General features: G+C 46.1%; 1 protein-coding gene, 1 long non-coding RNA gene and 1 other non-coding gene across 3 annotated transcripts; 2 read left to right on the plus strand and 1 right to left on the minus strand.

The window, feature by feature from the left end:
* Positions 1-29,938: 29,938 nt before the first annotated feature.
* LOC130030003 (U6 spliceosomal RNA) lies at positions 29,939-30,041 on the minus strand. The gene has a single exon (XR_008793435.1). It is a non-coding gene; the product is annotated as a U6 spliceosomal RNA (small nuclear RNA).
* Positions 30,042-67,186: 37,145 nt separating this feature from the next.
* LOC130029656 (uncharacterized) lies at positions 67,187-117,589 on the plus strand. The gene is made up of 4 exons (XR_008793386.1): positions 67,187-67,516; positions 71,298-71,395; positions 116,448-116,732; positions 117,071-117,589. It is a non-coding gene; the product is annotated as an uncharacterized LOC130029656 (long non-coding RNA).
* ADRB1 (adrenoceptor beta 1) lies at positions 68,052-69,698 on the plus strand. Its single transcript, XM_056120667.1, has one exon. The coding sequence runs from the start codon at positions 68,198-68,200 to the stop codon at positions 69,599-69,601; it is 1,404 nt and encodes a 467-aa protein (XP_055976642.1). The 5' UTR covers positions 68,052-68,197; the 3' UTR covers positions 69,602-69,698.
* Positions 117,590-124,538: the final 6,949 nt, after the last annotated feature.

Genomic DNA, 124,538 nt, shown 5'->3' on the forward strand with positions numbered 1-124,538 from the left:
AAAATTAGCGCTCATTCTTAATCCTTTTTTTTAATCTGTTCTTTAAATGTCTCAATACATCCTGTTTTCTCTGTCTCTACCTTCCAAGTCTTCCCAGGGACACTTGATGCCATTTCAGGTCTTTTTCTGACCCTGACAGTCTCCCCTACATGGCTGTTCCCTGCTCGGTCACAATTCCCGTGTCCACCCTCCAACAGCAGCGAGACTGAGCTCTCCAAAATAGAAACCTGCTCATGTCACATTCCTGCCTCCCCTCTTCAGTGGCCCTCCGTGGCCTGCAGGAGACAATTGAAATTCCTCCCTCCAACATGCCGGCCTCTTCAGCACCGCCCTGCCTCCAACGTCTCTCTCGCCTAACTGTGTCCCCTTTCAGGTTCTTGCAGTGCCCAGTTTGTGCCTTTCCACTCTATGACTTTTACATAGCCCTTCCTGGGCCCTGAAACACCCCACCACCCACACAGGCAGCCTTGCAGACCTGCAGAAAGTTCCAGCAATCCATATTCTGCCCCTCAAGTGCTGGCCGATAGCCATATGCTTTTTTTTAAAAAATTTTTTTGGTGGAGGGCTTTTTGGGTCACACCCAACGATGCTCAGGGGTTATTCCTGGTTCTGCACTCAGTAATTACGCCTGGCATTGCTCAGGGGACCAGATGGGATGCCGGGGATCGAACCTGGGTCGGCCATGTGCAAGGCAAACACCCTACCCACTATACTAGGGGCTCTGGCCCCTAGCCATATGCTTTGTGTCACTGACCCGGAAACCAATCGTGTCCAAGTGCCAGCACTCTGCCCAAGCCATACACCCTGCATGGGTCTTCTCCTCGCAAGCAGAGAGTCCCTGGGAGGTAAGGGACAAGTCTGATTTCTGGACCCTCAGCACCTGGCACAGAAGTTTGATAAAAATATCCATTGATTTCTAAAGAAAAAAAAAAGCTGAATAAATCAAGAAATGAGAATGTGGCTTTCTGCCATCCTTATAATGTCTCATTGAAACTGCATCATCTACTTCACCACAATTAAAAATAAAATGTGGGGGGTGGGGAAAGGATCATCTGAAATTCTCCAGGAAAGCCAAATCACATCCGGGGTACCTACAGCTTCCAGGATTCTGGGCTTCCTGTCTGACTATCCCTGCCACCTTCCCACATGACAGGGCAGGAAGTACAGAAGTCCAAAGCGGTGTAGGTGGTCCCAGGTTTAAGGTGTTTGCCTAGCAGCACCCTGAGCCCAGTTCGAATCCCCACTGCTATATATGGTTCCCCTGCCCTGTGTGTAACTGCCAAGGGTCAATCTGAGCACAGAGCCACAAACAGCCCCTGAACAACATGAGTATGGCCAAACCCCTATTCCCTCTTTTTACCCCCCAACTCAAGAAAGTGAAAAGGGGGCTCCTCTCAAGGGATTTGCTGCCGGGCTTTAGGTTTTAATGGGGCTGGGCTAGGATCTCACATTGTGTCAGGGAGGGCTGGGACCTGAGAGGGAGCCCTCAGCTTAGTGCTGGGCCCCGTGACCGATTACCAAGCTGCTCGCCTCAGTTAAGGATTAGGAGCCTAAAGGCTGACAGAAGACTGTGCCCACGCGCCAGAGCTGGACACGTGGTGAGGCAACCCTGAGTCTAACCTGCTGCATCAAGAACCCCGGAGTCTGGGTTCTAGCCCATCCAGACCATTAGCTGACGACCTTGGGCATGTCACCCGCACGTTGAGAAGCCCGATGTCTTCAGGTCAGACAAGAGGGCACTGCAGAAGTTTGAGAAGGAGCTCTCCCCATCTCCACACAGTTCACGCAGTGTCCAAACCCAGACCAGAGCAAAGGGCAGCGTGCCAGGTGCTGGCACCGCTCACATTGCATCCTTGGGCCTTGGTATCCCTGACTGAAACCTGGGACTTATGCCTGTTGGGAGGGACCGAGAGTGACACGTGGATCAAAGAAAGCAGCTTTGCTTTCTTTGTGTTGGGTTCTGAGGCCGGGCAGCACCACAGACCTCCCGACTGAGATTTCAAATCTCAGCTGCGCCATCACGTCGGGCTAAGCCGCTTACTTTGAGCCTCTGTTTCTTGCTGTGACAAAGGGAGAGGAGAGCCGGCGTGGGGATGAAGTAAAAGCAAAGTGAGGATATCCGGGTAGGGGCCACTCCAGGCAGGAAGATAATGCCTTGGCCATCATGAGCTCCATCGGGGGTCTTCAACCCGTCCACGGGCAGGTGCGGGACTGCAGGTGCCAAAGGGCTGAAGGGGGCTGGCTTAAAGCAGAGTGGAGGGAGCACTGCCAGCACATCTCTCCTGCTCCACCCGCGTGGACACTTTTAAGAAAAGTAGATCCCTTTCAGGTTGCAGAAGTTTCCAGAAACCAGGAACACTAGAGACTTGCCCTTAAGAGGAGCAAAAGCGGTGAGATCACGGTCCCCCACTGCTGCCTTCCACGTCCCGCACTGGAGCATCTGATGGGGTCGGGGCTTTGACATCTGACTGCATCCAGTCAGATGTCACCTGACTGCATCCAGAACATCCAGTGACATCTGACTGCATCCAGAACCTTCACTTCCTCTGCACCCCCCCTCCCCCATGAGTTGTCCTTTCCCATCCTGCCTGGAAGGAAAAGGAAGAGGAAAGCAAGGCCACAGGTGACAAGGGAAGGGGGCCCAGGTGACCTTGGAGGCCCAGAGAAAGGCATCCTGCAGCTCGCCTGCCCTCAGAGCCCTCTGGCTCACCCCGCCTCACCTCCCTCGCTTTCTGAAGCTTAAAATAGCCTGAACCGGTGTGGCCACATTTCAGCGAGCCCCACTGGAGAGCGGTGGAGTGTTTGCAAAGCAGCTCTCAGCTCCCCACTCACACTGCAGCGATGAGTTCCTTGGACACACCCGGCTCCGCCTGGTCTGCACCGAAAGGCACAAAATGCATTTGGGGATGCTTTTCTGCTCCCAGACTGATTCTTCCCTCTCCCACCCCAGTAGGCTGCAACGCTTGTGCCCGGAGGGGTGGGGCCTGCCAGCTCCTCCCAGAAACACAGGCCCAGCCCGCAGGGAGCACCACAAGGGGGCCCTCCTGCGAGGGTGCTAGGCGGGGCCTAAACCCCACTCTTAACCACAGGGTAGGTGACCTTGAACGTGTGGGGTTCTCAAGAGCAGATCTTTCTAGATCTCTCAGAAGGGCTCCGTGCCACAAAGGCCGCAGAGCAGAAAGGCCTGCTCCTGGAGACCCTCCAGAGAAGGTTCTGGATGCAGTCAGGTGTCACAGCCCCGACCCCATCAGATGCTCCAGTGCGGGATGTGGACGGCGGCAGTGGGGGACCATGGCCTTACTGCTTTTGCTCCTCTTAAGGACGCTCAGTCCAGGGCCAGTCTCTCGTGTCCCTGGTTTCTGGAAACTTCTGCTACCTGAAAGGGATCGACTTTTCCTAAGGATTCGGAGCCATACTTTGCTCTTCACCTTGGCCGCTGGGCTCTGGGTCCCTGGGGGCTCATGACCTGGAGCCACGTCCTCACATCCTACCTCTTTCTTTTGTGGGTGGAGGCCTTGTGTGCACACTCAGGCCTTACTTGTAGCTCTGTGCCTAGGAGTCACTCCTGGAGGTACTCTGGGCATCCCATGAGATGCCAGGGACCAAACCCAGATCAGCCACATACCAGACAAACCATATGTGATGCCTTATTTGAACTGGGGGTGGAACAACCGTGCGCCAGGCAAGAGTCTAATGTCTGTACTAGCTCTTTGGCCCCGTTGGTACATTCTTAGACGTAATGGCTCTGAGAGAGAGAATTTGGGAGGAGTCATCTTTCTTTATCTCTTTGGGTTGTCTTGTTTTCTTTGTTTGCTTGTCTCGTTTGTTGGATTTTTGAGCCATTCCCAGTTGTGCTCAGGGCTTACTCCAGGCTCTGTGCTCAGGAAACCACTCCTGGAGGTGTCCTGGGCACCATCTGAGGTGTCAGCCATCAAACTCGGGTCAGCCCCATGCAAGGCAAGCCCCTTACCCACTGTACTTACTCTCCATCCCTCCACCTTTCTGTTGGATCACTGGGGTGCAGAAGGCATTTCCCCAGAGACGCAGTCAGATCCTGCTCTCCCCTCGGGTATTTGAGTCCATGTGGGAGCACCTGCTTCTTGCACTAACTGCTTTTCTGTTTATAAAGGTGCTGGGGTTGATCCCGTTCCCCACCCAGGCACCGTCCCAGAAGCAGCCCTGGGCCAGAAGGAAAGGCATGTGCTGATGGTTTGGGTGGGCCAGGGACACAAGCCCCCTCACAGGAACTGAGTTGTTTAGCCACAAAAAAACACACTAGGAGGCATTTCCAGAAATTATTATTTAGTAGTAATAATAATAATGCCCTCCGGCTCTAGGCACATATCTTTGATTCCACTGTTCTTCCTGCATTAAAATACGCCTCAGAGACCTGGGCCCTACGCAAACAGGATGAGAACGCTATTCAGGTCTCCCAAAGAAGAATAGAAAGAGCTATGCTTGGAATATCACGTTTCACTCAAATGAGAGAACGAATCCGGAGTTCTGACATCCGTCGACGATCAAGGATCAGGGACGCTGTCTCATTTGCCAAGGTGTCGAAAATCAGATGGGCTGGTCACGTAAAATCAGATGGGCTGGTCACGTAATGAGATTTAAAGACGACTGCTGGACTAGAGCTGTTACCGACTGGATTTCACGGGATGTCAAAAGAACGCATGGCCCCCCACCTACCAGATGGTCATACTTCTTCATCAAGATCATGAACGATCGGTTTGAAGCTCTTCGTGTTCCTAGAGCGAACAGACGCCATTGGACTACACTAGCACGCGACAGGGACAAATGGAGACGTTACTGGCGCCCACTCGAGCAAATCGACGATTAATGGGAAGTCAAGCGACCAAGTGATTATTTAGTACAGGTAAGCCACCTTAACAGTAGCTAAATTTAATTATTGAGGAAACTAGGGATAGAGATTGAGCCACTGGAAACCAACAAATGGGAACAGAGAGATAGGACAAGTCTCCTGCCTTGCATGTGATTGACCCCATTTCTATCCCCTGGATACCCCAAGGTCCTGTGAACACAACTTGAGGTCACCTCAGATCCCAAACAAACAAAACCACGCATATAACCCAGGCCTTGGAGGAAGGACATAAGTGAGTAGTGGAAGAAATTTAAAAAAAATAATAAATAAATCGAGGCCAAAACGGGGACTACAGCAGACTCTGCGGGATCATGGCCAGCACCCATCTTATTTCCTGTGTCCATCCCTGTTCTCTGTGCTCTGCTCATGGCCTGTCCCCAACAGACTCCCTCCAGGTGACCCCACTCAGAGAGGAGCCTGCTGGACATTGACTTTGGCTGTTCCCTGGCCAGCGCTTAATGGATATAGAGGATGGACGTTCTCTTGCCTCAAGTGGACAAACTTTAGCTATAATTTGCCACGCTCCCCTGTGGGATCAGGCTGAGGCTGGAACTTGACCAGAGTATTCTCGTGCTTGGCTTCTCCCCCGCATCATCCTGCTCCCCAGTGCCCGGGAACCTTCACAAATCACTGGCACATGGGTTTCCTTCTCAAGCAGCAGTTCAAGTGTCCAAATCAGTAACGTCTTTGTCTTTGGCTTCATGCAAACCCCAGTCTCTCTGTCTCCCATGGGGAGGAACCAAGTGTTATTTTTTATGTGTGTTTGGGGGGGTATATTGTGAGACTTGTTTGCCAAATTGGAGGGTGGGGTAATTACGTGTAGGTGGTTTCTTCAAAGGCCTTTATTTATTTTCTGCTTGGTGCAGAAGAAACCTCATTTGTGCCACTTCTTCTTCTCCAAGGGAGGGCTAAGAGCTCAGTACAGCTAATGGACTGCCTATTGCTGACACTAATATAGCTCCAGGCAACATAATGCTAAAGCAACCTGATAACTTGATTTTATAAAAGCATCTATTTTTATTGATAATGGATGATCAACTACTCAGGTGTCCATTCAGAAAATAAATTTGGCTGCAAAAGGACAGTTGTTTCTAAAACAAACACAAACATACACCTGAGATGGAGAAGGAAGGAGGAAGGAAGGGAGGGAGGGAGGGAGGGAGGGAGGGAAGGAAGGAAGGAGGGAGGGAGGGAGGGAGGGAGGGAGGAAGGAAGGAAGGAAGGAAGGAAGGAAGGAAGGAAGGAAGGAAACACTAAATTTAAACGTGTTGCCAATCTTTATCTCCTAGCCCACTATCACAGCTCAAGCCAGTAGAAATATAATGTCAGCCAAGTGTGTAATTTTAAAGCTTCTAAAAATTACATTACAAAGCAAAACCCAGGACTAGGGAGAGTGCTCTGAAGAGCATACTTTGTCTGTAGGAGCCCTGGTTTCAGTCCTTGGCACCTCATAGACTCCCAAGCACCATCAGGAAACAAAAAACAAAAACAATGCCAAAACAAACCAAAAATAGGTGCAAATGCTTTCAGTTAACCTAATTAACCTAACCTAGTTAACCTAATAATCCTAACTAGATTCGAACCTAATCTAGTTGCAATAAAATTATCATTTCAACATGTAATCAGTACAAAGCTGATGAATAGAGCATATTGCATTCCTTTCCCCAAAGCTTTTAAGACCCTTCGTAATTGGATGCGTTTTATTGCTCTGGTAACACATCTCCACTTGAGCTGGTCAAGCACTGGACAGTGCCAGGAGCAACCAAATTAGACAGGCATTTTGACGGATCTCCACCGTGAGTACTTCCCTAAGCTTGGGAAGAAAACCAGGTGGCCCCCCCAAGCTCTAGCCAGGCAGTCCTTTCTTTCAAGGACACTTCCTGTGTATTCTCTTTGATGTGCCGCTCCATGAGGCACAGAGGTTACTCACTCCTTGAAACTTTCTTCTCCCTTCTACTTTCCCAGGCTTTCTTTTTTCTTTTTCTTTTCTTTCTTTCTTTCTTTTTTTTTTGGTCACACCTGGCGATGTACAGGGGTCACTCCTGACTCTGCACTCAGGAATTACCCCTGACGGTGCTCAGGGGAACATATGGAATGCTGGGAATCAAACTTAGGTCGGCCACCTGCAAGGCAAACGCCCTACCCGCTTTGCTATTGCTCCAGCCCCTCCCAGGCTTTCTTTATGAAGGAGTTTAGGATCTAAAACCTTGAGCTTTTATCATAGAGGGAGGAGGCCATGGGAAGGTGTGCGCTAAGAGGGAAGCAGGTGTCTGTGGCGTGAGCTCTGGCCCAGACTCTGCTCAATCTGCGTGCCCTGCCTTCTCTTCAAGTCTCAGCTTCCTCCTTTGTAACTAGGGAGAAGAGACTCTCCTTGAGGACTGGGGGTGAAGCATCAACCCAGTCAGAAGCACGTGCCCCATAAACGCTATCAATGAATACTCTCCAAATTCCTCTCTCGGCCAGGCCCACCCAACCTTAGTTCCAGTGAAAGGCTGGTTCGACCTAGAACTCAGATGGTTCTTCTTTTAATTTTTTTATTTGGACCACCCCCAGTGGTGCTCAGGATTTATTTACTCCTGGTCCTCTACTCACTCCTGAGCTCAGGGGACCAAACGGTAAGGAGGCCAGGGATTGAACTTGGGCCATCCCCATGCAAGGCAAATGACCTGCTTGCTGAACTATCACTCCAGCCCCTGGAGTTGCGCTTCTTACCCTCTGGAAAGCAAACACAGAGTTCTGTCTTTGAAGGATGAGATGATAGTAGGCAAGCAGAAAGAGAAGATATGTCAGTAGCTCAATTTGTGCAGCATGAACTCCAGCCTGGAGAAGAGGGGTGGGGGGAAATGCTGTTTCTCTCCTGGTCACTGACTAGACCTCTTGCACTGGTCTTGGTTGCTCTGGGGTCCTTGTCACCTGACTCAGAACCCTGGACATGTGCTTGTAGAGCTCACTTAGACCACGGAGTCTAACGCTGCAAGCACAGCCCCCAGGCCAATTGTGCGGGTCAGGGATGCAGAGTTTCAGGCCCAAGCCCAGCTGGATCAGAAACACGCCTGCTAACAAGATCCCCAGAGGCCCACGTGAGTGTGAAGGGCTGGGAAGTTCCGTTCTAGACCACAGGTAAAAACTAGCGTTTTACATAATTGTCACCCATTGCCTCTTTTGCAGAGAGAGAACAAAAGGGAATGCCCTGCAACAGAGGCAGGGTGGGATGGGGGGGATGGGGGTTAGGAGGGATACTAGGATTCGTGGTGGTGGGAAATTGGCACTGGTGGAGGGATGGGTATTTGATCATTGTATAACTGAAACCCAAGCACAAAAATTTGTAAGTCTACAACTGTACCTCATGTCTCACTAATAAAAATTTTTAAAAAAACTAGCATTTTAGGGAGCCTTTTCAGTACTAATCAGGATTTTTTTTCAGCCCTTGTGATAAAACAGATATAATGGCATGGCAGAGGCTTCTAGAAGAAATGAAAGTAGAATATTCACTATTCTTAAAAAAATTTATTAAATGTTCACTATTTTAAAATGCAAGATTGGGTCCAGTGGTTTTCCTTGCAGCCAGTTCCCTGGAATCCAGAGAGGATCTCCCTCAGCTCCCTGAGTCCACCTGAAGGGGCAACTGCCCTGGCACTAAGGATCACTCTTCTCTGAACATATTCTCAGCCTCTCGGCTTGACGGCAATTATGGGAACACAACTGCTGAGTGCCACAATCTGCCCTCCACCACTCTTGTGGGTCCCCACGCCCCCACACCAAACTCTGGGGGCTCATACTGTGACCATTCAAAAAGTGGCACCCGCCGCCTACGTGGGCCTTTGGAACTCCAAGTCCACCCTCTCCATTTCTTCACAGGCTACCCCAGGAATATAAGTAGCCAACTCTAGCCCCCAGTCCCTGATGGCAGCTACTCCCAGACTGCCCAGGGTCCCTGGGACTCTGAGGATGGCCTGAGCACTGGGTTCCCCAAGTTTGGGAGGCACAAGTTCTTCTTTTCTCCAGGCCTCTCAGTCCAACTTGAATTCTTGGAGTGAAAATGGACCGTGGGGGGATGCTAGACTGATACTACAGCAGGTAGGGCATTTGCCTTGCACATGGCCGACCCGGGGTTCAATCCCCAGCATCCCATATGGTTCACTCCAAGTTCACCAGGAGTGAATCCTGAGTGCAGAGCCGGGAGTAACTGAATGTGACCCAAAAAGAAAAAAAAATGGACTGTGACTGGAGCGGGGCTCCTTGAAGCATTCCAGGGTTCTCTGCAGCACACGTGGCTTTCCTCATCACTACCTGCGAGTCGCAGGAATAAGCCTGTCTTGTCTGCTTTTGTGTCTGCTAGAAGAAGTTAGACACACAATGGACACTTGAGATGCACTTGACCCTGAACCTTGATTCAGCAAAGAACCTGCCCGTGCTTCCCCTGGAATCACATTAGTTGTGTTGGCAAGAAAGAAGGCCACACTGACACCCACCTGGTCATGACAAAAGATGGTGGCATTAATCCTCGATGCTTCTTTCTTTGTGCCACGAGGCTGAAACTATCCTCTTGGGCTGGATAGGCCTGTGGAGAAAGGGAGGACGGGCTTGTGAGAAGATGGAACTTGAAAACACCAAGGCACAATATACAGAGTGTCTGGGGACCACTCCAAGACAGGTTACAGGGACAAGATGATCTGGGGACAGAAGGAACTGCAGCAAGGCTAAGCGGTCCATTTTCACTCCAAGAATTCAAGTTGTATTTGGGGGTATATGGCGGGGAGGGGAAGGACCCAGCCACAGAACCAGAGGCCCAGTGGCCTGACGAGGAAAGTAAAGCTGAAGTTCGGGCTGTCAAATATTCTGGAACGCTACCCCATCCCTCCTGGGTCTACAGTAACATCAGCCATGAAGCCACACTCCTGCGCGATGGCATCTTGTGGAGAGGGAGCTGAGGTTGATGTGTGTGTGGAGGAGAGATGGAGGCAGGGGTGGGGGGTGAGGGCAGCAGAAGGGGCCCGGCAGGCAAGTTGCTGAGCAAAGAATGCCTAACGAGTTTCCAGACCTGGCCCGGGTAGCTGAGCCAGATTTCTTTCTGCCTCTGCAGAAAGAAAACCCAAGACCAGAAGGTTCCCGATGGGCAGAAGCCATCAACGTCAGGGTGAAAGGAAGGCAGGACCCAAGAAGGAGACACATGAGTCACAGGGCCCAGCAGAGGCACCACCTGGGATCTGGGGGTGAAGGCATTAGTCTGAGGAGCTACCAGTCCAGACAGAGTGAGGCACCATGTGGTAAAACTTCCCTGGGGATTATGGTATGAAAGTGAATAACTGCTACTTCAAAATGACAGATGAGGGAAAGGACCAGGGTTGGGTGACCTCCGGGGAGTCACTGGCTGTTTCGGGACTGGCCCAGTTGGGCCTGCGTCAGTCAGGACCCATGGCCCCATCCCTAACCTTCCTCCCCTCCCCACCCCCGACTTGCAAGGAGATCTGCAAGCCCCTCTACCCCAGGGGCCCTTTCAAAGAAAACCACCCAGGTCAGGAAAATTCGGATTTTCACAAGGATCCCATGAGGAAAAACAATGATCTCAGTACCTAGAGAGAATGATTTCAGAGGAAAATGAAGTCTCAAAAAACCAGATGGTTCCTTTGTTTCCAACCCTTGCCTATAAATTCTGTATTTTCTGTTGTGCGCATTGAAACCGACTGTAATTGACATTTTGTTATCCGGAGTCAGCTGATGAGAACGTTGAGAAAGCAAAACAAGAATTAGTGAGATGGTTTTCTTTCTTTTTCCCTTTTCCTTTTTTTTTTTTTTCCCAAACAAGGAAGTCCAAAGGTTCCGATCCGCTTAAAAAAAGACAAAGAAGCAAGAAAAGAGAAGGAAGTTTGTGGTTTATTCTTGATGGCTCCAGCCCTGCCCTCTGAGGAGCTGATAAGCGGCTCTGCGGGCACGTGCCTGATCCAGCTGCTGCACATCAGAAACAGGTGGCTCTGTCTCTAGTGCTCCATGCAAAGGAGCAAGGAACAAGCACCTTTGGATTCCCAGCCAAGCCCTGGTGGTTTCGTAGCCCTTTCCACGCTTGAGCTATGGAAAATTGCTGTTCTTGGCTGGAAAGTCACAGTTTAGCAAATGCTGCGCTTCAGGGGACATGGGGGGTAGGGGAGACAGAAATCCATTTGTATTTGCTGCCTCCTGGGGCTCCCCAATCATCCACTTGGCTCCCGGAGCCCCCGGCTGAGTGTTGCAATGCACAGCAAGGGCGCCGAGAAATGAGGCACAAATGTCGCCAGAGCAACCATTAAGAAGCAAGCTCTAGAAGTCTTCGGGTCCACGTGCATTCCCCCTCCCCCAATCACCAACATGAACACACACGCACACACACACACACACACACACACACACACACACACAGAAGTGCTGGACGCCACCACCATCACCACAAGCCCTGCTGTCCAGAGTCTGTGCATGTTTTGCTGTGCTGTCTGGCTTCTTCTCCAAATCGGATCTGGGTGCTTCGTTCACAACTTACTGAGGATCATGAGAAAGAGGCTCCCAGAGCCAGCAGGGAGCCCAGCGACATTCTAATGGAGCTGGACCCGTCTCTCCAAACCCAATATACATTTGGGAGAAAGGGCACTGGGCTTAAATGTAGTGAATCAATGTCCCTTTCCCACCCTAAATAGCAACCAGTCCCTAAGGATGTTGAATTTTCCATATATAACCCTTAGGAATGGGGTGAACTTTGGGTTGGAGAGGAAAGAGACTAGCCGAGTTGATGGGTACAGGGAGACTATCTTTGTTCCCACGTGCAACCCTGTCATCCACGGAACTTGGTCGCTTGGTTAGAAGCTTTGGGAAATGGCGTTTTCTTGGCTGCAGCGTGGTAAGGGAAAATGGGAAAAGCCAACGGAATTTCTATCTCAAGCTCACGGCTCTGAGCACTCCTGCAGCTCCTCGCCTGAGCCTGCCCGCTGTCAGCTCCTATGCCACCACCATCTGTGGGACTCATTTCACAGGGAATGCTTGCAGACCCTAGAGCAATTCTTTTTGTTACTGAAGCTTTTGTTTCAATTAGTTTTATTGAAAGAAATTTAGAGAGAGATGGGAGGGGAGGGAAAGGGCGAAGAGAGACCCATGTTCGAGAGAGCAAGGTATTCTTCAGAGTGACAAAAGCAGAGAGCAAGAAATGTGTATTCAAAAGAGAACACAGGTTGGGGTGGGGAGGAGAGCCCTAAAATTAGAATTGAGAACAAAACAAAATTAAAAATATTAAAAACCGAAACAAAGCTTCCGAGGTATTCTTTCCATTTTTCTAGTCACTCCTAGAGAGCCCTAGAAGGGCAGACTTGGGCCCATTATTTTCCCAGCATCCCATTGAGAGCCCTCGCAATTGAAGGCTCCAAAGTAATTTAATTTAATGACTACATGGGTGGCCAGGCCCATGCCAAGTACGGGCAGATTCCTGCTGTAGGAAGTAACAAAGACTACAGTTCCCTTCGGAAAACACTGGCTGGTGTCTTTCTGGAAATCACGGGTCACAATGAGAGTCACAGGAAGGATGCCCCAATTACAGAGGTACCTGCCGTCCTACTGGCACCCAGCCAGCCTCAGTATCTCAGGCATGGATACAAGGAGTGGGAGAGTTGGAGACACCACAAAAATCCTGAGGTCTAGAGAAGAAAAGACTGGTATGCCAAAGCTAACTGTTGGACATTGAAGAAAACTGCAGGAATTTTGAGAGCCCGTTGTTAAATCGTTGGTAACTTATAATTGTTGGGAGTAATCACACCACAGAGATTAGCAGACTGAAAATTAATGCTTTCCTGCACCCTATCTCTTCTCTTCTCAGCGAGCTGGTTTAGCAACAGAACGCTACTGCAGGGGTCTGATCAGCAGTGGACAGGCAAGAATTCTTTTTTTAAAGCAAAGTTTCAAGCTTGACCTCATGATTGCACAAAACCACAGGCCCTGCCAGCAACAGACTATGGTCCCAGGAGCAAAGGTTGGGCATTACCTGTAGCTGGGACCTGTTTGAGTCACTTCTAGGCCTAGTCTATTACATCTACTCCTATAATATCCCTGAGTTGTGGCTATTCTGCCAATGACATGGTGGGCTCATGCGTAATATGCATTTTGGGTATGGATGTTTCTTTTTTGGATGGGCCTCAGAGCACAGCATAGGAAACAATCAAACCATAGTTCCCAATCATGAGTCCTCAAAGGGAAATAAACAGAATGTGATGACCTGAGTCTCCACATAGGACATTTTCTTGAATATTTGCTGCTCCCCCACTCCATTCCCCACCATCTTTTTCTCTTTGGTGTCCATTTAATACTTTGCTGGCGAAATTTCTAGAGTCTCATGGTAAGAAATGTGATCAATGTGATTCAACAATCATGGCATTTAAATTCATGTCTCTCCCCACTGCCCTCCTCCCATGCTCCAGATTATATCTGACTTCCTCTGTGATGTCCCCATTAAGATGTGCCACAGGCGAGAAAGGGACCCTCCTTCATTGCTGGTGGGAATGTCCACTGGTTCAGCCCTTCTGAAAAACAGTATGGACGCTTCTCAAAAAATTAGAAATTGAGCTCCTATTTGACCCAGCATTACCACTCCTGGGAATATATCCCAAAGAGGCAAAAAAAAGTATAGTCAAGTGACACCTGCACTTGTTTTTCATTGCAACACTGTTTACAATAACCAGAATCTGGGAAAAAACCTGAGTGCCTGAGAACAGATGACTGGTTAAAGAAACTTTGGTACATCTACACAATGGAGTACTATGTAGCTGTTAGGAAAGATGAAGTCATGAAATTTACATACAAGTGGTACTACATGGAAAGTATCATGCTAAGTGAAATGAGTCAGAAAGAGAGGGACAGACAAAGAAAGTTTGCATTCATCTGGGGAACATAAAGTAACAAAATAGGAGACTAATACCCAAGAATAGCCGAGATAAGTACCAGGAGGTTTACTCCATGGCTTGGAGGCCAGCCGCACATGCTAGGGGAAAAGGAAGCTCAGATAGAGAAGGGAGCACCAAATAAAGGGTGTTGGGAGGATCCTCCCAGGATGGGAGAAGCATGCTGAAAGTAGACTATAAACCAACCGAACATGATTGCCACTCAATGCCTCTTTTGCAAACCACAGCACCCAAAAGGAGATAGAGAATAAAAGGAAATGCCCTGTCACAGAGGCACGGTGTGATGGGGGGGAGGGGGAGGAATACTGGGATCACTGGTGGTGGAGAATGGGCACTGGTGGATGGATCGATACTCAATCATTTTAAAACTGAAACCCAAGCACAAAAATTTGTAAGTCTACAACTGTACCTCATGGTGTTTCACTAATAAAAATTTTAAATAAATAAATTGCATTAAATTAATCCAAAAAAATAAAAAGATGTGCCACGGGGTCCCAACCCCTTGACAAGGTCATATCAGCTCATGTCACCTACCTGGTTCCAATAGCTTCTCCTCTCATGCCAAGCATGGGTGTGTACAGTGATCGGAACCATACCCTGAGCTATCACTTCCCTCCCCTGTCTGTCCTCTGCTCCCCACTGCCTTATGGGGTTCTGGAGTTTCTCAGCATGGCAGGCAGGCTGAACTTACTGCTCCATCTGGCTGGGAAGTTCTTCTACTGGTGTCTTCATGGCTTTCTCCCTCACCTCCTCCAAGCCTGACCCTTATGAAAGAACTTCACAGGTCTCTGCCAAGGTTAACCTTCCCACTCTCCCCTCCCTTCTCCCCAGCAACTCCGACCTCTTCACAAACCCTCCCTCCAAATCTTCTGCTTCTTGTTTTCATCTTCTTGCTAGGCAGAAGCTCTCCAAGGGCATGGATTTGAGTCCTATTGGTTTACTGTTATATTCCCAAGACATAGCATGGGGTCCAGCACCAAGGAGGGGGCTCAGTAAATCAATGAGAATCTTAATTTGGGGGCTCCATCCTGGTCTTTGTGTAAATTTTCTTTTAATTTTATCTTTTCAATGTACAAAGGGACCTCAGCTTTTGATACAATTCAAGAGATAAAACTGATTAGGTAACAAAGCTCCAGGATTAAAATCAATAAGCTTAAAAATAATTTTTATGTGAAAATTGTTATACCTCTCCCCGGGGTTGTTAAATCCTTGTCTAAGTTGCGCCTTCTGTATTATCATTTTTGCTTGTTGAGTTTCATTGGCTTCTACATTACTTTCCCATCTAACGTGGTGTGTTCCTACTAGAATTTCAGTATTGAGTCAAACCTGGTCTTCTTCTGGCCTTTTTGTCTGCCTGTGTATCCACTTGTCACTCAGTAATCCCCCAACAAAACCTGGAGTTTCTCCTCTTCTACATTCAACTCATTGGCAGGTGCCGACAGCTTGATTGTCAAAGTACCCCTGGAATGGGACCACCCATCTCCACTTCTCTGCCACCTACAGAGAGCCCAAGCCACTCTCTCCCAACTGGACAGCTGCCATCACGTTCTGTCTGGTCTTCCTGCCTCTAGGCTCACCCATCCCTCCCCACAGGGGTCTTAAATAAGACCTGTGCAGCCAGCTCCAGTCACCCCTGCTTTTCCCAGAACCACCTCAGACCTTTTCCCTATTGTCACTCTTTCCCTTAACTGAATCTGTGAAGTGCTCGCCACGACATGGGGCTGTACAAGGGGTGAGGGCACATCATGGAACTAAACAAAAAATATTTACTCTTGTGTGACGCTTGCATTCTGCTTGGGAGACAAAGCGTGCACAGAAAACGTGATAATATTTGACAGAAGAGTTTCCCTCCTTCCCTGCTTGTTTATGGTTTCACTTTCTGCGTCTGTAGCTGGCCGTGGTCAGCCAGGGTCTGAAAGCTTAGGTTCAATATGATCTGAGAGAGAGAGAGAGAGAGAGAATGGACATTCATAGAACGACAGGACTTTGTTATGATCCTTCTATTATTAGTTATTAGTAATTTCTCACAGAAAAATTTAGGAGACACTAAACTTTCCTTTCTCTGGGAAAGGAGAGAGCTTTCGTGTAGATGAAGAAACACAGTCTTTCTAGGAGTCAGGATTAGTCTCAGCTTTGGGCATGCACTCGGGGGCATTAGAACATATCCTTCCAGGAGAAGGGGAGGCTACTGCGTGCAATGGAGAGGCGCAGTCTGGATAATTGAGAACTTAGAGGGGAACCGGAAGTGTTGGTCTGGAGCAGGGGGGCAGGGGAAAATTCAAATAGGTAAGAATATGGGAGGGGGCGTGTCATGAACAGAGGGGAGGGAAGTGAATACCAGGCCAGCCTGAGGTTCCCAGCACAAGCTGAGGTGGCCTGGGTTGGTCCTCCCTTTCCTGGAACTCACATCCATGCAGGCGAGGGTGGCTGACCATGGTGCCAGCAACTTGGAAGGCAGCAACAAAGTCAGGGCTTGGGGATGTCTGGGTGCTGCTACTGGCTCCCCTGGGTGCTCACTTGCTGGGTGGTTCTAAGCAGAGCTGAGCCCTAGAGGCTGAGACTTTGCATTTGGGTCTCCAGGATCTCTGCTTCAGTGACTCGCATCCTCACATGTACTGCTTCCACTCTGAGCCCCAGTACTAGGGAGAGACCCTCTGGGTCCCAGCCCTTTTCCAGAGCTCCTGGTTTATCTTTTGTCCCTCACTTCCCACTGATATGGCTGCCCAGCTTGTAATGCCCACGACTTCAGGCTAAGCTAGAAGGTTGGCCGATGCCTTCCTTAACAAAGGCCCTGAACAGCTAGTTCATGAAAAGAACAACTAGAGTGTTTCCTAGTATTATGAGAATAGCCTATTTCTCTTGTACTTATTAATCCTATGACCAGCTCCTCGTCATTTCCATCTACATTTATGTATCCCTCCTTTATAAAAAAAAAACTTACTGAATATCTAAAATAAAACTTTTACCCTCACTCATTCCCCTTTCCTGTTTGTTCTTGCATATCGATAAACATCACTATGCAAAAATACTGACGCTTCATTTATTTTATTTATTTGATGACTTGTTTATCACAGCCTCTCCTGTTCGTTCTCTGCCTCCAGGGTGCAGAAGACAAGCTGCTCATAGTAAAATGTTGGAAAAAAAAAAAGAACAGAAAGAGAATTTTTGCCTGTTCATTTATTACTAACCTGATGCCTGTTATAAATTGTGCAAGGATATTGTACACGGGTTAAGGTGCTTACCTTAAATGCAGCCAATGCCAGGTCTAGCCATAGCATAATGTGATCCTCTGAGCACTGCCAGAAGTAGTTCCCACACAGAACCCTGGAAGTTTTGTGCTTGAGCACTGCTGGGTGTGACCCAAAAACATATTTAAAAATACCAAACTAGGTCTGGAGTGATAGTACAGTGGGTAGGGCATTTTCCTTGCACATGGCCAACCCGGATTCAATTCCCAGCATCCCATATGGTCCCCCAAGCACTGCCAGGAGTAAATCCTGAATGCAAATCCAGGTATAACCTCTTAACCCCTGTGCATCAATGTGTGTGACACAAAAAGCAAATAAATAAATAAATAAATGAAATTAAAATACCAAACTAAATTCAAATGGTTTCATAACTAAAGGTGATTTGAATGCAAATCTCACACAGTTTAATGCGAAACCCCCATATATGTTCATAAGGTCACTAAAACATAAAACATAAGACAAACATTTTATTGACGTCATTTGTCAAACTTACTTTTCATAAAGCACAACCAAACAAAACCAAACAATGGCTAAGCTCAACCAAACCCAAAGCAAATCCTACCTTCACATCACACAAAAACGTTTTTATTCTTGGTATTAAAGTTTGCACTCATGACAAGACAAGAGTCTTGTCTGTAAATGACACTCAAACCTAAGAACTCTGTCTAAAAGCTGATGGAAATACTCCCTCTCTAGCAAGAAATGGAGCTAAATTCCTAGCAAGAAAATACAGAATTAGCTGATTATTGAAAGCAATACTAAAACTCAGACAATCCCTTAAATGATTATCATTCATGAAATCAGCGGAGACTCATCTTCGCCTCTTTTACTTCTGTCTATTCTTAGAATCCTACCAGAAGCCCCACAGAAAACCCTGTCCTTTCTTAGCCAACAGCCTCAGTTCCCTCCTGAATACATGTGAGTTCGTTCAAGCGTGGAGCCAATAGGTATTGATTGTCTCCTGCATTCCTGAGCTGCTGAGTTCCAAGGTCATTGTCTTGGAAGAGTTCCTTCCTTTTCTAACCTGTAAATGTTACGCCATTGCCCCAAAGCAGCAAGACCAGCCCTTCCTTGTTTTCCTGAACCTTCTCCCCCAGACCATTTGGGGTGGAACGCTTCCTGCTGCTATTCCTACAATTCTCCGCTACGGCTTTCTATTTGTCCTTGGTTAAGTGCTCTTCCTTCCCATTTTTGTTCCTGCCCTTTTAAAGTCTCAGAGCATCAGAGGATTTCCTGTCCTGCCTCTGGTTTGATTGGCTCCCTTCCCTTTTCTGAGCCTCAGCCCCACTCACCAACTCACGGTGACTTTTCAGAGCGGGCCCAACCTTCGAGGGATATCATTCACACAAGTCTCCGACTATGATATCAGGTCTCTCCTCTCTTCTTTGGGAAATCTTCCAAAAATCTTGCCAAATTGCATGTTTTAATTGCAAGGCCCACCTCCTAACCCTCATTCTTCACCCTCAGCTGTTGTGAGCTCAGAAATGGATCTGGGGTCCAGGTAGCTATGAATTTGAGTGCTGGCTCTACCGCCTGTTACCACCTATTTTTTGTTGTTGTTGTTTGTTTATTCTTATAATTTTTTTATTTTATAAAGTAGTTCACAATATTTCATTACATTTAGTATCCAATACCAATCCCACCGCCATTACAACTTCCCACCACCACATTTCAGGTGTTTCCATCCAGAACCCCAATCCTTGCCTCAAAGCAGAATCAAAATAGCATATTTTGTATTGTTTGTTATGAAAAAAAAAAACACTGAAAATGCCACAAATAAGTATTCTTAGAGGAAAGAGGGTGAGGATTATTGTAATTATTGTATTCCACCAAGGGGCCATTAAGCCCTTCTATAAGAGATCACTAACATGTTATGAGAAGTTGAGCCTTGTGTGTGTCTGTGTGTGTGTATATATGTATATATGTATATATATATATATATATATATATATATATATTTGCTTTCTGGGTCACACCCAGCTTGCACAGGGGTTACTCCTGGTTCATGCACTCAGGAATTACTCCTGGCGGTGCTCAGGGGACCATATGGGATGCTGGGAATTGAACCTCTGTCAGGCTGTGTGCAAGGCAAATGCCCTACCCGCTATGCTATCGCTCCAGCCCCTATATATATATTTTTTTAATTTTCCTTTACAATTGATTGCCTCCTACTTTGAACTCCATCAAATGATATTACCACCTATTTGTAATAACCACTAGTTATTACGTTTTCTGATACCCCAGCTTCTTTATATATGTCAGTATAAATGAGGACTGCTCAAAAGACCATCTTTTGCATAAATACCACACCAATAAATATGTATGCCTGAAGGGCATCCAAAATGCTGTTCTGATGTAGACAACTCTTTATCTGGGCAAGAGAAGCACACTAACAACCTTGAATACTAAACCAGAAACAGTCACACAGCTGTCACCTGCCTCTGACTTGGGACTTGTACTTGGGGGATTGAGATGCCCAAATGAGCAAGTCAAAATATAGGACAGTCACTAAAGCTTAATTTTAGAAAAAAATAAATAATATTTTTAGTGTATGTATGTTCCAAATATTGCCTGGAGAATATGTAGACCAGAAGGTTCTTAGCTGTTTCTCAGAAATATACATATGCTTGTTGAGAGCCCAGAGTTACCTTTGTGAGAAGTTGGGCAAGCCTGAAATCATTTCCTATCCCACTCTTCCATGTCTAACTCAGGCAACAGATCCGTGTGCAAAGAAGCCCTCGAACTAATCCACCCATCTACAGCATGTAGTAGCCCAGAGTCAGAAGCATTGTGTAAACTCAGTTAGCCCTCAGAACCACAAAGGATGATAATGATGAGTGACTAGTGTTGCCTCAAGCCAGTAACTATGGAGTTAATGTTTTGAGCAGCAATAGATAACAACTATGTTTACAGACTGCATGAGAGGACTAGTGTTTCAAGAAGATCACATAGTAAGGCAATCAGCATGGGCCTGGGACCCCTGTAATAGCCCCCACATCCCCCAAGCACACATGCGTGTGTGCGCACACACACACACACATACACACACAAAATCAACTAGATGGGCACACGGCACCTCACGGGCTCTCTTCTCTGCTGAGTTTACTTTCATTTCCACATAACTAATTTCTCATTATTGTCCAGAATTGTATTTCAGAGATGCCAGCCAATTCCCCAAAGTGCTTTCTTGAACTCATGGGAGATGCAAGTGAGAGCAAAGCATTGTGCGATCCTCTGTCTCAGCTGTGAGACCTCCTGGCAGAATGTGGAGCCCTCGCTATTCATTTGCATGGCCCCTAGACAGCCAGATAATCAGCCTAGGAATCTTTTATTTCTATAATACAGTTCGCCCCCCCTCCGCCGCACCCCACCTGAACCACTTCTGTTTGCTCCCTTTTCTGTCTACAAAGATTCTAATGTGCTTCTTGGCATACATAGTGTATTTTTATGAAGATGTTGACAGGTAAGCAATTGTGTGTTTACTTGTTTTCACATTTCCTCCCCTTCTGAGTGCTGATGGCTAAGAATTCATGATGTCTTGGTCCCCCAGTCAGTGACCCACAACTTACTCTGATGACTACTTTCTGAATCAGTGCTTAGGGTTCACTCCTGGAGATGCTTGGAGAACCATGGGGACCGGTGGGTTGAATCTGGGCCTCCATCTACCCAAAGATGTCTACAACCAAATGCTAGGAACTTTTGAATGTTACCTTATGTGGAAAGGGAACTTGCAGTCACGACTAGATTAGAGCTCTAGAGATTCAGAGAGTCCAATGTATTCATATGGGTTCTTACAAGAGAAGCAGGATACTGAGAAACAAAGCTACGTGGATGGAAGCAAAGGTCAGCACAAGGTGAAGCCATGAGCCAAGGTATGAGGGCAACTTCTAGAAGACAAGGCAAGGAGGTGCTTCTCCCTGATAGCTTCCAGAATACCTTGATTTCAGTCCATTCAGGAGGTGTTTGCTCTTCTGCAAAGCCCTAAGATTATAAATGACTGTCATTGTAAGTCACTGAATTTGTGGTGCTGTTTTGAAGCAATAGGAAGAGGGAAAGTTTCCAGCCTTCTTCAAGCAGAAAGGTCATTCATGGATTGAAAGTTGTTTATAATTATTACTTCACTTCAATTCCTAAAAAGCTTGAGATGGCACCTTAAGGAATAGAGGCTTTATTTTTTTATTTGACCCAAAGGAGCTATAATTTTAGAGGAAAAGAAGGTACAGTGACTCTTATCTTCTCTAAGCCTAGAAAAAAGAAGAAAAATGGCCAGAATGCTGTGTCTACAGTCAGGATTCTTACATTTAGGATTACGTTTGCTTCTGGTTTCTAGGGAGAAAAGGTCCCCTTGACTGTGGTAAAGATTGCTGTCTGACATCAAACTTGACAGCATTTCCCAGGCTGCATGGCAGCAGGGTGTGGCCCGGGATGATGTATGTACATTCAAGTAATCCCTTCCCCAAACATCAATGCACGTGACTCTTTGTTCTTGCCCCTTCTGTTGACTTGATGCAGTTCATCATGACCATCTTGGAAGCCCGCTGTTGGATAAACTACAAAACAGAAATAGCCTAGTCACCACTTAGAAGAGAATAACCAGTCAATCAGTAACATCTGTTTTGGTCTTCATACGAGTGAGAAATTAACTTCTCTTGTGTTGAGCAATTATACATGTTGGGGTTGTTGCTCATAGCAGCTAGCATTACTTTAAGACAATACACCCTGAAAATTCCAAATATTTGGGGTAAGCACAGCCTGTTTTGCAGACAGGCACACCATGAGACCAGTGCCACCTGTAAAAAGCTGAGCAGGGCTTATGTTTCACTCAGAATACAGCAGGTTTTATAAACATGTTCTTTGCAGGTTTTCCTCGCTTAGCCCAATTCAAGCCACTGCTGATGCAACAAACCCTTCTCTCAATGCATTGCATAACTTGTATTAACAAAAACAGCCCAGTTTTAATATTTTCACTGTGGTCTAAATCTGAATGAGGAAATCACTTAATACCCTCTGACTTTGTCAAAACACAGTTCTCGGGACACAACCATCCAAACATTCTTGCAGGTCCAAGAGAAACACAGCCCTGCAAGTGTGCACTTGTTCCTGGACCAAAGATTAGGGTGACCGACCATCCCAAGTTTGCCAACACTGAGGGAATTCCTGGGGACTGGGCTCAACAGTTTTAAAACTGGGACAATCCCAGGAAGATTGGGAAGAGCTGGTTACCCGACAGGGTAATATTCTGCTAGAAACAAGTCTGCATATATGGTTGGAGACCAAAAAGAAAATGAAGAGGGATTTTTCTCGACTTTTACCCGGAAAGGTAGATTTTGGCTCAGGAAATTCATTGCAATATTGTTATTTATAGAAAATGTACATATTTAGTCATTCAGGTGACCAACATATATTTCTCATACAGATGTGATTGTCATCTCTGCCTCCTGGCTCCCAGTTTATCAAAGTTCTGACATTTCCTTAGTATTGAGAGTTATCAAGGTGCTTCTTGATTCTCATGAAGGTAACTTGGGAAGAATATCTGAGGATAGGGGATGGAGTCTGCCAAAAAACCATAAGGTTTCTGAGAGGGGAGAGAAACTAAAGGTTGAGTTCAATAGCCTCTGGTTGAAGACTTCATTCATCAAGCCTGGCAATGAAGTCTCTACAAAAGTCCCCAAAGCAGGAACTTGGAGAGCTTCTGGTGAGTGAACATGTGGAAAATTGAGGAGACTGGCATGCCTGCTTCCCTGCTTCTTTTCCCTACACCCATGCCTCTCTTCCATTCCTTTGAAATCCTCTTTGCAATGAGTAGCAGTGATCATAGATAAACCAGTTTCATGTGCTCTATTAACTTTTAACATATGCCTTAGAGACCTGGGCCCTTCAAAATTAGGATGAGAATGCTATTCGGGTCACCCAAAGAGGAATTGAAAGAGCTATGGTTGGAGTATCACACTTCACGCAAGTGATAGAAGGAATCCGGAGTTTCAACTTTCGTTGACGATTGAGAATCAGGGACGCTGTCTTGTTTGCCAAGGCATCGAAAATCAGATGAGCTGGACACATAATGTGATTTGGAGACGACCACTGGACTAGAGTCGTTACCAACTGGATTCCACGGGACATCAAAAAGATGTGCGGCCACCCACCTACGACATGGTCAGACTTCTTCGTCAAGACCCTAAATGCACGGTTTGAAGCTCTTCATGTTCCTGGAGCGAGCAGACGCCATTGGGCTACACTAGCATGCAACAAGGACGAATGGAGACGTTACTGGCACCCACTCGAGCAAATCGATGAGTAACAAGATGTCAAGTGATCAAGTGATCAAGCAAGCCTGGGGCAGGTGGGAGTCTTGACTTGTCACCAGGTGGCCAGAACTACGTGATCCTGGGTTGAGTTTTGTGACTGGTGTGACAAAACTGCAGGCAGGAGGAAGGACATGGAGCCTCTTACACCTGAGACATCAATGCTCTCACTAGTCGATAGTGTCTCATTTGGGCTGAATTCTCAATTGCACTAGTGTGGGAAAGCCAACACACTTCGTTTGGCATTGGATCTGGGAAAAGTAAGTGGGGAAAATCCCCATCTCTGATTCAACCAATGGCAGTGCGAATCCTGGTCCTCAAAAAGACCAATGATCAATGCAGAGATGTGATTGGTGGGGAAAGTGTCCATGTTCTCTCTTGCCTGGAAGTGCAGGAAACCGACATTGAATACTGGAAGAACGGTCTGACACAGTAAGATGCTATTACAAGCGGGAAGGTGAGTACAGATGGCAGCCAGGGGGCAGTCAGTAGTAAGAGGCAAGAGTTGGGGAGGGGAGGGAAGGGACAGCACAGGCACCATCTGCTCTTCTGCATCTCCCGCTGCCCACCAGCTCATCAACATTTGCCGTTAGTTACTTGTGGTTAACCACATTGTGGTTCCTGGCATGTTACACTATTAATTAGTTCAGGTCCCATCCCTGAAAGCCGACTGTCTTCTCAGAGACTTGGAGATGCATGACTTTGACACTAATATAAAGAGTGGTTGATGCTAACGGTGACCCTAATGAAATCAAGTCAGACCACCTGAGAAAACCTGGTGCCTCTCCCTCCTCAGTCCTTCTTGCTCATGCCGCCATGTTGGTCACATCCTGTGCTCTATGTATTAATAGCAACCAGATGCAAATAAATCTTGTTTTCAAAGGAAATTACATATATAACCAACATAAATGGAATGTCAGAATCACTTCAAAGAACTATTAAAATCCCGTAAAACCAAGTACAGCAAAAACCAAGCAGTGTCATAGGAGGCTGGCTTGAGGTCATTGTCAGTGGAAAACAGTGGGACAGGTTGAAGACTTATTCTCTCCTGACTAAACAGGGGCATGAGCAAAAGTAAGAGACGTCAGTATAGAGGCACTCATGCCACACTGGAACAGTATCCTCAGCCAACTGAGTAGGCATTGGGAAAGAATCACCCATTCATCACCAATTTAATCTTCCATTTTGCATAGCTGAAATTTAATTCACAATCAATCCTGAGGTAGCTTTATGTGTTTGACTTTGGGCCACACCCAGTGGTGCTCGGCTTACTCCTGGCTCTGTGCTCAGGGATCATTTCTGGTAGGGCTCGGGAAACCAAATGGAGTATCGGGGACTGAATCCAGATTAGCCATGTGCGAGGCAAGCAACCTACCCACTGTACTATCACTCTGACCCAATTTGGGGTAAATTCTTAACACAGTCTCAACTTCCGGTTCCTTCTCTCCCTTGATTTTGTAGTTATCTGCTGAATAGATAATAATTTGAAGCCCTTTCCTCTCTGCTCTCTCCACATCCTACTTCTCAAGAGCTAATCTTGCCTCTTGCTTGTTTCTAAAAATAAAAGGGATGCGCCCCGAACCTTTCTTTCATCCCCCTTATAATGAACATGCACACTCAGACCTCAAATCTTAAATGAAACTCCGCTTTCCATCCAGTTTCAGAGACTTCATTTTTATTTCGATGCTTTTTTAAAATTTTCACACTGCAACTCCTGAGAGAAACCCTCCGCACACACTCAGGTCCATCTCTGTCATCCCAAATCCCTTAATTCCCCAGCTCCAGCTCTCCTCTTCTCACTGCAAATAGCCCATGATGAGCGCTTCCACTTGGGTGCCTTCCCGCCTTCCTGTTCTCTTATGGAATTCTCCTTCTTGGTTGCTGTGACATACATATTCTTCTCTTGCCTTCCACTCTTCATCTGCCTCCTCTGAATCTCCTGCTCAAACCCTTTTTCTTTTGCCCAACCCCCTGGGTGGCCACCAAGACTTAGCCCTCTCTCGCCTCCCTCCACAGTGTCTCTCCCAAGAAGATCTGAGTAGTTCCACGCTGTGAACTGTCATCCAAAGGCTGAAATGCCCTGAACTGTCTTTTCAACCTGAGCTGTGCCCTTGAGGTCTACTTGTCATGCACAGATGCTCATCTGCTAGCTCCATTTGGACAGCTTACATCATTTTTTATTCTATAGAGCCAAAGTCAACTTTAGATTTTTCTCTGAAAACTATCATTTTCAGTTGCTCTCATTTCAGGGAAGGGTCACTGCCACTCAATAACCTAGAATGGCCTACTTCCCAAACCTTGGCGTAAGTCTCTATCTCTGTCTCTGTGTTTCTCTCTATTTCTCTCTGTTGCTTTCTGTTTCTCTCTCTCTCTCTCTCTCTCTCTCTCTCTCTCTCTCTCTCTCCTTTCTCTCTCTCTCTCTCACTTTCTCTTTCTCTCCCCTCCCACCCTTACATAAAGCCCTCAACAAATGAGTATCACTGCAGAGATGAATAAAATAATAAAATTTCAAGGTTTACAAGAAAACAAATCATGATACAAAGCTTTTAAATAAAATATTTTTAAAAGAATTAAAGGCTTTTAGAGAGATAAATACATAAAAACAAGAGTGTAATCCTCCAACTAATAAAAATTGTTTGTTTGAACTTTCCTCAAAGGCACTTAGAGAATACATACCCATCCCTGGAAACTGTAGAACTCCTTAGTTTTTTGAAAAGTAATTAGAAGCTGAAAAGGAGTTCAACGAGCAAGACACTTGCCTTGCTCCCTTGCTGCTAACCTAGGTTTGATACCTGGCACCATATAGGGTCTCCTTTATGCTCAGGAGTGATCTATGAGCATAAAGCCAGGAATAAGCCCTGAGCACCACCTGATAAGACCCCAAAACAAAAAAGTATATGCGTTAATGGTCTAAAGAGAGAGTTCCTATCTATTTTTTAGATTAATTGGTTCCTGCATCAAAACACACATAGACATGAGAGAGAGGAGAGAGAAAAAGAGAGAGAAGAAAAAAGGGATAGAGAGAGATAAAGAGAGCGAGAGGATGGAGAGACAGAGTGAGAGGGAGAGAGAGAGAGCAAGCTGAAAACACAATGTTTTTAGGAAGAAAAAATGCTAGGTACCTAGGCTCAGAGAGAGAAAACTACTCACAATAAGTTGGAAGCTAATCTATATAATCTTTCAGGTATAGATGGGGTGGCCTAGTGCTGAGATCTGACTTCAGGCCACCCCACACTTGCTGAGTTGTTTCTGTGGGGTTTTCCAGTACTAGGGTCTCATGATGTCTCAGGCAGGCACTTGGCTGCTAAGTCACATCCCAAGCCCTGTGGAGAGATTTTATGAGCTCAACCTCCCAGTTTTTCTACCTTCCTTTATTTCCTCTCCCACAGGACCGCTATTACCACAGAAAGATTATTTCCAAGATTACATTTTTTCTCTTTTGAGAGACAGACCACAACCCTAAATCAAAATCCTTTGAGAAAATTTGATTGCTGAGCAATGACAGACCTGTAAGTCCAGATGTGTCTGAATCAAGCACCTTCCTAGGGTGAACGGGAGGCATATGAACAGTTCATGTTACATATGATTGCCTGAGTTCACATCACGGGATCAAACCTTTAAAACAATTTTAATGTCATAATCATAAGCTACTCTTAGTCAAAAAGTTTAAAGAGAATTAACGTATGACCCAGCAATAGCAACTGCCTTCCAAGACAAGAACATTTTAAACATGAAGATTAATCCAGTAATGTCTGTAGCAGGATGATTTGTGCTAATTAAAAAGAAAACAAAGCAAGCCATAGAAACGGCTCAAGTGGTAGAGCACGTGATTCCCCCTACACACTGCTCAGTGTGGCCCCAGTGTCCCCACCCCTGGGCTCAAGCACTGCACCCAGGACCTCACCCACAGGGCCAAGCGTGTCTGGGAGTGAATTCTATTAAAAAAATTAATGAAAAAAGAAAACAACACTCATGTCTATAAACCGATGGATGGGTAAATAACATGGCATGTTTACATAGTTCAATGTTATCTGGCATTGACAAATTAAGCAGTGAACCATGCTACAGCATGAACCTTGAAGACCATATAGTGAACGCAAAAAATGAATCCCAAAAGATCACAAAGCTGTATTATTTCCATGAACATGAAATGTCCAGAACAGATTAGTCTATAGGGACAGAAAGTAGATCGGCATCTGCTTAAGCCTGGAGGTTACAGGGAAAGGAGAGAAAGAACCTGCAGTCAGTACTACTAATTGCCAATGAATTCTACATTTTATTTGTTTGTGTGGCTCTGTAAGGGGGTTGAGGGCCATGCCCATGGACCATATGTGGTATTGAGAATGTGACCAGGATCAGCCACATACACAGCAAGCACCTTAATTCCTGTACTATATCTCCAACCCAAATTCTACATTTTAAATAAATGAATCGAACAGTATACGAATAAAATTCATATCAATAAAACTGCTGAAAGCAAGAATCATATGCTCCTTCCACAAATTATTTCTTCTTCCTATTTTTAGAGAACTTGGCATATTAAAATCAATAAATCAAACTGTCTTGTTAAATGCCATGATAAATATTTAGAGTTTGTTTTAACAGCATGATACTCAATTAACAGAAGTTGACTAAACAGTTAATGTTTACAACCTGGTAGATTACATTCCTAGCTCTTTGATTCAATGGTACATTTCTCATAACCTTCCTCGGCCAGCTTCTTGGATGGACATTTAACATTTGTCAAGGAGATTGCCTTTGCAAAGCAGGACATTTCCTGTGCTGTTGGGGGTTTCCATGGCTGTGCCATCCAGGAGGCAGAGCACTGTGTGTTAAAGGAATTCATGGCCTTTCCCCATTGGGCATCCTTTTATTTTAGGTTTTCAATGATTTTGATCTATTCCCCACTTGTAATAAAGTATTACCTTGATTAAAAATCACATTCTTACAAATGGTGACGCTCAATCAACCAACAGTGATGCTGATCTTGTCCTTACTTCTTGTCATTCACTCACTGTAGCTGAGCTCTCTGGTATGGTCTGCATTTGACCTTGAGACAATGACAGCCTAAGCATGTTGTTAGTTTAATGTCATGCCAGAGCTGTGACCAACAATAGCCATAATTGTGTCCAAACAGTCCTAATATTCAACAATGTCAAACAAGATTCTCAAGGGTGCATTGTGCAGATGAAACTGAATTTGATGACATTGGCTGCTCTTTCTAGCAAGTGTTCTAGATTAGCTTTTACACTGAGATTTCACTCTGCTCAGTGGCTCTGTAGGAGTGTTTCACATTTCAACCTTGTCGAGATTTTGATTTTCAAGTAGACAAGCATTTTAATGACCCAGTTGTTTCCAGTATGCTAAAAAGAAAGTGTGGTGTTTCCAGAGTGTTCCAAGAATATATTGCTTTCTGCCTAGATATGGTGATTTTTTTTAATTATCCCAAAGGATGGCCTTTATTATTTAAAAATAAAAAGCAAATACCAAAACACCCTCCTACCTCTGCTGAGCGATTGCCAACATGTATTTCACTTGATGGTTATAGAATATGACCACTTTCAGCTAGGCTACTATGCAATCCCACATTGATCCTGAAGTGCAAAAGACACATCGATCATACTAAATATCCTAAATCTTCTCAAAGATAAGATGCGTAGGCCAAAACAGGGATTCAATTTATAAAGCACAAATATAACACTTCCCACAGACTCTTAAGTACCATGCACATCCAGAGAATGCCAATAAAATCTGACACAAAATATCACTTGCTATGAATCGCTGACTTATTTTTCCTCTTGAAATAATGCTCGTGATGCAGCCACCAGGAAGTATGTCATTAGCCTTTGTTTTGTTTATAGTTTAAATATTCCATACAATAGCTAGCTGGGAACATATTTTATTGGGGAGGAAGGATAATCTATTCCTTTCCGCAAAACTCAAACCAAGATGAAGTCCAAGTTTCCCAGAATAAATGTTCTGTAGATTATAAACAAGCACTGGAATTCCAGGCATGAATCACTCATCTTTTTTTAAGTAAGCAACCACGAACTCTAACGTATTAGAATGGGGAGCCTCCTTGGCAGGTGTGGTAGACGAGGGACCTGTTCAGGTGTGGCTGTGTGGGAGAGGGGCTGCAGACATCACTGATACATCAGCACATCATCAGAAAGAGAATACGTAGCAGCAATAGTGAATGACTCAATTTGCACACAACTAGCAAAGGAGCAGGTGACTGATTTTCAATATCTGTTTTCTGACAAATAAGACAAACAATTCACCAAGTCCAGGTCTCAGAAGAAGGGGCAGGCTGTAATTTTTTTTTTACTATTAATTTTATTGAATCACCATGAGTTAGTTACAAGCTTTCATGTTTGGGTTACAATCACACAATGATCAAACACCCATCCCTCCACCAGGGCACATTCCCCACCACCAATATCCCCGGTATAACCCCCCTTTCCCACCCTCGCTCTGCCTCCATGACAAATATGATTCCCCATAATCTCTCTCTACTTTTGGGCATTATGGTTTGCAATCCAGACCCTGAGAGGTTATCATGTATGGTCCTTTATCTACTTTCTGCACACAACTAAAAATATGGAACGTTTCACGAATTTGCGTGTCATCCTTGCGCAGGGGCCATGCTAATCTTCTCTGTATCGTTCCAATTTTAGTATATCTGCTGCTGAAGCGACCATGCAAGCTGTAAATTAAACTCGGCCATGCTCTTAAACAAATGAAGCCCGAGACCCAGGCTAAGGTCAAGAATCAACAGTCAAGTATTCTAGTTTCTGAAAACATCGACCCAGAATGTTGTTTCCTCTATGTAGCCATCTAAACCCACCTCACTTTCCTTTTTTAAAAAGCAAAATTAGAACTGGAAGAAAGCATAGGGATTAAAGCACTTGCCTTCATGCATTCTATTCATAGCACCACATATGGTCCCCGAAGTATTGCTCAGAGTGATCCCTGAGCACAGAGCAGGGAGCATTCTGTCAGCACCATTGGGTGTAAGCCCCCAAAACAAATAACAAAAGCAAAAAAAAAAATTTAAGTTTTCTGAACATAATCAAAATATATTATGGGGCAAAAAGCTAAAAAGCATAAGAAAAAGACAAGACAATCACTATAATCTTCTCCGGAAAAAAAAATCACTATTAACATTTTAATGTTTTCCCTTACCACAAAAATGATTAACCAGTTTTGTGATGTGTTTTTGCATATAATATTTGATCGTGAGCATTTCCTCATTTCATAAAGAGTCTCTAGAGATGTGAATTTTAATGGCTGCCTATTATCAGACCATATGGGCAGACTCTGACTAACTATCCCTCTGCCGGAGGCATTTACATGGTCAACTTTTCATTATTATAAACAGTTCATTATTATAAACAGAAGATGAATATTCTTCCACTTATTTTTAACACCTCAATAGAAATCTTTGTATCCTGTGTGGGTCGAACTACTAAAAGGGAACTGTGGGCCCATGTAATTAGGAAGAAGTTTCAAAAGACTGAGTCCATCAAAGGCCTTGACATGTATCCTGGTGGGGGTGGGGGTGGGGTCCTCTGAATCAGTGTAACATCAGCCTTCATCCGCCCAGTGTTTGAGAGTTTCCCTCCAACCCTGTTTGAAATGACTTTGATTTCCACACTGGCCCCTCGTCAGTGAGCTCTCTCAGAGTAGATTGCCAGCCTCACCTGCCTTTTGGGGAAGAAAGCCTTGATGGCAACCACTAGATCCTATAGCCACGGCAAGTGAGGGACAAGGAAAGGACACTCAACCCCACTCCCCTTTGCTTATTGATTCTTTCTTTTGCGATTCTTCTTTATACGTGGTGCTGGGCCTCACACACGCAAGGCAACTGTTTGGCGTCTTGAGTTACAGTCCCTGCCCCTGGTTGTTTGTTTTTGCTGTGGTGAAACAGACATAACATAATCTATCATTTTAGCCATCTGGGGGGACTCCCACGTGTTCGTCCAGAAAGGTCCAGGAGCCCCCTCTAGCATTTTTTGGCCAGCCAGGCCAGCAGTTCTATGTGAGTGTTCCTGGACATGGCTCAGGACGTACAGTGCTCAGGGATAAGCTAGGCTCCTCTGGCAGTGCTCTGGGTACTCCAGGGCCACAGCAGGCAGTGCTTGAGGACTGAGTGGCACCCAGGATCAAATCAGGGTCAACCACAAGCAAGACATGCACCTGCACCCCTATTCTGTCTCTCTAACTCTCTATTGTAACCACTTTTAATATATAATCCATGGAATTAAAGTGGTATTTAATGAAGCAGTACAACTACCGCTGGTATCCTTTTCCAGAGTTTTCTCATCATTTGAAACATAAAGTCGCCAACTACTAAACAGTAACCCCTTTCTCCCTCTGCCTCTCAGAGTGTGGCATCTGTTATCTTCTCTCTGTCTCCATGAATCGGTCCGACTCTTCTAGGCATCTCACAGAAGTAGAGTTAGACTCTGCTTATTCTTTTGTGCCGGGCTTCTTACATTAGGCATAATATTTCCACAGCTCAGACATCTCATAGCACATTTCAGGATCGCATCCTGAAATTTTCTGGGCCCGAAATCTTTTCCATTTTATGGAGTCGCTTCGTTTCATTCATTCATTCATTCATTCAGCTGCTGATGGCCATTTGGGTTGTCTGCACCTTTGGAGTATTATGAATAATGCTGTGGTGAATATTCATGTGCAAGCATCCATTTGAAACCCTGTTTTCAATTCTTTGGGCTTCATACATAAGAATAAGATTTCTGGATAATGTTATACCCCTGTGCCATTGTTTCCAATGAGACACCAGATGCTTTCCACAGCACTGGTACCATCTTTTATTCCCACCAGCAATGTACGAAGAAGGTTCCCATTTCTCCACATTTTCATCCACACTTGCTATTTATTCTTTCTTTCTTTCTTTCTTTCTTTCTTTCTTTCTTTCTTTCTTTCCTTCCTTCCTTCCTTTCTTTCTTTCTTTCTTTCCTTCTTTCTTTCTTTTCCTTTTGGACCGTGGCCATTCTTATGGATCAGGGATTACGTCCTGTGGTTTTGATTTACATTTCCCTTAGGATGAATGATGTTGAGCATTGGTTCGTGTGTGTCCTCTGCTCATCTTCGAACCGAGATGCTGGCAGTCTGCTTTCCTGGATGGACATGACAGACAGACACCAGCACAGGGTGTTTTTCCACACAGCCTTTGGTGGCAAGGAACAGTTACTGATTCCTCGCAAAGGCACCGCTAAGAAGTCAGTTATGAGGCCAGGCGGCCCTCCTGGGATCCTTATGACAGGAAGTTCAGCAGGCCTCCAGGGATATGGAGAGGCGTCAGGTTGCTGCGCTGTGCCTGTCCCTCTCTCTGGGGCAGTGTGGTCCTGTCTATGCCTCTTCCTGCACGTCTGCTTCTCCCCACGTGAGGCGCTTAACCTCTGTCCCCAAACTCCCGGCCCAAGTGACTGACTTCCCATGATACATACTTAAGCCTCATCTTCACATGACCTCGGGACCCGGGGCCCCCAGTCCAGTCCAGTCTCTCTGGCCCCTCATTCATCTGGTGTTCTTTGAGGTCAGGAGCTGCTGTGGTCCAATCAGCTGTGACCAGAGGGCAGGTCACATAAGGCCAAATGGGCCAAATGAGGGCTGTGATGGAGAGCAGCTTCCAGAAAGGGAACACAAAGAGGGCCAGTGAGAACAATGCCTGGTACCTGGAGAAAACTGCGAAGCTTTTGAGTAATCCCATTCTTTATCATGCCCCTTTCCCAGCTTCCCAATAGTAGGGGAAGCTTTTTTCTTTTTACGGCTTTTTCTCAACTAACCACTTCATATTATTAGCCTTGAACTTGACGTTCTTGACTTTCATGATAACACCGCTGTAAGATTCAAAGGCTCCAGTGGACATTGAGGTAACAATAGTGGCACGGGGATGCCAGGAACATTGAATAAGCAAGCCAGTGGTGACTTCACTCCAAAGGCTAAAGATGGGTCTGAGCTAGGACAGTCTGCTTGGTACAACAGATTTCTCCATGAACATGCCATCAGCTGCTTTCTCATGCTCTACATGCTCTATAGTCTGCCTCCATATTTCCATTGACTCCAGAAGGCAAAATGGCAGTCTTGACCATTAAGTGTCTTGGGAAGTGAAATGCACAGATGTGTAAGAATAATCTCTAGTTTTTAGGTGAGAGCCAAACCTCTAACTTCCAATGCCCATACCAAACAGGAAGCTTCAATCATTATTTACAGGCTACTGATGACCTGTAGTGCTGTCTCCTAATTAGTATGGTTCAATTATAGGCAAATTCGTCTGTTTGAAATGTAAACCAAGGAGAAGTCAACAATTTCTCCCCAACCTCCATCTGTTGAAAAGCAGTTCACAGTCATCCCTGTGAAAGAAGGGGGCAGTCCTGTCTTTGCCGGCTGATATTGGATCCAGCCCAAACCTCTTTCCATCTGCTGGTACCTCAAGAGGGAAACCTGGTGAAGGAGACATGGGGTGAGGGAAGCCAGGCAGATCAGGACAGAACCTGAGATAGCATTGCCTCTGGGAGAATTCTCTGAGCTGATTCCCAGGATGCAGTGATTAGTTTTATTGCAAAGTGGAGCAGTTAGTCCGGAGAATCCTCCTCCATTGCCTCATTTGCACACTAAGTGTTCACTCTTGATATCATTCTGCACTGGGGTGGAACACATGTTAAAGGTAAAGGTAAAGGCCCTCCCATTGATCGTCGATTTGCTCGAGCGGGCCCAGTAACGTCTCCATTGGAGACTTTGTTGTTACTGTGTCTGGCATATCGAATACGTCACGGGGAGCTTGCCAGGCTCTGCCGTGCGGGCGAGATACTCTCGATAGCTTGCCGGGCTCTCCGAGAGGGGCAGAGGAATCGAACTGGGGTCGGCCATATTGGCTGCGTGCAAGGCTAACGCCCTACCGCTGTGCTACATGTTACCACAAATGAATTGCTAATAAACTGTTATTAGTAGAACTCCACAGTTTATGTCAGGGTTCACTTTCCGTATATATTATATATTCTAAGGGCTTTGACAAATGTGTAAGTTGGTACCATTCATGCACCTACTATTATCATACAGCACAGACTGACTACTCAACCCCCAAACACGCAGAGTCCCTACATGCCTTGGGTTCTGTCTACTCACTGCCATCCTTCCCTTGAACCACTGGCAAACACTGATCTTCTCACAGACAAACTCTAGTTTTGTCCCTTTAATGGAACTTCTTTCACAGTAGGAGAGCATGGTCAGGATAGGGTCAAAGAACAGCGCTTGGCTTATTGTGCAGATCCGTACAGGAGCTGTATTCCCATTTGACAGGTGAAGAATCAAGGCTTAGAGAATTGGGTGTTCTATTCAGGTTACATAGCCAGGAGAGAGTAAACCAGGCCAACAGCCCAGACAGAGACTGCACTCAATCCCTACCCTACTTACACATACTCCTGACCTTTCCAAAATTAATCTCATGGGGCCAGACATGCCATGTCGCTCAGCAGTACAACACTTGCCTTGCGTATGTGATGCCCTGAGTTCAACCTCCAAGTATCACTAAAAAAAACACATTCTAGTAAATAGATAAAATTGCTGTCATGACTGTTTTTCCTCTTTAACTAAATAGAAAATTGGAAAGACTCTATGACTCAATATAAGATCAAGTATTTGTTTCATTGATCTGAACATTTAAGTTTATTTAGGATAACATCTATAATAGAAAAATCAGCAACTTTCTTTTTGTTTTAAAGTAAAGTTACAGGTCAGGATTATAGCTCAGTGGGAAAGTTCATGCTTTACAGGTATAGTACACTCTGATTCCTGTGACTGCCTTCAACCTTTACCAAAATTGATTAGCAAAAATAGACAAATGGAGACCAAAAAGATGGCACATCAGGGAAGGTGCTTGCCTTGCACATAACCAACCCAAATTCAATCCCCTGTCCCACATACCTCCCCACATACTGTTGAAAGTGATCCCTAAGAACAGACCCTGGAGTAATCCCTGAACGCCACTGAACGTGCCCCTCTCTTGTACCCTCCATCCCCCCCAAAAAAGGAAAAACATAAGAATATTTCAATTTTAAATGCTTTGAACATCAAAGAATACATGTAAGAGAAACTTATGGAACAGGAGAAATTTTTACAAATCATCTGGTAAAGAATAATATTCAGAATATATAAAGAATTTCTTCATCTCAACAAAAAATGCAATATGTGGTTTTAAATGAGCAAAAGGCTTAAATAGACAGTTCTTGAAAAATGATATGCTTAATGGTCAACAAGCATATGGTTATGTTCAATATTATTAATCATCAGAGAAACGCAAATCCAAACCACAATAACTTATCACCTCACACCCATTATTAGGGTTGCTAATGGAAAACCAGAAAACAGCAATTCCTGTCAAGAATGTGGAGAAATTGGAACACTTATGCATGAGTGGTAGGATTGCAAAATGATGAGAGATTATGGAGAACAGTGTGGAGATTTCTTGAGGAACTAAAAGCAGAACTAGCCATGTGATCCACTGTCTCACTTCTGGGTATACCTCCAAAAGAAATAGAAGCAGAAGCTCATGTTCATTGCAGAATTATTCACAGTAGCCAAGAAATGGGTGCAGCCTAAATATTTACTAACAGATGAGTGGATAAAACAAAACATGTTATCTGTATACAAAGGAGTATTATTCAGCCTTTAAAAGGGAGGAAATCCTGGTTCCTGGTACAACATGGGTAAACCTTGCAGACATTATGCTAGATGAAGCAAATCACACACACACACACACACACACACACACAAATGCACAAGTTTTCATTTACATGAGAAATCTAAGGATGGAAAATTCACAGAAACAAAGAAAAATGGTGCCTACTATGGCCTCAGGAGAGGATTAAAGGGCAATTTTTGCTTAATAAGTTCTGGAGCACAGTTTTATAAGAATTTGTATTTGATGTTAAGGAATTGTGCACTTTGTGATGGTTAAGATAGTAAATCATGTTATTTTTTCATCAAGAGTTTTAAAATGAAGTTAAGTAACTCAGACAAAATTTTACAGCAGAGTTCACTATAACATTATATTCACAAATGCCAGAAGGTGGAAAGAGCCCAGTGTCCATTGACAAAGAAGTAAACCAAATGTGGTTTCGCCACACAGTAAAGTATTTGCCAGCCTTCCAACAGGATGAAATCCTATTACGTGCCATTTCCAGCCTGGCTGAACTTTGACAATTATATTTTTAGTAAAAGAATCAGATACAGAAAGATAAGTTTGTGTGATTCCGTTTCTAAAAGGCACCTAAAGTTGGCCAGCTCCCCAGAGATGAAGGATGGTGGTAGACAGGGATGGGAGAAGAGGGGGATGGGTAGATGCTATCTGAAGGAGACAGGGTTTCAGGGTGAAAGTTCTGGAGATGAAATGGGGTGAATGTAGCATTGTGAATGTATCTAATGCCTCTGAGCTGTACATTTATAAATGGTCGCACCCACAACCATCATACTATGTGCATATTGCCACAATTTTATGAGATGGAAAAAATTTAGTGCAGTTATTACCTAACTTTCGTTCCTGTAAGGGAACCAGTCTACCCAGGAATCTTGATTGCCCTAGAGATGACTGCATCCTCTGTAGCTTTCTCAGAAGTCACAATTCAAATCTAAGGCTCATCACAGAATCTCTGTGTCACTGAATTACAAATGCGTTAGATGTCTCATCTGAGAGAAGGAATAAGCAATCGAAAGAAAACGGGAAGATGAGTAAACAGTTGCTTTGTTGACTATCTGGTGTCTTCTGAAACTCTGGAGTTTCATGAATTTACAAAGACCGCGTTAACTTAAGGCCCACAAAAGCCCCATTTGACTGATGGACAAACTGAGGCCTGTGCACCTTGAGGTTAACCTAGCTAATGCCATGCGTGATTCTTAAATAGAACACCAAGGCAGACCTCGATAGTCTGACCCTAAATGCAGGCCACATTCTCAACACTGCACTGTTCTGCCTCCACCAATTTGGCATCCATCATAGGCTGAAGACACGAGTGTAAAGAAGAAAGCAGAAGGTAGGAGCATACCCAGACTGTGTCACTGCTAAGGGCAGCTCACTCTGTTACAGCACCCACTTGAGAAGGCAGTGGGGGGGGGGGGGTCTCTGTCCCCATTTTACAAATAAGGAAGCTGAGGCCGAGAGACTGTGATGTCATTATTCCCATGTTCTGTAACCACTGAACCCCATTCTGAATGCTAATTCAGGGTTTCCCCAGTAACTTGTCATCACCTTTTGTCTTTATCCGAAAATGTATCCAAAAATCAACCACGAGGCCCCTTCTCAGAAGCAGAACTGGTCCAGATTGCTCAAGCACTTCCCCCATTTTCTTCTCATTTTTACGATCCTTGTGCTTCCTGATTGTAGGTTACCTGTGTCACTGCCCCTCTCCCCTGCAAACGCAGAGACCAGAAAACAGTTGTGGGTGGGCCGGCAGGCACTGGAAGAGAGAGGAAGGACGAAGATCAAGGTGAGGAGCCCCTTCCTGGTCTCGGATTCACTGTTTGGAATCACAAGATTCTATCTTGGAGGAAGGAAGTGCTAAAGCTAGAAGAAAAGGTTGAAAATGGGAATCCACCGACGTCAAAGCCTTTACTCAAGACTTAAAATTTAAACTCTGTGGGAAACAGAGACAGATGGGGGAAACATATTGCAGGAATGGGCGCAACCAGCTGCCAGCACAGGGAACTTGGACCCAGGCAAGGGATATCACATGCTCCCCCAACGCTTGAACACCAGTGGGGAAAATATGAATTAATCTGTTGTGGTAGGGAGCAACTAACGAGTTCAGGAGACCCAAGGCCAGAGACCTCCAGCCAAATCCAACAACAGCCATGGGAAAGCAGCCATGGGACTCCTCCCAGCCACAGAATTCAGAGGTGATCGTGGTTCTGGCCTTTTCCAGAAAGATTATCTTGGATGGGTGAGGACGGGTGGACTCCATTTGGCCACCAGGGTTGGAAACATAAATGTGGTTCTCTGCTGCCTTGGCAGCTCTGGTGTCCAGTCTGCTCTGCCCCCATCAGGTTCACATGCTGCCTTCGCTGACTTCTCAGGGCTGCTTCCTGATGCAGATCCCCACATCCTTCCTCCTGAGGCCACAGGGAGCTTACATCTGCCCAGCGTCAACCTTGCTCAGAAACCTCCAGGAACACCCCACTTCCGGCAGACGGCACCTCCACTGATCATCCCTCACCCTGCAGTCACCTCTCACGTGGACACTACACCACCACTAGCCCTTCTACGGTTTTCAGGTCATTTCAGTGACGGTGCCATCGTCTCAGAGAATAGCAAGTCATCCAGCAAGCTCTGGGCCACCAGCTTCACATGCTTCTGAGTCCAACAAACTGAATTGGAATTGTTAAATCCACTCTGAAGAGCTTTGTGTTCTTGGAGCAGTTAACTGACCGTTCTGAGCCTTGTTGTATAGATTAGAAAATGGCAGTTGGGTGTCTACTTCATCAGCTTTTTTTTTTCTTTTAGGGTCACACCTGGCGATGCACAGGGGTTACTCCTGGCTCTGCACTCAGGAGTTACTCCTGGCGGTGCTCAGGGGACCATATGGTATGCTGGGAATCAAACCAGGGTCGGTCGCGTGCAAGGTAAACGCCCTACCCGCTGTGCTATCTCTCCAGCCCGCAGCTTGTTGTTTTGAGAATTAAATAGGACAAAGCGTGTGTAATAAACTCAGTAAGTCTTTGGAAGATGAATCCCTCCCCTGCCTAATTAACTGCCTCCTCTTTCTCCTCTCCTTTCTCTCTCTTCCCCCACCCCGCATTCTCTCTCTCTCTCTCTCTCTCTCTCTCTCTCTCTCTCTCTCTCTCTCTCTCTCTTTCTCTCTGTGGGTTGAACCCAGAGCTTAACACATGCTCTACTGATTCATATCATCGCCCTTCCCACTTATTTAAAAGCCACCAGAGCAGTGTGCTGGCTGCCCTAGGGGAGAAATCCCACCAAATCTAGGGTGTTGGTAGCATGTCTTCGAAGGAGCTGCTTGGTTGCAATTCCCATTTTGAGTTTTTTTCCTTAGAAAGACAGCTGAGAGAATACAGATGAGAGAATGAAGAGGAAAAGAAAATAAACCAAAGATAACTATGGAGTCAAAAAGAGAAGGGAATATCTCCCATGTGCTGAGTCTTCCAGAAAGTTCATAGAATCCATTCCATCATTTTGTGTGCTTAGCAATGCTGGAAGGGTTACCAAATTCAAGGACAGTCAAGCTAGTCTGATTGAAGGAAGGCACAAGTGCTTTTTTTTTTTTTTGGCGAAGTCTTTTATTTATTTATTTTTTAAAATTTTTATTAGTGAGACACCATGAGGTACAGCTGTAGACTTACAAATTTTTGTGCTTGGGTTTCAATTATGCAATGATCAAATACCCATCCCTCCACCAGTGCCCATTTCCCACAACCACGAATCCTAGTATCCCTCCCACCCCCCAACCCCGGGCACAAGTGCTTTATAAGGTAGGGCTAGTTCTACTAGTGAAGCACTGTCCTCCTGTTGTTCATCGATTTGCTCGAGTGGGCCCAGTAACGTCTCCATTCTGAGACTTTTTTGTTACTTTGTTTGGCATATCGAATACATCATGGGTAGCTTGCCAGGCTTTGCCATGAGGGCGAAATACTCTCGGTAGCTTGCTGGGCTCTCCGAGAGGGGCGGAAGAATCGAACCCGGTTTGGCCAGGCCAGCGGCTTGCAAGGCAAATGCCCTACCGCTGTGCTATCGCTCCAGCCCATTTCAAGCACAGAGGTGAAGAAAGGACCAGTGGTCACTAGAGATTAAAAATGGTGGAACTGGAGAGATATTATAGTGGGTAGGGCACATGCTAGTGAAGAAGGAAGAAAAACTCTTCTTGGGGTCATCTCTTTGTCGTCTCCCCACCACCAGCCCAGCCCCCATCGCTGCTAAGCCACAGGGTACTGGTTCCTTCAGAATACCCGATGTACTGCTGGGGTCCTTGTGTCCAAGTGCTGGAAGAGCTGAGCCAAGTCTCTCAGAAGGCTCCAGCCCATGCATCGGCCTTTGTGTCTGCCCCAGGACTAGCCTCCCACTCCCTAAGCATTGACCTCTCCTTTATTCTAGAGGGTTAAAAGTTTACTGGAACTTCTTTCAGTTGCAAGATTCCCCTTGGTAAAATCAGTGCGGTAAAATACAATCCACTACCTTCATTAATTACATAGCAAATAACTACCTGGTGGGGTGGAGTGGCATTTTATGGAAATGTTTGTCTCAGTTATGTGGGTAAGATGCGTATGATGTGTTTGTAAGTGTATAAAATGTCCTTCTTGTGGGTCTAAGTCAAAAATCTTAGAATCCTAACTAGAGGGGCCAGGGACAGCCCCTGGATCAGGGATATATGCCTGGCACGGGTCATGATCTGAGTTCCATTCCAGGCACTGCATGGCACCCTGAGCACTGCTGGGTATAACCCCAGAGGGCCCCAGCACTGCTGCGTCTAGGCAGCACCACACTGCCGAGCTTTAGAACTGAACTAGTTGGGACCAGAGAGATAGTACAAAGGACAGGGTATGTGCAACCAACCTGGGAACTATCCTCAGCACCCCATACCCTGAGCACAGAGCCAGGAGTAAATCTCTGCACCACCAGGTTAACCCCCCCTCAAAAAGAAAGAAGTGAAGAAGTTTGCCAAACACTGCCAAGGATGCTAAGGATGGCCTGAGCACTGTTTGGGAGCCCCCTCCCAAATAAGGAGCAGAATATCATCCTGACTTGAGCATCTCTTCAGAACCAGTTTATTCCTTTCTATGTCTGCCATAACAGCTGTAACTGTATCTTCTTCAACATGATAAAATGTCACTAATTGGATAGCAATGAATGAATCAACCCACACAGGAATGAATGAAGTGCATAAGCAACTAGAGGAAGGAAATATTGGAAGAGTTAAAAGAAAAAGGGTGAGGACGAAAGCATCTGGGCAAAATTCCCTCCCTTTGGGGGAGAACTGGCTCATTCGAAACCTTAAGATCTGATTCATGCACTGTAACTAAAATCTTCGCTGAGCACAATTTCTACTTAATGACTTCACACCTCCCAGTGTGCTTTATACCGTATGGATCTAACCTTTCGGAGGCACTAACTGGAACAATGGCATGGGTAACTCAAAATCAGGAGTGCCTTAAATTTCCACTTCAATACTATTCACATTGCCCTTAAAATAATCAGTGATGAATATGATACCAGAAATGGAATATCGCACATAATTCCATCCATTTGAATTTTCTAGGCAAAAACTAGATTAGGGATAGCTTCAGACTGAAGCCACGCTAATGAACCCACGGGAAGTTTTCAGTGTGTTGGATGTGATCTGAACTGGGTGGAAGTTTGCAATTGGCTGAAAGTCATAAGTTCAGATACTGACTCAGCCTCATTAAACAGTACACTGACAGTGGGTGGATTTCATGCAGTGGAAATTATACCTCAACAAATTGGTACAGAAGAATCATATCAGTGCTTTGAAATGTGTCTCTACCGTGGCATTCAAAAGAAATTTTCACTAATAGTTCTCAGCGGTGGTTTGATTTATTGGGCAAAGGTCTGAACTTCTCTTCAAGTCATATGTTATATAATTTCACCTTTTTTTTTCAGGAATATGCATAGCACATCAGTGTCTTCTCTTTGCTGATCAGCTCCTGGGCCTTCAGAACGATACAGCACCAAAGCTAGACCTTGCTGACCACTTGCCCACTTGCTGAGGGTGAAGGATGCAGATAAGAAACAATTGCCTTAGCTCAGATAGAGAAAGGAACACCAAGTAAAGGGTGTTGGGAGGATCCACCCAGGATGGGAGATGCATGCTGAATGTAGACTATAGACCAAAAGCATGATTGCCACTCAATACCTCTATTGCAAACCACAACACCCAAAAGGAGAGAGAGAACAAAAGGGAATTCACTGTCACAGAGGCAGGGTGGGTTGGAGGGGGATGGAGGTGGTGGGAGGGATACTGGGATCATTGGTGGTGGAGAATGGGCACTGGTGGAGGGATGGGTACTTGATCATTGTATAACTGAAACCCAAGCACAAAAGTTTAAGTCTACAACTGTACCTCATGGTGTTTTACTAATAAAAACAAAATGTGAAAAAATGTCTCCCCTTTCTCATCTAATTGTATTTCTGATCAGGAAAATGTAGTTATCCTCTGTGAAAAAATAGCACAGAGGGTAGGGCGTCTGCCTTGCACGCAGCCAACATGGCCGACCCGAGTTCGATTCCTCCGCCCCTCTCGGAGAGCCCGGCAAGCTACTGAGAGTATCTCGCCCGCACGGCAGAGCCTGGCAAGCTCCCCGGGACGTATTCGATATGCCAGACACAGTAACAACAAAGTCTCCAGTGGAGACGTTACTGGGCCCGCTCGAGCAAATCGATGATCAACGGGAGGGCCTTTACCTTTACCTTTATTAACAAATTAATAAATATTCTCAGCTTTTAATTTCTGAAGAAAAAAGAAAGAAACAATTGCCTTGCATCCCTTTCTATATCTGTGGGCTCTTTTTCATTTGCTTTTTTGTTTTTCTTTGGGGACCAATCCTGGCAGTGCTCAGGGCTTACTCCTAGCTCCGTGCTCAAGGATCACTCCTGACCGTGTTTGGAATACCACACTTGGTGCTGAGGATTGGACCCTTGTCAACCAAATTCAAGGAAAGCTCCCTTCCTGCTTTATTATCTATTTATTATCTCTCAGGACCCTACCCGTGGGCTCTTGAGCAGACAAGATGGGGGGCGTTTTCAAAGTTGCTTAAATCAGTAGCAACTGGTAAACAGAAAACTCCTGACCTATATAATAAATGTGTTGGGGCTTTTCTCTCTCAAATAACTCACCACACATTAAAAGTACACAATAGTTCTAACATTTTTTTACATTGTTGCCTAAAATCATCCAGCTATTCAAAGGCTAACCATCAGTGGAGACAGCAATTTAAGGGCACAATAGCTGTTCTCCAATTTGTCATTCCTCCTGACTTGTTCTCGGAATGAAGGAATGTGTCTTACACATCTTCCATTCTTGCTCTGCTTCCAAATGATACCCCAGAGCTGTGCTAAGTACGTAAATAGGTCCTGGATAAGTCCTTGCTGATTTGATTGATTCTTTGTCTGCCCCAGTAACAATGGCCAGTTTAGAATTTATGGGACAGCTTCCCACAGCCTGGAAGGGAACGCCGTGTCACAGGAGTACCCCCGTCATCTGATTGATGATGATGTGTTTTAAAATGATTGCTTTCAAATCTCAAGCCTTCAGAACCTCTCAAATGCAAATGAGAATTTTTTTTTTCTTAATTAACAATATGTCAACTCTCACCAGCTCATGCCAAAACTGCAAACCCCATCCAAGTAGGGGAAAGTTATTAGAACTCAAATGATAAAGAAAATTTACTGCCGTGTTGCTAATGTTTAAAACAGATGAACATAAAGATCGAGTTTTCTGTGTGTGTGTGTATGTGTGTGTGTGTGTGTGTGTGTGTGCGTGTGTGTGTGTTTAAAAAGAAAGGGCAACTGAGCTTCCGTGTGGTTTGAAACTCGAATTCAAAAAAGCTAAGAAATACTAGGCTGAGTCCTTGGCCACAATCACAAAATACCAACTGAAGTGAACAATGAATCACAATGGATGGTTGAACCAGGGATGATATTTATGCTTAAAAAAAAACTTTTCTGAGTTATTTCTTTTAAAAAATACACACCCAGTGGCTCCAAACTCACATATTAGATAAAGGAAGAAAAGGCAGAGATGGATCTGGGCCAACCCACTCAGCAGCTGAATGTGAATGTGATGGCTGGGTTCATTCCACTGGGGTCACCAGAGAAGCAACATACAACAAAGACTCCTCCCTCACTTAAACGAAGACAGCTGGGGGGGACAACTGCATCTTTGAAAGGTTTCAAGTCCCAGAAGTCTTTCTGGAGATGGGGACCAAGTGCTAGGAAAAGAGGCAAGAACCTCTTCGGCTCAGCAGTTCTCTACCTGCCAAGAGTGAGCCTCAAACTTCCTGCTCTCAATCAGTGCAGAGAACTGAGCTGACCTCTCTATTCACATACCCCTGGTTTCTTTCTATTGCCCTCATCAGCAATTATAAAGTCTCCTAGATGCCTGATTCACATGGAACTCGCTGGAACTTTGAGCTGTCCTCCTTTTTGACTGTGTCAGACTCTCAGTGTTTTGGGAAGATCCTTGAGGAGTGAGTTTTTCCTTCTTTGTAGCATTGGCCTCCAGCCCCGAACCTGACAAAGAATATGCATGGACTTAACATAGCCTTAAGTGGGTGCATAGATGAATGGGAAGGTAAAAATGGCTGGATGCGTGGATTAGTCAGTGGGCTGGAAAATGGGTAGGCAGATGGATGAATGGATGAATGGAAGGATAAATGGATGGACGGATGGACGGACGGACGGACAGACGGATGGATGGATGTGTGGATGGAGAAATAAGTCACTAACCAAGAATTTTCTCCATTTTTAAGGTCCTGTATGTCAAAGTGCTTGGCTATTTCAAAGGGCATTAAATGTATGGTGCTGTTATTAAGTTCCAGACATTCATCTGCTATATTGATAAGCATGATGGAAGTAGACAGAAAAAGCATTCCATGGTCCACAGATATCACTCTTGAGAAGCTCTTTGCCAAATGCACTATTATTTATCACCTGAAAATTACTCTTCTTGATATCTTATTCCATTTATAGATCCTGGCTCTGGAGTGCAAGGTTTAATTTTTTGAATTAGAATGTGATAAGAGACCTTTTGGTTCCCAGAGTCCCTTTTCTATCTGTAGGTCAGAAGTTATTGGCTGGAGTCCCAGCTTCTCCCTGGAGCTTCTGCTGACCAAACCTCCTCAGTCTTCAGTCCAAATGATGTGAAATGCCTTATGGTGTGTGTTTCTTACAGTTGACTTACATCTATGTATGCACACGGGATCTTTGGTTTCCCACTGCTGACAGACATTGCAAACAGACAAGCAAATTTTAAATTCTATAATTCACAAGAGGACTGTGGGGGTTGGAAATCAACAGGTAAGGTGCTTGCCTTGCATGCTTGACCTACTCTGATCTCTGGTACTATACAGGGCCACTGAGTTCTCCACACAGAGCCAGGAGCAAGTCCTAAGCAGAACCAGGTGACCCCCCGGTTATTTGCATTATTTGATAATGCTAATAACAAATATGCATTTGTTGAACTCAATATTGCTAACTAAATTTTACAGAAAAGTATATAATATGACATGTGATCACTGATTGAAAGATGTCTTTAAGAAAAAACTTTAAACGCCCCTCCCCCCCCAAAAAATATGGCAACAGACCAAGGATGTGGTTCAGCAGCTAATCACATGCCTTGCGTGTGAGGCTCCGATTTCAATGCCTGGCACAGTTACATGAACATATATGTGATATTTAATAAATATACTTATTTATCACCCCACTGTCAGTCACCATGCAGAGTTCTCACACACACCGTTACCTTTTCCATTTTATCTTCAAGCCCTCTGAGGTCAGAAACACTATTTGTTTTCTGAAACAAAAAAAAAAAATTGTTGCACCAAGGTTAGATGCAAACTCACATGGGACCAGGGTGCTTCTCCTCTGCCACCTAAACAAGATCATTCTAAGAAAAACTTCTCTTGCTGTTTTCTTTTGTGGTTTACAGAGGACATTGTGGTATTACTCATGCATTTAAAATAATAATTTTAAAAAAAATCACACACCCTGAGTTTTTGTGGTTATAAGTTGAGAGAGAGAGAGAGAGAGAGAGAGAGAGAGAGAGAGAGAGAGAGAAAGAAATCAGGTGTGCAAATTTTCTTTGGCTTTTGTGATCTCAGAAAACACATCCTTCGTCCTCCTAGTACTGATGCTCACTGTGCATATTAAGTTGCACTTTCAAACAGTTGGGTCAGAGGAGTCTGGTTGGTTGCCTCCAGCGCTGGAGACCCAGGTGCAGGATGGAGGGATCAGCCACTGTCTCGGAGAGCCCAGGGCATGTTTATCACCCCTTGGTTTTCTGGAACTATTAACATGGCAGAGAGGTGCCTCCACCTGGCTGCAGTTAATCCCAAACTGAGAAAGCCTCCTTTGTCTGCAGGCAGCTCTCCCTCCTCATGCCCTGTCCAGCTCCTGCTGCGGGAGACTGGGAGGGGCCTCTCTGCTCTTGGCAGGGGTGTTGTGCCCGTGCTGAGGGGCTGAGTCAGCTTAGGGGTCCGTCTAAGACCAGCCTTTCCCAGCAGGGCAGGACAGCACAACCTTTGGCCTCAGGGAGCACTCAAAACCCACCCAGTGACCCGACTGTTGAAGATCCCAGAACTGGCAGCCTCAGTCCCAAGTAGAGTGCTACCCAGCGACCTCAAACACAGGAGTCTGACCTTTCCAGATTCCCTCTGCCCTACGTTTCCTTGAGTCATTCAGAAATGCTCCTCTTGAGATCCAGCAAATCATTTCTCCCTGGATGAATCGCTCCCCCCACCCTCCCCTTCCCATCACCTCGCTCTGAAGTGATTTCCTAATTCTCTTTGACAAGACAGTTTACTCTTAAGGAGGATTAAAGGTTATTTTTAACCTGTACACAAGGAAATGATGCAATCGTCTTCTCTGAGCTGACTGAATGGTTCCTCTTTTTTGGGTCCTTGAATTAATAGGATTCTGAACTTTAAGTTGTTTCTGGCCTTCATGAATAATTTCATAATCACTCAAGGGAGTTGTGACTCTGGTCCAAGGGCCTTGCTGGGAGCTGTCATTCTTCCGTGGCAGGCATTTTTATCAGAGAGACACAGACCCCAGGGGTGGAAATCAGGATGACTTTAAATTCCCGCCTTGAGCTCTCCTGCGTCCTTAGAGATTCCTGCCTCCTCCTTTCTCCATTTGTTGAGCACTTTTCTGGGAGCTTTGGGACAAGGATCCAGGTATCTGCTTCCCTTCTGATCGCTTGTCTATGAAGCATGAAATGTGTCTTTAACCACCCCCCCCCTTTGAAAATAATTTGTGCCCTTTTAAGTGCTCCCCTTTCTCCATCAGGGTTTCTCGACCTTAGCACTAATGCCAGTGGGGCAGATCCTTCTCCGGTGGATAGCTGAGCTCTGGCCACCCTCTCCCCGCCATCAAACCTATCTCCAGACATCAGCAAGTGAGTTTCAGGGAGGCAAACGTGGGCCAGATGGAGAAACCCCAGTCTTCATGCTCTTTGACATGACAAGTTCCTTTTGGACCGGAACCCACTTAATTCATCCAGCCTTGGCGGCAGGAAGGTACTTAGAAAAGGCTGTTTAATGTTGATTACTGATCACTGGGATGGAGTGCGGGGAGGGAAAGGCTCGCAGTGTGTGTGTGTGTGTGTGTGTGTGTGTGGAGGGGGGGGGCATTTTAGCTCCCATCTAAAGAAGCCAGAAAATCTAATCCAGTAAACAGTGGATAATTTAACTCCCTCAGCCTAACCTTTTGTTCTTTTCAACAATTTGATAGCAACAATACTGAGCGGCCTTGCAGGGGAAATGGGGAGGGTTAAGAAAGAGGTCCCCCAAAGAAGAGAGAGAGTATGGGGGAAATTGTCTGCCACAAAGCCAGGAGACGGGTTGGAACGGGGGTGGGGGAGAGGGAATACTGAGGATTTTGGTGGTGGAAAATGTGCACTTGTGAAGGGATGGGTATTTGATGGTTGTATGACTGAAGCTCAAACATGAAAGCTGTGTAACTGTTTCTCACGGTGAATCAAAAAAAGGGGTGGGGGGAAATAATAATAAAATACTAAAATAAAATTAACATTCTGAATTAAAAAAAAGAAAAAGTAATGTGGAGTTCATGCCCAATTCAATCAGCTTAATCAATGGCTGAATAAGTAGCAGTACTCCTACATTATAAAAATAAATAAATTGGGGCTGGAGCGATAGCACAGAAGGTAGGGGTTTGCCTTGCACATGGCCCACCCGGGTTCGATTCCCAGCATCTCATATGGTCCCCCGATCTCCGCCAGGAGTAATTCCTGAGTGCACGAGCCAGGAGTAACCCCTGTGCATCTCTGGGTGTGACCCAAAAAGAAAATTTATTTATTTATTTATTAAATAGAAAGAAAGGGGTCCCCAACTCCCATGCACTGAGGCTGAGGAGGGGAGCATCAACTCCTAGAGGCTACTCTGAGGTCCAGAGTTCTGTGCCATGTCTGTGCCTAGAGGCAGGCAATGGGACGTGGGTGCAGCCCAGCCCCCTCAGAAACCAGCCTTGGTGAAGGACTAAAAGTACCTTTTATGGGAGGGGAAAAAAAGTCAAAGACACCTAAGAAAAAATGTTCCTAAACCTCTTCTGTTCCCAGCCTCCCCAGGGGGGAGTGGACGGCGGCTGCATTTGTTGGGGTGAGCTTGATAACTCTCTAGGCAAAAGAACAAAACCTTTATCAGTTCATCTAATGTATTGCGTGGGTTATTTTTACCCTATTCATAAGAGACGAGGCATGTAGGTCCTGCTTGTTCTTACATGTATTGGGTAACAATTCAATTAAACAAATATTTACTGAAACTTTGGGCAAGGCAGCCTGAGAGTCCCCGTCCCCTACAGAAGAAATGGCCAGGGAGTGACAAATGAGGGCAGACCTCAGAGTTTACAGCTTGAAAGACCATAAGTACAGCCTGTATATTTGTATTGTATCCCCATATATACTTGACTTCCTGTACTTTAAGGCTTACTACTGGTTGCTCCAGAAGTTTCAATAATCCAGTGCTAACTCAAAGGCTATGCAACCATGAATGATGAGTGATCAAGAGTGGGCTACAGAAATACAGAATGGGGTGGGTGTTCCAAAACAGCACTAATAAGAGTTTTATCCCGGATCATAAAATGAACACAGGCTTTCTCTGTGCAGATGTGTGTGTAGAGAAAACTAAGAAAAGCCAGGCCAGAGCAATAGTACAGCGGGGAGGGCATTTGCCTTGCATGCGGCCAAGCTGGGTTCAATCCCTGGCATCCCACATGGTTCCACAAGCACCGCCAGGAATGACTCCTGAGTGCAGAGCCATGAGATACCCTGAGCATCCCCGGTGTGACCACAAAATACAAAAATAAAAAAAAAAGAAAACTAAGAAAATCCCTAGAAGCAAATGACTGCTCCCCAAAGCAGTAGATAGCTTTGGCAGAGTGCAGAGCCTGGAATGCAGGGGACAGCGGGCCTTGTGGGTGATCCTGAAGAGCTCAGGAGGAATGTGGGCAGGGCCCTGCATGCCAGGCCTAATTAGGAGGACAATGGGCGGTCAGTGATGGCTGAATGTTCGGGGCATGACCTCTGTCCAACTGCAGGTACAGAGCTGGAGGATGACGGGGTGCAATAGCACACCCGAGGTGCCACAGTTACAGAAGAGGGCACCCGCTCCAAATGCCCACATGCTCCTACCCCGAGGGAACTGAGTGGGGTCTGCCGTGGACTGCAATTTAGAGCACCAAGAGCCTAGCATTTGGGGGCTGGAGCAATAGTACAGCAGGTAGAGTGTTTGCCGTGGACGTGGCCAACCTGGGTTTGATTCCCAGCATCCCATATGGTCCCCTGAGCACCACCAGGAATAATTCCTGAATGCATAGCCAGGAGTAACTCCTGTGCATCGCCAGGTGTGACCCAAAAAGAAAAAAAAAGCCTAGCAGTCACAGAGGAGCCCTTGACACAGCAGAGTGGATGAGAGTCCACGGACAAAGGAAATGGACTATTGCTTTGGGGTCAGTGCTCAGAACCCTTCTTATGCTGAGTGTGGCTCCTCTGGAAGCCGGGATCCCTGCAGCAAGCTTTGCTTTGTTTGTGGTGGCAGTAAAGGGTTTTCTCTACCTCTATGGCAGTCTGCTCACCAGGTGTGAGGGACTGTGCCCCTAGGACATTTCTATGACCCTGGGGACCTCCCTCCAAGAAATCACCATTGAAAGAGATTCCACTGATCAGGGTGAATAGTGTCAGACGCTACACAATGCTACACAACGGTCATAGAACACCAGACAACAGGTTTTGTTTGACTTTTGCAGTTACTAGGAATACTTAAGGAAGCGCTTTTGAACAGTTGTGGTGGCAAAACTGGTTACTCAGGGTTTCAGCGGGAAAGAACAATGACTAAATCAACACATTAGGTAATGATCTACTTCTTCTAGAAGCGTGCCGGAAAAGAGGAGAGAGAGGCAATCCGGCAGCGGGTAGCTCAAGAGACATTGTTTTGGGTTAGGTTAGAGGCGAGTGTTTGTCTTTCAACAGCACCCAACAAACATTCCCCTGTGCCTCATGTCAGCCAGGCACTCTCCTAGACTCTGAGCAGAGGGTCATGTGACCAACAAACTCCCTCTTCTCCTGCAGCCTTTGTTTGGGAGAAGGCAGAGCAGGGGCAAAGCAGGTGCCAACCATGAAAATAAATGCATAAATAGAAATAAATAACATGCATTAAAAGAGACATATACATCCCAGGTTATTCTCCCAGGTGGGACTAGATGAGGCCATCTGAGGAGCTTTGGATCGAGGTGGCTCTGAGTGCTTTAGTATTTGAAGACCAAGCAGAGGAGAGAGAGCCAGCAAAGACATTTTGAAAGGAGTGAAACTGGGATATAGCAGGAAAGCCAGTGAAGTGCTGGCCTAGAACCCAAGTGAGAGGCATGTCTCAAGGGGTGACCTTCTGGGACACCTATCCCCACACCAGCAACACGGAGCCCCTTCTACCTCCTGTCAGTACTGTGTGAGAGCCCGCACGTCCCCTCCTGTGGCCCAACAGTGTCAAAACATTTGCTGATCTCAAAGGTAAGAAACGGGTCTTAGGGAGTCATCATATGTGGGATAGGAGTAGAGAAAAGGGAATTCTGGGGGTACTATTGGTAGGACTGTTGACCTGGCATAACCGTTATGGAAAACAGCAGTGGAAGATCCTCAAAGACAGGAAGGAAGAACAGAAATACCAAAGGAGCCAGGTATTGACCAAAACGTAGGAAAACACCTCTTCAGAATATGTGGCATCCTCTCTAATTGCCAAGATAGGATGACAATCTAAATACCCACCAAAAGAGGAGTGGATACAGACGTGGCGTTTAAACATCAGGGCATATTGTCCATATTTAAAAAAAAAATTATGGCCTTTTGCTATCTTCAACAAAAGGATGGATCCAAAGGGCATTATGCAAATGAAGTATGAAAGTTCAAGAACTGTGATATTATTCAAATGTGGAAATAAAAAAACAATTCTTAGATTTATTAATTTTTGTTATTGTTGTTATTGGGTCACGTCTGGTGGTGCTCAGGTCTACTCTTGGCTCTATGCTCAGGGATCACTCTTGGTGGGACCCGGGAGACCATATAAGCAGGAATTGAACCTAGGTCAGCCATTTGGAAGGCAAATGCCCTGCCTTCAGTGTTATCTCTCCAGTTCTCCAAAATCTTAGACTTTGAGAACAAAATGATGATGTGAGCAGAGGTGGGTAATCAGCATAAATCATCAAACATATAATGGTAGAAGAATCTGTATTTTGGGTGTTGATCCTCAGGTAGTGAATAAAGGTGTCAAATTATAATACTGCTGCACACCTGAAACCTATCCAGTGTTTTGAACCAGTAGAAATGCAATAAAAATAATTTTAAGAAGGAATTTTGCTAAAGGCACTTCTTCCTTGCTATTTTTTAGGAGTATCTTTTCAAAAGTTAAAGGCTTTGTCTTTCTTTGGTTGTGAGCATTCTATTTGTGGTCTTTGGCCATTTTCTTTTGAGCTGCTGTTAGTTCTTTGACTCCCAATCTCAAGGAGCTCTATAAAACCAAGGAGCTGGGTTCTTTATACCAATACCTTTCTTGAAACTCTCTTTTCAGCTTTTGCCACAACACTCAATCCTAGGTCTTTTTTCATCTCGTGGACTTTCTTTTGATGTTTGGGGATTTTTTTTTCCCTTCTAATGGGTTATTCTGCCCCCTCCCTGCCTTGCAAATACCTTTTTTTTTCCCCTGTCCTTGGCCACCTTGCTCGTCACATAATTCTTTTCTGCTCCCTTTAATTTCTCCTTCCACGTTGATTCTAACGCAACTGAGTGCTCATCAGAACATCCAAATCTCCTGCCACCAGATGTTAAAATGTACAACCTAATGCTGCATCCTGGGCTGAGCCTTCAAGTGCTGGGTGCTCACCCATTCTAAAGAGGGGGTCACACCAACCATGCACACTCTGCAGGAAACACCAGAAATGTGGTATGGGGTCCTAGGAGAGGACAAATGTAGTCTTAGGAGAGGGGGGTCTTAGGATCAGATGCTTGAGTGCTGACTGGACTAGATTCCTTTGTGCCCTCTCCTTTCAAGTGGGAGACTTTTAGAGAATCTTTCGGAAAGCCTGATACTTTACTTATGGCATTGAGGGCAAAACGGGGGGATGCTGGCTTGCTGTCTGGATTCCAAGGAAGGAGAATGGGCCACCCCACCTCTCCCCACAAGAACAAGCTCAAGATTCCCAATGGGGAGGAGGTCTCCAGCTTACGGGTCACTTTACCCCTGTTGTTTGTAGAAAGTTGAAACAAACACTTACAAGCCTTAAAAGAGCAAAACTGTTAACTGTACAGGAAGTTTGTTGACCAACTTGACAAGGTAACAGAAGAGAGGAAATGCCCTAGAGGCAGAATTTGGTAACTCTTGGATGCTCTAAACATTCATAGAAAAACATCCTGAGAAGTGGAGTTTTGACAAGAGACGGGCACAGAAAACAATTCACAACACAACCATGTAGTTTTCACTTAACAAGATTTGATAAAAGTGAGCTCAGATCTTCTTTCGAAAACGGGAGAAGAGAGAAATGAGGGGCTGAGAGTCACACGCACCTGGGGATCGAGTGTGGAGAGAGGAACCCTGCTCTGTCATTTACTAGTGAGGAAACTGTCACTCAACATCTCTCAAAGCCTCCATTACCACCCTTTGAAAGTGAAAACAGTACCAGTCAGGATTGTTACAAGAAGTCAAGGAAATAGTGCAGGGGAAACCCTCAGTACAGAGTCTATTTGTCAGTGATTTGGGAACATGTGAGATCCGCCACCAACAATTTGAGAAATGCAAATCAAAACCACAATGACTTACCACCTCCTTTCTGTTCCGACGGCTCCTGTCAAAAAGGCCAGCGATAACAAGCATCGGGGATGTGGGGAAAAGAAAACCCTTATCCATATGAGCTGTCGGTGGGTAGGTAAACTGGAGAAGCCACTGTGAAAAAACTTAAACATGAAAATCCAATAGGACCCTACAATCCCTGGGCATTCATCGGAAGGAAGGGAAGTCGGCATCTTGAAGAGGCATCTGCACACTTTTGCTCCTTACCACAACATTCACAACTGTCAAGCTCAGGAGATCATGGTGCTAAGTGAAGTAAGTCATTCGGAGAAAGACAAACCTGCATGGTATCCCTTACATGCAAAGGAGCAAACAAAAGTCAAAATACAAAACTCAATTTAAACTAGCAAGTTAGGGGCCGGAAAGATAGTACAGTGGTTAGAGTGTTTGCCTTGCACATGGCTGACCTGGGTTCAATCCCCGGGATCCCATATGGTCCCCCAAGCACTTCCAGGAATAATTCCTGAGTGCAGAACCAGGAGTTACCCCTGAGCATTGCTGGGTATGGCCCAAAAAGAAAAAAAAAACACTAGCAAGTTACAGACTGGGAAAAGGTAGAAATGGGATGATGATGGAGATCAAGTGATACAAGTTTCCACTTATAAGAATAATAGGTTCTGAGTATCTATGGTAGAGTGTAGCGATTACTACTAATAGGAGGTGATGGGTATGTTACTAATCTTGGGAATTTTTCTTTGTAGAAAATATATGTGTATATCAAATTGTCATTTTGGTAACTTTACATGTATAAAAAGTATCTGTCTGTCAATCTTCAATGAAGCTTAGAAAAAAGAAACTCTCCAAAGGTAAATGTCTTAAGGATAGGGTCCATCTGCACCCTTCAATCAGACTTACTAATATTTCCCTGCAAATGGAATTTTACAGTCATCTAATACTATAGCACTAATGTCATTCTGATTAACAAAAAAATTATGTCTTTGCCAGTCAAAAGTTTTGGCAGAGTCTCTTCATGGTCACAAATGACATTTTCAATAAAACTTGAAAGGCAAAAACTGAGAAAACAGATGTGACGCAGATCTAAGTGTCTAGGAACCATATTGAGAGAAATACATATGGCCAGTGATTCCATTCTAAGTCTTTCATTTTGGTTTGGAGATTTCCAATGGGTACTCCTTTCTTTCGTGGAAGCATTAAGAAGTTTCCAAAGAAAGTTATCTGCAATGTGTTCTGAAGCAAACCAAGAGGAAAATAAACCAAGCTGAAGTATGGAAACACAGCTTGGGAGTGCAGAAAAACTATTTGCTCATCATAAATTAAGTTAAAAATACAGTTGCACAAACAGATGACTAAGAAATGCTTAAGCCCACAGATCTCAGCTTTTCCTTATATAAGATTGTTCTACTGAACAAACCTGGTGACAGAAAAAACTCAGCTAGGGCATTTTTAAAAAAGATTGTTTCTTCGGCTTCTAAATCCATGCTGTTTGCATTAAACACAGGGAGCAGAAATATCACTATGGAGAAGTTGGAATCCTTACAGGTGTAATGCCAAACTAAGTTAACAAGATTCTCAGATTTTATTACTTCGACATGCAGTTTCATCTTCACTGCCTGTAGTGGAAGTTTTTGTTTTGTTTTGTTTTGTGACAGAAAACTAATGTTTGGGGCTAGGGTTCATGGTATGGTAGAACTTGTGCTAGAATATTCCAGAACTTGACTGGCACCTCCTGGTCTCCTTAGCATCCCTTTGGCATAGCTCTGGTGACTCCTAGCACCACGAGAACTGAGGATCATTGCATGATCAGGCCAAGCACCAAACCATCAGGTTAAGCATAACTAGGAAGGCCCCCAGGACGATCCCACAAAGCCCCCTCAGTCTCACTGAGGGTTACCTCTAAAAATGAGAGTAGGAGCTGGAGAGATAATACAGTGGGTAGGGCATTTGCCTTGCATGCGGCCAACCCGGGTTCAATTCCCAGCATCCCATATAGTCCCCTGAGCACTGCCAGGAGTAACTCCTGAGTGCAGAGCCAGGAGTAACTCCTGAGATCGTTGGGTATACTCAAAAAAAGCAAAAAATAATAATAATAATTAATTAAAATAAAAATTAAAAAAATAAAAATGATAGTAAGCTTCAGGGCTAGGTAAACAGTACAGTGGAGGCTTTTGTATTTTATGGGGCCACTCTGGTCTGTTCCCTGGCACCCCATATGATCCTCCAAGCCGTGCCAGGTGTGATTCCTGAGTGCAGGGACAGAAGTAATCCCTGAGCACAGCCCGGTATGTCCTCCTCAAAACAAAACAAAACAAAACAAATGCAAGATTCATTTGTGCATCGTTGTGTATAGCTTCAAATAATATTTTTCTCTGGCATCAGTATCAACAAAGGGCATTTAGATTTGCAACTGAGGACATATATCCCATCAAGCTATTTCTAAACTTCAGTTTTCATAACAGGTCCAAGTTAATATACCTCAGGAAGTTCATCAACTTTGCTAGCCAGTATGTTAGGATCTCAATCAAAATCATTACTTCAAGGTTAAGGGGGGAAAAAATCCTGTTTTTCATTGGATTCCAGAAGATTGAGCACCTGGTTTTATCTCGCCTCAAAGGCCAGCTTTGTTCTTGGGTTATAAAGGTTGGTTGTATCTCTCCTACTCAGTTACTTGCTGTCTGTTACACTGCTCCTAGCTCACGATAAATAACAGGCAGGTTGCAGTAGTGGCGAGCACCTTTGAGACTTAAAGTCACACAGAGCAAGTGTTTGCAACCACCCCATGGGCTGATGGGGCTTCTCCACCAATTCCGAGTATTGTATGCAAAGATACAGTAGAGTTTCTTGGTTTGTAATGAAAGTTCTTGAAGAGCAGAGAGCCTTTCACTCCTTCTACGTGTCTCCTTGAATAAGCCCACTGTGCCAACAATGTGCCCGGCACTCCCACCTCCCAGTAAACATCTCTGCCAAGACTCAGGCTCCAGTGCCAAGTCAGGAAGTTCACCTGGCCACATTCAGCCTAGTCAGGCCCAAAGTGGGTCAGACTTGACTGTTCTCTCCCAGGGTAGTGGGCCATGTGCTTGGGGTGAGAAGCGAGTCCCTTGGCATACACTCTGTCAAAGACATCCATGCCAAGACGTCTGGGTGACATCATGGGAAGTAGAGGGGACCTACAGGGTGACATTGTGACATAGAGCACCTCATCACGAGATGTCCTGTGTGACCCACCAAACTACACAGCAGATCAGTCCAAAGCTGCAGTCCCTCCGAATATGACCTCACTAGGAGACTGGGGTCTTTTCTGGGATCATCAAAATGAAATGAGGTCATGGGGCTGGGAGGGAGTGGAAGGAGTCCTATCCAATAGGACTGGAATTCTTCTTATGAAAAAGAGACATGAGACCCAAGAGGAAGGCCTGGAACTAACTGCTCCTTTGCTGACAGTCTTCCAAAGACCCCACACCTGGAACTAACTGCTAGCAAACAAATTCACACCTCCTTGACCCAGCATCCTGTGGGAGAACACTTCCTATAACTTCCTAAATAATGTTCCCATTATTCTGGAAAGCAATAGCACTGTAGCACTGTTCTTCCCTTGTTGTTCATTTATTTGCTCGAATGGGCACCAGTAACGTCTCCATCATGAGACTTGTTGTTACTGTTTTTGGCATATCAGATACAACATGGGGAGCTTACCAGGCTCTGCCGTGCGGGCGGGTACTCTCGGTTAGCTTGCCAGGCTCTACAAGAGAAACGGAGAAATCGAACCTGGGCCATCTGCATGCAAGGCAAACGCCCTACCCACTGTGCTATCACTCCAGCCCGGAAAGCAATAAATCTCCCAAGTTTTCATACTGCTATTTTTCAAATAAAAACATTTCCAGGGGACCACAGACATAGCCCAAAGGGATGATGTGTTTGTTGGGCACACGGGAGGCTCCAAATTGGACACCTGCATGCCCAGTGTCGCCCTGCTGACCCTCAGCACTAACTGACCTGGGTAGTACTGTAGCATTAGACCAAATAGTGAATGTCAGGCTCACACAGCCAGGACCTCTGAGCATAGCCTGCGCACAAAATGTTAGCAAACCACATATTGGCAATTCTTAAACGAAGGGTACTGGGCACAGCCTAAACCTTTCTCGCCTGCCACGTGATGGTCCTGGAACGCAAGACAAACTGCAGGAGATGTTATCTCTCGGGCTTCCCTTTTTCTCCTCTAATGTGCAGAACCCAGACACCCCCACCTCTGTCTACTGAATCATCCTCATTCCTTCACTCCTATTCCCGTCTTCTAATCTGTTTTAAAAGCACAGAAACCCATGCTGGGGAGGAGGGTGAGGAGTGTGGAGGAGAGGGGAGTCCCAGGTTCCAGCCTGAGCAACACCAGGACAGAAAGGAGGAAAACAAGACTTTGAAATTGTTTCTAAAATAAAATGAGCAGCTCCAAGTTAGGATCCCAAAGACAGTGTCTGGGACCAAACCAGAGGAACTTGGACAAGCCTCTTTCCTTGCTCGTTGCTTTGTTCTCTGCTCTCAGGGGGCATGTGGTTGGTCTCTTTGTAGTCGGGATAACTCAAGTCTGTGCTCCACTGAAACAAAACAGGTCATACGAAAATCTTCTGGTCTCCTTGAAATCTTATGAATTTGTACTATTTTTCCTTTAAGCAGCTTGGGTCAATTACAGCTGAGGAAATAATCTTCTCCAGTAAGCACCCCAAAGGGCTTTGTTTGGTCATTGGTGGGGTTTCATATATTTGGAATATGACTTGACCACAGGGTGGAACCCTCTGTCACAAGTGGTCCATAATGTAAAATTAGTTTGGGAAATTTTTATTCCCCAAACAGAATGATAATCACATTAAACAACCACAAAGAAATAACTTGCCTTGGAAATCAAAAGAGTATTTAGCAAATTAGATTCTCTGCTGCATCCTCTCACTTTTAAAAAGAGCATATTTATTCAATTATTCCATTTCCGCTGATTGAAAGCCACCCCCTTTGTGACACTTATTTTGTAAAGAATGAAGACTTTCCTGTTTTATTCTACAATTCTGTGTGTGTGTGTGTGTGTGTGTGTGTGTGTGTGTGTGTGTGTGTGGTGCTGTTTATGGGGAAAATAAAAGGCAGGAGAAAGAAAAGCTGTGTTATCTGATACTAATGATGAGCTAACACTATGCCCAATGCTTTTCTCTGCCTTATCTTATAGAATCTTCCAAATACATGGAGGTGGGTTTGATGGTGTTCTTTTTCCATTTGTTTTGTTTGTTTTATGGTGCTGGGAACCAAAACTAAAGCCTGTGCCATAGAAATTCTACCACACCACCACAGACCTAGAACCTGCACTCTTAATTATTATGGCATATGAAGAGAGGTAAATGTCAAATTAATTACTAAAATTAGTTTAATCTTGCTAAAATGCCATAATTGGAAGTCTGTAGTAAAACACCTCTAAAAAAATTTGCACAGGGGAGGAATATTTTTAAAACTCTCATTAAGAATAGTCCATATCCCACGTGGCCACATTTGCGGCTGCACGACACTTCATAGGAACACACCCTACCCATACTCCAAGAGTACTGCACCACATTTGATGAGGCAACCATTCTTAGAGGGTAATATTTTTTTTACAGATATATATATAAAATCACACAAGGCTCAACTTTTAATAACATGTTAGTGATCTCTTATAGAAAGGCTCAATGGCCCCTGGGTGAAATAAAACAATCTTCACACTTTCCTCTAAGGATACTTTTTTGTAGCCTTTCAGTGGTTTTTCATAACAAACAATACAAAATATTATTTAGGTTGTGCTTTGGGACAGGGATTGGTGTTTGGAATGGAAACATCTGAAATATGGTGGTGGGAAGGTATAATTGTGATGAGATTGGTGTTTGAATATAAAATATAATCAAATATTGTGAACTACTTTATAAAATAAAAATAAATAAATAAAGACTGGTCTATATCATAAAATAATGATTTGGGGGTGCAGGGTTAATTAAAGGCATCTTACTTAATAAATAACCTCTATTCTAAATCATCTCCCTAATGTGTATTTTTGAAAAAAATCTTTGTCTGAATATATACATGTACATTTATACCCAAATATATATAATCATATGTATGAGTATTTTCTAAACCAAGGTAATTATTCATGACACGGCTATGAAAAGCCTTTTAATACTTATTAATTAGTAAAAGGAGAAGACTTTTAAAAATGCCTGCTACTGAGTGGAAGTTGGCAGCACTAGAGAGGAAAGATAGGGATGGGATGGAAATGAAGACAAATCAGAATAAATGCATCAATTTAGATATATTTAGAATAAGAAAAAAAGTATTTCCAAGATGATTCCAATACTATTTACCACATTGTACAGGCTTACCGCATTTGGTGGTGCTCAGGGCTTACTCCTGACTCTGCACTCAGGAATCACTCTTGGTGGGGACCATCTGTGGTATCCAGTATCAAATCCAGGTCAGCCAGGCACAAGGCAAGTGCCCTATCTGCTATTCCACAGCCCCTTTACTACATAGTTTGAAGAGGACATGCTAGGATGCAGAAATAACTAATAAATAAAATTTGCTTTTCAATTTTCTGTTCCAAACTCCCAAACAACTTCATCTTATCCCTAAAGAGAATCTCCAAGGTGTCACAACTTTCAGGCCTTTGATTCTTAGTAAGACTTTTCTATGAAATCTTTTTCCAGCTACAGATTAAAACAAAACAAACAAAACAAAAAGCAACTTACTTAATTGCCTGGCTTTTCTCTGGTGTCCTTTTGTCTTCAGAGTTAATCTGCAGGCAGCATTTTTAGGTATTCAAACAGAAATGTCCTAACAATGAGATTTTCATTGTGTACATAAATATGATAATTCTTCCAGATCTTATATTCTAGAATCAATTAAAAATAAAACAGTGCATGAGAGAATCCCCTCATCTATTCAGGGCTATTTATTTGTGAAATATTTCTTCATGGCCTGTTCCAAGTCCCCCACACAATTAAATTATGCAGACAAGTAGTGATAGTTGGACCAAAAATCTGTTAAGAATGCAGGCATTGATGATTCGAGGTTAGCATAGGAGGTAGGAAAGTTCAAAGAATTGTCTTTCTTCACATTCTTAAGTACTTACATATTTATCCTTGTTTTCCATTTATCCATATTAAAATGGAGATGGAAAAAAAAAACAACAACATTTCTCCACTAATGTGAAAGTTATTTGTATCTGGAAGATACCTTCAAAGAAGGTCATTGCCCCTCTAACATTTAACTAAGGGCTAAGGCTCTGAAAACAGAAAGTTACCATAGGAAAAAGATCTCTCAGAGGTTTTTATTCAAGGAGCTACAAAGCTGAGACTTTACGGGGGTAAATGTTATAGCAAAGATTGGCTATCTATTTTCAAAGCAGATTGGATATCTATTTTCAAAGCAGGCAGTGCTTATCAGATCCAAAGTAAGTAGCAGTCAAATCTCTGGGTCAGCCTATCCTGGGGCACAGGATTATCATTCCCTGCTTACTCTAACTCTCTGATCACTCTGGATCCCGTTTTCCTATTTTGTTGTTGTTGCTGTTGTTTTTTACAGCTTCCTGAGCTCTCAACCTTTCCAAATAGACTTTCTTAGCTCCTCTCAGCGCACTCCAACTCTCCTTACTACCTTCATCCTGTACATGTAGGTAAGCTTTAGGAAGCAGCTAAATCATCAGTGTTAATTACTAACAACTCTGCACAATACCAAGAAGTGGAAAAGCACAGCAAAGAAGTTACTTCTTGGATCCACTCAAAGTTGTGAGCAGAGAAGAACCAAGTGGGACCAGAAAAACAGTAAAATGGGTAGGAACTTGGATTGTACTATCCTGAGGCACCAGATTATCATTCCATCTGGTTATCTGGTTCCACCCCCCTCTGGGAGTAAGCCCTGAGCACAGCCAGATGTGGTCTCCAAACCAAACAGAAATGAGAGGCAAAACGAGCAACTATCTCACCCCTGGTTTTTTGGGGTAATCCCAGTGGCCCAGGTTCCATCTTCCGTGGGGACAAACAAACCAAAAAAACCCTGCTCATTGTAGAGAAGCCACTAAAGCATATGCTTTCAAGTGGCTCTTTAGTGCTGCAGGAATTTATGAACTATTAACTACAAGAGCCGAATAAATGGAAACCAAACCCATTTCTACCCTTCAGAAACTTAAAACAAGGGCATGGGGGAACTCTTGCAACTGCAAATTCCTAACTTCTCTGCTTTCTTACAACATAATTGCTTTATTTGGAGCATAAGACCATGAAAATAAAATCTAGAGTTTGTAATAATTAGCAGAGCTTGCTGTTCTCACCAGTTCTGAGCTTGGGTAAAATTAAGGGTGCCTTTTTGCCCAATATTTTTTATGTATATTATAGTGAGAGTGTTCCTACTACTATGGGCACTTTATGGTAAAATGTCAACTGATGGTCAATCTTTACACACACAAAATATATAAATTTGTTAAACCTGGCTAAGTTTTTTTCGGCGGTGGGTGTCGGGGGAATACTCAGTAATACTCAGGGGTTACTCCTGGCAGTGCTCAGAGGACCATATGGGATGATGGCAAACGAACTCAGATAGGTACATGCAAGGCAAACACCCTACCTGTTGTACTACTGCTTTGACCCCAAACCTGGCTAAGTTTTATGATATATTCTTCCCCCTGAACTGCCCTCCCATTAGTCATGACACTAAATAGCTGAGTTGAGGGTAAAATTCTTTCTCTTCTGCTCACATATCTCTGCTGAAATATTTTAAAGGAATTTATTTCAGAAATCACATAAACACATTTTTTATATTTTTATTTTTTAATTAAAAAATTTAATCTAATTACAGTGAGATACACAGTTACATAAACAAATATTACAACAGAACAGGGTCCTCTTTAAGGAAGGGCTTACAAAAAGGGAGAAACTTTTCTTAAATGATGAATTGCCCAAAATCAAATGCATTGAAAAATAGCTATGGTCTGAGCTGAATCATAGTATCTCTCGTGTGAAAAGTGGGGTCAAACCAAAGAAGAGAAGATTATTTCATTGAACTGACTCTTTTCGTACAAGTCAATCTTGACACCTTTTATGTTTGAAAATGTCGTGATCCTTGAGTACTAGGTACCCTAGAAATATACTCCATGTATTTCTTGCTGTATTCCTTGCATTTCTTGTATTCCTTATATTTCTTGTGAATGTTCTCCTTTTATTCATATACAGACCTGTGAGAAAGCAATTATGAGGCCATTCTGAACATGAAACCATTGTTTAAGGGCAAGAAAATCCTGACAGGATCTTCTGCTGCTGGGGTCTCCACCCTTTCCAGTTCCTCCAAATTTGGAAGACTATTTTCTGTTATTACTAATTATTATTATTATTATTATTATTATTATTAGCTCCTAACATTGTTCAGAGTAACTAATCAGACCCTCCAGAAAGAGAGGCTGCACACAGAAAAGAAGTGGGAGAGAAGGTGACTTGTGAATTTTCCAAGTCCTATCCCTTGCTCTGATCACTCCACTCTTCTCTGTGCTCCTCCTTATCACAGTGGATGGAGTGGCTTGTCCCTGGGGAAACTGGTTGCTAAACCAGCCTGTGACCTTCAGGGCTAGCAGTGGGTGCAGGCTGTTCAGTGATTGGTCAGCACCGAAGGACTGTTTTAGCAGCCTGACTTCTTTGTACGAAGTGGTCATCTTTACTCAGAAAACGCCATCTGAGCTCTGACCAACAAATCCCTCACTCTAGCATCTGTCACAAGGCCAAGTTTTCTGGAAAGCATTTTTCTGATTGGAGAGACTTATTGGGGCTTAACTTGGAAATGCCCCTTCAGTCTTCCTTTTGCTCATCTCCCTGAGTTGTTTAATTAGGCTGTTTATTTTGAACAGTCAGGTCCATTGTTTTTAAAGAGTAATGGTCATAGTAAGCTCATTGGTAGAAACCATATGTGGTTATGACCATGTCTGCTTTGAATGTGATCTCACACTTGAAAGTAGATTCAACTTAGCTGCTGTTCTCTGAGAGCAATAGTACAGCAGGTAGGGCACTTGGATTACATGCGGTCAACTCAGGTTCAGTCCTTGGCATCCCAGGTGGTCCCCTGTCAGAAATAATCCTTCAGTGCAGAATCAAGAGTAACCCCTGAGCATCACTTAGAAGTGGCCCCAAAACCCAGAAATAAAATTTTAAAAATAATAAAAATGCTGGAAAAGAAAGACCTGGATGAACATACCTGTCAATGGACTGGAATAATGGTATAGAGAATAGGGCACTTGCCTTACATGCAGAGGACCCAGGTTTGATTCAGGCCACCATGTAGTTCCCCCAAGTGCCACTAGGAATAATTCCTGAGCACAGAGTCAGGAGTAAGTCCTGAGCATTGTCATGTGACCCTTGCCTCTTTCCCTCTCAAAAAAAAAACTTAAAGGAAAAGAGCCATCCATCTGAAACATTTATAAAGATTGGGTAGTACTTCTTTTTTCAATCATTGGATCCCATGGTCCCTTCTACACATCATCTCTTTTCCAGCCCTACTTTATTCACTATTGAATCCATTTAGTATATATTTGTCCCGAGTATACTTACATTTTTAAGTGATTTTGAAATGCATATGTGAACATATTGAGTAGGCTTCTGGACAATGAATTACTGTTGTAAATGACAGGCATGAGCAAAGACTGTAAGTTCAAAAGCAGTTATTTCTCAAGCTAGTGAGATAATTTTATCAATTTATTAAGTGAATAAATGAAACATTATATAGTGAACCATAGCTTAATGTCAATTAAGTTAAAACGTGGGAGATAAAAATGCATAACAGGATAGTACTGGTCCCAATGAACTTACAATGGAGATAGGAAGAAAAAAAGAGAAACATGCAAACAATAAGCGAGAGGTCCAAAGGCAATGCATCCTAATTTCTGTGTAAACAGAAATTATGCAGTAAACAAAGAAACACTATAGGCAGGGACAGGAGAAACTGCTCCCAGAATCAGTGGCCAAGGCTGGCCACAAAATGCAAAAACTAGCATCAGTTCTTGAAGGTTGAAACCCACTGAGAGGGAAATAAGGAAGGGGTCTTGGTGGAAGGAACCCACTGAGAGGGCACAGCTGAAGGAAGAAAGGGAGATTCTGAACACAGAACTGCAGGTGAGGAGATGTGGGAAGTTCCCAGACGTGAGGACACTGCAAAGGCTATTTGGAATTTGGACTGTGGAGGGCTTGGAATGGCACATTGTGGAGTGAAAGTTTGTGAAGAGAAAAACAATTTGGTCAAAACCAGGTTTTTAGAAATACTGAGTACAAAAATACCATTTGGCTCTGGCAGGCCAGATTAAATGGAGGAGGGCTAGAAGCTGGCAAGAAAGGGGTCCCAAGGCAAGCCCAGGTGTGGGTGGACCACTAAGGAGGACGATGGGGAAGAGGGGCAGGCAACTCAAGGATTAAGCCCACCAACTCGTCCGTGCCTGCTTGTTGATCTCTATTCTGGAAACCTGTTAACCACCAGTTCTTAGAAACAGATTCCTTTCAATGGTAGAGAATAGGGAAGTGGGGCCGCGGATCATTTTAAACTTGCAATATCTAATGTCCACTTAAAGAAAAATACTGGGCTTTTTGGTCTTAATCTTGTATCCTTGTCTAAGGACAAAAAGTGTTTGCTTAAAATTGCCAAAAGGTGCCAGGAAATGTAGAAATTAAGGAGCTCTGAGAAGGCCAGGAAGATGATTCACAGGAGGGGGTGGCATGTTTTGCTCAAGGGAGCCTGACATCCACAGTACCATCTGGTTTCCCAGTTACTGGTCCTAGGGAGGACACCCCCCCCCCCCAACACCAGGTGTACCAACGCCCCCCAAAAAGGAAATGTAAGGAAATCTTATTTCAAAAGAAAACTAATTCAAATCAAGCACCGATAACTTGAATTACAGTTGAGTTACAGTTTCCTTGAGTCCAACTGAAGGAAAGCACCCCCACCTCCCAAATCCACTGAACCCCGTTATATGCCTTGGCCCTCTCTTGGAACACCTGAAATGGCCTCTGGCTGGGAATATTTATGATTTGATGAGTGGATTGTCCAAAGTTTTAGAGAAGTGTCATGTTTCCATGAATGAACAGGGGGGAAATTTCCAGAATTTTCGTCCTGTTCAGATCTCACACTCAGATATACGGTGTGTATAAATGTAGATCTGTACACAGAAGTCATGAAATGGCCTGTCTCTACACGTATGGTAAAGGCATTAGCAGTGAGGCTTCTGCAGGGGTCCTCTGCAAAACAGATTCTGCCCTTATCGCTCACAGAAATGTAGTCCTTTTGCCCTTCAGGGACACTTGAGCTTGGCTCACAGGATTCCAGTAACACCCCTTGACAGGAAAATGGCCCAGAAAGCAAGCCACCTCCAGCCCACATTCCCTACACCTCACCCCACAGCCCAACTCTCAGAACCCTTTTTCCTGCGCCTTCCAGTCCCTTGACTATTTTGGGACTTCCCCAGAACAGAGAAGACAGCAAGAAGGGGAGAGATTTGGCGACTTGGAATATGACGCTGAACTTGGGGCAAACCCTCACACTCCTTGCTTCCCCCACACACACCCTCTTCTGCCTTCCACAGTCCCGAGTTGGCAATACAAGGGCAGAGGGGGATAAACAAGTATATCACCCATCTTCAACCTCATTGTAACACTGATGATCAAGTGTGGACCTAAAGCAAATAAATGAACATGTTTGGACTGAAGTCTGAAAAGGTGGCTAAACTAAATAAGCATGGCTTTCAGCTGACCTGGGCACTTGCAGAAGTCAGTTTCTGCCCACAAAATAATGAGACTGTGTTTAGTCCAGACACCCATTTTTCTTGCATATATATATATGTATATATATACATATTATAGCACTGCAGCACTGTCATCCTGTTGTTCATCGATTTGCTCGAGAGCAGGCACCAGTAACATCTCCATTCATCCCTGTTGGATGCTAGTGTAGCCCACTGGCGTCTGCTAGCTCCAGGAACATGCAGTGAGACTTGTACATGTTACATAATATTTTAATACACCCTAACATTGGCAATCAGAAGCTCAAGGATTCCATCGAAGCCTTTTTATTTTCGAGACTGAGCTGAAGACCTTACCATGGCTAAATTAAAGAAATCTGCAAAACCCCGCTGAGCTGCAGCATTATAGCCATCCTAGGGGGGTTCCCACCCCCCCTCGTCCCTTCCCCCAACCCCCACCCCAGCTCACCCACCTACAACCGCCTTAGGGACTCACTAACCAAAGCACTTCATTTGCCAACTACTCAAAATGCCACACACCTCACTCCTAAAGCCAGCCGACTTAAATTCCCCGTTGTGTTGACGGGTCTTCTTATCCGTCCCCACGGAATCGGAGAGTTTGGAGACTCTGGAAACTTGGGCAAAGGGGAGACCTCCCCACCCCCACCCCACTCCCGCCCCCGCAACCTGGTCCAGCAACAGAGCCAGAAATGTGAAATGACGTCATCACGTCCACCCCACACTAGCTGTGCCTTTTTGTTTGAATGGACCCAGCTCAGACGATCACAGTCACGTCACACAGGTGTTCCGACTGAGCGCGACAGGTCTGCAACGTGCTTAAACGCGTTCTTCCCCGGGCGGACTCCTTTAACTCCCGGTCGGCGCTGGCTGGAGCGACCGCGCACACAGTTGCATCATGCTCACGCAGTGTGTGTTTTTCCGAGTGGTCGTCAGCGGGAGCTGTTAATGCACAACTCTTCGCGTGGCTTCGCCATCCAAAGAGGCGCTGGAACAACAGGAGCTCCTCGCAAACACAGAGCCCGCCGGCCTGCGTGCGGGGCTGACGGTCCGGACAGCTGCCCGGCTTGCGCACAGCTAGGCGCTCGGCGGAAAAAAAAAAAAAAAGTTTCTTTCACTCACACCCGCCTCCGATCTCCGAGCTGGCAGGACGCAGGCTGGCCGGGTTCCCTCCCGACCGGGAAAAAGAGTTCTCCACCCGCCGCTCGTCTGCTGCCCGATCTGGGGGAGCGACGTCGCCGCCCGACAGGCCAGCCGAGGCGCTCCGGTGCGGTCCCCGCTAAAGGGAGCGCGCGCTCCGCTCTGCAGGGAACTGGACGCAGGTGGTACTCGGGTGGGCGGTGGGGAGCGGGGGCGTCGGGGTAGGGGGAGCCGAGCGCGGGTGCGAGTGGGGGACGCAGCAGGGGAGCGGGCACTGGGGGTGGGAGCCCGGCGCTGCAGGGAGCGCGGGGGTGGAACGGGGCACTGCAACTAGCCGGAGCACCGAGGGGCGCGCGCAGAGGCCGGCTCCGGGCGCCGGGGTGGCGCTCGCTGGGCGATCTGCACCCCGACTCCCCAGCGCCGCAGAACTGGCTATGGGAGGGGGAGGGTGGTGCGGGCAGCTGGACAGGGGGGAAGCAGAGAGGGGCGTGCCTTTGCCGCGATTGGCTGCGGGAGCCTGACGCGAGGCCCCGGGGGCTGGCTTAGGGGAGTGGGAGCCGGGTGGGGTGGGTGCTGGGTGCCGGGGCTGCGGGCTCGGCGCGCTCAGAAACATGCTGAGGTCCCGGCGGCTGTTCCAGCAGCGGCAGCGGCTTCAGCAGCAGCAGCGGCGGCGGCGGCGGCGGCGACAGCGCTTGGCTGCGGCGGGGACGGCGCCCGGCGCCCATGCCTCCGGCCCCGCGCCGCGGCTGCCCTGACCTGGCCGCGACCTCCCTCCGCGCGCCCCGCCGCCCCGGCCCCTGGGGTGTTCCCCAACCACGGCCCAGCCCCGCCACACCCCCCGCCCCCGGCCTCCGCAGCTCGGCATGGGCGCGGGGGCGCTCGCCCTGGGCGCCTCCGAGCCGGGCAACCTGTCCTCGTCGGCCGCGCCGCTCCCCGACGGCGCGGCCACCGCGGCGCGCCTGCTGGTGCCCGCGTCGCCGACCGCCTCGCCCCTGACCCCGGCCAGCGAGGGCGCCGCGCCTCTCTCGCAGCAGTGGACGGCCGGCATGGGCCTGCTGATGGCGCTCATCGTGCTGCTCATCGTGGCGGGCAACGTGCTGGTGATCGTGGCCATCGCCAAGACGCCGCGGCTGCAGACCCTCACCAACCTCTTCATCATGTCCCTGGCCAGCGCCGACCTGGTCATGGGGCTGCTGGTGGTGCCGTTCGGCGCCACCATCGTGGTGTGGGGCCGCTGGGAGTACGGCTCCTTCTTCTGCGAGCTCTGGACCTCGCTGGACGTGCTGTGCGTGACGGCCAGCATCGAGACGCTGTGTGTCATCGCCCTGGACCGCTACCTCGCCATCACGTCGCCCTTCCGCTACCAGAGCCTGCTGACCCGCGCGCGGGCGCGGGTCCTCGTGTGCACCGTGTGGGCCATCTCGGCCCTGGTGTCCTTCCTGCCCATCCTCATGCACTGGTGGCGGGACGAGGGCCAGGACGCGAGACGCTGCTACGACGACCCCAAGTGCTGCGACTTCGTCACCAACCGGGCCTACGCCATCGCCTCGTCCGTCGTCTCCTTCTACGTGCCCCTCTGCATCATGGCCTTCGTGTACCTGCGGGTCTTCCGCGAGGCGCAGAAGCAGGTGAAGAAGATCGACAGCTGCGAGCGCCGCTTCCTCGGCGGCCCCGCGCGCCCGCCCTCGCCCGCGCCCTCGCCGGGCTCCCCGCGCCCCGCCGCGCCCCTCGCCAACGGGCGCACCAGCAAGCGGCGGCCGTCGCGCCTCGTGGCCCTGCGCGAGCAGAAGGCGCTCAAGACGCTGGGCATCATCATGGGCGTGTTCACGCTCTGCTGGCTGCCCTTCTTCCTGGCCAACGTGGTCAAGGCCTTCCACCGCGACCTGGTGCCCGACCGCCTCTTCGTCTTCTTCAACTGGCTGGGCTACGCCAACTCGGCCTTCAACCCCATCATCTACTGCCGCAGCCCCGATTTCCGCAAGGCCTTCCAGCGCCTGCTGTGCTGCGTGCGCCGGGCCGCGCGCCGCAGCCGCGGGGCCTCGGGCGAGCGCTCGCGCGCCTCGGGCTGCCTGACCGTGGCCGGGCCGCCGCCGTCGCCCGGGGGCGCCTCGGACGACGACGACGACGACGACGATGTCGTCGGGGCCGCGCCCCCCGCGCGCCTGCTGGAGCCCTGGGCCGGCTGCAACGGCGGCGCGGCGGCGGACAGCGACTCGAGCCTGGACGAGCCGGGCCGGCACGGCGGCGCCTCGGAATCCAAGGTCTAGCGCGCCGCGCCCGGGTCCCCGCAGCCCCGGCCCGGGCAAACGCGGCGTCTGCCTGCACCCGTCCCACCCCCCTCCCCCGGAGGAAACCAGCCCAGGCGCCCCCCCACCCCGAATGGCCTTCCCCGGGGCCAAGGAATCTGTTTACGCAAGACCCCAAAGCAGGTGGACTCGAAGCCCGCGCCGAACCTCCACGTCTCCAAATCAGCCCAGGCCGACAGCAAAGCCGCGGGGCCCCTGGCACAGACAGGGAAGTTGGGGCACGGGGCGGGAACGCGGCTGATGGCTTTTTCGGGGGGCTTCTTTGCTCTTCGTCCGTGCGCCTCCACCTTCTTTCTGTGTGTGTGTGTGATCGTGTGATGATGCATCTGTAGACGCTTCCCCCCCGTACCCCCTTTCCGAGTGGTTTTTGACACTTTCTGCAAGGACCAGCTTGGGGAGGGGCGGTGGGGCCCCCCGCGAGGAGAGACGCGCTAGGCGATCAGAATCCGTGTAGCTGGCTGCCACCGCGTTCTCGGGATGCAGTCATCCGGAGGGGCGGGGCGGGAGAGGGGAGGACAGGGTGTCAGGACAGGTTTTCCTTTGCTTTCCAGAGAAATTCCGGTGTATTCCCGAGGAATGGTTTCTCCTGTTCTTAAAAGCAAAGGGAAAGGATGAAGCGAAAGCCACGTTTCGAGAAAAGGGAGGCTGTGCTTGGAAGCAGCCTCCCTTCCCCTTGCTCTCCTTTCCAGGGCAAATCTGCCCTTCCCGTGCGTCTGGGTGGTCAGGGTTTCTACCTCATTCTGTGCACATTGATTGCACAGCAAGATAGAAAGACTTGTTTATATTAAACAGCTTATTTGTGTATCAATATTAGCTGGAAGGACCAGGCGCTGAGCCTCTGTACCATGTGACTGTCCATTGAGGAGAGGACAGAGAAAGGGAAAAAAAATACACAAAGAAAACAGTTCAGATTACTGCACATGTGGGTAAAAACAAAAATACAAAATAAGGAATGAGTCAAAATGCCATTTTTGCACAGTGTTAAGGATTGTAAAGTCCACAGAAGATGTTACTTGCACAAAAAAAAGATTTTTTTATGGGGGGAGGGAATGGGGGGGTCTTTAAAACTAAAATAAAATTCAAACTCTACTTTTGTTGTCGATGCTGTTATTGAGCTCATGATTTGTTGGAAAGATACATTTTTATACTCTTATCATGGTACTGTAATTGTATCCATAGTATACATATAATTATCTTAAGAATTTTTTTTTATTTTTTTATGTCCAAGTGCCCAAGTGAATCTGGTAAAAAAAAAAATAGCACTTGTGTGTAAATTCTACTTCCGCCTGTGTTTTACCAAGTATTTATACTCTGGTGCAACTAACTACTGTGTGAGGAATTGGTCCATGTGCAATAAATACCAGTGAAGCACAATCAAGGTTATGTGCCGTGTGTCTGTAGGGGCTCAGTGATTATGGAAAAGACTGGTTTGGAATATAGGCTGGATTTCCCATAGAGCTCTTTTAATAGCTTTTCATGACTCAATAACATAGCCAAAAGCCTCTAGACCAAATAAGGCATGCACCTAACTGGGAACTACAGACTAAAATTTCACAGCCGGATTCCAAGTATTCTAGACAGCTTGTAGGTGTTTTCAAGATTCCATCTGCTGCTCCTGACTTAGGAAGTATCATTTGGGATTGCCTGTCTTCTTCAGAAAGAAGTGATGGGACCAGATAACTCAGCTGCAACTCGCCCAGAAATCCAGAAGAGAAAACTAACTCGTTAAACTATCGGTTGCCTACTTGGAAAGTGGTAAGTGGCTTTCATGGTTTGTTTTTTGGTTTCCTAATAGAAAAATGCAGCTTATACCTGATCAGGGTGGGTGTGCAGATTTCTGCAGGGGCTGTCTAGAATGTAAAATGCTTTCATGGTTAAGCGAAAATTTATAAAAGGCCTGTTAAGTAAATATTTTTCTCTTGTGTAATTAAATATATCCTTCCAGCAGAAATTCCGGATGGGTAGGTCACAGGTAAAAGCAAATGGGGATTTTTTTTTATTTCCTAACAAAATGACAAGCCCCACAAATATTTTTCATAAGATTTGTTCCTAGGAAAAGTGTAATAAAATCCCATCCTAGGGTTAATTTTTGCCTCCTCCCCCCCCAAAAAAGGCGGAGTATTTATTTTTGCATTTTAACCCAGGCGGTTTCTTTCATGATCCTCAGGAAAGAAACCAAAGCGATAAGTATAAAGTTGGGGCTGACACAGATTTAACTTCTAGAGTAACTCATTACAGACAAAAGTCAAGATTTTCTATTTCTTTTCCTTTTTTTCACTTTTTTTTTTACAATGGGGTATTCTAAAGATCAAAGAGAAAAGCTTTAATGATGGCAACCAGCAAAGGGTTGCATGAACATTTAACAGTAGTTTTAACAAAAGCTGCTCTAAATTTCAACCACTTTCTACAGCAAAAAGGAAGCAAGATGCCAAAATTTTTTTTAAATATAAAGAGGCCTGAGAAATAGTACAGCGGGCAGGGTGCTTGCCTTGTCCCTGGCACCCCATATGGTCTCCCAAGCACTGCCGGGAGTAAGCAAAGTCACCCAGAAATGAGTCCTAAGTACAGCTAGGTGTGGCCCCCAAACCTGTGGTGTGTGTGTGTGTGTGTGTGTGTGTGTGTGTGTGTGTGTGTGTAAAGACATGATTAAACTTATTTTAGTGGCTATAAGGATGAGAAATGTCACTCTCGTTTTTTCATAGGAACTACATGCAATGTGGTTCTAATCTCCTTCTTGGACTATAAGTATGTAAGAGGCATTTTGTTTGCAGGGGGCTGCGGGGGAGGACACTGTTCTTATTTGGTTATGCTGGAAACTTAATTAATAACTCTACAGTCACAAGAGCCAGGTAAATTCTTAGTGTCCAATTTCCTGACTGCTTGTCTTCACATTTAAATAAACAGTTTTCCAAACCCACCTTACAGGCCCATGAAAACTCAGCTTTTAAAATCAGGAAGGTCCTGCAGACTTTATTAACAAATAGATGTCAGTTAACTACTTACTAGGCAGATCTAAACTTTTCATTAAAAATCAAAGAAACTGCTATCATCTTGGGGGGTTATATGTATTTGTAGGAACTAGAAAGATCTCTTGTTTGTTCCTTCGGTTCCCTAGTTTAGGATTACAAGCATGGGAAATGAAGCATGGGAAGGGATGTCAGTTACCCAGGAGAATGACTCGGTTGTCTTTGAAGAAGCCAAAAATGGGTTTATAATAGAAAAATGGGGAGTGAGGCTCCACTCACAGTTGTTGAATCCCCTGGAACTGTTTAAGCCTGTTACATTGGCAGGGCTCACAGGACAAAATGACAGGAAGGTGAGGAACTCAAACAGCTGCCTTTCCCAGTGTCTGTGGAACAGAGCAGCCAAGGCACAAACCCTAAACTCAAACCCGTGAGCCTCAGTAGGATGGAGATTCACTGATGAACTCACACAGGAAGTTAGGCTTGGGTCACACACTATGAAGTTCTCTCAGGTATATGTTGTCCCAGAAGCTCTGATTTCTTCCCCCAGAAGCATAAAAACAAGTTCTGGTTAAAGCAGACAGCTGTGTCGTGGCTGGGGAAACTTGCCTATAAGGAACTCTGCAAAAAGAGTTGCTTTTTTTTTTTCCCTTTCAGCTCATGCTTACTTTGGAACTCGAATTATTAATAACTTCTAAGTGGCTATTGTGAAACCTTTCCTTGTGAAGCACATTTTCCTAGCTTATTTTAATTTCACATTTTGTTGAATGTGCTGACTTCCTCTGGCAATATGTGAAATTGCCAGGCGGAAATACTGCATCCAAAGTATCAGTATTGTATGAGCATTGTCGTTTTCAACAAGAACTTCTAACCAAGGAACCAAAGGAAAATTAAGTATATTTGTGGTCAGTCATCGAAAAAAAAAAACATTTTTTTGTTCTTTTTTGAAGATAAAAGCATCAAACCTTAGCACCGATTTAAATTAAACACTTTGGCACAAGAATTTAGTTTTATTTGTATGTTTCTGGCATAATGTGCTGAGAAATTCTAATTCTTTTGACTCCCTGCCAATTTGCTACTAATCAAAATGGAGAAGATATGCACTGTTTGGATTATACCTAAAAATAGTAGTGCTTCGGTCACATCGGCAAATGGAGTTAAATTAATTTCTCCTTCCCTTCACACACCCCCACCACATCATTTAAATTTCCATATAGAATATTATTTCTGAATCTCAATAATTGTGAGTCAACGTGTCTCAAGTTGCATTGTTCCGTGGCAATGATTTTTAAACCAGCTCTGTGGAACTTATGTGGAATACAGCTTTCCTGAAATTCCCTCTTTAGCCCTGCTCTCGTTGAAGAACTTTTACTGAAATAGCTCCTATAATGTAATCAAGAGCTATTGCTATTAGGGAAAAAAAAAAACTTGGTACATTCATTGACTTCATCAGTCGTCTTTTTACCTGTCAGTGAGAGGACAGAGATAATTTCTGAATTAATAAGATTCAGTCCCTGGGTGAGGCAGTTAATAGACTTCCAAATTCAATTGCCCTGATGACAGATGGAGAAATAGTGACCCCGGGGAGAAGCTGGTCCTGCTCTGGCAATTTGAGTGCGTAATCTCTGCAGAAACATCACTCCTGGTAAAGCACTGGGAGTAACCATCTACACCCTTCCAAGCTTTGCCTTCCCTTGATTGTTGGGTGAAAATCACTCTGAGCATGTCTCTACCCTCAGTGCCTGAATTCTTGACTGACCCACCTGAGTCACGAACCTTACTTAATTCTTACTCAACTAAAAGCATCTTCAGTGTCTAGATAAATTGTCCTCATAGCATCATTCATTCCGCATGACTGCTTTCCCAAATCTTTGACTGAATCTCTCTCAATGCTTACAATTTCTTTTTTTTTTCCTCTCCCTCTTTATATTTCCTTGCTGACAGCTGTTTTTTTGTTTGTTTGTTTTTTGGGTCACACCTGGCGATGCACAGGGGTTACTCCTGGCTCTGCACTCAGGAATTACTCCTGGCGGTGCTCAGGAGACCATATGGGATGCTGGGAATCGAACCCGGGTCGGCCGCGTGCAAGGCAAACGCCCTACCCGCTGTGCTATCTCTCCAGCCCCTGACAGCTGTTAATTCACATTGGCCAGTTCCCATTATTCCATTTTATGACACATGACTTACTTGGGAAGCATTTTAAGTGTCTTAAGTTTGGAGTTCTTCCTGAGAATTTTAGTATTGCTCATAATTCTGAGGACGAAACTCCAAAACTCTTCCTTACACATTTCCTATAAAAAGTCTTCGTGTGGAGTTTAATATTGGGGGATTTGGGTCATCTTCACAGGCTCTCTTTTTCTGTTTTTCTGTTTGTCACTATGTAACTTCATTCAGCTTCCAATATTCTGATTTCAGAAGATTGCATTCACTCTTCCATCTTCTGCTATCTCTCATTTATTTTTCCTAGTGATTATTAGATGATGTGCAGGGGGTGTGGATTAAACTCTAGAAAAGCAGAAAATGTGATCCTGCAGACCGGCTTTCTGACCTCTGCCTTAGACCCTGAGGAAGTTAGTCCATTTCCCTGTGGTCAAGTTCACTTCCTACACTGCCTCACCAGGAACCCCTATACACCCCTTTGAGATGCTCTACTAATTCACTGCTTTGTAAAGTCTATCATTTTAAATAAAGTACTTCCTCCTCACCTTTTCCCCTTTTCTTACAACTCCACCCACACATGTCTGACTTGTTTGTTTTTTCTTTTTAAGTGAGATGAACACAGGAATAGCAAAATATCTATCTATAATACCCCATACATCCAAACAAACCATCTTTCACTTTTTTTTAATTAGGCTTAAAATTCCACAGAAACCACAACTGAATAAAAATAAGCTTCTTCCCAAACATCGGCTTACCAAACCTGTTTGCTATGTGCTAAGCAAAAGTGGTTGTTTAAGGATTCCTAACCCACTGCCACTTGGAGAAAAGTAAGTCAGCATGAAAAGTCACTTGAGTCCCTCGTTTTGCTTTGTGTTGTCAATGCTCAAAGGAAAGATCAAGATTGTTCTCTTTTCCTGGAATGGCAATTCAGATATGAAAAGTGCTGAGTGCAGGGGGAGCTGTGTTTTTTCTTGCCTCTCTTGTGATTTGCAGGGTATCAAGTGTCTTTGTTCCTAACTTAATAAACAGTGACAAGTCTACAGGAACTTAAGGGACTTAAAATATCTTCTGTTAACTACAGGAACTCACCTGCAATTTTGAGGTTCTTATTGGAAAAACTTTGAAAGAGTAAATATTAATAAATGTCACAGAAATAGTTCTGCATGCTAGGGATTTTTTCCTAAAGCCATTAAAGGTAATAATTATTTGTTCATTTATTTTGCTTTTGGACCTTATCCAGCAATCTCAGGGGTTAGTCCTGGCTCTGCGCTCAGGGATTCAGGGAACCATATAGGATGCCAGGAATCAAACCTGGATTGGCCAGATGCAAGGCAAGTGCCTAAGCTGCTGTCCTATCCTCCGGCCTAAAGGTAATATTTTAGGAGGATGCTCTTGGGAGGAATTACTTGGGCTTAAATGAACCTGTGATCAATCCTGAAAAGTTTTTTTTCTTAAAATAGTCATTCTCAAGTAAGATAGAGTCACTTAGGGAAATTTGAGAATCTTTAGCACCAGAAGGACCCTGATCTATTTAGTATATAATACCCCTCTGCTCCTACAAAGCTCTGCCCTGACCAGTGAGGACCGCCAAGACACATAAGATTCCAACTGAGATTTAAAGACTTAATCTGCCATTTCATGGCACCAAGTCTGTCCTCTATCAGCAAATATTTTCTTTTTAACTAATCCAAATTTCTCATGATGGACCTCACTGGGACCCAAAAATTGATTTATAAAATCATTATAAAAATTCTTCCCATGATATCTATGAAAATGATCCATATGAGAACTCCTGCCTGCAGCTTTCTAGGCACTAATCCCATTTACTCTCATGAATCAGTTCAAATTCTCTTGCGCTTCCAGTTACCTGAGTGGGAATCCGCCCAGATCTAGGAACTTCTTTGGGTGGAGAGCAGAACCAACCACAACCCAGTTCAGTGTTGGCAGAAGAACCTGACGTAGTGATTCTTTGCTGTCTTTCCCGAAACTGTGCTATTTTCTTTCAATATCATCAGCACTCTACAACTCTAAAAAGGATGAAAATATACCAAGTGGCAAAGTGTGACATGAAAACTTGGGTGGGGTGGGAGGCAATTTGACCATACTTGCTATCTTGGCTCTGTACCACTCTAGGAGGTGCTCAGAGGACCATGTGTGATGCTGGGGAACCCCTATACTATCTCTTCAGTCCTAACACAAAAACTCTTTAAGTCCTTATAATACTGTAGCAACCATCCTTGCAAGAAAAGGACCAAATGGGGAATAAGAATTTTTATTTTTGTCTTAACTCAGCAAGTCATATAAATCCCTCCCCAGGGGACAGGAAAATGTTTACAATTCTCTTCAAATCTTCTGAACGTCCATGTATCTAAAATAACAAATAAGTGTCTTTGTGTTGGATGGAGCAGAAGTCACTTGGGGAACTTGACTAGTTGGAGAATGATTTTTCTTTTAGTTGTGATTTTTATGTTCTCTGTTCTTCAGAGACCAAGGGAGCAATGTACTGAGTATGTGCACTGTGCCAGCTACCAAAAACTCAAAGAGTCTGTCTGCCAGTTGCTCACACTTGCCAGGGAAATCAGACATTCACCTGTGAAGAGAAACTACTATGAGGCAGGTGTGAGTGAGTGCCAGACACAGTTCCCAAACAATGTGGTAAAGGATCTCTCAGAACTGTAGAAATTCAGTGCAGGGAAGCTAATTTTACGTTTTCTTGTAACCACATTTTTGTGTGTTTTTATTTCACAAGAATAGAAATAAGCAGGCAAAATTCATGTTATTTCAACTTATAATTAATGTCAAATCTTATTGATGATATCCCCTAATTCCTTCTTTCAATGTTAGATCTTTGAAATTTGGGGTAGTATCTTGCACTTTGGTGGTAGTGGGTTATAATTGATAGTGCTCAGAGCCTATTCATGATTCTGTGCTCAGGGGTCACTCCTAAAAAACTCAGCGGTGATGGGGATCAAACCAGGGTCAGCCACATGCAAAGCAAGCACCTTGCCCCATGCACTGTCTCTTTGGGCTGTGGATATCTTGCACTTTAGTTTATCTCAATTGAGACTCACTACGTTTGGATAATCACATTTTACATAATTCATAGACACTAGCTCATTATTAAACTGTCCTGATTTTTATCACTCAACCTCGGGAGCTGACCCCTAGAAATGCATCTTAGCCAGTAGGATTCTGCATGTTAAAAGCCTGGCAAGTGCCTGAAGGTCTTGCCCTCTGTGGAGGTAAAATAGAGAAGCTCAAGTAATTAGTTCAAGGCTACAGGCAACAATCTTGAACAAGTCTGGGTGTCTGGTTCTAAGTCCATTTCTCACTCACGTCATCTGATTGCTTTCCTCTTCCCACCAAGCTAGAAGCACCTTGGGGCTGGAGCAATAGCACAGCGGGTAGGGCGTTTGCCTTGCATGCAACCGACCTGGGTTCAATTCCCAGCATCCGTTATGGTCCCTTGAGCACCGCCAGAGGTAATTCCTGAGCGCAGAGCCAGGAGTAGCCCGTGTGCATCGCCAGGTGTAACCCAAAAAACAAAACAAAGCAAACAAAAAGCTAGAAGACCTTGAAAATGAAGACCTGTATTTGGACCTTTGACTCTCCGAAATGCAGCCTGCGGTCAGGGACATGTCCACAAGTCAGGGACATGCTCTGAGTGCTCCCCTACTGAATTTAGCTCAAGCTAAGAAACAAGTTCTTAGCTCCTGCCCCAGTCCAGGTACCCAGTGGTCACAGGCTCAACTTCAGCCGAGCGTGGTCAGAAAGTGCTTCCTTTGTGACTCCAAACCTGTCTGAGCAGGCACAAAGCGTAGTTTCTCTCCGAGAAGGGCAAAATCTCGGCAAACTCTATCGGTGTCATGGGAAACAGTGGAACTTTCTGTCATAATATTTCTCGGATGTGAGTTTATTTCTAGAAATGACATCAAGATCACTGGAATTGTGGACCTTAGCAACATAAATTCAGTGAATATGAAGAGGGTATACACTGCCTAAAGGGGTACATTGTTGTTTTTTTTTTAAATAAGAATTTTGGGGCTGGAGCAGTAACACAGCAGGTAGGGCAATTGCCTTGCACGCAGCCAACCTGGGTTCGATTCCCAGCATCCCATATGGTCCCCCAAGCACCACCAGGAATAATTCCTGAGTGCAGAGCCAGGAGTAACACCTGTGCATTGCCAGGTGTGACCCAAAAAGCAAAAAAAAAAAAAAAAGTAAAATTTATGCAAGAACTTTATACTCCTGGCTCTCATTCCAATTGTCAATCTATACAATATTAGATATACTGGCCATTCCTTATTGTATATTGATTGCCCTAAACAGGTTCTCTGCTTTCTCAGACCTCATAAATATTTTTCTTACTGGGCTGTACAAGGGAAAGAGTTCATTTCCCCACCTCAGATTTTTTTTGGGGGGGAGGGGAATCCAAAAGTCCACAGAGCAGAGAATCTGATTCTATTTCACTAACATTCATATTTTAGTTTTAAATTGAATCGCCACATTTCTTCTTTCAAATAACAAGACAGCCATTAAAAAAATGTATTGGGAACAAGCAAGTATTCAATAGCTCTTTCAACATATGCATTTCCTACTCAGATCTTTTCCACTTGAATTAGATTCAAAATCATTACCTTCCCATTTTGACACAAGAAATAGTTTATGTTGACTCATGGGAATGTTATATGGGTCTTTACCTTTTGAACAAAACATAATAGTGTTTTATTATTATTATTTTATTTGTGTAACCAATATTGCACAGTTTATTTTCTTTCTTTTTTTTTTTTTTGGTCACACCTGGAGATGCACAGGGGTTACTCCTGGCTCATGCACTCAGGAATTACTCCTGGCGGTGCTCAGGGGACCATATGGGATGCTGGGAATCAAACCCGGGTCGGCTGCGTGCAAGGCAAACGCCCTACCCACTGTGCTATTGCTCCCCAGCCTGCACAGTTTCTTTTCAATATCATTATGTTTTTATTAACGTACCAAGAATATGTATATATATATTTTTTTATTTGGATTTGGGGCCACATCTGGCAATACTCAGAGCTTACTCTGACTATGCCCAGGGATCACTCCTAGCAGTGCCAGGGATTGCACCTGTGTTGGATACTTGAAAAGAAAACATCTTAACTCCTGTGCTATTTGTCTGGCCCAAGAATATTGTTTTTTTATTATTATTTATATATATATATATTTATTATTAGTGAAACACCATGAGGTACAGTTGTAGATTTACAATTTTTTGTGCTTGGGTTTCGATTATACAATGATCAAATACCCATCCCTCCACCAGTGCCCATTTTCCACCACCATGGATAATATCCCTCCCACCCCCATCCCCCACATCCCACCCTGCCTCTGTGGCAGGGCAATCCCTTGTGTTCTCTCTCTCCTTTTGGGTGTTGTGGTCTGCAAAAGAGGCATTGAGTGGCAAACATGTTCAGTCCATAGTCTACTTTCGACATGCATCTCCCCTCCTGGGAGGATCCTCCAGACACCCTTTATTTGGTGCTCCCCTCTCTATCCGAGCTGTCCTTTCCCATAGAACACCCGGCTGGCCTCTAAGCTATGGAGTAATCCTCCTGGTGCTGATCTCAGCTATTCTTGGGTATTAATCTCATATTTTGTTACTTTATATCCCCCAGATGAATGCAATCTTTCTATGTCTATCCCTCTCTTTCTGACTCATTTCGCTTAGCATGATACTTTCCATGTTGTACCACTTGTATGTAAATTTCATGACTTCATCTTTTCTAACAGCTACATAGTACTCCATTGTGTAGATGTACCAAAGTTTCTTTAACCAGTCATCTGTTCTCGGGCACTCAGGTTTTTTCAAGATTCTGACTATTGTAAAGAGTGCTGCAATGAACAAACAAGTGCAGATGTCACTTCAACTATACATTTTTGCCTCTCTGGGATATGTTCCCAGGAGTGGTATTGCTGGGTCAAATGGGAGCTCAATTTCTAATTTTTTGAGAATCGTCCTTACTGTTTTCCAGAAGGGCTGAACCAGTCGACATTCCCACCAATAGTGAAGGAGTGTCCCTTTCTCGCCACATCCGTGCCAGCATCGGTTGCTTTTGTTCTTTTGAATGTGGGCCAGTCTCTGAGGTGTGAGATGGTATCTCATTGTGGTTTTGATCTGCATCTCCCTGATGATTAATGATGTAGAGCATAAGAATATTGTTTTCAAGAAGCTCAGTACTGAGGCTTCAGTTGGGGAAGGAGAAATGTGGAGGCAGACATACGGAGCTTCGCTACGAATTAAATGAACCTCTGATCTCACCTACATGTCTAGAGTTCTACCCCTGAACCACACCCTGGGCCCCAGTGTGGTTAATATTGCAAACAGAAAGAGCATTCTTTTTATTTCTTTTAGTGATCTTATCCTTTAATACATGCATTATACATCTGGCAAGTCAAATTCTTCTTTGCATGATTTAGATATCAGATAAATTTGAACTCCAAAGGTATGTTTCCAATCTTAGAAATCTTCACAAAGATTTCTTAGAAAGAAATCTTAGAAAGGTCTTAAGCTAAGTTTGCTTCTAAAATATCACTTGCTGATGGGAGGTGTTGGTCACCAGAACTGCAGGATCTGAGCACCTCTGTATCCTCAGACCCTAGCATTGAATCGACTAGTCCAGTTGGTAGAAAAAACACTGGGAATGACTCCTGGGGCCCCCTTGAGCACTGATTGAGAAGTCCCCATGCATCACCCTCCCCTCCCCCTGCCCCCGCGAGTGGATGACCTTTTCTCAGATCAACCAGAACTGGAACTCCAAACAGATGTCTAGACATTGGAATTTTTTTTGGTACAGGGAAGAAAACTGATTGTTGTAACATACTGAGGGTGAAGTTGACAACCGAACACAACTGTTGAGCCAAGTTGGAAATTTGTGGCATAAATGACTGTGCTTTTGATCGTTATGCATTTCACCAAGGCAATAACATATTGTCACTTGAACATATTATCAATCAATTTTGAATCATTTATTCTTTTCTTTTATGTGTTTGGTCCACACCTGACAATGCTCAGGGATCAGTCCTGGCAGGCTCAGGGGACCATATGAGATGCTGGGGATTAAACCCAGGTCAGCCACGTGCAAGGCAATCACCCTACCCACTGTATCATCGCTCCAGTCTTTCATGTCTTCATTTTTTCCCTTCTATGCATTGACAGAATCAGACAGCTGACAGAACCCCCAGAAGCTGCTTACCCCTCCTACAGGTGAACACTCCCCTGTACCTGTGATGCAGTTGTAGAGAAGAGAGGGAACCAGGACCGTTTATCAGAGATCAGCAGGAACTCCTTCAAGGTCATTTCAGGTTGGAGAGAGGAGAAAAGTATTTGATTTCTTTTTTAAGAATGACCATACAGACACAGAGACACAAATTTGCCTTATTTTGAAAATATCACTTAACGTTATCTATTCAAACATATATACACAGGTCTATAGTATTCACCGTGTATTTGATTTTCTTAAAAGGCAAAATGCATAGGATGGGTCCATGCGTGCTTCTCTGAGGTCCCTCAAGGGCAGCTGTGACTAGGGGTCAGGGTCCTTGCAAGGAAAGTAGTACCAGTTTTGTATGTTACCTAACACCCTCGGCAAGTTTCAGTTCAGCTTTCCACACTCCAACAGTAACATCTCCAAAGTAAAATGTATGATTATTCCTACGAAGTAGATAAATAATGACTATAAATAGCCTCACGCTAGTTCAGGTCAGGTTTTGCTGCCAAATGAGTTCAAGTCAGGTCACATTTACTCACCAATGAGTAATTGAAAAAATTCTCTTCAGTGCTTTCCGGCTTGGGGGATTGAAAATGAGAAACTGGGGGCCTGTTTTATAGAATATCCCTTTGGTGACTGTCATCCACTATTTGGAAAGGCAGAGTGACAGAAACCTACCAAATGTGTTCCATCGATCATTTACAGATAATATCATTCAGCAAATACTTAGAATACAGGGCGGGGAGGGGCACAGCATTTTAAAAAGTGACAATCACTTGTTATTGTTATTCTGAAATAACAATCACTGCATTGGGTTAGCACACATGAAGAATGACAAAGGCAAAAGACACCTTTTGGGAAACAATCAGCCTGAGCTGTGATGTGAGACAATCATTCCTGTTCCAGGCCGCCTCGCAGTCATAAAATACTCATGATTAATGCAGAGCTGATTTCAGAAACTCTCAGATTGAAATTGACCTTTAAAATCATTGGAGTCCAATCACCTCTTCAATCATTTGGGTCACCAACCCTTTCTAAATAACAAAAGAAAGAAGAAAGTGTTAATGAGCTTCACCCCAGAAAGAGCCAAATGTCACAATCATTTTCAAGAGGTCTGTCACTGCCTAGTTTGAAACTCCTGCTTTAGATGCTGGGCTATATATATATATATATATATATATATATATATATATATATATCTTATAATTTCACAGCAATCTTAGCTCCCTGGAAAGCAGCTTTATTTTATGTCCCCTTAGAAATTCACTGTGGTTCTATGTTTCAGCAGCTTATGTGATATTGATCTCAACTTACAATTTCCTATGCAATATTTATAATAAGCTTTCTTGAACACATTGTGATCCCACCCCTGCCTTTATCTTAAAGGTGAAAATAGGAAACATTGTGACATTTTTATGCTTTGTTTTTTGGCTTTTTATAGTTCTGTGTCTTATCAGGCATAACTCAAAGAGGCGTTTAAAAAAAAAAGAGAAAAAGAGAAAAAAGAAATCCTCTAAGGAAAAGACATAAAATTTCCTAGTTGTCGATGTCTCGAGCATCAATTTTCAACTTGACGTTAACTGGAAAAGGAAATGATGAAGTACATTTTCTAAGTGTGGAGCTGTCACTGGAGAAGAGATTTGTGTGCGACTTTGGCATCAGATCATGACTTCGATTTGTCAGGATCAGGCATACAATTACTTCTCTTTGACATCTTTTGTTTGGAGGGGGAGTAGGCATACCTGGCTGTGCTGAGAACTTGACTCCAGGCTTTGAGCTCAGCGATCACTCCTGGCACAGCTAAGGGCCCTCTGCCATGCCAGGGACCTAGCCCGGGTTGGGAAAGTGCCCTGCCTGCAGAGGTGTAGGATAGACCATTCTGTGAGGGTTGTGGACACGCCTCCTTCTTGGCACTGCCCCGATCCACTCCTCCACCGCGTTCTCGCCATCTCATTGTCTACAAGAGACACCCCTCTAACCCCCAACCCCCCACCCAAGCATCTCCGCACAGGTCTGCATCAAGGTCTTGAGCTCCTGGGAAAGAAGGACTTAAGGTTGGCATGAGGGCACACAGAGCAAAAGCGTCCTTCACACAGAGCCGAGCCCCTGCCTGCAGCCGGCTTCCATGCAGGGAGGCTAATCTGGACGGAAGGTGATCAAAGGGCAAACTGCCTCACTACTGAAATCGCGCCCCGTTGCTAGGCTTCACCCAACAGCCTGCAACCCTCTGTGCGTACATAGGAGAACTGTGCAAAGGAAAGAGCAGGCGGGTCAGCCAAGCGCTGACCTGCCACTCACCCTTCCCGCGCACGGTCCTTACCGGCCCAGCCGGAGCCAGGGAAAGTGACTCAGGCTCGCTCTCTGGGCAGGTCAAGTGGCCGAGGGCTCTGGAGGGCTTCCCTTCCCATTGTTGGCCTTGAGGGCCTCTTGGCCCCTGCTGGGAGAAGAACTCAATCATAATAACTCCCGCAGCTGCCTTCTTCCTTTGCTACTATTCTGTGTCAGAAATAGACCGGAAATATGACACAACACAAAAATCAGGCTAAAAACCTGCTCACTGAGAACCAGACCCAGAAGGCCACACACGGCATGATCCCCCCCCCCCCCCCTCCATAGGGCATAGGCCCGATCCAATCTGCCCAGAGTTTAGACTGGTGGTTTCCAGAGCCTGGAGGAGGAAGCCATGCCCAAGGCTCGAGGAGTCAGGGGCTTCCCCTGGGAAGAATGGATATATTCTGAAACTGGAGGGCAAGGATGGTTTCTAGTGAGGCAGTGGGGCAGAGGTCACAGGGTCCCACCCAGCCCTTTGAGCCCTTTGAGCACGAGGTCATTGAGTTATGCAGTTTACATTGAATACTTGGTATGCATTGAATATGGGCACCTTGGACACAAGGTGATGTTTATTTTTCCCATTTTGAGGCCACACCTGGTTGTACTCAGGTCTTCCTCCTGGCTCTCTGCTCAGGTTTCACTCCTGGCCATGTTTAAGGGATCATATTGGGTTCCAGAGATTGAATCCATGTCAGCTGCATGCTAGGCAACTCCCTATCCACTGTACTATCTCTCCAGCCCTCGGGTGTTAATTTTATGGTCTGTCTCTTTTATCTCCAATTTAGAAACTGGATAGGGTCCTTATGAAGACTTAGAATTCTTCTTAGGTAGAAAATAACTTTCAAGGCAAAACTCCACTAAAAACAGAGAGCACAAGAGAAGAAAGTATATTCTGCATTCAAAAGTGGGTGACATTATTATTATTTTTTTAATCCAAGGGGAAAGCAAGCTAGGAAGAATCTTGGAGTTACTGGGTCTTTGATTCCCTCATTGCAGATATGAGAGTGAAGGCAGCCATGGGAACCCGGTTCCCTGATCTTGGAGAGGCAGTCAGTCTGAACTTGAATTTGCAGACCGGAGGAGAGTTACTTCATCTCCCTGAACCTGCTTTCACACCAATAAGATGGGCCAGGATGTACACAGGGTGACACACTGTCAGAGTTACCAGACCCTGCATCGATATAAAAAAAAAATGATCAGAACTAATAGCCAGAAGTCAGGGGACCCTCTTGACAAAGTCTCCCAGTGTCTCAGAATCATGGGTGACGACAGGGTTTCGGGACCCAGTCGGCAAGTCTCAAGGTGGAGCTGAGATCAGGCAGATCATAGTGTAGAGTTGGAGGGTACCACCCTGGGGCAAGGGTCTCGAAACAGGTCTGGACAAGTCAGTGAAGTTTAAATCACTAGCTAATTCCCCTGACCTGGGTTAAATTGATCTGCAGGCACTTCCTGAAGCAAACAGTGCAGTTATTTATTGGTTGATGGTCTTATCATTCCTGAGGGAGAGGTTTCTAGAATAAACAACTAAATCATGTTGACACTGGAGGTCCCCGTTCTAGAAAATGAGGTCTGTCACGTTTGATGTAGGGTGTCTTCGTTCTCGAAGGTTCTGTCATCTGCCTATACCAAGCATAGGGCCTGCACCCACTAAATGCTCAGTTTCTCCCCAAATCCTACCATCCCCTCAAAATCTCGCTCCTAAGTAGCAAATCTCAGCCTGAGTCAGAAACACGTCTCCTGCCTTGGCTTTCTATCTTAACTGCAGAGGTTTCCTCCCTTCTTCAGACCCAAGTCAATGAACTCACCCTAATCACAAGTTCCAAGTGCGGTCTTGGCCCAAACAAAACAGCAGCAAGCGGGCGGTTCTGACACCCAGTTCTGGGTGCCAGCTTTCCTGCCACTTGATCTGGGACCCATGACCCACAATTGACCTCTGCCAAATGGACCATGTCACGGCTTCTTGCTCGTTTGACTCATTTTTTCAAATTAAGTAAATAAGCTCAGACTCCCAGATTCTTAGATTTCTTTTCTAAGGGTGGACAGAGATGAAGTTTTCTGTTTGGTTTCCACATGTCCCTTATCTTCTGGGAGGAGCTGGGCATGGCCCGAGGAGGCGAGAGAACCGCCTTTCCTGGGGAAGCCAGCAAAGAGCCTGGAAGCCCACACGGCAGATTCTCCCACCCCAATGGCTCCCATGTTTCCATGGGCAGAAAACTTTGGTTTGACAGAGCCTGAATGGCTCCTTGTTACTCAAGATCCCCCAGCCCTCTCCTGGACAGAAACTGCTTCTTTTCAACCCAATTTGCTCTTCAGTGGTGGAGGATCACCATGATTGTTTCAGCATCTGTGTGACAAAATAACCCTTTGTGTGATGTGGATAGCTGTCTACTTCCAGATGCCAGTTATGTCCATGACCTGAGGGGACTGTGAAAAATTCCTATCCTGGATGTTTCCAGAGAAGGCATGGGGGGAGGAAATTAGGTCTTTGGGTGAGGCACTGACAATAGCATGGGTGCAAATGCCCTCAGACCCCGAAAGTTCAAGGAGTCTTCTGATTGGGGTGACACCACCATTTGTTGTTTTTTTATATTTTTAATTGATTTAATTTTTCCCAATTTTCCCATTACGCTATATAAACACTGTGACTTACAAAGTTGTTCATGATGATTTGTTACAGGCATTCTATATTCCAAAACCAGTCGTACTACCCTTATATCTTCTGTCCACCATTATCTCCATAAAAGGTAAAGGTAAAGCCCCCCCCCCTTTGTTTGTCCATTTGCTCGAGCGGGCCCAGTAACGTTTCCATTGGAGACTTTGTTGTTACTGTGTCTGGCATATTGAATACGTCACGGGGAGCTTGCCAGGCTCTGCCGTGCAGGTGAGATACTCTCGGTAGCTTAGGGGGTCTTTAAAAAAATTTTTATTAAGGTAATGTGGTGTTAGCACAGCGGGTAAGGCGTTTGCCTTGCACACGGCTGACATGGCCGACCCAGGTTCTATTCTTCCGCCCCTCTCGGAGAGCCAGGCAAGCTACCGAAAGTATCTCGCCTGCACGGCAAAGCCTGGCAAGCTACCCATGACATATTCGATATGCCAAACACAGTAACAACAAGTCTCACAATTTGTTGTAAGATGTTACTGATGCTCGCTTGAGCAAATCAATGAACAACGAGAGGAGAGTGCCACAGTGCAATGTGGTGTTCAAAAGTATAAGTGTATGCTTTGGGAATACAACGCTGCCAATCCCCCACCCACCACCAAAATGCCAGCCTTCCTCTACCACAATCCGTGGGGTCTCTCCGATCTACTCTAGGGAGAGTGTTTTCTATGTCTTAACCATAGCACTGAGCTTGTAAGTGCTAGCTGAAGGAAGGAGTAACAGCTAATCATGTCTCCGCTCTGGTGAAGACAACTGCCTCACTTGCAACTATTCAACTTTTGACCATCAGTGTGTTCCAGAAAGTTCAGGCATGCATGGTGAGAAACTCAATAACTTTTTTCCCCATAAATTTATTTAAACACCAGTGTTCATAAAGTTGTTCATAATACAGTTGTTTTGGGCATTCAGTGTCCCAACACCAGTCCCACCATCAGTGTGACCTTCCCTCCACCATTGTCCCCAGTTTCCCATCCATTCCCCCTTAGCAGGCACAGAATAATTTATTTTATATTGCTTTAAGATGAGAACGCCATTCAGGTCTCCCAAAGAAGAATAGAAAGAGCTAAGCTTGGAATATCACGTTTCACTCAAATGAGAGAAAGAATCCAGAGTTCTGACATCCGTCGACGATCAAGGATCAGGGACGCTGTCTCATATGCCAAGGTGTCGAAAATCAGATGGGCTGGTCACGTAATGAGATTTAAAGACGACCGTTGGACTAGAGCTGTTACTGATTGGATTCCACGGGATGTCAAGAGACTGCGTGGCCGCCCACCTACCAGATGGTCAGACTTCTTTGTCAAGATCATGAATGATCGGTTTGAGGCCCTCCATGTTCCCGGAGCGAAGAGATGCCATTGGGCTACACTAGCACGCGACAGGGACAAATGGAGACGTTACTGGCGCCCGCTCGAGCAAATCGACGACTAACGGGAAGTTAAGTGATTAAGTGATTGCTTGTTACGAAAAAATGGTAAGTGGAAATAGTTTTTTAAAAAATAGTTCAGGGGGGCTGGAGCGATAGCACAGCTGGTAGGGCTTTTGCTTTGCACATGGCTGACCCGGGTTCGATTCCCAGCATCCCATATGGTCCCCCGAGCCTGCCAGGAGTGATTCCTGAGTGCAAAGCCAGGAGTAACCCCTGAGCATCGCCAGGTGTGACCCAAAAAGCAAAAAAAAAAAAAATAGTCCAGTAAGATTTGTGAAAACTGTTATATCTCACAATGGTGTTATAAAAGTCATCGCCTGAGGATTTACTGAGCTGTCTATTATTAGCTGAGCCGTCTATGTATTGTTTTTGCTAATTGAACCTAGTGGGCTTCTATGCAACTTTCCCATCTAGTTCGCTGTGCTCCTACTAGACTGTCAGGATTGTGAAATGTGGATCCAGGCAGCCATGTATACAGCTGTATGCTCCAGGATCTGGGCTGATTCAGCAGCTTGGCATCTCTTAGAGATAAGTGGTGATGCTGTGAAGCTGGGTCATTTATGTGTGGAGGCTATGGGACGTGAATGTGCCGGCTTCGGCTTCCGGCGGTACAGGGGTAGGGGTTGTGGGGCTTGGAAGGATACTGCCTGCCCTGACTCCAGTAAATTTTTAAGAACTTTTAAAGTGATCATTGTTCATCAACTTATATTTTCCTATCTAGAATCATTTGATTGAGGACCAGATAGAAGCCAGATACTGCTTAGATCAAGGAAACAAATGGTGCCTGCAAGGCTGGGCCTCCAGGGAGCACACAGCCCCTCGGAAGTTTACTGAGGACCTGCCTCCCACCATCCCCACCTCCCCAATGCCCCTCCCTCCCTCCTAAAAAAGAGGAAACTGATTCTGCAATAGGCAGGAACTGTCAAGGGAAGCATCTTCCTCAGTAGGTCAAGTAAATTCCAAATTGGTTGATGATTAGTTTGGGGCAAGGTGTAAAAGGGCCTTTCAGACAGAGGGGGCTCTCCTGAGGTGCAAAGGCAGGGGAGAATAGGGTGGGTTTAGAAGAGAGCTAGAACATCTGGCCAGCTGGATAGAAGCGTCCAGCCTGGGAGACTGGAAAAGATGCTGAACCACCAGGCAGAGTTTAGCCTGACAGGGAGTGTTGACCTCTCACCAAAAAACTTGGGGCATCACATCATTGTCTAGGACAGAGCATCACTGAAGGATTTAAATAAGAGAACGACGGAGTCTAGCACATCTCCTTTAGGGAGGACGGGCTGGTGGAGAAAGGGAGACTGTCCAATAAAGAAAAAAGGCCCTAAAATGCAGAGATGCCTAGCAACTTGTTTGGGTATTTGAGGGGATGAGGGGACACACCCAGGCAAGCAGCTAGGATAGTATTTCCCAAAGAGGGTATGAGTAGTGTTGGAATGACTGGGTGTGTCTGGGAAGGTTAGTAGCCTTTGGGTGCAATTGAGAGCCTCTTTATGTTTATTCACTTAGTGAAGGTAGATTTCTAGGGCAGACACTAAATTTTGTTTTGTTTTGTTTTTATGAAAAGGGCCAGTAGGTCAAATACGTTTGGGAACCTCTGAGCAAGGTGAATAGAGAATGGCTCAAGGTAGAGCCACAGGGAGTTGTTGGTGCATCTCTACAGACTCAACTCACACTAACCTGCTGTAAGAGAAGAACGAGGGGGAAGGACAAAGTGTTGGCAAGATGGCCAACCCACCTGGCACTCTGAGCTGCCAGGAGAGCTTCTGGTCCCCAGTGAAACACCTGGAGAAACAACTGGGAAAACAAATCAACTCCGATTATTATTTTAATGTTAGAAATGCAGTGCGTCTTATTTAGATTGTTGATAATGTCCAGAAACATGCCTTAGGAACTAAACTCTTGTTTCTGTCAATGAGCCTATGAAACAAGCAAGTTTCTTGCAAGTTGTTTCACTTAAGGTCACAGTTTCCAAGAAATACTCAATGGTGGTAAGCAAGAGCTTAGTGAACATATTGGTGCGCATGCCTATCTGTGTGGTGTAGAGATATGCAGTTACATATGTACTGCATGCTTATTTGATGTATATACAGCTCTACTTTTATATGTGTACACTTGCATAGTTGTGGGGTTTATGTGTAATCTTCACCTATACTCATGTATATATCAATAGACTCATACATGTGTGCGTTTACGCACGCATTCTGCACACATGTGCATGATGTGTAGATGTGTGTATATATTCATGCACACCATGTGTTACGTGTGTGGTGATCATATGAAGGTATGTATAGCTACGCAATGATACATTTACTGAATGCTGATACATGATGTATGCATTATGCGTGTGTTTATAGCATACATTCATGTATGTGCATTCTGCATGTGTATGCACGTGTATGTTCTGCATGTGTGTGAGCATAGCTACACTTTTAGAGATACACATATGTGTGTTGTGTGGATAGCTATGCATTCATACATGCACATGCATGAGGTTGTGATTATTCTGCATCTGATCGTGCATGGCTGCAAATAGCTATACATTCTGCCTCGGTCTAGAAAAGCACAGCACCCCTGCTTTGAGCCAAAAAATTTGTCTAAGAACACCTAAGGAAAAGTTTCCTTCTTTTTAAATTTTTTTTTAAAAATTGAATCAGTGAGGGGCTGGAGCAATTGCACAGCGGGTAGGGTGTTTGCCTTGCACGCAGCCGACCTGAATTTGATACCCAGCATCCCATATGGTCCCCTGAGCACCACCAGGAGTAATTTCTGAGTGCAAAGCCAGGAATAACCCCTGTGCATTCCCGGGTGTGACCCCCCCCCCCAAAAAAAGAAAAGCAAAAAAAAAATTGAATCAGTGAGATACACAGTTACAAAGTTGTTCATGATTGGATTTCAGTCATCTCATGTTCCAACACTTGTCCCTTCACCAGTGTACATTTCGCACCACCAATATCCCCAGTAAATTTTCTTTCTTTACCTAAGTCCAGTATATGCAGGACTTTTCACTGCATCCCTGGAAAAATGCATTTGGCACCGAGGACATGGTATCAGGCAGCGACATATTTCTGACTTTAGAAGTGGCACTGGTAGAATAAAGAGCCTGAGAACCGGAACTGCTGCCAGAAATAGCAGGGTGCATTCACCCCCTTCCAAGAAGGTCACTCGTTCAGAACAGGGCGCAGGCAAATTGAAGCCGACTCTTGGCACAGCCACCTCTGTGTCTGTCTGTTGCATAACTTCGGGCTCTTCGTTCCCTTGACTGAGAGCGGGTGTTGATCAGACAGTTTCTGTTCCTCCCTGTGATGCTGTTTTCCAGCTACATCCAATCCATCTCCCTGACCAGCTAGCTCCCTCCTCAGCCAGTCTCCCTTCTGCTCGGCACTGCTACCTGGGGGGAATCCTATTTTTAATAAATAATTAGAACCTAGGAGCTGTCACCTGTCAGATGCTCAATATCTGCTAAAAATAGAACTAGACAACAGGAAAGCATCGACACTGGGGAAAGCGAGTGGCAGGAGATGAGCGTTACCTCCAGATTAAGTAGAGCATCTCAAGCCCAGAGAGGGTCACAAGCAGAGACTCAAAGGGAAGCGTTCTGCTGGCCCCAAGCCAACTGCAGCCCTGCAGACGCACCAGCTCCTGCTCCTGACTCATTCTCTCTCTCTCTCTCTCTCTCTCTCTCTCTCGCCCCCTCTCTTTCCCTCCCTCTTCCCTTTCTCTCCCAACTCCTCCCCATCCATCACTCTCTCCCTGCTCCCTCACCTTCTCTCCATCTCTCCCGTAGAAATTGGCAAATTGGATGTCAGGTGGATGCGTCCCTTCATCAGGGAGGACACTTTGCCTACATGCTCATTTTCTCTCTGGTTCTGTAGGTTCTCTTGTTTCCCTGGCACCCCATGCTCCCTGGGATCCATCAGGAGATCTAGAAGAATTGTGAGGCAAGGGCTCCTCTATTACTTTTTGGTGAGAGGAGGCTGAATTTCAGTAGAATTGGCCCTAAATTTGACCCAAGAGGCTGACTGCTGGGGTACTGGAATTTCAGGGCTGAAGTTCAGTAGAATTGGCCCTAAATTTGACCCAAGAGGCTGGCTGCTGGGGTACTGGAAACTCAGGCTTATCCTGCCCAAACCTGCCTAAACCTCGTTCTGTTCTCTCACCAGCTGCTCCAGACTCCAACAGCTAAGCCCTCAATGCAAAATGTCTTGCTTTTAAGGAATCTAAAGCGGGGCTATCTCTCCCGACTCTTCTTCCTACTGAGCTCTCGGCTTCACCCCAGGATTCCCCTCACTAGGGCGGGAAAGCATGATTTTTGATAGAGTATCTCCCCCAGTAATATTGGCGTGTAGGGTCTACATTTTTTTTTTCAGTGGTTCCAGGGTTCCATGCTCCCTGGTTTGCTGGGAACCTGGAGAGACTCAGGGTGTTACAGCCACATCTGTCACCCTGGTGAACCTCTTCTGTATTCTGCTCATTTTCCTTTTCAGACCCAGATTTTGTCCGTTTTCTCCCATATGAGGAGCGCTGTGCTTTTCTGCCTGAACACTCACTCCCCTCGAGGACTTCCCTCAAGGTCCTAACACCCCCCCCGTCCCATGGTATTTTTCCACAATTTCCCCTGCTTCTGGAAATGTCAGACATCCCCTTCCACGAGGATGTAGTAGACTGTTGCTGAACTTAATGGAGCAGAAGGGCTTGAAATAGCAACTCTGGGCCTGCAGGATTGCATGTCATTAACAACCCCTGGGGGCGGGGGGACCCTGGAAGTGTCTTGGTTAATTGATAATCTCTCAGAAATAAATCGAAAGCCTCTGTGCTGTGTGAATGAAGTGTTTATGGAACCTATCTGTACGTCCACACTGACTCCTGAAGCACAGAGCATTCCCGGAGAACTTGCCATCTGATCACTGGCCAAAGCATCCTTAAGGAAAATTGGATCGATCAGCTTCCCAAGTGCTAAAACGTGCAGCAAGTGACTCCATGCCTATTGTTGGGATTTCAGATAGTGTGTGCTCACAATATCAAACGAGTTCTGCTTTCCTGGTGAACGCTGATGCAAAAGTCCATCATCCTATAGGAAGCTGTTACACAGGCCCAAAGATCGAAGTCAGGAGTTTCTTCCTGTGGTTTAGGTTTCCTTCTTATTTCAACCTCATTTTAACATCTTTGAGAGAAATATAACCATGATGGCCCCAAACAGTACTTTTTTTTATTTGCAACTAGTCTCTCTCTTTTTTTTTAAATCACCTACTTGTTCCTTTAAACTTACTTCAAAAATAGTATTTTTGATGCTATTCCAAAATGCATTTTGTAGGACAGCACTCTTTTTAGGCTTTTTACTTGGGGGGGAGGGGGGAATGTCCAAATAATGATTACTTCCATCACTTCCTGCCCCAGAAATGCATCTTCTGGGAACCCTGAGAAAAGGACCCTCAAGATCTTCGAGAAAAAAGCCTCCATAAACTTCACAGCCAACCTCAGACTTTTGAAGAAGAGAAGACAAGTGTGGCAGGCAGAAGGGATGCAGAGGCCCTTTGACATTCCTTTTTCAGCTCGTAGAGCTGCAGATAAGTTTTTCCATGGAGCGGTCCAACCCCTGTGACCGCAGGACCTGTTTTATTATGTTATTTAAACAAGTTAGTAAACTAACTGGAATTTCTAGCGAGTCTGGTAACTCATTTGAAATGGGCGCAAACTTAACTAGACATGCTAATGTCTTTCTAGAAAATTACATTCATAGAATTATGGAATCCCAGAGTTGGAAGGACCTCACCCGTCATCTCGCCCAAACACCGAGCTCCGATATGCGTTTTTCCCTTTGAACAGTTTGTCTGTTTTCCAGGGCAGCTGAGCTGAGGTCCGCCCCCGGGAATCAGTCACTCTGCAGGTTAGCGCCTTGAATGTCATTTCCTTGGTGGCCATCCCTAGTGTACTTAAATTCTGAATGATGAGTGACAGTTTGGTAGTTTGTCAGGAATAGGAATAGAGTTTGTTCTTACAATCCCGTATTTAAAGAAAGATGTCAGCATTATTATTTTCATCTTCCATACAAGGAGACCTAGATCCAGAGACGGAGGAAGCTGCCTGTGAATCTAGGGGTGTCAGGTTCCAAAGACTTGACTCTTTCTCATTTTGCCATCCCACGCTGGGAGAATATTTGCACATGGAAGAATACAGCGAAGCAATAGTTCTAAAGAAAAATGGGAACGGAGTTCTAAGAGGGTAACCTAGAGAAGGATTGCCTTAGTCTTTCTTGCTCTGCCATACTACACCAGGAGGATATTTTCACAGACCCGTGGAGGAATATGGGGGAAAGTGACAGATCTAAAGAGAAATGGAAACGGAGTTCCCAGAGGGTAACCTCAAATAGGATTGGGGCTGGGGACTCAACAGCTACAGAAATTTATTCCTCTCCATTTCGAGTTTTCTTTACAGAAACAGTTGTAGAAATTCCAGGCCACGTGTCATTCTGCTCTAAGTCTCTAAAGACTAGAAGCTTGGAAAAATTCCTCTGGAAACCAGAGTGGTTTCAAATGGGAGGCTTCAAAGCCAACCAGACCGAATAGGTGAACTGGCAAGAGATGTTCCAGGGGCAGCCGCTGAGGCTGTGCAGAAAGGCCCAGAAAACGGGCTGGGAATCATCCTGGAGAGATGAGCCGGGAGGCTCAGACAGACCTGTTATCCGGCTAGGGCCCGGCTCCTGGGGAAGAAAGAGCTCATCCGCACTGCCACCAACTCCCAGTAAAGGCTGCAGACAGGAGCCTGGGAGAGAAATCCCCAGTCAGCATAAAGGCCAGATGAGCCGAACCCACTGAATCATGACCTCATTAAACAAAGTAGATCCTGGATTTAAACACCTCCCTGCATTTAGTCTGTTTGCCCAAGGCTTAGGTTCTTTGTGCAGGAATGTATTTTTGGACCATGATGTGATGTTGATGATGCAGAAAACACACACACGGAGGTGGTGGTGGTGGTGGTGGTGGTGGTGGAGGAGGAGGAGGAGGAGGAGGGCGGGGGAGGAAGAGGAGGAGGAGGAGGTTCGAGAGCAGGGAAATTTCAGGAGGAGGTGGTGGTGGAGGAGGAGGAGGAGGAGGAGGAGGGGAGGAGGAGGAAGAGGAGGAGGAGGAGGAGGTTCGAGAGCAGGGAAATTTCAGGAGGAGGAGGAGAAGGTTCGAGAGCAGGGAAATTTCAGGAGGAGGAGGAGGAGGAGGAGGAGGGAGGAGGAGGAGAGGAGGTTCGAGAGCAGGGAAATTTGGGCAGGGCCAGCAACCACCGGAAGTGACCCACAGCCTCGACTTCTGCTTAGGGCTGCCTGATTCATTGTGATCCAAGAATGCCGCGGAAGGGCCTGGCACAAAGGTCAGGATTGATTTCTATGACTGTTGTTTTATTTATTTCCTTCCCATGGTTGGCAGAGTCATAATTGAGTTCGATCAAGCTCAGTAGGGCTTGCCTTTTCCTTAAAACATTGCTTTCTATGCGGTAGAAAGAGAAGGAAAACAGAAGAGTGAAAATAATTAGGAACAGATATCTTGTTACCACCACCTAGTAGAATAGGCACATAATAACTTCTGGCCATTTTTTAAATTTTTGACAAAAATAAAAGAATGATGAATTTGAGGCCCCTTGGCCCCCTGCCCAGTGCCATCCCCCCCACCCCCCACCACCCCCAGAAGCTCCCTCCGTTATGCAGTTAGCAAACGTTCTTTACCAAGGCTTTTTACTTGTACCATATGTGAGCAGATAGGCACATCAGAGGACATTGTCTTGTTACTTATAAAGTCTTATACTATAATAGTTTAGGGATTTGTCCACATTTTGCTATTTTCCCATTGATCAGTTTTAGTTTTGATTTTGATTTTGGTTTTGATTTTGCCATATCTAGCAGTGCTTGGGGCTTAGTCCTGTGGCTGTGGCTGGGTGAGTGGGGGTGAGGTGTGTGTGTGGGGAGGGGGCCACACATGGTGCTGTGGTTTGAACTGACCAGGCTTGGCTGTGTGCAAGCCATTTAACCTCTGTACTAGCCAATCTATGTTTGAGGTCTGGTGTTTGACCGCTGGTTTAGATAACTGTTTTTTTTTAAAAATGAGTCCTATCGAGCAAAATATTCCTGTTCGATAATTGAAATTCTAGTAAATGCAATTAAGAGCATATTTAAAAGAAAAAGACTGTTGAAAGCACTCCATTGCACCTGCAAGGGTATCATGAGGACTTATCAAATTTTTAAAAAACACATTTTAAAAAATCACAGTGAGTTTTGAGCAATCTAGATATCTGTGTCTATTTCATGGAGTTAATTTTATTTAAATAAAGATGCTTTGCAGATGAAAAACACATATGTTTCCCGCCAGAATTAGATCATTCTATCCCTTATCTAAAAGAGCTAATTTAAGTAGAAGGAAGTAAAGACAAGTTCTTCTCTTTTCCACAGATTTCCAGCTTGTTCTGACTTTGTCTCCTTTCTTGTCATAGTTCGTCATCTCGCTACAGAGTAAGATCATCTTTTTCCACCCCTTAAATAATGCAGAGTCGTGGCCCAAAGGGAGGGCTCCATTATTTTTCTTGGGGTTTTCTCTGATTATTTTACAGCAAGGCACTATTCTTTGGAAAGAGTTCACACTGGTGAAAAGAAGTCAACATATTAGAAGCCTAACCACTTTTCTGGAGACCGAAGGTCTGTGATGTAAACGCCCAAGTTTGTTTGGAAAAGGTTTTCCTAATCCACTGCATAAATACACATATCTACCTCACTTCCCAAGTATGTGCTTTGAAGCCTCAGATCAACCAGAGTTATTATCTGTGAGGGACTAATAAGTGTGCCATCTGTGAGCTTCAATTCCGCATACCACTCTCTCGCTTTCAAATGGGTGGGAGTTGGAACTCAGAGAACAGATTTAGCCTGTCTTGCTTCACGAAAGCATCGTCACGTGTCACCCACTTTGGAGGGAAGCCGACTCCCCGTTTTCTAATCCACCTCTGGCATCATCACAGGGAGAAGGGAAGTAGCAGGAATGCTTGCAGGCACAGACCTTTCCACTTGGCCCTCTTCTGCCGTTGTTACCATTTTGTCTGCTTTGATTTTTGTTTAGGGGCCATGCCCAGCAGCTGTCAGGGCTTTCTCCTGGCTCTGTGCTCCAGGATCACTCCTGGCAGGGCTCAGGGAACCATAGAGGGCAATGGGATTAAACCCTGGTCGACTGCATGCGAGGCCAAGTTCCGTAGTACCCACCTTACTATCTCTCTAGCCCAGTCGAGATTTTTTTTTGTTGTTGTTAGAAATCAACCAGATTTTCTGGTTCAGTCAACAGCTAGTCCTCTCAGTCACCTTTCACTCTGCCGGGATTATTTTGGGCATGCCATCTTTTACCCTAACTTCCTGTGTCAGCTTGCTCTGCTTTGCCTTCTGCATTTTTATCTTTAAAAGAAAAGAAAAGAATGGAATGAAGCCTGGGAACTGCAGGGGGCCCAGATGCCCATTTGTGCCCGGTCAGCTCACCTCACTCAGCCCTTCCCAGTCTGCTGCTGCCCCTCTCCTCTCAGCTCCAGATGGTTCTCTTGACCTTGAAGACAGCCTTCTGGGAGTAGTTTTTCATCTCCCACCTACAGTCATTCTTCTTGGCAGCTCCGTAAGGCCTGCAAGCTAAAACATTTCCACTTGGAAGTGGTAATTCTTGCCCTGAAGAAAGGTTGTCAAGGGCCTGAAACTCACTCTTATCTGAAGACAGTTCCCTTGGCACTTCAAATGCTTGATTGCTCTTCCGCAGGCAAGTCTATCCCTGGTGACTTCAGAGAGTGCTGTCTCCTCTTCTTCTCTCTGCAGTATTTCCATGCAAATGGCCTTTCCCAAATCCTCCTTCTCTGTATCTCTTTCCTGTTTGGGCTTTGGGACTGGGGAAGGGCAGAAAGGCAGATAAGGAAGCAGCAGGTGTGGGATGGATGGGGGGTGCTGATCCCACAGGCCCAGCTCGACCTCAGGGACCTCCCCTAGCCCATATACCTGGTTGACTACCAGGTGGGGAACTGACCATACTTGCATGCGCCTAGAGGTGGCAACTGCATCTCATCACACCAGATCTTTCCGAATACATTCCAGCCACCCACTCTCCACCTACTCGATCTTGACACATCCCTTTTTCTACTGGCAGACTCAGGCAACTGAAATACAAACACATCTACTTCCTGGCTAAATCCTACAATAGCCATTGCCACACCTGTGCTACTGCAAAGTAAACCTACTCGGAAGAGTTCAGATTTATTGATAGTCATTTTTCTCCTGGGCTAAGCATCTAAGTCAAAGTTCTGTGTTAGAAAGGTACTTGGTTCTCCCCCTTCTTTACTCCTGCTGTTCATGTTCGTGTTCCTTAAAATATCACTGGGTTCTGATGTTTCTCTTTGCACTCAGTTTTCACTGACTTTTGTTTTTAGCTCTTAACTTTCTTGGTTTGACTTAATTTGGGGGGGGGTTACACCCAGCGATGCACAGGGATTACTCCTGGCTCATGCACTCAGGATACTCCTGGCGGTACTTGGGGGACCATATGGGATGCTGCTAATCAAACCCAAGTGGTCTGTGTGCAAACGCCATACCTGCTGTGCTATCACTCCAGCCCTTGACTTAATTTTTATAATTTGTAGAATTGCCATGTCCCTGACGAGAGACTTTGTATTAGGCTTCATCCCTTACTACACCAGTCAACTGGGCCATTCATAATGGGCCATGGGTTTGAGTGCCTGATTACTGATCAGTTGTTGGGAACCATTAACACTCCAAGGTGCATATCATTCAGGGGAGTCTTAGATCAAAACCCAGAGGTTCTCTAAGGCCAAGCTTTTGAGATAAAATCAAATGTACCTCTGACATCTCAAGCTAACAAAGGTATATATACTCAGAAGGCAACCCTCAGATACCTTCCCCCAAAATAAGGTACTTCAGGTGGGGGTGCCACAGTACTCCCAGGGAAACTGACTGCCCTGGACTTTTGTCCTTGGTGTTGGAGAACGTATAGGTATAACACCTGCACAGTCATTTTCCCCAAGTAGCTGTTGCTGCTGCAAAGCTGAGGGCAAGCCTTCAGGGAGAAAAGGAAAAGGTTCACCCAGATGAGACGTTTAAAGAGAACTGGGCATGCACTGCATTTGTCTAGGAGGAACCTGGGAGTTGAAATTCCACCAGGGATAAATGTCAGAAGGATCTGATTCACGAACTAAATCACTCTCAGAAAAAGGGCTCTCCTGAGATTGTTTTATTTTCAGATTATACACACCAGTCATTATAAATGTGACCATTAGCAAATTATTGAAATAATTTTTCAGTATATACAAACACAGTGCCAAAAAACAAACTTGGTGATTGTGAGAGCTACCAGAGTTAGTATATTACAGAGCTCTGTTTTTCTCTGTGAAATGCAGATGCAGCTCTAGGTATTAGCCATGTGCTCGCTTTTGCTTCCTCTCTCTAGAAAGAGGGAGACCAAGTTCATATCCATTGATGGCATCTGGGAATGCACTTTGCCAAGTGCCCCGTTCCAGCACTGCTGGTGACTCTCCAAGGAGCGACTCAGCTCAACAGTCTGGGGTGCTATTCTCTGAACCCTTTGGCTTCTCCCCAAAGCTCTCAAACCATTCCATGGAAAGCAGGGAAGGGACTTGTTTGGAAACACACTTCGGGTCTCCTGATACAAGTCAAAGGAAAAAGAGGATCCATCATTATTGCTATCCACTTGACCCTGGGACTACTACTAAGATAAGATCTCTAAACCAGAGATGAGTCATGGGAGAGTGAATGTCTAAATCTAAATCACAGCTGGGTGCCAGACCTTACGATGATATACTGCTTTTCCTTCATTTATTCCAGATCTCCTTAAACAAAGGTTACAAGAGGATTAATGTATTAGACATGCATTGTGTACAGGACAAGTTGCTTATTGCAAATGTAATGAGGCATTGGACACTTACCATGATAAACATCCAAATGTCCATGGTTTAAAACAGCAACTATCAGGGGGTAGGGGTGGAGCAAGGGGTGGTAAATTGGTCCAACATCTCTGGAAAATGATATAATTTCTCAGAACTAGCAAACTCACTATACAATCTCAGAAGCCTACTTCTAGATATCTGTCGAAAGAAAACAAAAACATGAATTTGAAAAGACACCTGCACACCTATATTCCCTGCAGCACTATTTACAATAGCCAAGATTTGTAAACAACCCAAGCGCCCAAAACAGGTGGGTGGATGAAGGTGTTGTGGAAAATAGACACCATGGACTACTTCTCATCTAAGCAAGGAGATTTTCCTTTTGCTACAACATGAATGAAACTAAAGAGGATCATGATAAACGAAAAATGTCAAGAGGAGAAGAGAAATACCAGCTGCTCTCATATCTTTAAGGAAGCAAAGCACGGGAACACAGTGTCCTGTGAAAACAAACCGTTAGATTCTGATGACAGGACCGAGGTAACCCCATGTGCCAAGAATGTCCTGAAAGAAGGTAGCAACAATAAAATAAAAAAGAAAATTATATATATATACATATATATATGGTCAAAGGCAACATAAGGGGGATACTGATCCACATCATTGAGTTGGGAGCTGGGGTTTGGGAGGGAGGAGTTTTGAGGAGCTTGGGACAGAGAGTGAGAGGGGGTATTGGTGATGGATGTGGTGTTGGAATCATGTGAATGAGAAACCATTATTAATAGCATTGTAAACCATAAAATCTCAGTTAAAATTGAGTGGGTTGAAGGGGTGGAGGGGAGTCCTACGAACAGTGATGGTGAAATATTGGCACTTTGGTGGTGGGTAGGGTACAGTAACATCATACCTCTAAGACATAAAAACATTTTCATTGTCAGTACCTTCCTTCCGCTTTCCATCGGGTAGTGAGGGAAGCAGAAAATCAAATTTAGGCCTTGAGAGCGTATCACTCTGGTAAGAGGGATCTCTGTGTGTCTTCTTGCTGCTTCTCACAGCAGAATAAATTACCCTGAGGTCAATGAAATTTGTCTGCATGACAACTGTGAAGATGGATTTGGGCCCCCCTGGGCCAGCAGCAAAAGAGAAGGAAGAAGGCGGAGGTGGAGGGGAGCTTTCAAACTTCCTGAGGAGATCTTCATGCATGGGAGGAAGTGTGAGCGGATTGTGACCCCTCTACGCTATATGGGCACCAATTGTGCCCAGAGATAGCCTAGGCTCCAAAAAAGAGGTTGTGCGATCAGGAATTGCAAATGACAGTGAAAAAAAATCTATACTATTATTCAATGGCCAGGGCCGGAGTGATAGTACAAGAGATAGGGCATTTGCCTTGCATGTGGCCAACCTGGGTTCGATCCTCGGCATCCCATATGGTCCCCCAAGCACCACCAGGAGTGATTCCATTATCAATCACATGGCTAATGCTTAGAACTGCATCTGCATTTCACAGAGGAAAAAAGAGCTCTGTAATATACTAACTCTGGTAGCTCTCACAATCACCGAGTTTGTTTTTTGGCACTGTGTTTATATATGCTGAAAAATTATTTCAATAATTTGCTAATGGTCACATTTATTCCAGGCAGTAATAGCCAGGAATAACCCCTGAGCATTGCTGGCTGTGACCCAAAAAAAAGCCAAAAAAAAGTATTATTCATTGGTCATTCACGGTGCACAGAACTCCATTATAGGAGGCTGGAACATGACCTAAGTCTCGGGACAAAAGGATAGGAAATAATCAGGACTTGGCAGAGGATTCCAGGGCACAGCAGTGTGAGCCCTGCTAGTTGTCCTGCTAGTCTCGGCCAGGGTCGCTCAGGCTGCTGACGTGCAGAGATGGGGGTTGTGTGGTTTAATGCAGCTCACCTGCGTGTTCCGAGGTTGATGTGGAGTCACCTTCTCTTGCTGGGTCGCCTGGATTTCCTTTCAGTAAGACAACACTAATCAGGCCGGCCTCCACGCCCTCCCACTCACGCTTCTTTAACTGTTTGTTGATGTCCCATTGGCCCAAGCAGGTGACAGGGCCCAGCCCAGAGTCCTTGCAGGAGGAGACTGCCCAGGCATGGGGGTGCAACTGAAGGGAAATTGCGGTGATGATCCCCCACCCCTTGGTTTGAAAGGAGACAGCCCCCCTCTGCTCAAAGCAGAACCCCAGGACACAGCTTACGGGGGCTTCTCAAAGCTCCATGCCGGAACCCTCTCCCACTCCCCAGTCTCACGCCTACAAGCTTTTCTGATCTGTCCTCAGGACCCACCAAGATCTCCAAGACTCGGGGACCCCTTCCTCTGGTCTTACTCTGAGTCAGCCACCCACTTTGATCCTGACCATCAGTTCCTCTAAGTTTTATTTCCACTGGCCGTATAAAATTTAAAGAATTATTACAAGTCTTAGAATTATAGAAAAATACCATATGTGCCTAGTTTTTCAATAAATAAATAGCACTTAAGAATTAAAAAATGTTAAGTTTTGACCCCTCTCCTTATCATCTAGGAGCTTTGTCTGGGGCACTTCGTCTTTTTCCTGGAGGACTGCCACTCCAACAGGACCTGGATTACTGGGCCCCTCTGGTTCCCACACAGGACTTGAACACTCCAGGAGTTTTCTGGGGTCAGCGCCAGTGTACTGGGGAGTAGGTGGGTCAGCTATCCCCCACGGTTCTACTGCCTCCCACTTTGTCCTTCCAATCAGCTGTGACATGCACGCTGGCTCTCCATCGAACACTAAATCAGGGGTCACCTCCAGCACCCCGGAGCTTTTCCTCTGGGGCTGCCGAGAAGCCAGCCCATGGGTGTCAGGGCAGCACTGGTCAATGCTGGAACACCATGAGCCGCCACTGCCAGGAGGCTGTGCCCGTGACCCCAGGGGAGTGCCACAGCCCGAGGGATCCAGCTTCGTCTCAGTTTCCACATGGGAACTGATCTCCCTGTGTGCAGAGCTGAGCTTTCCTCTGGCATCAGGGAGCTCAGTGTTCCAAACTCGGCCAGAGGGCATGGGACAGAAGACCCTGGGCCCCACACGAGGGAGCGGGGACCAGAGGGGACAGAGATGGCACTGGTCTTGGTGACAGTGTATGGGTTTGGGCAGAAAGGAAGACCAGAAACAGCCACGCCAGACACAGGTAGACCAGAGCTTCACCTGTACTGTTTCCTCAGCAAGGCCCTGGATGTCTCTCGGTTTCCTAGAACAATCACCTGCATGGTGAGCACAGATAACATATGTTTGGTGTGCATGAGCACGGCATCAAGGAGTCTTTTACTAATTGCAGGAAACCGCAGCTCCCGTTACCATTGGCTCCCAGTCATCTTAGTGGGGCTTTTTGTGCGCCACCTTGGCGGGTCTCGCAGGCGGTGTGAGAGGAAGCCGTGGACACGCGTCCAACACCGCTGTCAGCTGTGCGCCCAGCGCGCGCAGACCCAGCCAGCTCTCAGCTGACTCTGCCCTGGGTAAAGCTTCCTCCTGCCAGCTCTGGACACCGTGTACTTCCTGGTCAGGTCGGAATCCGCCTTTTCTGGGAAGCGCCCCATCCCAGTCCCCGCTTTTCAACCACCACAGAGCAGTGAGGGTAACTTCTCTGCCGACTCTGGGCTTCCAGGCCACCTTCTTTCTCATCCCCAGGTACCTGAAGTCCTCGGTGTGATTACCATGCTCCCTGGTAACATTCCTGCTCCCCTCTGGGAGACGTTGTCCACTTCATTTTCCCCTTCACCCATTTCCCTTTCTGCCCGGGTGTCACAGGCCTCCTCTCGGGGTGCCGTTGTATACTTGCACTTTTCTTAGCTTTTTCCTTTTCCCTTTTAGAGCTCCTTCCTGCAGTGCTCAGAAGCCCATACAGTGCAGGGGTCAGAACATGAGCTCCAGCCCTCTCAACCATCTTCCCTGCCAACAAGCTTGTTTGCCATTTTTCCTCTCCAGGTACCGTTTCTGATCTTCAGAAACCCATCCTCAGCAGACTTTGCCTCTTTTTTTTTTTCTATTTGGGTCACACCCGGCGATGCTCAGGGGTTACTCCTGGCTTTGCACTCCTGGCAGTGCTCGGGGGAATCACTCCTGGCAGTGCTCGGGGGACCATATGGGTTGCTGGGAATCGAACCCAGGTCAGCCGCATGCAAGGCAAACGCCCTACCCGCTGTGCTACTGCTCCAGTCCCAGCAGACTTTACCTCTTTCCACGTCCTCTCTTTTTTTCCTTTTCTGTTTTCTTTCTTTTTTTTTTTTTTGGCTATTGGGTCACACCCAGTAGTTCTCAGGGCTTACTCCTGGCTCTGTACTCAAAGAACACTCCTGGCAGGGCTGGGGATCGAACCTGGGTCGTCTGTGTGCAAGGCAAATGCCTTCCCGACTGTCCTATCTCTCTGGATCTCCTCCACATCCTCCCAGGTCTTATCGAGAGCACAGGCCTTCTCTGGCCTGAGTCCGGCACAGGGTGTTCCTCAATTACCCACTTCCCCAGCCACACTCCCCTTTCCCCATGGAAGCAGCCGAGTGATTGCAAGCTGAGGTTCCAGCTTTCACAGCGATAGGCTGCCGGCTTGCGTGTGGTCTCCTGTTAAGCTGTAGCTTCAGCTTGAGAGGTCAGAGGGCCTGAGTGTGGGCAGGAGGCCTTCTGTGGGTGCTTCTACAACCCAGGGGCTGATGACACATGTTCACCATGGTCGACATGCTTTGCAACCAAGCTTCCTAGAGCCAGTTCCCTGGGAAATAGAAGAGCATTAGAACATCACAGACCCACTGGGTCTGATGGTCAGGGGAGGAGGGGTGGGGGGGGGGAGAGAGAGAGAGAGAGAGAGAGAGAGAGAGAGAGAGAGAGAGACTGTGTGTCTATGTGGTGTGTGTGTGTGTGTGTGTGTGTGTGTGTGTTGTGTGTGTGTTGGGGGCCCGGGGCTGAGGCAGAGGCAGCTTTGGGGCAGGAAAGCCAGAAACATTAGGCTTCTTCCAACTCTTGTGGAGCTCAAGAGATTTGAAGTTTGCTTGTACAATAAGGACAGTAACAGTTTTTTCTTAAGATTAAAATAACTTCTGTGGGGCCAGCCAGAACGACAGTACAGCGGGTAAGGCATTTGCCTTGCATGCGACCGACAAAGATTTGATCCCCCTCATCCCATATGCTTCCCCAAGCACCACCCGAAGTGATCCCTGAGCCCAGCACAAAGCCAGGAGTAACCCCTAAGCATTGCCAGGTGTGCTCACCCCCAAAAAATTTATTTTAAAATAAAAAAAGCTTCTTTATTTTGTCTTTTATCTTTTTCCAGTTTAATCTATGTTTTTTTTTTGCTTATTGCAGAATATCATTCTTTTTACAATAATTTATTCTACTGATATCCAATTTAGAAAGGACTTGACTTTGATGTTCTCTTTGGCTTTTAAAAGGCTTTATGTTTTCACTTTTATTTAATCCGTTTGTAATGTATTTTAAAGTAGCAGGCAAGACTCTAATTTTAATCTTTTATAAATTACTAAATTTTCCAATACTATTAAAACAATTCCAAGCTTCCCCTATGATTTCTTTATGATTTATTAAAAATCTTGATGTTCTGGAGTCTGTTACATTACAATTCGGTTATGTTATCTATTCTGCTCTCCTATCCCTCTATCAATTCTTAATGTCCGTAGCACAGTGTCTTAAAGTAGATGTTTGATCTCTTTTAATATTTAAAGCTCCTTCCTCTCCCCATTAACCTTTCTCAGGACTCTGTTGACATGTTTCTTTGTCCAACTGAAGATGAGTCACTGTATCTTTTTTTTTTTTGAAAACAGGCAAATCTCATTTTATTTCTATGATAGCCAGTGAATTAGTGACTCCTGTATGCCTTGGTTTGCTGTGTTTGCCTATAACTCCCTTCCTTCTCCTGCCTGCCTTACCCTGGGTAACTCTAGCACTGTCTCATTGCCCCGTTTGGCCGTCAGCCTGCTCCCAGGTTACCCCTCATCTTCTCTGCATCCCCTGTCATCCCTAAGCTTTCCTGGCACAGAGGCAGAATCTCATTCTCATCCTCTGCGCAGCAGTTCAAGTTCTAACAAAAGGTACTGCATTCAAGAAAAAGTGGAGCAGAGGACAGTGGAGGTAGAGGTAGGAAATAGACTTCAGCCTTGCTCTATTTGTGGATTAGGGATGTGGCTCAGCAATCGAGCACTTGCCTTTCCATGAGTGAGGCCATGGATTTGATTCCCAGCACTGCAAACAAACAAATGAAAAGACAACCTTGATCTTGAGGTGGCCTGAGAATACTTGGCTAGGCCTTCTTGAATTCAGAACACCTGCCTCTCCAAGGACCATCATTAATTTCCCAGTCTCTTTAAAGATCTTTTTTTAAAAATTTTTATTAGTGAAACGCCATGAGGTACAGTTGTAGACTCACAAATTTTTGTGCTTGGGTTTCAGTTATACAATGATCGAACACCCATCCCTTCACCAGTGCCCATTCTCCACCACCACGGATCCCAGTATCCCTCCCACCCCCCTTCGGTCCCCCCCCATCCCACCCTGCCTCTGTGGCAGGGCATTCCCCCCTTGTTCTCTCTCTCCTTTTGGGTGCTGTGGTTTGCAACAGAGGCATTGAGTGGCAAGACCTTTAAAGAACTGTTTTCAACAGAACCGCGGAACAGAACAAAGAGCAGCCTACCTGGAAAGGCTATTGTGAGAGAGTTTCTGTTAAGGACCCAAGTCAAAGACTGATGGAACTTTCCATCGATTTTGACGTTCTGAATAAACATTGGCTGGCTTTCACGTTCTAGAGCGGTCGCTGACCTGCTTGCTTCTCTTCCAAGTCAGAATCCCAGTCAACAATTCCCCCAGGTTCCGCTTGCTCCTTTCTTTTTCATGTATCCTAAATGATTCATTCCTGCCAATCCCAGACACAGCAATGTTTTCTGCCTAATGCATCGGACGTGAAAATCCGTCATTCCGCAGGTCTCCTGAGTTGGGAAGACAGATGTTTAGAGTGATGGAGACTTCAAGGTGCATCGTTCTGGTCAGTGAGCATCTCTGCTCTTTGGCACCTTTCAAGTTCAAAGGGGCAGGGAGGCCTTTGCTCTTGGACTAAAGTGACAGTCTGCCGGGGAACACTGTGGAATTTAAATAGAAAGAGAGCCCTGATCCTCTCTCATTACACCCTCCACCAAAGATGCTTAATTTGTCCCGGGTAAACAATCATCACCTCTCCTCAGTGCACATTCCTACCCTGCGCTGGCAAATAGGTGCTAAGCTGGGTGCCCTCTGTGCGTGGGGGTGCTTCAGCCTTCTAATCTGTATCAAGTTGGGTGAGCAGGCTACCCCGTGCTCTGCCCTATATTTAGACAGAGGAGCAGGGCACTGCCTGAGCGGTAGGATGCAGAACACTGCTTACATTTATCACCCAAGCCCACACGCCCACACCCAACTGTCACAGAGCTCGAAATTCCTACCATCAGAGTTGCTACTTTTGGTAAAGGCTTCAAGAAAACCCTGGCTCCCATATAAATATAACAGCAAGAACGATTCCAAGACACTCCGTTGCAAGTGGCCTTGCTTTTCTGTGCTTTTCTCTTGTAAATAAAGGAATTGAAGGGTTGATACACCATCGCCTAGGCTGGGAAATTGACAGTGATACAGGCGGGCATTTCTTGGGATGCAGGCTGATGTGGTGGGTAAGAGCATCTGGGTGTCTTATACCATGTAGCAGGACACTTCATCCTGTGGTGTCTGCCCCAGACTCCACCAGACTAGCAATGAGAAAAATCCTTGACCCCTTCCAGTGGGCTTGTTTATATGTCTAATTTGCGGGGAGGGGGCTTTTTAGGGTCACACCCAGCGATGCTCAGGTTTTACTCCTGGCTTTGCACTCAGGAATCACTCCTGGCAGTGCTGGGGGACCATATGGGATGCCGGGAATCGAACCCATGTCGACCACATGCAAGGCAAACGCTTGACCCACTGTACTATCGCTCCGGCCCCTATATGTCTAATTTTTGAGGTCTGGCCAGTAACTGCATAGAAACATCAAGGTTCTTGATGCAAAAATCTAGGAAAAATTGCCCTAGACTCCAGGGGTTGAAGGGTGGGGTGGTGGGCATGACGAAAGCAAGATGGCGCCCTGGATTGGATCCTGGAACAGAAAGAAGATTCTGGAAAAAAAACTGGCAACATCCAACTAAAGCATGCCATTTCGCAACATACCAGGGAGCGTTTCTGAGTTTTGACAAATGCACCATGAAAATGTAACATGTTCACAGCACAGCAGATTGGGTGAGGGGCGGAGGCGAACGCTCTGTGCTATCTTTGCATCACATCTGTAGATCTAAAATCATCCCAGAATAAGGATTTGAAGACCTGAAGGGATCCTCTGGAGTTCCTGGACTCACACCTGGGGTTGCCTAGCAATTTAGCAGCACCCTAATTCTATGAGTATGGCGCTGAGGCTTAGTGGACTCCCCCACCGCCTTGTGTTAGAACTGACATTGGGAGTCCCAAACCCTCAGGAGCCTCAGTTGCTCTATGAGCCCCAACCAGCAGAGTCCAGGTGCTGGCATGTCATTTCTACTGAGGGTGTTGCTCCCCACATGCATATTCCAGTCTCACACTGCCCCTCATTCCTGTCTCCTACTTTCCACCATGCTAGTCTCGCCGTGCCCAGTCTTACTGCCTTAGGCAAGAGCTCAACCTGCCAGGTTGGGAGAACAGCTCCACATAGGTCAGAGAGCATAGTCAACATATGTAAATCCCTTTTTTCCAGGGAAGTTCTTCTAACATAAAGATCTTCTTCTGCTAGGAGATTAGCTCAAGGGCCTGGATTTCATCAAAGGGAGTATTTCTCCTTTCCTTCATCCATAAACAATTAAATGATAATCTTAAATTTACTTCTTAATAATATTAGTTCTTTTGTATGGACACAGTAAGAGATATATTAAGCTTAAAGGGTGACTCTCCTGGGAACATCTCACTATAGATCCCAGACTGTAGTCCTCAGGCCAGATTAGTCCTTCCTAACCCTAGCAGGGTCTTTGTCTAGTCATTTCTCATTGGGTGATGATAGAATTTGTCCACGACCATGCTTTTAACTTATTATAAGTTTTATGGCACTTGGCCTGTCCTGTTTCAATGCCAGGGTAGCTTACAGCTTGCCCTGGTTCTATCCAGTCCCTTCGTTGGGGCCCTACTTTTGGGGTGCTAGGAACTAAGGGCAACTGAGGCTTAAGCCAAGTAACTATGACAAATGCCCAGGAGTAAATATTATCTGGAGTCAATTAACTCATGTGAGGAGGCACTTTTCACATGGCACTTCCTGCCAGTCGGGAACATTTCAGAACCTCATTGTCTTGTCTAACCAGCCTTGTGTGGGCGGGAGTGGGGGTGAGAGGGGGAAGAATTTCCCCATCCTTCACCTCTTCATCCTCCCCTTCAACCTCCAGAGTTCTGGTCAGTTCAACAGAGAAGAAAATGAGGTACCTACCCTCCCTACCCCTATACAGGAGAAGGGCAGGCATCAGCTCACAGCTTGGCTCCCTTTTGTTGACTGAGATTTTGTTAATTTTGTTAGTTGAGATTCTATGGTTTACAATACTTTATTTTTAAGGTGTTTTTTATTTTTTATTGTTTTTGCTTTTTGGGTCATACCCGGCAATACTCGGGGGTCACTCCTAGCTGTGCACTCAAGAATTGCTACTGGTAGTGCTCGGGGAACCATATGGGATGCCAGGGATCGAATTCAGGTTGGCTTCATGCGAGGCTCCAGTTTATAATACTACTAATGGTGGTTTATCATGCACATAATTTCAACACCACACCCATCACCAGAGCTGGAGCGATAGCACAGCGGTTAGGGCATTTGCCTTGCATGCAGCTAACATGGCCGACCTGAGTTCAATTCCTTCACCCCTCTCAGAGAGCCCGGCAAGCTACCGAGAGTATCGCGCCCACACAGCAAAGCCTGGCCAGCTACCCATGACATATTCGATATTCCAAAAGCAGTAACAACAAGTCTCACAATGGAGACGTTACTGGGCCTGCTCGAGCAAATCGATGAACAACGGGAGGACAGTGACAGTGACCCATCACCAATGTACCCATTTTCTTATTCTTTCTCGATGTTTGTTTATGGCAAAGATTCAGCAAGTTCCCTCAGTTTTCTCGCTGGGAACTCTATGTCTGGGCATGCTTCCTAGTTGGAAAGGGAGATGCAACAGTACAATGGGGACCATTGGTACCAAGCCTGCTTTTGTCCTCCCACCCCAGAGGTGGATTCAAGAAGAAGCCTGGGATGGGATTGACCTGACCATCACAGTCCGCTGGAACCCTAGTCGGGGTGCCATCGAATAGCCAGGAGAGGATGATGTGGCTTGTGGCCCCTTTCCTACCTTAGGGGACTTGAATCAAAGTAGGGTTCACGGGGCCAGATAGTACAGTAGATGGGGTGCTCCTCTTGCATGCGACAGACTAGGGTTCAATTCTCAACACCTCAGGTGGTCCCTCTCCAGAAGTGATCCCTGAGCACAGAGCCAGGAATAAACCCTGATCATTACCAGGTGTGTCCCCCCAACCCAACCAGAAAAAATAAAACGGGGCTCACTTTCATTGCAGGGATCATCCATGAGAATTTTGACCCCTGCTGCTCTTTCATGCCAGCGACTTGCCCCTCCTTTGGACTTTCCCAGGTGTGTGCACTAAGAAACCCAGCTAAGAGCTGCATATCCATGCCCAAATGAGGACAGAGACTCAGCCCAGTGACTCCGTTACCAAGGCTCTGGCCCACCATGTCAGGATACACTAGCAAGCCCCAGAGGGCCCTCCGGACCTATTGTCCCCCACAGCTGAGCTATTGGGGTACAGGGAAGGAGGGATAGTTACAGAGCATGAGCCCTGTCCCTTTGGATGGGGTCGGGTTTCCCAGAAGAGGTGGTGATGTGTAGTGTGTCGGTGAGTAGGTGGGGGAAGCAGGTTTCACAAATCATCCCTGAGGAAGGAGGAACCTAAGGACCTGAGTTTTCTGGTCATGACTTGGTGGTGGGCCAGCAAAGGAGTGGCCCAGCAGGTTTACGGAGCATCCAGGTGAGGTCCAAGGTGAGGGGGACACAGTCTCAGTCATGGGGAATGCAGCAAAGTTGCCCCAGATGGAGGGCTGGGTACCAGCTGCATCTGTCTCCTGCATCCCTCCTCCCCCCCGCTCTCCCCCTTCACCAGGAAGGCTGGGAGTTCAGCAAATCTGCCTTCACTTTTTGTTGTTTGGGCTTAGGGGGTCACACCCTGCTGTGCTCAGGACTGACTCCTGACTCTGTAAGGAGTGATTATCGAAGTTTTTTTTTTTTTTTTGCTTTTTGGGTCACACCTGGTGATGCACAGGGGTTACTCCTGGCGGTGCTCAGGGGACCATATGGGATGCTGGGAATCGAACCCGGGTCAGCCGCATGCAAGGCAAACGTCCTATCTGCTGTGCTATCTCTCCAGCCCCAATTATCGAACTTTTTAAGGGATGCCGGAAATCAAACTCAGTCACTTGTCACATTCAAGACAAGTGCCTTCCCTACCCGCTGTATTAGCTCTCTGCCTTTAGATAGTTTTCTGGGGGGTTCCTTTTTATATTTCTCCAAATTTTCTTCCATCACCTTCACACCTTCATCTCTGCTTTAAGGAGTCAAACTTGGTCTGGTTATTTGCTATGAAAGCACGTTAGTTCCTTTGATCTCAATTTGAGGAAGATAACTGTCACATGGAAATGACTCCCTTGGGGCTGGCAACAGTAAATGAGATGGATATAATGAAATCAGACCTCCCTGGAGCAAAGACTTCCATTCTTGTTTTGTGTGTGTGTGTGTTTTTTTCTTTCTGAGAGGAGTCCTAACTAACCCGTCTTGCATTGCGCTGAGCCTTTGAGGCACAAACTGCTAGTCAGCACAGGGGCTTGGAGTTAATTATAACATCTTCGCTGGTTTTGTGGTTTTCCTGCTCTAATGAAATGTCAAGAGTGGGGAAGTGAGCTCTGGCCCGCGAGGCTGCTGATGCTGTTTGCTATTTGGAGATTTTCATTCTCATTTCAAGTCCTCTTTCAGAAATCAAGCAAACTCGAGGTCCAAAGACCTGGAGTTTCTAAGCTACCAAATTTGCCTCTTGGTCCTAAGTGAAAAAGTGCCGTTTCTAACATCCCTTTTCTTCCCATTCTTTGGGCTTTGTGTTTGTGCATGTAACAAGTTGTCCTTCGCTTTGGCTCTTTTTCTTTTCTTTTCTTCCTGCCTACCTTAGTGTTCAAGGATACTTTCTGCCTCAGTGGGTCACAATGCTTGTTTTGGGACTGTGGATTTGTGAGTTCTTCTTGGCCCTCCCCCTGGACAATGAAGCTTCACACTTAGGACTCAGAACCAGAAAGAAATCAAAACCTCCCACCTGGTTCTTGGATTCCCCCAAGAGAAGTCATTGCCACACACTTCCCCTCCCCCTCGCTACACACACACACACACACACCAGTCACATGAAGGAGCCCCAGTCCTGCTGCAGGAGGTGTGGTTGTTCCACTCCTGGCTCAACAAGGAAGTTTCAGAATGCGACAGTAGGATCCCAAGGAGCACGGCGGTCAGATTTTACTCCCTGGCACCACAGAGCCTCTTGGGCACAGACAGGCATCCCGAGTGGGAAAACACCAGCCTGCTTGCTGTCTCCAGGACAGACATATGCTCTCCTGGTCTCTGTGTCTGCAAGAGCATATGCCGGGGCCCATGTGTGCACGCAGTGTGCATGCGTGCGTGCGTGCATGTGTGTCTGTGTGTGTGTGGTATGCCTCTGTGTATGTATGTGTGTGTGTGCATATGATGCACCTGTGTGTGTATATGTGTAGTATGCCTTTGTGTATGTGTGTGCATGTGGTACACTTGTGTGTGTGTGCATGCCTGTGTGTGCTGCACCTGTGTGTGTAGTAAGTACTCTTGTGTATGTGTGTGTGTGTGTGCCTGTGTGTGCATGTGCACAGGATGGTTGTGTGTGCAGAACATTGGCCTCCCGGCATCAGATCTCCAGTCTCCAATCTCCAAATCTTCATTTTTGCCCCAGCTGAGTTGAGCCCACGGACACCTCTGTTCCCCAGCCCCCAGTGACCTCCGCATTACGTTGAATTTCCAGATCCTGAGCAGGGGCTGAGATGGGAAGGAGGCATCACGGAGGGGCTTGGACAAGGAAGCTGTGGAAGAAGGCAAAGCAGCAGCCTTCTCCCTCTGCAGTGAAATGCTCGCTGCGTTCACCTGTTTCCCTTCACTTGCTGTAAATGGGTCGCACCGACTCAGCTGTGATGGGGCAGGTGTGAACTCAGCAGCGAGAGAGAAATCACTGAACGTCTGATCCACAGGATCGCCCTGGGTGCACATTTCTAAGAAAGTGGGAGAGTTGGGAGCACCCGTGTCCATCTCCTTTTCCTGGTGTACTGCCTCTGCACTCGGAGTGAGCCTGACAGATGTAGCCTCAGCCGATCCCCACATGATGCCATCCCGAGCCCTTCCTCCCGTGAGGCCCAGTGACAGTAAAGCGGGTAGGATGTTGGCCTGCAGCCGACCCAGGTTTGATGCTGGCACCCCATATGGTCCCCCCGACCAAGCCAGCCAGGAGTGACCCCTGAGCAAAGGGCCAGGAGTAAGCCCTGAGCACTGTCAGATGTGATCTAAAATTTACAACAACAAAGATCAATCCAAGTTCTTCCTCCCCCCGCCCCCCGCCTCCCACCATCTGTGACAGTTTCCCTTTATTCAGCAGGGACACCTTCCCAATCCCTTATCTGACTTTGTCTCAGTTTCAGTCAAGAAAATCAATCAAATGTGACTCCAGTTGTACCCACAGGGAAATCCAGCTCCTATTAGGGGGTGAGTTCTAAGCAGCCCTCCCTGCTCTGCTTCATAGGTTCAAGCCCTCCCCACGCCCCCAATTTCAGAATGTGACTGTCTTTAGACAGTCTCTGAAGGTCTTTAAGGGGCTGAAGAGATAGCACAGTGGGTAGGGCATTTGCCTTGCATGCGGCCAAACCGGGTTCGATTCCCAGCATCCCATATGGTCCCCTGAGCACCGCCAGGAGTAACTCCTGAGTGCATGAGCCAGGAGTAAGCCCTGTGCATTGCCGGGTGTGACCCAAAAAGCAAAATATAAATAAATAAAATAAAATAAAGGTCTTTAAGTGAAAATACGGTCGGGGGTGACTCCACCCGTTCTAATTGGTGATCTACTGGGGCAGAGTAATATAGTGTAATATATATATAATACATATTATACATAATATGCATATTATATATTATTACTGTATCACTGTATCACTGTTATCCCATTGTTCATCGATTTGCTCAAGCGGGTGCCAGTAACATCTCCATTTGTCCCAGCCCTGAGATTTTAGCAGCCTGTCTTTACTCATCTTTCCCAATGGTGCCGCATTGGAGGCTCTTTAAGGGTCAGGGGAATGAGACCCATTATTGTTACTGTTTTGGGCATATCAAATACGCCTCAGGGAGCTTGCCAGACTCTGCTGTGCAGGCAGGATACTCTCGGTAGCTTGCTGGGTTCTCAAAGAGGAAGAACTAGACTATAAGAGGTCACATGGCCTCAAATGCTGGGGCTCTGCTTGGGGCAGGGAGGGAAACTCAACCTGCCCCCCTCCAAGGGGCCCTGGTGAAGACAGCCAGGCGCAGAGGCAGGAGACTGCATTGCTCTCTTCCGGGAGCTTTGTTTTATAGGCTCTGGATCTTGGCTGTTGATGGGATTACACGTTGCTGGGAGCAGTTTGTGGATGTGACTGCCTAGCTACTGGAAAATGGGGGATCTATAATATATATATATATATATATATTTATAATATTGTAACTATAAACACTGTCCTACCATTGTTCATCAATTTGCTCGAGCGGGCCCAGTAACTTCTCAATTGTGAGACTTATTGTTACCGTGTTTGGCATATCGAATACGTCACGAAGGGCTTGCCAGGCTTTGCCATGTGGGTGAAATACTCTCAGTAGCTTGCTGGGCTCTTCGAGAGGGGAATAGGAATCGAACCTGGGTCAGCAGGGTTGGCTGCATGCAAGGCAAACACCCTATTACACATATATATTGCTTATATATATGTCGTATATATATATATATATATATATATTAGATGGGCTGGAGTGATAGCACGGTGGGTAGGGCGTTTGCCTTGCATGCAGCCAACATGGCCGACCCGAGTTCGATTCCTCCACCCCTCTTTGAGAGCCTGGCAAGCTACCAAGAGTATCTCACCCACACGGCAAAGCCTGGCAAGCTCGCCGTGAAGTATTCAATATGCCAAACACAGTAACAACAAGTCTCACGATGGAGACGTTACTGGGCCCGCTCGAGCAAATCAATGAACAACAGGAGGACAGTGACAGTGACAGTGATATAGTAGATAATACAATGGTTAGGGGACATGGCTGGCATGCACCCAGCCTGGGTTTGATTTCAGGCTCTTATGGTTCTTGGCCAGGTACAGCCCTGGAGAGCCCCAATGCCAAGAAGGTGGCCTGGGTAACCCCAGCTCCACGGGGCCCCGAGCAGCACTGTATCCTCAGATCCTTGTGTTGACCCACTGGCCCAGTTGACTAAGAACTACCAGGGGGTCCCCAGGCCTCACACACACACACACACACACACACACACACACACACACACACACACACACACAGATTGTCAGGACCCAGAGAATGAAATGACTAAGCTCAGGAAAGGCGCCAAAAGGGCCTTGACCTCTCCCACCAGGGGCATTTCTGCATCTATGCAAGCGTTCTCCATCCCAGGACTCACAGCCAAGAAACAGAAGGAAGCTTTGGTCTCCCTCCCCAGGGGCAAAAGCCTCCCTTCAACAAAAGCAATTCCTCAGGGATACCCGTACATCAGAGTCTGCAGTGCTGGGGAGGTCAACAACATCCTGGACACGGTCTCCTCCTTGGGTTAAACGCAGGGACGTCCATTAGCATGTCCCTTTCATTTCAGCCGACTCAGTGCAGTGAGTGTGGGAGACAGAAAGTGACTTTGATTCTAGCAACACTGGGCAATAACTCTGTCTTCCCTCTCCCCACCCTTTGTCACCCTGGTCCACCGCCAAAGTGAAACCTCCTCTCCTTGTCGTCGTGGGTCCCCGGAAATGTGCAGAGAATGGCAGAGGCTGAGAAGAGTTCACCGACTCCTCACCCCACTCGGATCTTTGCTGTGTCCTTGGGGAGGTAACTCAGAACAGGGCCCTGCCTGCCCTTCATCCCCCGCCCAAGCCAGAGAGGCTGCTGGGGCCCAACTCCAGGACTTGTCTCATTGATGCTCACCCTGGTTTTCTTCTGCTCTCCCCGTGGCTGGAGCAGAGGATTTCAGCTCCACCTCCTGAAACGGAACTGAAAGGTGGGTGTGGGCTCGTTTCCCTTTTTCCCTCCCTGCCCTGGGAGGGGACACACACACAGTGTCCCAACCCGGCCTGAACTCGGGGGAGTTTTCTCCAGCCCAGGAACATGGGCTGCCTTTGGTCAGGAAAACGGTGCTAGACATAATGGCCCAGGAGCCAACAGTCCTGCTGAGAGGGCCGGGGGGAAAAAAAAACGCTTCTCTTACCCACAGAGGCCGGAGCAGGGCGGGCCAGCGGGCAGGGAACAGGCAATACCTGGTTAAAATAGTAACTGCTAAAGGTGACAGTGACATAACCCATGTCCACGGCCACCTCCCGTCACCTTCTTCTCTTCCAGTCATGCTCCAGCTGAGAACCGACCCAGAGGACGCGTTTGCAAGCGGCCCAGCTCCAGAATGATACCCTAAGTGTTTCTGGGAATCGGGGTGCCTGTTCACAAACTTTAATCAATATATCTGAGCCGGATTCCTTTGAAATCTCCAGTGAAGGCCTTGTGTCTTCATTATCACCATCGCCTGGCCGGGGAGAGCGATTAGAGCCTTATCAGTTCATGCACAATTGGTAAAAAAAAAAAAAAAAAAGTCCCATCATGCCAGTAGCCACCAACTTCAAATCTGTGATCTTCGTGCCAAGGGACGAGGTTGGCACCGTGCCTAGAGTGTGGCACCAGGCTGAGAGGGATGTCGGTCTCTCAGCCACGCAGCCCTGCCCTCGCCTCCCATGACCTTCCGAAGAGAAGCAGCAAGTTAAAGTCTGCCAATCCCAGTGCCTCACAAGACGAGGCGTGTGGACCACGAGGTGCTGGGTGATGATCTGTCTGCTTCTGAAACAGCCCGAAAGGACCACACACTCTGGTTCCCAGCGCAGCATCACCGGGTCCTAAATAGAGAGTCCCACTTCTCACTGCCCACTGGAAGCAAGTTGGCAACTTTCTAGTGATATGTCCCCGTCCCCCTATTAGCCAAGCCCCAGAAATATACCCCACTGTAGCGCTGTACTCCCGTTGTTCATGGATTTGCTCGTGCAGGCACCAGTAACATCTCCATGGTGAGACTTGTTACTGTTTTGGGCATATCCAATACGCCACAGGGAGCTTGCCAGGCTCTGCTGTGTGGGTGGGATACTCTCGGTAGCTTGCCGGGCTCTCCGAGAGGGACGGAGGAATCAAACCCAGGTCAGCCGCATGCAAGGCAAACACCCTACCCACTCTGCTATTGCTCCAGCCTGTACCCTACTACAAAGGCAAAAAAAAAAAACACACTCCCCCCCTTCCCCCGCCCCCATGCAAGTGGCTCCAGAAAAATTTCCTGAATAAGAAGGCGGAAACTGCCTAGGATAAGAAAGTCAGAAGTGAAAGCAAGGTTTCCTTTCTAGAAAAGAAAAAAACCACCATGTAGCAGAGATGAGATTTGCAGTGGCAGGGACAGCCGCACCGGCCCCAGCAGAGGCTCTGAGGGGCTCTGAGCTGCAGAGGGAGGCGGATTGTGCTGGAGAGAAAGGAAACGGTCACCAATTCGAAACACAGGGACTCCGTGACTATGGACGTGGGCAGCGGGCACTGACTGGGCGCTCCTAAGAAGTGGTCCTTCTCACCTCAATCCCCGCCTCTCTGCCTAGAGATGTGGACAGAGGTGAGGCTGGCAGGAAGTGAGCTCAGAGGCCTCTGCTGCCCTGCCTCTGGGCAGCACAGGCATGGTTCTTTTTTTTTTTTAATTTTTAAAAAATTTTTATTAGTGAAACACCATGAGGTACAGTTGTAGACTTACAAATTTTTGTGCTTGGGTTTCAGTTATACAATGATCGAGTACCCATCCCTCCACCAGTGCCCATTCTCCATCTCCACTAATCCCAGTATCCCTCCCACCCCCCTCATCCCCCCATCCCACCCTGCCTCTGTGGCATGGCACTCCCTTTTGTTTTCTCTCTCCTTTTGGGTGCTGTGGCCTGCAAAAGAGGCATCGAGTGGCAATCATGTTCAGTCTAGAGTCTACTTTCAGCATGCTTCTCCCATCCTGGGGGGATCCTCCCAATACCCCTCATTTGGTGCTCCCTTCTACATCTGGGCTGGCAGGTACGGTTCCTGAGGCTTCTTTCCAATCACCTTCCAGAGAAAACCAGGGAATACCAACACCTAGCTCCTGGTGGCCAGGGGCTTCTTTAAAGAAGAAAAACAATGGTGATGGTCTCCACGGGACCCCCCCTCCCCCCGGAATAAACGTGTCTTTGGGCCAAAGAGATAGTCGAGGAGTTGAGGCTCTCACCTCGATCCCCCGGTTACATCCCGGCACTGCAGAGGGTGCCCCCAAGCACCCCCAGGAGTGGTCTGGAGTAGAGAGCTGGGATTAAGATCTGAGCACCACCGGATGTGGGCCTCCCCAAGCACCCTCGCCCCCGCCCCAAACAGATCCCAAAAGAAAGAAATGGACCTGCCCTTCTCTTGGAAACTGGACTCCCTCTCCCGCTCACTTCCTGAGCCAAGCAGCCGAATCTTTGCTGGGAAAGATGATAGAAAATGCTTCTTTGCCAGGGACCGGAGCGATAATACAGCGGGTAGGACATTTGCCTTGCATGCAGCAAATCTGGGTTCAATCCCCGGCATCCCATATGGTCCCCCAAGCACCGCCAGGAGTAATTCCTGAGTGCAGAGCCAGGAGTAACCTGGGCATCGCTGGGTGTGCCCCCACCCCTCCGCAAAAAAAAAAAAAAAAAAAAAAATGCTTTGCCAGTGTGTCAGTAAATGCAGAGGTTGGAAGCGCCCTGGGCAAGAGGACTCACCTAAGCTAAACTCAGGCCCTGCACTGAGTCCGGATCCACAGAAACCTGTGGGTGGGAGTATAGGGTCCTACCAGAGGACACACGGACAGTGGTCCCTTGGAAACCCAGATGCCCGTTCCTCAGACGACGTGTCCTTCAGACTGGCAGGGCCTTGTGGTGCTTCGCTCTATGAACCCTTTCAGGCCACGTGGCCTGCTGTCATCTCCAAGGGGCCCTTGCCAGCCCTCGGTCAGCATCTGCCGTGTGGGAGGAGAGAAGCAGAATTTCACTTTTTCTTTCTTTCCTTTTTGTGTGTTTGAGAGACTCCAGGGAGGGTACTGGACATGGGCTGTCACTTCAGGCTGAACTGGGGACCGTGTGGCTGAGGCCAACCCATTGTGCTATCTCCTGAGTCTTGGGCTTTATTCGTAAACTAACGGCCTCAAAAAGGTAGCTTTGATTTCCACCCAACAGTTAGAAAGAATCATAGAACACAAGGTGCAGGAAATTTTTATTAGTTGTTAGCAAACCACATCGATTGCAACAGAATGTTCCCATCCCACAAGCAGAAACCTGTTGGATTTCTGCCTCACTTGGTGCTGACACGGTATCACAGCAGCTGTTTCCGGGAGGGTGATTCCCCTCTGCAGGGGTGTCTGCTTGATCACGCCTACCCTGAACTCTGTCCGGATAGATCAGAGCTCAGCCAGCCATCAGAATTCAAAAGAGGATCTTGCAGTTCAGACTTGGAACCTGACTATTTACGAAAATGAGAAGATTTATTGCTTAAATCAGTCACATTTGGTTCTTGCTTACTCATTCCGTATTTGGTCCCATCTTTGGGTGTGTTAGAAAGTATGTTCAGTATTCACAGGGGGATGATGTCTGAGATCACCGAGTTAAAGATTTAATTTCCTGAGTTGCTGGGCCTCCACTTGGAGTAGGAGGACTGGGAAGCGCGTCTGCCAGGTGTCAGGTGTTGTGACCTCTCTGTGTGTTGAGGTCACTCTCTCTTGATAGTGCCCTGAGAGACATCAACAAGAATGCAGTCTCTTTGGGGCTGAAGTGATAGTCCAATGGGTAGGGCACTTGCCTTGCACACAGGCAACCTGGGTTCGATTCCTGGCATCCCATATGGTCTCCTGAGCCCAGTCAGGAGTGATCCTTGAGTGAAGAGCCAGGATTAAGCCCTGAGAACTACCAGGTGTGGCCCCCAAACCAACAAACAAAAAGAGGAATGCAACCGTTCTTATCAGTGGTTCTAGCAGGCTTGAAATCTTCACATTCAGTGGTTATTATGTTTTTGATATTTTTCTTTTTAGGTACTGGGACAACAATCAAGCCGCTGTGATGAGGAGCTAGAGTGTAGAGGGCCTCTAGTCTATCCCATGCACACCCAGTGCTGCCCCAGGGTGGAAAGAACTAGAAAGAAAAGCCCTCTCCGCCCCCTGCAGATAAGCACCCTTCAGGTGATGCAAGGAGGAAGATTCCCCCAGGGACTGTGGGCATGGTGGCTCTTACAACCTTCCTCTGCCACCTAGTGGCATCGGAAGACACAGCTTCAGCATCCCCAGAACTTTCTAGGCATTCTTCTATCAGCATAGCACAGCGGGTAGGGCGTTTACTTTGCACGCGGCCAGGTGGGCCAACCCAGGTTCAATTCCTCCGCCCCTCTCTGAGAGCCCAGCAAGCTACTGAGAGTACCTTGTCGGTACCCGTAACATATTTGATATGCCAAACACAATAACAAGTGTCACAATGGAGATGTTACTGGGCCCGCTCGAGCAAATTAATGAACAACAGTGATAGTGACAGTGACTTCTATCAGGGAGATTTTCTATTTCTCAAACAGATCCCTATTTTCTATTTCTATTCCTATTCCCTATGTCTATTTTCTATTTCTCAAACAGATCCCTTATACCAACTCTACAAGGCTCATCAGAGAGTGGATCAATAATTGACTCCTGGTCTAATTATTGGGTCTAATGGGTTTGAGTCGCACCTCAAAGCCAATTTGCCATGACCATATGCCCTGGGTATTTACGGCATGTTGTTTCGTGACAATGTGACAGAAAGCACAAAAACCACACACAGACAGACACAAATAGAGAAGCACACACACACAAACACACACACAGAGATACCTACACACACAGACACACACGCATACAGACACACACACAAACACACACAGAGACATCTACACACGTGTAAACACACACACACACACACACACACACACACACACACACACACACACCCTTGCTCTCTATCTCAGAGGACCAGGATCTGGGCTAAGGAGATGACTGGGCCTCCCACCATCAAGATCCACACTGCTCGGGACTCTGGTCCAGCTCCCCTGGCCTGGATCTGGCCTTGTCTGGAAGGGCCGCATCTACCGTGTGTCTTCTGAATGCTGCCATGGCACTACGTTTAGCACTCTCACTGCCTCAGAGCATAGAGCTGGTGGTACGACCATCGCCCTCAGTGGGCACATGAGGAAACAAGGCACCCAAAGGCTTGATCAAGGCATGAAATTCAGAAATCGACACTAGAGCCCTTTTGACATGGCTTCCTTCAAGTTTGTGTCATATCCCAACCTTTGGAAGAGGTTTGATTTCTTTAAAAATGATCACTTTCTTCATTTTGGTTTAGGGCTCACACCTGGCGATGGTTAGGGAGTGCTCCTCACAAGGTGCCCACCCTACGGCGCTGGGGATCAGACCAGGCTTCTTGCCTGCAGAGTGAGTGCTCCAACCCCTGGGCCATCTCCCCAGCTCAAAGAGTTTCGGTGCTTGGGGGAGTTTTGTTTATTCTGAGGGCCACACTTGGTGTGGTGTTTAGGGATCACCTCTTGGTGATATTCTGTGGACCAAACAGGCCTCCCTATTTCGGGAGCCAAATCTGGGGATCAAACTCAGGATTCCCATGTGATAAAAATCTGAACTTCAGACTTTTAGCCCTTTCCCAGTAGTTCTGGTGAATTTTTTTTTAATTGTAATAACATCATGATTTACCAAGTTGTTCATAATATAGTTCTTTCAGGTAGTAAATGCTTATGGTGAAAATTTTGCCAAGATAAAACTTCGAGGGTTTCTTAAGCTGGTCAAATGACAAGGGTGCATTCTCTGAGAGAGAAATTGCAATAGCACAGCGGGTAGGATGTTTGCCTTGCACGCAACCGACCTGGGTTCTATTCCCAGCATCCCATATGGTCCCCGGGGCACTGCTAGGAGTAATTCCTGAGTGCAGAGCCAGGAGTAACCCCTGTGCATTGCCAGGTGTGACCCAAAAAGTAAAAACAAACGAACAAACAAACAAAAAACACAGGATCGGGGCAAGAGTGATAGTACAGCGGTAGGGCGTTCGCCTTGCACGCCAACAGACCTGGCTGGGTTCAATCCCCAGCATTCCATATGGTCCCCCAGCCAAGTCAGGAGTAATTCCTGAGTGCAGAGCCAGGAGTAACTCCTGAGCATTCTCTGGGTGTGACCCAAAAAGCAAAAGCTAAAAACAGAAAACACAAACGCGCGCGCGCACACACACACACACAAGAAAACAAGCCATTGGACAGCGAGTGGGCCATTTCCCTTGCCTGGGGCAGACCCAGCTCCATCCCTGGCACAAATATGGTCCCCTAGATCCCACCAAGAGTGATCCCTGAACACAGAGAGCCAGGGGTAAATCCTAAGTACCCCCAAACAAACACAACCCCCAAAAAAACACAGAGTACAGTCTCTTAACCACACAGAGATCTGAGATCTCTCAGGCTGGAACCTTACCTTGATTCAGAGATGTTACCAAGGACCCCTTGACACACAGATGAAGGCGTGCAACATGAATCACACAGGGAGCATTGCAAGCATATTTCAGGCTAGTAAATCTGAGTTAAGAGTTTCCCAAACCTGAGAGAGTGGCAAAGCACCTGCCTCGCAATTATGAATTAGATTCCTGTCATCACATCACGATTCTGAGCACTATCTGGGAGCAAGAATGTTTGGGATCCCCAGTGTTTGGGATCACAGGAAGAAGATGCAATCGCTGGCTCACGGCAAACTAAAGGGTGTGGCTCCAGGTTGCAACCACAACAACAAAAAAGGGAAGGAAAGGCCAACTGAACAGACAAAAAGATGGGTTGGAGATTGCACAGAGGTTAGGGCACTTGCCTTACATGCAGCCAACCTGGGATTGGTTCGCAGCACCACATATGTGGAGAAGCGATAGCACAGCAGGTGGAGCGTTTGCCTTGCACGTGGCAACCTGGGTTCGATTCCTTTTCCCTCTCAGAGAGCCTGGCAAACTACCAAGAGTATCAGCATGGCAGAGCCTCGCAAGCTACCCGTGGTGTATTCGATATGCCAAAACAGTAACAGCAGGTCTCACAATGGAGACGTTACTGGTGCCCACTCAAGCAAACGGATGAACAACGGGAGGACAGTGCTACAGTGCTACCACATATGGTGCCCCAAATCCTACCAGAAGTAAGCCCTGAACTAAGCTGGGTGTGGCCCCCCAAACAAAGCAAAAACAAACAAAAATGTGTTCTCAGAACCATTCCGGGAGAGCTTGTTAGCGACAGATGTGCAAAGAAGTAAAAACGGGCTGGAGCGATAGTACAGCAGGTGGGGCATTTGCCTTGCACACAGCCAACCCAGATTCTATCTCTGGCATTCCATACGGTCCCCTGCATTCCACTAGGAGTAATTCCTGAGCACAGAGTCAGGAGTCACCCCTGAGCATTGCAAGGTGTGGCAAAAAAAAAAAAAGGTGGAAACAAACTCAATTTGTTTGGTTGAGTCAGATATTGAGTCAGATATTGAGCCCCTGTGCACAGCCAACTGCACTACGAACCTAATTGAATGACTCCAAAATCTTTTCTGACATGGCTAAAATAGCGGAAACGAGCGCTGAGACTTACCCTCTGAAGCAAACAGTGATAGCATCCAGAGCTTGAGCTCTCGAAGTGTTTGAGTGAGCCAAAGGCACTCTCTAAAGCATTCAAAATTCATTTCCCTTTATAAAAAACTCTCTGCTGAGAGCAGACTAGTAAG

The sequence above is a fragment of the Sorex fumeus genome, unplaced genomic scaffold (genome assembly GCF_029834395.1).
Source record: "Sorex fumeus unplaced genomic scaffold, SorFum_2.1 ptg000043l, whole genome shotgun sequence".
Classification (NCBI taxonomy): domain Eukaryota; kingdom Metazoa; phylum Chordata; class Mammalia; order Eulipotyphla; family Soricidae; genus Sorex; species Sorex fumeus.

Coding starts and splice junctions, on each gene's coding strand:
- ADRB1 (XM_056120667.1), top strand. CDS start 68,198: ATGGGCGCGGGGGCGCTCGCCCTGGGCGCCTCCGAGCCGGGCAACCTG.